Source organism: Solanum dulcamara, chromosome 2 (genome assembly GCF_947179165.1).
Source record: "Solanum dulcamara chromosome 2, daSolDulc1.2, whole genome shotgun sequence".
Taxonomy (NCBI): domain Eukaryota; kingdom Viridiplantae; phylum Streptophyta; class Magnoliopsida; order Solanales; family Solanaceae; genus Solanum; species Solanum dulcamara.
In genome coordinates, this window is record NC_077238.1 from 80,241,882 (window position 1) to 80,366,369 (window position 124,488).

General features: G+C 33.5%; 12 protein-coding genes and 1 pseudogene across 12 annotated transcripts; 7 read left to right on the top strand and 6 right to left on the bottom strand.

Moving 5' to 3' along the window:
• Positions 1-6,272: 6,272 nt before the first annotated feature.
• On the top strand, positions 6,273-10,131 carry LOC129880971 (protein FLOWERING LOCUS T-like). The gene is made up of 4 exons (XM_055955254.1): positions 6,273-6,527; positions 7,132-7,193; positions 7,503-7,543; positions 9,715-10,131. Exons 1-4 carry the CDS (start codon positions 6,336-6,338, stop codon positions 9,945-9,947), a joined length of 528 nt encoding a protein of 175 aa, XP_055811229.1. The 5' UTR covers positions 6,273-6,335; the 3' UTR covers positions 9,948-10,131.
• A 1,343-nt stretch (positions 10,132-11,474) lies between these two features.
• LOC129880972 (protein HEADING DATE 3A-like) lies at positions 11,475-18,880 on the top strand (annotated as a pseudogene).
• Positions 18,881-23,126: 4,246 nt separating this feature from the next.
• LOC129878352 (organic cation/carnitine transporter 3-like) lies at positions 23,127-25,337 on the top strand. Its single transcript, XM_055953453.1, has 2 exons — positions 23,127-23,947; positions 24,643-25,337. The coding sequence occupies exons 1-2, from the start codon at positions 23,153-23,155 to the stop codon at positions 25,291-25,293; spliced, it is 1,446 nt and encodes a 481-aa protein (XP_055809428.1). The 5' UTR covers positions 23,127-23,152; the 3' UTR covers positions 25,294-25,337.
• A 948-nt stretch (positions 25,338-26,285) lies between these two features.
• On the bottom strand, positions 26,286-33,135 carry LOC129880973 (E3 ubiquitin-protein ligase RGLG4). Its single transcript, XM_055955255.1, has 11 exons — positions 32,659-33,135; positions 30,378-30,462; positions 29,992-30,132; positions 29,736-29,849; positions 29,507-29,604; positions 29,348-29,427; positions 28,461-28,566; positions 28,246-28,373; positions 27,495-27,621; positions 26,805-26,861; positions 26,286-26,563 (listed from the first exon to the last, which is right to left on the bottom strand). The coding sequence occupies exons 1-11, from the start codon at positions 32,905-32,907 to the stop codon at positions 26,480-26,482; spliced, it is 1,269 nt and encodes a 422-aa protein (XP_055811230.1). The 5' UTR covers positions 32,908-33,135; the 3' UTR covers positions 26,286-26,479.
• Positions 33,136-34,448: 1,313 nt separating this feature from the next.
• Positions 34,449-38,599, top strand: LOC129880974 (uncharacterized). The gene is made up of 6 exons (XM_055955256.1): positions 34,449-34,787; positions 36,490-36,682; positions 36,848-36,920; positions 37,200-37,249; positions 37,839-37,952; positions 38,173-38,599. The coding sequence occupies exons 1-6, from the start codon at positions 34,451-34,453 to the stop codon at positions 38,297-38,299; spliced, it is 894 nt and encodes a 297-aa protein (XP_055811231.1). The 5' UTR covers positions 34,449-34,450; the 3' UTR covers positions 38,300-38,599.
• An 849-nt stretch (positions 38,600-39,448) lies between these two features.
• LOC129880975 (UDP-glycosyltransferase 92A1-like) lies at positions 39,449-41,398 on the bottom strand. The gene has a single exon (XM_055955257.1). The coding sequence runs from the start codon at positions 41,258-41,260 to the stop codon at positions 39,677-39,679; it is 1,584 nt and encodes a 527-aa protein (XP_055811232.1). The 5' UTR covers positions 41,261-41,398; the 3' UTR covers positions 39,449-39,676.
• A 2,260-nt stretch (positions 41,399-43,658) lies between these two features.
• LOC129880976 (aspartic proteinase 39-like) lies at positions 43,659-57,260 on the bottom strand. The gene is made up of 10 exons (XM_055955258.1): positions 56,792-57,260; positions 55,169-55,298; positions 54,754-55,001; positions 53,337-53,561; positions 47,543-47,690; positions 47,356-47,423; positions 45,768-45,855; positions 45,127-45,202; positions 44,327-44,398; positions 43,659-44,034 (listed from the first exon to the last, which is right to left on the bottom strand). The coding sequence occupies exons 1-10, from the start codon at positions 57,007-57,009 to the stop codon at positions 43,880-43,882; spliced, it is 1,428 nt and encodes a 475-aa protein (XP_055811233.1). The 5' UTR covers positions 57,010-57,260; the 3' UTR covers positions 43,659-43,879.
• Positions 57,261-65,336: 8,076 nt separating this feature from the next.
• Positions 65,337-66,675, bottom strand: LOC129878368 (phospholipase A(1) DAD1, chloroplastic-like). Its single transcript, XM_055953454.1, has one exon. The coding sequence runs from the start codon at positions 66,653-66,655 to the stop codon at positions 65,423-65,425; it is 1,233 nt and encodes a 410-aa protein (XP_055809429.1). The 5' UTR covers positions 66,656-66,675; the 3' UTR covers positions 65,337-65,422.
• A 7,778-nt stretch (positions 66,676-74,453) lies between these two features.
• LOC129880977 (phospholipase A(1) DAD1, chloroplastic-like) lies at positions 74,454-75,984 on the top strand. The gene has a single exon (XM_055955259.1). The coding sequence runs from the start codon at positions 74,484-74,486 to the stop codon at positions 75,738-75,740; it is 1,257 nt and encodes a 418-aa protein (XP_055811234.1). The 5' UTR covers positions 74,454-74,483; the 3' UTR covers positions 75,741-75,984.
• Positions 75,985-78,248: 2,264 nt separating this feature from the next.
• LOC129880978 (ras-related protein RABD2b-like) lies at positions 78,249-83,957 on the bottom strand. Its single transcript, XM_055955261.1, has 8 exons — positions 83,769-83,957; positions 81,220-81,292; positions 80,486-80,533; positions 80,310-80,357; positions 80,124-80,195; positions 79,812-79,967; positions 79,637-79,740; positions 78,249-78,541 (listed from the first exon to the last, which is right to left on the bottom strand). Exons 1-8 carry the CDS (start codon positions 83,780-83,782, stop codon positions 78,448-78,450), a joined length of 609 nt encoding a protein of 202 aa, XP_055811236.1. The 5' UTR covers positions 83,783-83,957; the 3' UTR covers positions 78,249-78,447.
• A 2,236-nt stretch (positions 83,958-86,193) lies between these two features.
• LOC129880979 (uncharacterized) lies at positions 86,194-91,468 on the top strand. The gene is made up of 5 exons (XM_055955262.1): positions 86,194-86,532; positions 87,876-87,987; positions 88,445-88,537; positions 89,871-90,071; positions 90,957-91,468. Exons 1-5 carry the CDS (start codon positions 86,225-86,227, stop codon positions 91,188-91,190), a joined length of 948 nt encoding a protein of 315 aa, XP_055811237.1. The 5' UTR covers positions 86,194-86,224; the 3' UTR covers positions 91,191-91,468.
• Positions 91,469-92,016: 548 nt separating this feature from the next.
• LOC129880980 (uncharacterized) lies at positions 92,017-93,345 on the bottom strand. Its single transcript, XM_055955263.1, has 2 exons — positions 92,953-93,345; positions 92,017-92,157 (listed from the first exon to the last, which is right to left on the bottom strand). The coding sequence occupies exons 1-2, from the start codon at positions 93,274-93,276 to the stop codon at positions 92,149-92,151; spliced, it is 333 nt and encodes a 110-aa protein (XP_055811238.1). The 5' UTR covers positions 93,277-93,345; the 3' UTR covers positions 92,017-92,148.
• A 20,254-nt stretch (positions 93,346-113,599) lies between these two features.
• Positions 113,600-116,656, top strand: LOC129873699 (amino acid transporter AVT1I-like). The gene is made up of 3 exons (XM_055948839.1): positions 113,600-113,717; positions 114,390-114,997; positions 116,029-116,656. Exons 1-3 carry the CDS (start codon positions 113,600-113,602, stop codon positions 116,533-116,535), a joined length of 1,233 nt encoding a protein of 410 aa, XP_055804814.1. The 3' UTR covers positions 116,536-116,656.
• Positions 116,657-124,488: the final 7,832 nt, after the last annotated feature.

The window sequence follows — 124,488 nt, forward strand, 5'->3', positions numbered from 1 at the left end:
TCTTTAAGACTTGGGGCCTGTACATTTGGTACCTTTTTAACATATAGAAGTTTCCAGGGAAATAACTCAACTACTATAGGAGTTCAATATTCAAAAGTAAATAAGAGATGCTTAAGAGTGGAATTACCCTGGAGCTCATATCATATTTAACTTACAACTAAGACATGCCAAAAAAGAGAAAGAGAATAAGCTCTATTTAGTCTGTACTTTCCTTCGTGTGGTCATCATGTACATAATTGTACCCGGCCCATTCTCGGCTTGGTGAAAAACTATGGCATCATAATATTATTTTCATACCAAGTACATATCAAGAGAAAGGAGAGATAGCTTTCCACACACTACTTTTTAACACATAGAAGCCTTAACATGCAATACTCAATTCTTGCAGGAGTTCCAATACCAAGCAGTGGATAGGGATTATGAGGTGTACTTGGAGTTCTGGGAATGGAATTATCCCCTCATTTCACATACAATTCATTTATGGCTGAGACAGGCCAAAAGAAATGAAAGATAACTTTACGTATTTATGCCAAAAACATGCCAAGAGAAAGCTTCACATACCTCGTACGGGTTACTCTTTATCACATTCGCCTCGTCGTCCTTTGAACCTATTCAACATGGAAGTAATACGAATATCAACCATTCTTGACTTTCCAGCATCTTTAGTTGCACCTTAGTATTCATAGAACCTATTTCCTTGTTCATCTTCTCGACTAGTTCTTTAATTAGTTAAAGCGTTAACAAAAATTGGGCAGCATCTCCCCTATAATGTGCCCTATCCGAATTTCCAATTACACTCCTAATACCTACATACAACCAACAACAATAACCTGCAACATATTTTTAGGCAATTCACACCAACAATATACAACATAAACTCCAAACGACTCGCTCGAAACTACGATACCAAAATAGAGTTTCTAGTCTTTGTTTCGCAAAACCTTTAATTATATGAAATGAGGGGTCGTGTGGCTGAAACCAGAAGAAACCACACCCCTTTTAGAATACATTTAGGCCCTGAAACAAACCCCCACACACCTGCAGCAGCACACCACAAGCACAACACTTTACTTCAACGACAATTCAACTATAACGACTTCAATTTAGATTGTCTTCAATGTCAAGTATTTCTACTCCAATTTTATACTTCCAGACACCTATAGGGCATTTAAAATATCCCATAAAAACACCATAAATTCCAAATTAAAAGGAGAAACCTTACCTTACCCGAAATTGGCCAAAACTCACCAAAACTGCACCTCGGAAACTTCTTGATGTGCTGAAATGGGGCGGACTGTTTGTGTCACTTTTCCGTTTCTCCAAATTAGAATTTTATGTTATTAAACACCATTATATAACCGTGGGACATCTAAAATAATTAATTCACAGAATAAAACTCAGAGACTTACCTTGGCAGCCTCAAACCCGTAGCCCTCCTTCTTTGGCTTTCTAGGTTTTCCTTTAACTTTCTCCTATCTTTTCCAAGTGTAGGGCTGAAGAAATAGTTCCGTAGGCATCCTAAGATACATATATATATCTCTACGTGATTAAGAAATACCTTAGATAATTAATTCCCAGAGAAAAATTGAAGAACTTACCTTTAATTCTTCACAACCGTGGCTGCCTTTCTTTTTTGTTCTTCACATTTTTTTCCTCTCTTTGGCTGAAGTTTTGGATAAAAAATGAGGTCCTTAGTCATAATACATGTAGATATATGTTGCCTTAGGGGTGACACGTGTCTAGCCCCTATTGGGCCAACACATACATGCTGCCAATTAGGGGCTGCCACGTGGCAGTGGGGTCCACCCCCCAAGCAGGCAGGTGGGTCAGTTGCTGCCATATGGCACCTCCTCCTTCTGCCACGTGGCATTTTCCTCTTGCTGCCACGTGTCATCTTCCCCTCTTCCTCGTGGGTTCGTAATCTCGTCTTGTTTTAAGAACCCGTGTAATCCTTGCTACGTAAGTTTGGTATGTACTCAAGTGGTTCAAGTATGCAAGACTTCTAAGTTGGTAGTTTACGTAGGTAAATCAAGTCCTACGACTCATTACTTGGCCTCCAACTCTTTCCGACTTCTCATGACCCTATTTCCAACCTTCCCTACCAAGGGGTATCACATTCTCCCGTCCTTAGAGTTGTGTGATAGTGTAGTAGATTATCCGACTCACTTGATAACTTCTAAGAAGCTTAAGAGACCTTACGATCTCAAGTGTGTGGGGTGTAACATTTCCTTTCTTTTTATGTTTGCAAGTTAAGTAATGAATGATAGGAGATGGAGGTAAATCTACTCATAAATGCCAAGCGTAATTTACAGTCCTCATTTACTTCTTAATGAAAGCACTCTTACAGTAATTGAACTAGGGCTTCTCAAGCCTTCCATACGTTGAGAAGGGACGAGTATGTAAAGCTTAACTCTTCTTTTCTCTTGGCATGTCTTAGCCATAAGTGGTCAATATATATAATGTGGAGATAGTTCCATTCTTAGAACCCCGAGCATGACTCGTTAATCTTATTCACTTCTTGATGTTAGAATTCTCGCGATGGTTGAGTTATGGTCTTGTAAGCCTTCTACATGATAAAAAGTTATACACGGGAAGCCTATCTCTTCCTTTTCTTGAAATGACTTAATGTAAGTAAAACGATGTATGATATGAGTTAGAGACAATTCCATTTATAGGTTCTGGATGTGACTCATGACTTGTACTCACTTTTGAATGATAAGGGTCTTAAAGTAGTTGAACTACGACCCTCGAGCCTTCTATAGGCTCAATAGTGATGGAATATGTAAGCTCCTATACCTAGGGGCTCTTGAACATACTTTATGGTGATACCTGAGGGATGTTTGACATGTTACTAAGTCTTACATGCATGTATATGCATTTTTATGTGATATGTGGATCGGGCCGTCATTCCTCGGCACTATTAAATGATATGTATGCATACGAATTGGGCCATCGTACCTCGGTATTATTATACGATATACGGATTGGGCCATCGTACCTCGGCATTATTATATGAGACACGGATCAAGCCGTCGTTCCTCGGCATTATTACACGATATGGGGATCAGGCCGTCGTTCCTCGGCAGGTACTTGCTATATACATGGGTCGGGCTGTACGTTCCACAACGCTAATGGTATATATATGCCTATCATGATAGATGATATATTTGTAACACCGAGTCTCCGAGTGGGCCGAATATGGTACGTGATAATGGTATACATGACTTTATTTTGTGAGGTGCAGGTACAATACCCTATTAAATGTTATACTTGGTTTCCTACATCTCTATTTCAGTTTTTATCTCAGTTATATTATGCTTATATACTCAGTACATATATCGTACTGACCCCCCGTTCTCTGGAGGGCTGCATTTCATGCCCGCAGGTACAGACATAGGTTTTGGGAGTCCGCCAGCTTAGGATTCCACTCAGCAAGTTTGGAAGAAGCTCCATTGATTCGGAGTCGAGTTGTGGTATCAAACCTCCTACGTATATATTTGTTTATTCAGGGGTACGGGGGGGCCCCCTGTCCCGCCATATGTTACTGTTAATGTTCTTAGAGGTCTGTGGACATGTGTATGGGTTATACGCGTAAGTTCTGTTCAGTTATGTCTACATGATATATTGTAAATATTAAGATACTATGGCAGCCTTGTCGGCTTGCACGCCCTTTCATGATAAGATACAAATGAAAGAGGCTATAGGTATATGAAAATGCTATGACCCATTGAGGTTCTCGTGTACGTTATCATATTGTTTGTAGTCCGATTTGACTACCCCAGTCACGGCCTACAGGGTTGGATCGTGACACTTCGATGAGCCGGTACCCACTACCTGTTCCAAAAACCTCTTTTCTCATAGCTCATAGGTAAGTGTGAAATTCGCTAGTTGTTCCTGTCTCGTTGGTCGAGCTCCATTCTTTATGGAGAAGATCATTTGTCCTTTCAGTTGTTCGAGATCTGATGGATCGGGGTGAATCCTATCCTGACTTTTTTCTTTTTTATTTGGAATGACGATATTCTTTACTTTGATTTTTGATGCATTTAGTGGGGAAATAATCTCTTCCCATGAGGGTTCCGGTCCATCACGCTCGACCTCATTGGCATCGGAAGATTCATTCGAGATGCAGGTCCTGTCGGAGCCTTGGTCGCCACAAAAATTAATTGTTTTTGTAACAAAGATTTTAACATCTACAATAGCCAAAGTTCTACTAATATATTTTCATTGTTGACCTAAATTTCTAATATTAATATACTTGGACATTTCTATAAATTGCTATCATTATCAAAATAATACAATATTATTCAATAAATATCAAAAATATTTCTCAAGCAGAATATCATAATTAATAAATACTTTGATTACTAAAATATTCCATTTAGCTACAGATTAACAACATATTATAAGAAAATTCAATTAACTACAAGCTATTTAATTAGAAATTATCGAGAAATTCCATCGCTGATAGTGATTACTACCAATCACTTTCCATGTCCCCACACTTCCTAAACCCTATTTGTTGGTGTAATGTACCACAAATATAATAAATTACAATTGAAAATAAAATGACAAAAGTGAATAAAAAATATTCAAGCTGAGGCGCGGATATCTCGCTCTCTTTAAGGAGATTCATGCCCACTGCGGTATAATCTACATCGATCCAACAATAATGCTCTTGACTTTCCTCCTCTAGGATACAACAGCCCAACAACGTCGTATAACTCAAACAACTCCGGATTAGTTGAAAAGTCCAAAGCTCCACTAAAAAAAACACCTCCCTTCAACATATAATTACTCTCTTTTATATAGTGAATATAGTTGAAGACTTAGAATATTTTCTTTTTCTCAACTCTTTCTTTCATTACTACACACTATAATATTTTATTACACTAAACATATTTCATCTCATCTTAAACACAAAGATGCACCATTATTTATAGATGAAGAAATCTTTCATGTAATCAATGGGTAGAATGAGGGATAGTAATGTGGGTAGATGAATGTGATAGATATTACATAAGTTACAAGAAATTAATGACCATGAGGGTTACAAGAACTAATGGCCATATACGTTATAAGAATTAATAGTCATCTTCTACCACAATTTATACCTACTAACATATGTACTTAAATATTTTATTTTAATAATAAAAAGCATATACACCAACATTCATCCACTCATTTTAATATTAAAATAAGAGAGTTTACCAATTTAGTTGAAGGTAGACTATTATACATAATGAAGGTGCGCTTTGCACTGAACCTTCACTTAGTAAAACAGTAACCTTTACTCCAGAGTCAGTAGTGGTCTTAGATTTGAACGATGACTATTTAAGAAAAATAAAGTATTAGTGTTTACACATAACAATCAAGGTATTGACATAAGCTTTAATAGCCAGCACATTACAACCTTATGCTATCCCGATTTTCATGAATGTTTTTGAGAACAAGTCCATTCTCATAGAAAACGGCCTACTTTCACACTCACATAGGTGAAATCTATCAAGAGTACTCTTTTAATTCCGACACCCCACTCATACAAGATACATACTTTCATTAAGAGTTTTTAGACTCAACCTCCACAAATCATTACATGATAAATGCACTCACATCATAGGAATTGAATAAAATAAATATTAGTGCATTTCACAACAAGTCATCATATGATTCATTTTTTTCATTGAACCTGGTTGTAGTATCTCTAGTCCCCAAATTGGGTTTCTTCATATATGACTCATAAGTTTATGATCTTTAATTTCATCCCCCTCTATGAGCTTCAGACCCTTTATCTTGCTAAGGCGTTAGTTTATAAATCTGCAAGATCATCACAAGTTTTAACACAATTAAATCGATGGTATACGAATGATCAATATGATCTCACAATATTGTGCTTTCTCCCCTTGAGTCTGAATTATCGTTATAATAACGATTTTGTATTTTACCAATAATATTGGTGCTATCACAATTAATCAAAATTAGAGAAATTGATTTTCTCAAAATAAAGTGATTGGTATACTTTTTTTCAAAGAAGAGAAAAACATTTTATTTGGAATCATGAAGCCAGAGTTGAAAAACTGATTATAAATTCGGAATCCAACTATAAGTGGAATTTAAAATTTTTATGGCTAGCCAAACATCGATTCTCAAATAAAGTGAAAGATTTATTCCGAAAAAAGTGAATAATTTTTATGACCAAACGTGTCCTAAGGACGAGAGCTCTCCACTCATGAATATAAATAACAAGAGCTAGCTAGCTCCTCTACTCATAAAATTGTAAGAAACAAAAAAATCAGCTTATTAATTTGGAGATCCACTAAATTCAAGAGAAAAAAAACATGCCAAGAGATCCACTAATAGTTTCTGGAGTTATAGGAGATGTTGTGGATCCATTCACAAGGTGTGTAGACTTTGGTGTAGTTTACAACAATAGGGTGGTCTACAATGGATGTGCCTTGAGGCCTTCACAAGTTGTCAACCAACCCAGGGTTGATATTGGTGGAGACGATCTTCGCACTTTTTACACTCTGGTAAATTTATATCGTTCTATTTTATATGATACTTTTTTTTAAAAAAAAATATTTAGCATCAAACTTCTTTCATTTGGAGCTGATTGAGATCGTTTAAGCATGCAATTTCACGTAACCGTTGATCTCCTGTCAATTGATTATGAGTAATAGGAGATTAGAAGCAACATGCGCAAAAATATCTAATTATGTGAATTGTGTTAGTTTTAATTTTAATTCACCAGCTAATTAAGTACCTATTTTATGGCTTTTATTTGAAGTTGTGTACCTCATATGAGCGAAAACGGAGATGCCTACATTAATATAACATACTATATATTTATAGTAATAAAAATGTTTTTTTTTTTATTTGCCGCTCGGTGTCTAGTTGGTTAGTAATATAAATGTTAATAACATGCATGTTTAATACTGCAAGTTAGAAGATATATATTTTTGATATGTTTTGAAATTAGTCTTTAATTATTTTACTCTATATGTCTAATCAAACACATGTTTAGTGCCATATAATACATTTGGATAGACAACATGGTATATGTTTAGGATATGCTCTTTAATTTTCTTAATCTTGTATTTCAAGATATTTGAAATATTATTCTCTTGTTGAAAGATTATGGTGGATCCTGATGCTCCAAACCCTAGTAATCCTAACCTGAGGGAATATTTGCACTGGTAAGTCTAACTTATATTATATATTGTTATAAATATAGATATTTCACTTTGTTTCTCCGTATATAGTTCTTTCATGAGAGGATGACGTCAATGAAAACTATCAAATATATTTTTTGATATAAATTCAAATTAATTAAGTATCAAATATCGAATGAAAAAAAAAAACTAGGATCGATTGCTTAGTCCCTTTACAACTAAAGTACCTAAACACATAATTCATAAATATAATAACAAAAATTATATTATCTATCCCCACCCCCACCTTTTCTTTTTATTTTTAATAATGTTAACACATTATTTTTTTGATAGGCTGGTCACAGATATCCCAGCAACCACAGGGGCAACCTTTGGTAAGTGTTCTTACATTATTGCTTAATGGCTCAGACTTAGGCAATGGCGAAGCAACAAATTCAAATATATATTGTATTTATGCTAATATAATTTGTATCATCACCATAAACAACCACACACACACCCACACTCCAACACCACCACCAAAACTCACTTGAAATCTCCATAGCAGGTGAAATTCTTCATTTTAATAGCTCAGTTGGTTAGTTATCTAAACTTTTACCTTCCTCAACCCCCATATCTTTAAAAAAAAGAAAGTGCAATTCTTCTGAAAAAGTAGTGTGATTCATCATTTCTTGCAACTTGCATGACTTGGCTGTTACATTGACTTTGCTGGTATTCTTGCAAAATAGTTTTCATCCTTAATCTTAATTTATCTTAATTTGAGCCTATCTTGAATCTGATTCTTAGAGCAATGGTAAATTTATTTTCATGTGATTTATAGATTATGTGTTCGAGTTGTGAAATCAGCCCTTGATGTAAGGATTAAGTAAAATGATGGCCTTTTTATTGATTTTGACGATTGAATTCCGCTTCGACATCACCTGGTAGAAATTTCTCCTTAAACTTCAGAACTTCTTGTTCTTCGTAGCGCTTCTCCTCCAGCTCCCTCTTCTGTCGTACATGTGCTCACCATATCTTTAAAAAAAAGAAAGTGCAATTCTTCTGAAAAAGTAGTGTGATTCATCATTTCTTGCAACTTGCATGACTTGGCTGTTACATTGACTTTGCTGGTATTCTTGCAAAATAGTTTTCATCCTTAATCTTAATTTATCTTAATTTGAGCCTATCTTGAATCTGATTCTTAGAGCAATGGTAAATTTGTTTTCATGTGATTTATAGATTATGTGTTCGAGTTGTGAAATCAGCCCTTGATGTAAGGATTAAGTAAAATGAATCTATTTAGTCCATATTTATTTAAATGGATCACTCATATTTTTTAAAGGGTAAATATGAATTGACCTATTTCAAAAGCTCATACAAATATGAGTATTCATATAGATCCTTAGATCACCCAAAATTTCTAATTGCATTAAAATTATTTTTTTAAAAAGAAAAATTTGGGTGGGGTTGTGGTAGGGTAGAGGGTGGGCGGGTGTGGGGGGATGTGGGTGGGGGTCCAGTGGGGGTGGGTGGAGGGGCCCAAAAATTATTTTTTTTTTTGAATTTTTTGGAATTTGTTTTAAAAAATTGGGGAGTGGGGGTGGGGTTAAAAAATTTAATTTTTTAAAAAAAAAAAAAAATTGGGGTGGGGTGAGGGTAAGGGGTGGTGGGAATGGAGTAGGTAGTTCGAGTGGAGGGTGGGTGGGAGCGGAGTTGGGGTGGGCAAAAATTTTTTTGATATTTTTTAAAAAAAAATAGGGGTGATGGAGATAGGGGGTGGGCGAAAAATTTGGTTGATGGGTGGGTGGGTGGATGGGAGGGTGTGGGGTGGGTTGGGGGGTTACGGAGTAGAAGAAAAATTAAATTTCATTTTATATGAAAAATTAATTGTTTAAAAAATAATAATTTAGGGGTGGGTTGGGGGTTGTAGGGTTTAGAGAATTAACAATTTTGCTTTGATTTAATGTCTTTTGTCTTTAGGAAATTAAAGTGGGTTAGAACCATTTTACCCAAATCATATTTGATCAAATTCATATTTATCCATATTTTATATGGGTGAATTGTAATCCAATCCATTTTGACTTAATCCATATTCAATCCATCCAAATTCGATCCAATCCAACCATTTGTCAATGCGAGTTGTTTTATGGACTCGTCCTTAACTTGAGCCTATGTTCGTGCACCTTAATTACTCTTCACCCTCACCCCACCCCAACCACCAACACCACCAAAACTCACTTGTATGTCATTGTACGTGCTCATGTTGTGGATTTGAATCACTACTTTTTGGGTCTATCATCCTCCTAGAAATCATAGCATTTCATCAAAATACATCTTTATCTTTTCACCTAAGTATAGTCCCATGCATATTCAGTACTATAGGCCTAACCATGACTATTAATAAAATAAAATTTAAAAAATCAAAAATCAAATAAAATAGTAAGTATAAAATAAATTGTGTGCCTAATGTTTCAAATTAGTCCAACTTTATATTTCATGCTTGAAATAAGGAAATACACACATAATTGAGTCTATTTGGTACTAAACTCGAACTCTCGTTGTGTAGGCAATGAAGTCGTACGCTACGAGAGCCCATGTCCATCGATGGGTATCCATCGCTATATTTTCGTGTTGTTCCGGCAATTGGGCCGAGAGGCCATCAATGCGCCGGACATAATTGATTCTCGTCAAAATTTTAACACAAGAGACTTTGCGAGGTTTCATAATCTCGGTTCGCCTGTTGCTGCTATTTACTTCAATTGCAATAGGGAGGGTGGTATCGGTGGCCGTCGCCTATAAATTTCATTTATACATTTGAATTAAGTCTTGTTACAATTGAATATTTCGGCTCCTAATAAGTTGTTACAATTAGATATTTTTTATTCAAATTTTTAAGAAAAAAATGCGCATGTTTTCATTCGTTCATTAGATAGTTACGTTAATCACAAAAAATATGTCATCACTTTTAATTATATATATGCATTCACCCTCAAATAGAAAATATCTTGGCTTTTACAGCTTATTGAGGCGAATGCGTGTAATTAAAAAAAAGACATATTTTATGTGGTTAATTTAATTATCTAATAAAACAAATGAGAACACAAGAAAAAAGAAATTCTAAAATTTGAATTAAAAGTCTCTAGTTGAAATATTTTATTAGGAATTGATATATGTAATTGAAACTTGACTTAGTTTGAATGTTAGAAATGAGATATTGTGATAGGATGATTGATATTGTGATAGGATGATTGATAGTACAAATCTATGTACTATGTATCAAAAAAGATTAAAGAAATTGACTATATAATAAATATCATAAATAATATTAAAAGTTGACGAGGCTTCATTTCAAATTTGAATTTTGGCCATTGATGTATTTGAGGCGCCTCTTATCTTAATGCAAGTACTAGTGTTATCTAATCAATCATGATTATATAAAATGAATACCACAATTTAATGGAGTGTAAAGCCAACTTACATGATCTAGAGAGACCACTTAAGTAGCTATGAATATCGTTATGGTCATAGTAATTCTCCTATTCAAAAAATTTAAACGATTAATTAGTAAAAGCAAAATGAAGAAAAACAAATGATAATATGGATTAGGAAAATATCTGTGTATATAATTTTAAGTAAAAAAATATTGGGGTCTGTTGATCCATCAAAATCTTTCCTAGATTCTCCTCTTTACAGCTCAAAAATTAGGATATATGGTTTCCCCTTAAAAAAAGGCATAATACATAAAGACGTTTTTTAACTTGGCTTCAACTAATTTCTACGCTTTTTAATTTTGGATGTGCACAAGTAGACACTTAAACTTATATAAAATTGAACAAGTAGACACACATGTCTTACATGACATAATACAAGTAGGACACCACGTAGGACACAAAATTGCCATGTAGGACGCAACGTAGAACGAATGTGTCTATTTGTTCAAATTTTGGTTAGTAAAAGTGTCTACTTGTGTACTAGTAAAGTTAGAGGTCAAAGTTGCCAATTGAAACCAAGTTAAGATCATATTTATGTATTATGCCTAAAGAAAAGCTATATATATATATATATATATATATATATATATATATATATATATACTTTTTCCTAAGAAGAGAAAAACATTTTATTTGGAATCATGAAGCCAGAGTTGAAAAACTGGTTATAAATTCGGAATCCAACTATAAGTGGAATTTAAAATTTTCATGGCTAGCCAAACATCGATTCTCAAATAAAGTGAAAAATTTATTCCGAAAAAATTGAATAATTTTTATGACCAAACGTGTCCTAAGGACGAGAGCTCTCCACTCATGAATATAAATAACAAGAGCTAGCTAGCTCCTCTACTCATAAAATTGTAAGAAACAAAAAATCAGCTTATTAATTTGGAGATCCACTAAATTCAAGAAGAAAAAAACATGCCAAGAGATCCACTAATAGTTTCTGGAGTTATAGGAGATGTTGTGGATCCATTCACAAGGTGTGTAGACTTTGGTGTAGTTTATATTGGTGGAGACGATACAATGGATGTGCCTTGAAGCCTTCACAAGTTGTCAACCAACCCAGGGTTGATATTGGTGGAGACGATCTTCGCACTTTTTACACTCTGATAAATTTATATTATTTTATTTTATATGATGCTTTTTTTTTGTAAATACATTTTAAAATTTTTAGCTTTAAACTTCTTTCATTTGGAGCTGATTGAGATTGTTTAAGCATGCAATTCACGTAATTGCTGGTCCTGTCAATTGATTGTGAGTAGTAGGAGATTAGAAGCAACATGAGCAAAAATATCTAATTATGTGAATTGTGTTAGTTTTAATTTTAATTCACCAGCTAATTAAGTATCTATTTTATGGCTTTTATTTGAAGTCGCGGACCTCACTTGAGCAAAAATGGAGATGCCCACATTAATATAACATACTATATATTTATAGTAATAAGAATATTTTGTTTTGGGTTTCCATCCGGTATCCGAAGTCCGTGGAGCCCCGATTAAATTTGGTTCGCTCATTGCAGGGCTCATTCGGGGGTGACACTCCCAAGTCCCAACATGATATTTTTCCATACTTAGGACTCAAATCCGAGATATCTAGTTAAGAGTGAAGTAGTCCCACCACTGCACCACAACCCATGTTGATATGTAATAAAAATGTTAATAGGGTTAAGGGTCAAAAATACCCCTTAACTTTTATTTATTAGTTGACTTTACCCTTACCGTTAAAATAAAGTTGTTCTTACCCTCGTCGTCTACAAACTTGTCACCTGTACCCTTCAATTCAATGGAAAGTCCCAAATCAACTAAAATTATCCAATTTTAATTAAAACTACCCAATTTTCTCTTTTAATCCAAACTCGACCCAAAAAAACTAATATTTTCAGATCTTATATATTAAAATATATTATTATTTTTTATAAAAAAATATAAAACTATTTGTTTTGTAAATGACTAAAAAAAATCATTTCTCCTTAATAGTACTAGTACACAGGTGAACAACGGTTGAAAATGCAGTAGCAACAACATGCGAGGATATACTTTCAATGAAATTTTTCTTCAAAAATTAGTTAAATAAATGAATTAAATTTGAAAACCATTATTGTAACAAAAAAAATAATTGAAAGTGTAATAAATTGGTTCATTAGAAAATAGTTACTCCACTCATTCACACTTTCAATTTAGACTTTGCAGAACCCTTAAAAAATAATGACTAGTATAAATAACTTATCATAATATTCATATTCATTGATGTTTAGTCTTAAATTTTATAAAATAATTTGGTGAATAATTAGTTACTGTTATTTTTTAATATGATAAAAGTGATAAATAGAGTGAAAATTTATTTTTAAAATATTAGATAATTAAAAGTGAAGGAAGGAAGAAGAGGGATAATATAGAATAGAATACATATAAATAAAAAAGGGAGAGAAAAATGATTAACGTTACTGTTCAAATTAAAAGAGAAAATCGAGTAATTTTAATTGAAATTGAGTAATTTTAATTGATTTGGAGCTTTCCATTCAATTGAAGGGTACGGTTATTAGTTTGTAAACGGCGAGGGTAAGAATAATTTTATTTTAACAGTAAGGGTAAAACCAACTAATAAATAAAAATTGATAATTTAATAACATGCATGTTTAATACTGCAAGTTAGAAGATATATAAATTCTCAACTATTAGCCAATTCTCAACTACACATCTATACTTTACGGGGGTCCTATTACCCTTTTAAATATTTTAAAAGAGCAATATATACCCCCTTAAAAAGTCATACCCAAATTTGTATTGCACAGTAATTTATACACGCCTGCTACGTAATATTTTTTTTCTTTTAATAAAATAATTATTACTCTTTTTGTTTTATCCTATTTCTCTTTCATTTTATTTTTTTGCTTTTCTTTTTCAGCCTTTTCTTCTTTTCTTTGACATTTCAAAGGTTTTCATTACAGTGAAATTTCAAGTTTCATTTGTGACTTCCCTTCTTTCTTTTTTTTTCTCAATCTTGGGGTGAATTATCTTTTCCGATAATTTCTAATTTTTGTATACTATTGTTTTAATCTAAAGCATTTGGACCTTTCACATAATTACTTTGTGGGTGTCATATTATTGGATATTCACAGGCTTCAAAAATTTCAGTTTCTTAATCTGGGTGAAATAAATTTCACCAAGATATTTCATCAGTAATCAAAAAATTAATGGAGCTGTAGAACTTGTACCTGCATATAAACTTATTTTTCCGACATAAATTGATAACTTAGCCAATCTTGAGCATTCAAATCTTGCTTTAATAGATTTTCTCCGATGAAAATATCGCCGAAGTTTGAAAAACTGAAAAAATATGAAGTATATTTGGATGAGGGATACAAATTTGATCGATGAAATTCTTGGAAGTTTCGAGGATTTTTAAACTTTTGAGCATATTGATTTGGCTTAAGAAATTTCATATGAATTGTTTAAGTTGAAGAATTTGATATTGATGTATTATTGTATTTGTACATTACTCAATTTTTGGATCTGTTTTGAATTTGGGTCTCTTCAATTTTGTGCATTTTTGCTTCTTGTAGTTGAAATAGTGAAAATTTAATTGTAAAAAGTGCTAAATTTTAGTTTGATAATTTCTTACTTTCGTTTTCTCAACTGGGTTTCCTCTATATTGTTTCTTTTGTGTTTTTCGGATTTATGAACATGTAGCAATGAAAAAGTGTTAATTTTAATTTGATTCCATGTTACTTTGTAATTTTCACAAATGAAGTAGGTATTTTTTTAAAAAAGAAAAAATGGAGATAGTATTAGAGGTAACTGAATAGTGAGGTGAATCCATGCTATTTTCCGGTATCTTAAATCCCTCAAAGTGTTGAAGAGAAGAAGAAAGAAGAGAAACAAAGTAAAATAAAAAAAGATAAATAAGAGTAAAAGGTAGTATAAATAAATTTAGAAAATTAAAAAAAAAATGGAATACTTATAAAATTAAAATTTTAATAATTTTTTTGGGTCTCTCACTCTCTTTGAGAAGGTGAAATACACTTTCTTTGCCACCTCAACATGTAGAGAGCAAATGATTTTGCTACAAAATCTTCCAAGGGGGAATAGGACTCATGTGGAGTATAAGTGTATAGTTGAGAATTAACTAATAGATTAGGTGTCACACCCCTAGAGGGTACTCTAGGCGTGACCAACACTCAGAAACCATCTCTGGCCTCCGAGAGAATCACTTGGTCTCATCACTCATTCATTCATCAGCGAAAGACTTAAGTGAAAATAAGAATACTTATGTGGGCTCGCCATCATCAACATCAAATGAAAGAAATAATCCTTAGAAGAAGTAGTTCCAAAGGAGAACTACTCTAATTACATCATCAAATTCTGTCTATGAAGCCTCTAACATTATTAGACGGTGTCAATGACATGTCTATGACTACCTCAAAAGAAACATAATACTCAACAATAATAAAAGGATAAAGAGTTCTTACGAATACAAAAAGGACTCACTAAATAGCTGAAAAGTAATGATCTTCAACGATGCACCTATTGAGGATCTCTAACACTTGTATTTGCATTATAAAACGATGCAGGTCGAATGACGTCAGTACATGAAATGTACGAGTATGTAAAATGGCAGAAAAGTAAGGACAAATATCAAGAAACACCTCTCAGGAAGACTCGGCTCAGATGCCAACATCATCTCAACATCAATGTGTAATGCAAGTTTAAAAATAATAATAATAAGCAATGCTTACTCAGTTGGGAGTTTCTCTAACCGACAACCATCACTTATGAGCTAGTGATGATACAACGAAGCGATGTCGTTGCCACATCCATCCAATACCTTGCTAGGGTAAAGGACATCATCATCTTGGATCCAATCATCAAAGTCCTATTTTTGGGACTTAAGAGTCATAGCCTCCATCCTACGTTAGCTATGTAGTTCTGAGGTTTGAGTCAATTAAACTCTTACCCAACTCGGTGCTCAAACTACTCTCAAAATATGTGCTCATATTAACCTCATCATCTAGTCTTATTGGACTTTTATTTAAAATGTCAAACTTATCTCATTACCTCTTCATTAATTATTATACTTTAAAACATCATTTACATCTCATCAAAACATCTTGCTCAAAACATCATTTAATCCAAAGAATAAAATTTATTTAAACTCAATTATTTTGCTGTCAAAACTTAATAAAATACATATATAGTATTAATTCAAATCACTCTTTTTGTCAATGAATGTTAAAAACCAACATCGTTACTCAAAACACGCGTAAAAATATTTATGAACATTAAATCAATTTGGGTTCATGAAAAAGTAGCCACGAACAATAATTTCAATAATATGAGAGATAAAAATAATAATAATCTTAATGCATAAATATATCTAATTCAATAGAAGAATAATTAACTCAGTTAGAATTCAATAATTACGGTAAAACTCAATTATAACTCAATTACGATGAATTTAAATATTAGGCGCACGAACGAACTCAATCCAATGCTATGAATAGCCTTACATACCTGGAATTCGAAGTTTTACTCTGAATTGAAGAACTCAATGACCACTCTTGAACCCACCCCTAGCCTTTTCTCCTCGTCGGAGCGTTTTGTGTACTACCCGAAGTATAAGAATCACCGGAATAGTATTTCTACACTACTAAAAACTAAAACTATATTTGAGAATGAGTAAAGAAGTGTATAAAGGGAAGAGTTGCTTGAGAAAACTTGATGAATAAAATGAGGAAATAAGATGGTATTTATAGGTGTGGAGGAGGGACCTAACAATAAATAAAAATAATTACAAAGGATGATCTTGAAAATTCAATGGAGGATTGCGATCTCATGGATGATGTAAAATGGAGGACTATTGATGTCATTGGTGATGTCAAATGGATTTAGATTTTTCCATGGTTGGTGAGATGAACCTTCTTATAACGGAATACTCCTTTTCGGAGCTTCGTTTGAACAAGATAACTTCCTAATTAAAATTTGGTGTCTCATATGAATTGTAGATCTAGAATTATACTTTCATGTCATTCAAGAATCAATCAATTTGGAGCATCCTACGGTGAGATATGATTTTTCTTCTACAAACACTCCATTTCTTCATAGCACCATGTCTTGCAAAAAATAATTTATTTGACCTATGTATCCTCCAAATATTAAGATATGGTCTCATGAAAATTGTAGGTAATGCCGTTGGGGTTGTTCAGAAATTTGAATCACCTAATTTGGACTATTCTATGAATAGTTATGCCAAAATACAGAAGCAATATCATTTTTGTTGAGAATTGAAACACCACATACAACATTTTAGGGGGTGTTACATTAGGTGGGCATTTGGCTATTTTCTCTTTTTTAAAGTCTTTCTTTTCTTTTTAAAGTAATATATATCTAATCAAACAACGTCATGTTTAGTGCCATACAATGCATTTGGATTGACCAGATGGTGTTTAGGTTATGGTCTTTGTTTACTAAATCTTGTATTTCAAGATATTTAATATATTCTTCTCTTTTTGAAAGATTTTGGTGGATTCTGATGCTCCAAACCCTAGTAACCCAAATCTGAGGGAATATTTGCACTGGTAAGTCTAACTTATATTATATATTGATATAATTATAGATATGGATATTTCACTTTGTTTCTCTATATAGTTCTTTCACGAGAGGATGACGTCAATGAAATAACTATCAAATATACTTCTTAATTATCTCTCCCAAATCAATCGTCGATAGAGAAGACATAAAATATGAATGACCTTATATAAGAACGAAAATGGGACCTAATTGATCATATGATGAAATTATCTTTGATAAGGAAAGTGTTATTTTTTAAGTTGATACTTTCTGATATAAATTCAAATTAATTAAATTTTAATTAAATATCAAACATCGAATGAAACAAAAAAATAACTAGGATAGATTGCTTAGTCCCCTTACAACTAAAGAATCTAAACACATAATTCATAAATAAAAAAAAAGGGGCAGCCCGTTGCACTAAAGCTCCCGCTATGCGCAGGGTTTGGAGAAGGGTCCGACCACAAGGGTATATTGTACGCAGCCTTACCTTGCAATTCTGCCAGAGGCTGTTTGCAACCCTAAACACATAATTCATAAATAACAAAAATTATACTATCTATCCCCACCCCCACCCCCACCTTCACCTTTTCTTTTTATTTTTAATAATGTTAAGATATTATATTTTTGATAGGCTGGTCACAGATATCCCAGCAGCCACAGGGGCAACCTTTGGTAAGTGTTCTTATATTATTGCTTAATTGCTCAGACTTAGGCAATGACGAAGCAAGAAATTGTAGCGAAGTATTCTGTGTGGAAGCGACTGTCTCGCTCCAATGAAGCACGAGCGGAGAGCTTCTGCTCGCAGGGAAAAGGTCCTGACGAGCAGCTTAACTTTCGATCTTAGCCAGGTGAACATGAAAAAACAAAAAAAAAAAAGAAGAAGATAGGATGAGTTGCTAAAACAAACGAGATGGGAGGATCAACCCGTTCAGATAATTCCGAAGAAAGACTGTTGGCCGAATTTTATGGTAGAGAACCTGTAATAATAATTGGGCCATGAGAGAATCTGTTAAGTATTGCAAAAGAAAGGGCCCGCAGATAGAGATAACCTTTAGTAAGAGGCCCAACCGATAGTCCAAAGGTTATAGTTGTTGTAATACTTAACAAACTCGGATACCTTTTTTTTCCTACCCCTTTCTCATTTTTATTTCCCTTTAAATTCTCCTCGAAAAAGGAGAAAGGATAAGTGGAAAAATGCTCAAAAAATCCTTTCATTTCTCTTTGAAGGCCTTTGTCTCATCAAAATAATCTTTATCTTTTCACTTTAGTATAGTCTCATACATAGTCAGTACTATAACCCCATTCATAAATACTAATAAAATAAAATCAAAAAATCAAAAATCAAATAAAATAGTAAGTATAAAATAAATTGTGTGCCTAATGTTTCCAAATTAGTTCAACTTTATATTTCATGCTTGAAATAAGGAAATACACATATAAATGAGTCGATTTGGTACTAAACTCAAATTCTCGTTGTGTAGGCAATGAAGTTGTACGCTACGAGAGCCCACGTCCATCGATGGGAATCCATCGCTATATTTTCGTGTTGTTCCGCCAATTGGGCCGAGAGGCCATTAAGGCGCCGGAAATAATTGATTTTCGTCAAAATTTTAACACAAGAGACTTTGTAAGGTTTCACAATCTTGATTCACCTGTTACTGCTATTTAGGCCGTCGCCTATAAATTTCATTTATACATTTGAATTAAGTCCGGTTACAATTGAACATCTCAGCTTCTGATAAAGTGTTCCGATTAGATATTTTTTATTCAAATTTTGAAGAAAAAAATTGCGCGTGTTTTTATTCGTCATTAGATAGTTACGTTAATCACAAAAAATATGTCATCTCTTTTAATTATATATATGCATTCCCTCAAGTAGTAAATGTCTAGGCTTTTATAGCTTATTGAGGCGAATGTGTGTAATTAAAGAAAATGATATATTTTATGGAGTTAATTTAATTACCTAATAAAACGAATAAGAACACATGCAAAAAGAAATTCTAAAATTTGAATTAAAAGTGTCTAGTTGAAATACTTTATTAGGAATTGATATATTTAATTGAAACTTGGCTTAGTTTAATTTGAATGTTGAAATGAGATATTGTGACAAGTTTAAGGGACTGAATATGATTAAAATCTACCTAAAAAATAAACTCTGGTTTGTTAGTATATATATATATATATATATATATATTGTCTTCTAAATTTTATTACTGATCAAATGGAGGAGTCTACATGTAAAAGTTTAGATACTCATATTATATCTACTGCTAAAGTTTGGGCTTGTTATTATAAAATTATTATAGTTCAATTCAATTCTATATAATATAGTTATTCATGCATAATTGACATTTTTGTGCTATATGTTAGGCATCTATTTGATCCCCCCACCCCCACCCCCACCCCCACCCCCGGTTATCAATTTAAAGGGTTAAATTAATGTTTTTAGGAGGTTAATTTCAAGGTGTTATATATGTCGAAAATAGGCAAATCCAAAAATAACCTAAAAAAGTATATCAAATTTTGCTTTGATGTTTGTTACTTGAGCCCATCGAAATTCTTTAGGAAAGAGCTTCTCTACCTCCACGGAAATAAAGATAAGGTCTACATACACTCTATTCTTTTCAGACTTCATCACTGAAATTTCACTAGATATATATGTTGTTGTTGTTAAAAGATATATCATATTTTAATGTGAAAAGTCCTCTAAATTGAAAGTAAAAAAAAAAACATGAGATCACCAAGATCCAAACATCCTCACTATAACAATAAGATGGTAACAAAAGTTCTCTAAAATGGCTATACAACAAATTTATGATTTCTTGTTCTAGAGTTATGGGGAATTAACTTGATATGAATGTTATGATTCTTATTTTTTGTTAATGAACTGAATTTGGGTTTACAATAGACATATTCAATCTTTATGCCTAATAATTACACTTTTATGTTTTTTTTGTTTTTCATCCGATGTTCCAACAAGATATTCTTTTATTCTCTCAAAATTTGAAATTGAGATATCTGATTAAAAGTAAAGAAATTTCAATCATCCTATCACAATCCATGTTGGTCCTAATAATTTCAATTGCTTGATTATCAATTTAACTATTTGTGTATCCCTTTAATTTATTCAGTCTAAAAAAAAGAATTATATGTAGATTCTAGAACAAACTAGAGAAGGAGGATTTACATAGTCATTTGAGATGAATAGTGTTAAGTTCATCTTTGTCTTAATCTTTCTCAATTTATGTAACATATTTTTTTTAGTCGGTTTAATAAAAATGACACATTTTTATATTTAGTAACAAAAAAATTTTAAATTCACATTTTATCTTTAATTAGATGATTTGTAGTCACACAAACATCTATGATTTATTTTAGACCACAATTTTTTTTAAAAAAATTCTTAAACTATCTGGTGAAATCCCACAAAGTGGGTTTGAAGAAAGTAGAGTGTACGCAGCCCTTATCACTATCTCTCTGAATTAGAGAGGTTGTTTCCGAAAGGCTCTTGCCTCAAGCAAATCAAAATAATAATTAAAATAAAAATAATAGTGGAGAAAAACACAATAACTAGTAGCAAAACAATACAGAGCAAATATATAAAAAATCATAATAACAACAAAATGCGATTACTTAAATACACAATATATGATTCATATCAAATGAAACAATATCACTTAAATTAAGACGGTGAAAATAACCAATACAAACATGTGGAATATAATTGGAGTGCTTGCAGTCTTAATTGACTAATTATTTATTATATTATCTCAGCCAACAACAAAATAAAAAGGCCAAATATGCCAACTCAATCCTAGTGTACAACTAGCTTAATTAAAATCTCTTGATTTGATAGTTTTATTTTTCATCAAAACTACGGTAAGGGAGAAAAACAGGGGCAGATTCAACATGTTACGAAAACTTAATAGCTAGCACCCTACCTATTTTATTTTTCCCTTAATCTCGTTTGGTAGAGTCAGTGACGGACCGAGAATTTAAAATAAAAAATATCAAAATATATATATATATATATATATATATATATATATATATAAAAATATTTTTATCTAACTATAATTAGGAGTGTTCACGAGCCGGTTTTGATCGATTATTGGTCAAAATTAAAATCAAATCAATATAATCAATTTTAAAATTATTAAAACCAAACCAAATAAATAAAATTATACATCCATCGATTTTGTTGTTATCGGTTTCGGTTTGATTTGGTTCGGTTATTCGGTTATTAACCATACACAGAAATAAACGAAATGATTCATTCAAACTAGAAGAAAAGATAATAATTCATTCAAAAAAAATAAATTATCTTCGTGCCATTTTAGATCTTATAATTCTTATACTAGAACTTTAATTATGTTTAATTTTCTGCTTTTATTGTCAGCTAATCTAATGTACTAAACAACATAAACTTATTGAATAATGCATAAGCTAATGATATGGTTGTACAAGTAAAAGACGTATCATACCTTACTATTTTAAATTAGTGTGTTGTCTTTTTTTGCATAAAAAGTGTTCATAAAAAATACTATATTATGTATATATAATTATAAAAAATATGTATATAATTTGTCGGTTCAATTCGGTTATTTCTTTAGTTTTTTTGAACAAAATCAAAATCAAACCAAATATTATCGGTTTTTAAAAATGGAAAACCAAACATACTAAACCAAATAAAAAATTGTTTAATTTAATCGGTTTGGTTTGATTTTTCGGTTTGGATCGGTTTTTATCAAAACCGTGAACACCCCTAGCTACAGCCTACACACTGTAATTTTTCGACGAAGAAGTGTCGGTCGACACCCCTCAAGCATATGTGATTCTGCCACGATAGAGTGTAGTAGAAAACAATAATGCATGCATTAGTTGTGTATTAGTAGTATCTTGTTTGACACACTTTTTCAGTATAATTAATACTTGCATTAGTTATATACTCTATTATATATTGAGGTGTGTATTATTAGTACATAGATATTTATGGATTAGAGTTTAATTAAATTTAAATTTGCGCTGAAAAAATCTATATTGAAAGTGAAGCGCTTGTTAAAATAAAGACGTTTTGATACATTTTATTTATCTTTAACTTAAGACCACATGATTCAAAAGTCTTTTTTAATTTTTTAAACTTCGTGTTAAGTCAAAATCAAAATCAAATAAATAAATTAAAATTGAGGGAGTAATTAATGATAATTGATATAATATAGAATAATGTTATTCAAAGAAAAGAGAATGTCAAAATTGCCCTCCATTAACACTTTGGTTTTTTGATCTCACCCGAATCGCCCCATCTATCCTCCCCAGGAGGAGTTTGGTTTTAAATCCCCTCTATTATTACTTTTGAATAAAAAATACCCCTTTTCTAATAAATGTATTGTTTCTTTTCCTTTTAAAACACATAATTTTTCTAATAAAATATTATTCTTGAAGAATCTTTTCCTTATATTTTTTTTTAAAAAAAATCCCTTTAACTAATATAAAAATAAAAAGTAATCCATTTTTTTTCTTAATATTCTTTTATCAATTAAAATAAAATTACCTCATATATATATATCACAACTGTCTCATCATTAATTTTCATTTAGATAATCATCTCCAATCAGATCCTTGTCATTCACACATATGATATGAATATGAATATGATATGATCAAGAATATTAATTATTTATTTATGAAATATCAAATGTTGAATACCAGCAAATGATAATACAACTTGTAAATGGTATTGTACACTCTGGCCCAATTTGTGGGATCTTAAGGTTTTGTCTCTTGTACAACACTAGCACTAGTAGACCAACAACTTGAATGAAAAAATAAAATGTCCCATAGTTTTTTAGATTATTTTTTCCCATATATAAATGAACTTCTCAAGGTTCAAAATCCCCACACACTTTTAATTTGTATACACAAATTCAAAAATAAAATAAAAATGAGTGAGCAATCATACGAACCATTATTATTAAATCGAAAAAATGCATCGAAAACGCTGGATGAAACGATAGAAAGGTGCATTGGTGAATTTGGATGGGCACAATTATTACAATCGATCATCGTATCCCTATCTTGGATTTTCGATGCTCAACAAACATTCATTAGTGTTTTCACTGACACATCTGCAATTAATGAATGGTCATTACAACAAGAGCAGGGTCATGAGAATTCAATTCTTACTGGATTACCAGCGTCTTCATTTTTCATAGGTTGTCTTATTGGAGGTTTAATTCTCTCAACTTTGGCTGACACAAAACTTGGTCGAAAAAACATGTTGGTTTTTTCATGTCTTGTCATGTCAATTGCTGGAGCCATGACATCAATTTCAACAAACATTTGGATTTACTCATTTTTAAGGTTTTTGAGTGGATTTGGAAGGGCCACTATTGGGACTTGTGCACTTGTTTTGTCAACAGAGTTAGTAGGAAATCAATGGCGTGGACAAGTTGGTATAATTGGTTTTGTTTGTTTCACTATTGGTTTTCTTTCATTGCCAATCATTGCTTTTATGAATAAGGAGTCTTCATGGAGAGTGTTGTATTTGTGGACATGTCTTCCAACAATAATGTACTCAATTTTGGTACATTTTTTTGTTTGTGAATCACCAAGATGGCTTTATGTAAGAGGGAACAAAGAGGAATTTGTCTCAACTTTGAAAAGTATTACAACAAGGAGTAGCTTGACTTTGAGCTTCTTTGGTTCCTTCTTTGAATTTGAAGATCAACAACACAATGTAAGTTGTTACTCCTCACACTTTAATTGTTTTACTTTCCGTCTTTTTAAAAAAATATATCACTCTTTACGTTCAATATCCTACTTGACATATTTAAAACCACATGATTCAAATAATGATATTTTGATGTATTACATGCATCTTTAGTTTAAGACTAGAAATTCAAAAGTTTTCTTTATTTTCTTAAGAGTTAATGATTAAAAAAAATATGCCTAAAATATCTCAGTTTTCGAGTTTCAAACCTTAACTATCTGGTGTGTGAGTTTTCAACCTGAACTATCAATGTTTATCGAAACACACCTCAAACTATCAGCTATTCCTATTTCCTACATGAACAATGGTGATATTTCTAGTAGGAAAAGGGAACAACTTATAGTTGAGGACTTGAGGTATGTTTCGATAAACATTTAATGATAGTTCAATTATGAAACTCGAAATACTTTAGGTGTGTTTTTGACCCTTCACTGTTTTCTTAAAATTTGTATCGAATCAAACTAATCAATACAAACAAATTAAATTAATGGAGAGTGTACTTCTTCATTAATGTGTTCAAAACCGCTCTATATTTTTTTGAGTTTTTCTTCTTCTTTTTTGCTCTTACAAGTACTAAATTTGAGGTTATGTTATATATACATCGTCGTTATAAGGAACTTTTACCTGTTATAGTAAGTAACTTATCTTATTTTCTAATACAGAATTCGGATGAGTCAACAATCAATCCCTACTCGGCTATCAAGATGTTGGTAGAAAAAAATTGGGCTTGTAGACGGCTTATATTGGTAATGTTGGTTGGTTTTGGTACAGGAATGATATATTATGGGATGCCATTAGGGGTTGGAAATTTACCTTTCAATCTTTACCTAAGTGTTACACTTAATGCATTATCAGAATTACCAGCATCTATTGTAACATTCTTCCTAATTGGAAAATTAACTAGGAAAAAATCACTATTAGTATTTGCTATGCTAAGTGGAATATGTAGCATAGGTTGTGTAATAGTAGAAAATGATGATTTTAAAGTGTTACAAATGGGGTTTGAACTTTTTTCATTTTTTAGTGCATGTACTTGTTTTAATATTTTGTTAATTTACACTGTGGAATTGTTCCCAACATGTGTTAGAAATTCAGCAGTGTCATTGGTGAGACAAGCATTGGTTCTTGGTGGTGCAATTAGTCCAATGTTAGTAGCTTTGGGGAGGAAAAATAGATGGTTTTCTTATGGAGTTTTTGGGATTTGTATAGCAATTTGTGGATTATTTGTCTTGTGTTTACCAGAAACTAAAGGAAAGACATTGAGTGATACTATGGCTGAAGAGGAGTACAAGGAAAATGTATTTGTTTGCTAATCAATATTGTAAACTATGACATTTTTTTTTCTAATAAAATTTTGAGTCGAGTATTTATCAGAAACAATCTTTCTATTCAACGAAGATAGAGGTTAAGTCTGCGTATAGTATTGGAGCCAAGATTTTCATTAAGACGGTTACGTTCAAAATATGAAGAAGTAAACATACGAACTATCCGAAAGAGTTCAACATCCATTATATATACATAAAAATTAATTTAAATCATATATAAATAGTATAATTTTTTTACAAAAGAGAGTTCAGATGAACCCCCTACCATCATGCTAGCTCCACCCCTATTTGCATACACCTCGTTCACCCCGGACTCCACTTATAGAATCACATTTGGTTTGATCTTGTTGTTGACATTTTTCAATAATAAAAACTTATAGCATGATTAGAAAATGACAAGATTGTTGCTTTGTTTTTAGAGGTGCTTTGCTGGTTTAGAAGGTGGACTAATGTTTTACTATAATTAGAATCAATAAAGCGATTTTTTGTGGTCCGACATTTCTCAGAACTTTCACGCACAAAGGGGCCTTAGTATACCAGCTTGACGCCCTTTTAAAATCAATAAAACATTGTTTTACGTGTTACTTTTTCTGTTTTTTGTTCGTTCCAAAAAAAGACATCTTTTTAAAAATTGAAAACTTTAGAATTTTTTTCTTTTTTCTACTCTTAATAAAATATATTTACGCCTAAGTTAAACACAATCAAGAAGTATAATTTTTATTTGAAGACTAACGCAAATTAATTGTGTGAAATTAAATGGAATATGCAATCAAACTACCAGTATAAATAAATGTTTAGATCTCTGATACAGCTTTATGTAATAATCCTGTCTAAAAGTCGTTAATAACAATATTTTATATTATTAAATGTGAAGCCTTCTTAGCTCAGTGGTGGAGTGTGCGGCTTTTAACCATGTGGTCGTGGGTTTGATCTCCACAGTTTTAACTTATATATTTCTTTTTTCTTTTTTTTCACTGTGATAATAGAGTTTTAGCTTATATATACCAACAATGAACAAAAGTTTTTACACTAATTTTAAAATTAAGGTAACCTACTACAATAAGTAAAAGTGACGTGATAATGTAAAAATTCTTAACATTATCAACATATATACAAAGTTAAAACTCGAGAAATATACACATATTTATATACACCAGTCATTGAGGTTGCTATTTCAAGTGTATAAACGGATACGACTAGTTATTCGTCGACGACAAATGGGACAATCGGACACTTTTGGACCACATTCTCTACAAGTCTGCATTAAATTGATTATCAAATTCATTAAAACCGTATAAATGGAGAGTTGATTTCTCAAGATGTCCCTCGACTTATAGTTATTATCTCAAAAAGTCACTTTCTAAGATGAAGAAAATTGGAATCAAGAAGAAACGCGACTTCCTGAGATAATAATTGTTAGTCGAGCGACCATATGAGAAATCAACGGAAGAGAAAGGAAAATCGTCTTATAAATTGAATAGTAGACAAAAGGAACTCACCATGTGTCCACAACCAAAAGCCATATCCTTAGTATTAGTTAGACAAACTGGACAAACCTTCATTTTGAACAAGAAAAAAAAGAGGAGATCAATTGTCCAAACACTAAGGTTCGTTAATGTGAAGCTTGTCGTTTTCTATCACTCGATTAACAACAACAACATATTCAGTGTAATCTCATAAGTGAGGTATGGGGAGGAAAGTATATGCGCAAACCTTACCCCTACCTTGGAAGGTAGAGAGGTTGTTTCTGGTAGACCCTCGGTTCAAGGAGAAGCACTTCAACAACAACAACAACATGTCCAGTGAAATTCCACTAAGTGGTATCTGGGGAGGGTAACATTTCAAAAAAAGAAAATAACGGGAGTAAAGTAGTCATATACTAAAGAAAGCATGACAAAACGTTCTTAAAAGGAACAGTAAATACAACAAAATAAGACAATAAGGAACTACAAGGGTCATACTACAACTACTAGTATGAAAAGATAACACTTAACTAACTATTTCCCTTCTAACCCAATCTGTGTCTAAGGTCTCTATCACTCAATTACCTCACAAAAAGAGAAATGACATGTTCAACATGAGAAGTACCAAAGGCAGTGTAAAAATCTCAATGTTCTTATTATTAAGTGGAAACATGAATAAAAAATTCCGCGTATGATTTCAAAACCAAGAAATAGTTAAGGTCTTACTTGATTCTGTTCATTTTGCGGGGATCCTGAAAGACTACTTTGATCTCGAGTTGGGATTGCCATATGGCGACGGTAAGGAATTGGTGGTGGCCTTGGAACTACCTTCTTCGCCTTACCTGTTCTTTTTCTATACAAGAAAATGACAAGATAAGTGACAAGTACAACAAAGACAGTATTTGAGTGTAACGATTAATTTCAAGAGCAGTAACGATATTGCAGCAAATATTTCATTAACTTGATAAGTAACAAGTACAACCAAGACAGTATGTAAAGTCTGCGTACATCCTATCCTCCCCAGATCCCACTTGTGGGATTACGTACACTGGGTATGTTGTTAAATTTGCTACTATTACATATTTTAACTTCTCTCATCATCTTAACTGTAGTCAAACACATATATAAGAGACTACTGTTTGCTTTTTACTTTTACATAGTAATGAGTTAGTATTCTGTATTTTTTTTCAGTTTAGTGTTCTGTGGTTTAGTTTTAAATTTTTATTATACATAAGGCAGGTTGGGAGGAGAAAAGGGAAGGAGACTACAAGGTGAGATACTGAACCACCATGAATAAGGTGAAAGTTCGGGTAACCAACTAACTGGCTTACCATGATTCCCCGTGTTCTATGGTTTAAGATCATATATTTAGGACTTCAACTAAGGAAGAGGAAAAAGTCTAATTCATAATATAAGGTATTTTGTTCAATAACATGTATAAATTGATGTAAGGTGCCAATAGTAATGTGCTTCATACCCAAGCAGACCAAGTTCTCTAGCTGCTTTATATTGGATAGGGATCTCCATGAGTGCAGCAAGAGCAAATGCAGCTTCTTTTTCCGAATCGGTTGCATGTTTTTTCATGATAGCAGTAAAATTCACAAACTGCACATAAAAAAGATTGTAAAAACCATTGTCTGCTTCTATAGACGACTACGTATGTAACTTAAAAGATACTAGAATTATATACACCTGAAAATTATCAAACTCGCGAGCAGGTATACGGTCATCAAATTTTTGCATGTCTTCCCAAGGTCCATCACCAACTCCAACAAGAACAATAGAGAGAGGATACATGCTGGGAACAAATGCTAGATGCTTGAGAAACTTTTTTTTGTTAATAAAAGACAGAAGATATCTAGCTCAAAACTAACTCATATATCAGGCCTTACAATTTTGCTAAGGTTTGTTTCAAGCAACAAATTCAAAAGTATTCCTGTTCTCCTTGGGACAGAGGGAGTAGTATTTAAGATCTGACGAAACCTGATCAAGAGTAATCTCTAACCAAAACTCCTAAACCAGTTTCCAAATAGAAAGCTTAGTCACTATTAATGAAAATCCTCAAAGGCAAATGCTCATAAATCAGAAATTTTCCTCGCAACGAAGTCTATACTCAAAACCCTGTGTAGCTAAGGAAAATGATCTTTTATACTCTATAGAGAACCTGTTTTTGCACATTTTCAAGTTGCATTAACCTCTATGACCAATGAACAGCCATGGCAAATTAGGTGAAATGGAGAGCCAGAGGTAACATGCAGATGAAACTAGCTAGCTGAAGTTAGAAAGTGAGTTATCAGAAAATATTTTAGGATAATGTCCACAAAACAATTTTACAATAGTGCTTATAGGATGTCTCTTGCTAAGATCAAATATATTACTTCGCTCCAGAACATGCAACAAGTAGTATTTTTCTACACGTCATTGGTTTATTGTTGCTACTTCACAACACATTGTTCCACCGTAACCTTATATTTTATAAAGCTGAAGGTTTGGACAGCCCAAGGGAATCTGACTGATCTGTATTGAGTGGTTTGAAAAATGAATTACAGCAACAAGAAAATACATCTATACCATCATACCTGGCAGTAACAATAGAATTAATTGTGTTCTCTTCTTGTGGGCTGAGTTCCGAATCACTGGTATTGACACTCCTGGTAACCTACAGGGACAAGCAAGAGTGTCAACAATTTACAGCGAGAAGTGTATGACTATCATTAGAGATAGAAGCATTTAAGAACCTGGCCATCAGCAATGATAACCAAAACATGGTATTGTCCACCAGTTCTCTCCACTATATCTACTGCAGCATCTACTACTGGCCCGTACGACGTTGGCCCTTGAACATAAAAGGACATAATCAGGACGATCCCATTGACGTGGTTTAGACAATAGATTGCTACGTTAAAAAGAAAAGATGAAATGAAGGAAGTGATTTGCATAACTTTGCAAATTAGAACAGAAGGATACCAGATAATTGCAGATTTGGAACTATTTTCTTGTAGCAAGCTAGGACTTCTTCAAAGCCATGGCAAGGAGAGTGATCAGTGTGAAAACTAAACACGTCTTGATCATGCGTGGTCACTAGAACCCAAAAATGAAAAAAAATGAGTCTGATGGCAAAACAAAAGGCTAACAGAAGATCAAAAAGACAAACATGATAGTGAACGTCGAAACACCAGAGTAAGTATTGTCTGCACGCAGATATTTTAAGAATGGAACGTACCATCACCAAACCCAAAACAAGGAATTAAATTGTCTTCATCAAACGGAGACAATGTCTTTCCAATGATAGATATGGCTTTCTCATATGGATTGACTGTGTTCCCTATTTCATGCAAGCACTTGTTGTTGAACGAAACTTTACCTTCAGAAAGAAAACAAATAATTTTACCTTCAGAGTAAACAATCCAAAGAACATCTAATCACAAAATAAGAAGAAGTTGAAAACAGTACAGTCGAATTGGTGAGCTAGCAAAACTATGATGAAAGCTTGATAAATCAATTCTCATTGTATTTGTACTCGGGTATTAGACTTCGCACAATCTGTTTGCCATTGCCACAAGCATCAGGAAGATCAAAATTACAAAGTAATTCAACTGTTCCACTAACCTGTCCATTCGTTACTTTTCGTGAAATCAATCCCAATAATCAAATTTGATGACTCCAAACCTGATTCTCTCAGGGCTACAGTGACCTGAAAGTGAAGTAGTGATTCAGAAATATTAGATTTACGGAGAGCAACAATATATTAATAAACGGACACTTATACCTAACAGTAAATAGGTGCGGTATAATAGATAACTAGCTAAATGAAACGTTGTTGTCCTTCCTCAGATTTAGTCCTTTGACATTTTCTGAATTTGGCATTGAATATACAGAAGCCTAGTGTTGCCATGAGCTTTAGACTGCTCTAATTTACATTCTACAACTAAGCATTTTGTAAAATGATCTTTAGATTGCAGCCTCCCGAAATGTTCATCAAGAAAAAGGAAGTACACATAAATTCTATGTGAGATCTCCTAATACACCTAATCTTGCTCTTTTTACCTGTCTCTAAATAATTAGAAGCAGAATGAATGCTAAGTTTCATCCTTAACCACAATTTTGACCCCTGACTAATCGTTTCGACTATCCAACTTTACATCAAGCAATACACTGCATAAAATGCTCCATACACCATAGATTTATAGAGATATGATCATGTGCATGGTACATTAGAATTTTTCCATCAAGCTTTTTTAACTTGTATTAATAGAGATAGATTGTCTTATAAACTATCAAATATGAGTCTAGAAAGAAATTGCCAACTTATGACTCCCTCTATTATTCCATAGTTTTAGCCTGATAACAAAAAAATACTCCCTCTGTTTCAACTTGTTTGTCTGATTTTGACTTAGCACGAAGTTTAAGAAACTTTTGAATCTTGTGGTCTTAAACTAAGGGCACGTAGAATGTACCAAATGTCTTTTAATCTTGTGGTCTTTTGTCATTTAATCTTGTGGTCTTAAATATGTCACGTGGAAAGTTGAAATTATAGAATTGCCATAAAAAGAAAGAGATATTCTTTTTAAAACGGACTAAAAAAAGTAAACAAACAAATTGAAACGGAGGGAATGATATTGTGGTCTTAAACATGTCGTATGAAAAGTTGAAATTAAAGAATTGTTAAGAAAATGAGACTTTTTTTTATAACGGACTAAGAATAAAACATGTCATGTGGAAAGTTGAAACTAAAGATTTGTCAAAAAAGGGAAGAGACATTATTTTTAAACGGATTAAAAAGAAAAATAAGACAAATAAATTGAAACAAAAGGAGTAATACATTATGGGAGGAGAACTATTAGGTCTCAAGTTCTAATCTCAAGACAAAAACACTATGTACGTATTACTAATGAAAAGTAGCAAATATCCATAAAATTAGTCGAGTTGCCAATAAGCTAGCCTGAACATCAAGGTTATTAACTTTAAAATATTTATTTTACACTAAATAACATGCTCTAATAGGTATAGAAAGAGATAAGACGTTTCAAGACAAAACCTCTCTAAATTAATACTCGATAAATTAATAAACTATCTAAGATAATATTTTTTCTGTTCCCGACTTGGGCCAGTGGAAAAATTATCGATAAGATAAGATAATAAGATAATATATTATCAAAAGATCTTTATATAAATATATGGTCTAATTAATATTATAAATTAATAATTCTTTAAAATTACAAAAATATCTAAGATAATATAGTGAAATATGATTCTATTATTTTTTTTGTTTGTTGTTAAAATTTAAATCTAGTAAAAGCTCATCTCTAACTTTTTTATTGCATTTAAAAGTTCCTTAGTTGTTTCTCGAATTGCACCAAAAAATTGTGAAGAGTTTTAGACACGATAAGTGTTTTCTTCTACGTAACTGGTTCCAAAAGTATTGCATCTCGTCTTCAATTTCATCATCAACATTGTTTTCTCCGATGATATCCACAATTTCTTCTGAGTTCTAGACCTCTGAACATATATAATTTTCATCCAAGTAATCTAATAGGCTACTGATATCCATTTTATTGTGGCAACCACGATTATTAATCATGACCTCAAATTCATGAATGTCATTTTCACAAGATGGTTCATTTAAATTCCTTGAGGAATGTAATCAAAATTAACCCTTCGTTGAATCTCGAAAACACTCTTTGAATTAATAAATATTAATTTATTAATTAATTAATATCTCTACAAAATAATAATATTTTATAGTCCCGACAATATTATTTTAGAGAGGTTTTACCATACTTTTATTTGGTGTCAAACACAAAACTCATCGCAATGCACAAAACATTTGGTATTACTGCTTCCACGGCTCGAACATATAGCATAAATGAAAAAGTGTAAGAAGAAAAACCTGATCAATTGATTTGAAATTATCCGGAATATAGTAATACTTGTTCTTCTTCTTATCCTTCATCATATTTTCCGTTTCCTTTTTACTGCAATTACTCGAATCCTTCTTCGGCTTCCCAAAATCCGAATCGGAAGACGAATTCCTCACCGGAATTGAACTAAAATCATCACTTATTGAGGATGAAATCGTCGGACTCCTAGAAGAACTAGAATTATCTTTACGAAATGTGGAACTGAAAATGTTACCCATTTTACTTTATTTGAGTGAGAATATATGGAATTTGGGGCTGTTTAAAGGAGATAAGGAAAGAAAGAAAGGAATTTGATTCCTGTTGGATAAGTGCAAAGTGGAAGCCATTGAATTGGATTGGTGGAGCCAAAGCTCAAAGGAGTACGTACGCCATTAATAAATGCCTTTTGAGAATTGTATTGTTGAAAGGAAAAGTGATTCCTCCATAACAGTTTCCTCGAAACTACAGTGTTTAAAGTCTGATAAATGCTCATGTCATGGAGGGAAATGGTCCAAAATAAACATCTCCTTACTTCTGAGTACGTAAATTTGAAAAAGAATAATACATTTTTATATTTAGTAAAAAATATATTTTACCTCTATTAAAATAATTTGTAACTGCACAAATATTTTTAACTTATTTTAATCTACATCTTTCTTAAAGTTTATGTCAAGTTAAATTATATCATATAAATAAAAACGAAGATTATATCGTTTTACTTTATTATTTGTCTTCAACTCCTATGATTATTTCAGATGGACACCTAATAAAGTAAAATAATATAATCTTCGTTCCTATTTATAGGACTGTTCATGGTTATGGTTAAAAAATCAAATCAAACTGCAATCCGAACCAAATCGATATTTGGTTAGATTTGGTTTTAAAATTTTGAAAATCAATACTATTTGTTTTTTTTTTTACTAAAAATAACCAAACTAAATCGAGAAATTATATATATAAATTTCATAATTATTTATATATTACTCATATATAAAATATAAATATTTTATTAAATTTTAATTAACTTAAGTCTTTAACTTTATAATTTTCTCAAGTCCAACAATTAAATTTTGGTATATAAGTTTCTTGTACCCCTCCCCCGGGTGATTCCTCAATTGTTGAGCTTGACGTTATTTTTTTTATAAAGATTTGATCTTTTGATCTTTAGTGTATAATGACTTTAGTATTGCTTAACTAAATCACTTTTTTCGTGTAATAATAATTCTACTAATTATTAATTGCTTAATTGAATTCACAGTAACTTTTCTGTAGATTGTTCATGTACTAGGTGTTTATGTCTATTAGAATGGGATTAACTTCAACAAATTTATTATTTTCAAAGCGAAAAAATTTAAAAAATTGAACCAAACTGACGGTTATTTTTTTCGTTTGGTTTTAGAAATTTGAAAACCAATTAAATTGATTTTAGCTTTGGTTTTAACTAATAACCGATCCAAACCAAATCATGAACACCCCTACCTATTTATATGATATAGTTTTACTTGACATGACGTTTAGAAAAAATATGATCCAAAATAAATCATAAATATTTATATGATTATAAATCACATATTTGAAATGGTAATTAAAATTTCTCATAATTTATGCGGTAAATAATTCTAAAAATACATATTTGAAATATGTATTTAATAAAATATATCAAATTAAAAAAAAACTTTTAAATTATTAATTCATAAAATAAAAGTTCACATACTCAATCAACTAAACTAATGTGTTGGAATATGATAATTAAAAAGAGAAGAAGTTTATAATAAAAAATATATGTATTATTCTCTTTTCAAACCTAGCAAAGCAGAGGAGGCACCAAAAATGGGTAGCGGCAAGGAGCAGAAGCAGCACAAGAAGAAACGATTTCCGTTACGACCCAAAAAAGTGAAGAAGAAGGAAAAGTTGAAGCAGAAGAGAAGCAGCAGCAACAGCAACAGCAACAATGGCAAATCTACAGAAAATGCGAAATCCAAAAGCAAAGTGAAAGACAAATCGTTAAACGACGTCGTTCGTTTCCCTACAGCGGAACAACAGCTGGAGTTTTTCCATGAAAAGTATCAATCGGCCAATAGGGTTCAGCTTTCTTCCCTCGAACTCGATTCCTTTACAGGTTATTCATGTATTAATTTCTGTATAAGTTATACAATGTTTGATTCCTAGTCAGGAGATAAGTTATTCATGTATAAAATTAATTTATAATTTAGAAATTCGCGTAACTAATACATGTATGAGTTGTGAGTTGTGAGTTATGAGATAACTCGATTCCTTTACAGGTTATCCATGTATTAATTTTTGTATAAGTTATACAGTGTTTGATTCCTAGTTAGGAAATAAGTTATTCATGTATAAAATTAATTTGTAATTTAGAAAACCGCTTAACTAATACATGTATGAGTTGTGAGTTATGAGACAACTCGATTCCTTTACAGGTTGTTCGTGTATTACTTTCTGTATGAGTTATACAATGTTTGATTCATAGTTAGGATATAAGTTATTCATGTATAAAATTAATATGTTTAATTTGCAATTTAGAAATACGCATAATTAATACATGTATGAGTTGTAAGAGAACTTGATTCCTCACTCATATACTCGAATATATATACCCTAAGTTCCTTTAGTACCAGAGTCCATGCCAGGATTTTTATGCAGTTAGGCTATGGTTAGGAGTAAGTAATAAGCATACTAGTATTTTATTGGGGTTTTGATGGTCTGTGGCTTCAATCAGAAGACTATATGAACCGCCAAGGTGGGAGTAAGCTGCTCTTTTGTTTACAGAGATGCTTGGGAGGTTGCTTATAAGTGAGAATTTTCATAGGATGAGAAGATTAATTAAGTTTGTCCAGTTGTAATACCTAAGTAGCATTGACACAAACTATAGTAGGACATGGACATAACAATAACATACCCAGTGTAATTCCACAAAAGTGGGGTTTTGGGAGTCTAAAGTGTACATAGACCTTACTACTACCTTGGAGGTAGAGAGGTCTCCGATAGACCCTCAGCTCAAGGAAAATATAGGCCAAAGCTGTATAGAGAAAGAAATGCGGAAATGGAGAAAGTCCTGGCAAAATACTATAGAGTACCTATCAAATCATCCTAAACAATAGTCATAATAAGATAAAAATAATAATAGAAGATCAAGGGGGATAGGTTGATTAGGGCATATATACAATTTCTTATATAGCCATAATATAACAAAATAACAAACAACTCTCAAGCACCCAAGAGTGTGGCATAGTGGTCAATGAAATGTGTTGAGAACGGCGAGGTCTCACGTTCAAATCTCAATGGAAGGAATCGTACTAAAAGATTTAGAACATCTCGGAATCAAGGTAGATCTAGCAAAAGATAGAAAACAATGGAGGTTGAAAAATCCATATAAGTGATCCAACTAGAAGACTAGTGCTTACTAGAAGACTCTTACTATAACAGAAATAAACAGTAGAGTATATTCGAACTCCTAGTGTTAGATAACCCTTGAGTACGAAGTATTAAAATATTATGGACCCAAACAGAACATTTATGATATTGAGGATTGATACGGCCGATCCCAACTCATGGGATTTTGGCGTAGTAGTAGTTGTTTTACTATTTGTTTTCTCGGCTAGAAAAAAAGGTTTCGGCAGTTAGTTGGAACAGGTAAAATTTAATAAACTGTAAAAAACAAGAAAGAAGAGGAATTTTTAATGACTGGATAGAGAAGTGTAATTTTAGAGGACAAGTACTTGATGCATTTAAACTCATACATTCATTCATTTTCTACGCATGAATCTACGTTATGAATCTTACTTTGTACTGTAATGATTCAGAGACATGCATGCTTGAGCTCAACCCTGATCAAGCTCAAATTAGTAATGCATTGGCTGACCATATGAAGGTTGCTTTTGGACCATCATGGAAAGAGACTCTATGTGCAAAGGAGCTTGATGAGAAAATCGATCCAGGGCAACCTGCACTTCTGGTTATTAGCTTATCTGCCTTGCGTTCGTTGGACCTTCTCAGGTTGCTGTCTTTTGTTAGAGTGGGAGCTTATTCTTTCTTTGAGTAGTTCCGCATGCATAGCTGAATTCTGTAACAGAACTCTTATTTACATATACACAGAGTAATGTAGCTCAACTATCATAATTCTTCTCTTAGTATGACCTGTAAATATATTTTCTCTGGCAGAGAATTGCAGCCTTTGACAAGTGAATGCCGTGCTGCAAAGCTTTTCTCAAAGCATATGAAGATTGAGGAGCAGGTATCCATATACTACTTATATTTATATAATAATTCCATATACTACTTGCAAGCCTTATTAACTTTGAAGTATAATTTTGGATCGCTGACGAAAAAGCTCTCTGCTATTCGTGCATCCTTTTCGTTCATGTTCAATAAAGTTCATCTTCGTAACACATCATAAACAATATTAACACAACCTTATTTTCATTCCATTCAATAAATTCAACTTGCTAACACATCATAAGCTACAAAGAAATTTTAAAAAGCTAGGGATGATTTTTGCTATTATTCATCACAGGCGTCTTCTCTCAAGAATCGTGTTAATATTGCAAGTGGGACACCAAGCAGGTATGTGTAGTATTTCCTTGCAAGTGGACTCATTTCGACTAACTTCAAAAAATACTGTTTATGTACAGTGACATTGAATTATTTTTCTATTGTTATGTCTGTTTTTGCAACTACAATACAATGAGACATTTGGATGAAATGAAAATGACTATTTATATAAAGCTCAGTTGATTTATAAAGACTTTTCTATAAACTTTTTTGAATATATTTCCCAAAGATGATGAAGCCTCGTGATCCAAGGAATGATCATGCACAATGGTGTTTCAAAATTGCTTTTATTCTCTTGCAAGCATGCATGATTTAGTGGGACTTGTTTGTGGCCGCAAGATGTGTATTATAGCAATGAAGATGTTCGTTCATATGGATACACCATCATACAAGAGTAGAATAAAGATTAAAAATTAATACTTCAACGAGACAGTGCAAGCAGCACACACAAAAAGATAAAATAAGATGTTGCATAAAATGACTTGGTGATGTCCTAGGTTATCTCCAAATTCATTAATTTGCAATTTGATACTTTTTTGGTTGAGTGCGCTATCATATACCATTAAAAGTTTGGTTGGTTGATTCTTTCAAAATGTGACAGGATTAAGAAGTTGATAGACGTGGAGGCACTTGGCCTGTCTCGATTAGCTGTGATTGTGCTGGATATGAAAACTGATGCGAAGGGCTATTCACTGTTGACTCTGCCTCAAGTCAGGTTATATTCTGTTTACCTATGAATTAGTTACACACTTGTCCCGATCTAAAGTTACGAGTAATACTTAAATCCGTCTCAAGTGTTGGATTAACCTGCCTGTTTTTCTTCATTGTTCAACTTGCTCATTTCCCATTGTTTGCCTCATAATGTATTCTAAAATGCACTTTATGTTCACTGTCTCCCTTAACATTTCTACCTACTATTTCTGGTCTCTTTGCAGAGATGAGTTCTGGGACTTGTATAGGAACTACTTTCACCACCGAGTACTGGAAGGTGCATTGCGGATATGTCTTTATGACGAAATACCAGCTAACATTAAGAAAAAGAAGAGCAATCAGGATGAGTAACCTCTTCAAGACTGATACGAGGATACTGTACTATCGTCATCCAATCCATTTTGACATTTTTGTATCGCAAAATTGTGGTAGAGGATATACAGAACTAGTATTTAGGAATCTCTGTAGGTTGTGTTGTTTAGCTAGGTAAATTTGTCGGGTAAAAAATGATTCGAGTTCCAGTGGATGTCTTTCGGAGAGATTTATGACGGGATTTTTTTCTTTTTGTGAGCTCTTTCTGTAAAAGGAAACTAGTGTACTCACTCAAGTGAGACAATTTTCATGAAATGTGATGGTTGAGTTGAAAAACAATGTCTAAACTTTTGTTCTCTTGCAAAGTTTTAGAGTGCTTGTTTTTTTACCCCTTCCTGGGAGCTCCTTTTTCTTTCCCGCTCATTTGATGACTCAAACTCACAATCTTTGAGTTTTGAGGCGGAGGGTGTTTATCACCCGAGCAACCCCTCTTGTCGTGCTTGTTGCTTATAAGTACTCGATTCAATTCATTTCATGTGTTTTTGAGGGTTTGTACAACATTCTACCAATTAGAACAATTAGGGTAGATCAAATTATTATAAAACAAACTTAATTTGTCAAGACACCTAATACTTGAAATGAGAGAGCGATTCTCATCAGCTACAATTGAAGTTCTATTTCACTAGTAGAAGTTTCATAAAGTCCCTCGGACTCTGAAAGTAATAACGAAAATAGCTAATCTAATAGCAGATTTCGCAATTGGCATTATTGGTGCCAAACATAGCGAGTCAGGTGTGAGCTTCTTTCACTACTAGAGTCACCATTTGGTAGGGCTTACTAAGACTTGAGTCTTCTTTTTTTCACTTGAAAAATTGGTCAAAATCATTTTTTTCAAACTTAAAACTTATTTAACTTCGTTTTTTTTATATATATATAAAAAAAAATCAATCCAATAGATATAACCAAACACTATTTTGAAAAAGAAAAGAAAGAATTTTCATGGACAATATATCAAATAGACATGAAACTACAATTGGAATTAAACTGTTTATAGACAGGAGATCCTGCATCTTCTTTTTCCCTATCCAATTTTCAGTAGATCTTCGGTTCAAGTAACACATATCAAAATTAAGGAAACAAAATATAATAGTAAAGAAGTCATGCTAAAAATAAAGAAGAAAAAAACAATAACAACAACAAATAATACAATAACCGAAACAAAGGAAACAACAAGTAATTTTAAAATTGAAGAACAAATAGTAGGAGAGCAATAACAATAATATTAATGAGAAAAGCTAGACAACGCTCAACTATATAAGAATCTTCTATCCTAATCTTTGACTTCCGTATCCTCTAGGGTCATGTACTCGATAAACCGCAGGCTCCTAAAGTAAACAATCAACTGCAAATTCCTTCTTAAGATGACATATTTCTTCTATAAAGTAGTGTAGATATGAAATCATCCAATGCTTTAACAGAAGAACCTTTAAAATCCCCCTCTTCTGTAACAGCAGCTCTAATACACATCCCAATTTCATTAGCTTTTTCCTTCATTTCTTTACCTTTTCCACTTTTTCCCAAAACAATTTCCACCACTTTCTTCACAACCTCTTTTTCAATATCACTTGAAAACCCTTTAGTTAACTCAACACAAACCCCCATTTCCTCCATTAACATCTTTGAATTAAATGCTTGTTCAGCTGCCAAAGGCCAACTAATGATAGGCACACCTTGACTCAAACTCTCCAATACTGAATTCCATCCACAATGAGTCAAGAATGCACCAGTTGAAGAATGACTCAAGATTTGCAATTGGGGTGCCCAAGATTTCACTATTAGACCTTTTTGGCTTTTTGACACTCTTTCTTGAAACCCTTTTGGCAACCATTCAGATCTAAACTCACCTTTTATGTCAAAACCAATAGGTGGCCTAATCACCCAAATGAATGGCCTTTCACTATCTTCCAATCCCAAAGCCAATGCCATCATTTGGGAAGTACTAATTGTGTTTTGTGAACCAAATGATATGTAAAGAACAGAACTTTGGGGGTGTTTGTTTAACCATTCTATGCATTTTTCTGGTGACAATCCATGTTCTTTTCTAATTCTTGATTCAAAGATCTGATCTGTACCATTTCTTGATTCAAAGATTTGATCTTTACCATTTTTTGATTCAAAGATTGGACCTTTTTCACCTTTCTTGAGCATACATTGAGGAAGCAAAGGTCCAATGCACCAAACAGGAAGTTTAGTCAAATTCTCGATTGCTTTAACCCCCATAGGTTCAATCTCCTCAACACTATTACACAAAAATCCTAAAGAATCCAAAGAAGGTGAAAACAAAGATTTCAACACTTTAGACCAAGGATCATTACCATTTGCTAATTTCATAAATGGATGAAGTTGATTGACAGAGAAAAAACAGCAAGAATCATCAAATCCTGGCATTTTGAAAACACCATCAATAGCTAACAAATGAGGAAGATTTAGCCATAGTGACACATAAGCTGCTGTCCCATAAGCACCAGCTGTGGTAAAACTCACATTAAAAGTTGCACAAGATTTTGCAACTTCACTAGCAAATCCCATAAATGTATCAGAAACTATACAAAGTGGTGGCTTACCATCTTTTTCAATAATCTCAAAAATCAACTTTTTTAGTGGTTCTTTAAGAGATAATGTAGAATTGAAAATTGTCACCATATCTTTTAAAGGCAAGGCCTCTGTGTTCTCTGTATTGGGTGGTAAACCATGTTCACAACTATTATAAGGTAGTGAAACTAAAGAAATATTATTTTGGGGATTTTGTGTTACTACTACTTGTTGTGTTGAATCTTTGACTATAGTGGAACTAAGATATTTGACATTTAAAGGGGTACTAACAATGGTGATTTTGTAGTTAGTTCTTTCTTGGATTTTTTTGGCTAAGGCTAAGAAAGGTATCATATGGCCAAGTGCTAGAAATGGAAGCATTACTATATGTTCTTGATGGTCACTCATTTTTTTTTTGTTGGGAATTTGAGGTGCTACAGAAATTAAAATTGATTGTGGAAATTTCTTTTAGGACTAGAAGAGGTAGAAAGAAATATGTATAGGGTGAGAAGAAGAATTGGATTGTGTTTGTTGTCATCATTCCAAACCACTATATTATATATATTAAATAGAAACTAGGGAAGAGAAAGCCAACCTACTTTTAGTTTCATTAAAAATGGACCCCATTTCATAATTAGGAGGAAAAAAAAAGAAGAAAAAGATTAAATATCTTTGCTTAAGGTGTTTATTAGAGGAGGAATACATGATTCCTTAAATTTGTCAATATATTGTACTAAAGTATTTTTATTAGATATTTCTGATACAATTTTTGAAAAAAGAAAGTTTTTGTACGTGTTTTCAAACGCTCATTACATAATATACACATCAATTATAATTTGAATAAGTTTGTAGTTTTACGACTTATTAAGGCTGATATAATATATTTTAAGTAATTAATTTATCTACGTAATAAATATTTGATGATGCAAGGAGAGCATGTCAATTGTGATGTGCTACTTTATAGGTGCAATGAATGGTATTTGGAAAATATTTGTTATGCTAGGGGCATATATGGAAAAAAAAGTATCAACATCACATACGTGGGTAAATTGAGTTCACTAAATTCCTTGTGTACCATGTTCAAATATGCCCCAAACAGTAAGTACGCATGCCATAACATATTAGGTTTTAAGTAGCTCATGACTTCTAGAAAGCTTCGATAAAGATCGTGGTGAGATAAATAAGATTTATTCATTTTTAATTATAAATTTTGAGTTTGAATTTTAAATATAATAAAAAATCATGTTAAATAGCTCTTTAGCTCTCTTTTTCATATGATATAAATTCGAATTAATCGAAATCATCCCACTGCAAATATGGGACACCGGGTTAGTAAACAAAAAAAATCTACACAGTATTGTAGGAAAGTGTCATGGAATGGATGTACTCTTTTCTTAACGAGATATCTTGAATTTGAATTATGGAATACATATTTTATGATAAAAAAAATATTTTTTCATTTATTGATTTCTTGTACCTGAATTTGAACTTATCCGGCTAGTGAATTCTGAATACTAAATTATCAACAAAAAAAAAAATCCAAAAAGTTGATGATGCATCACACATAATTCTTGTGGTATAGATTGTATTAAAATATAATATTTTTTAAAATTTTATTTTATATGGTGATATTTAGTTGTGGATTTTTTATATATAAATATAAGAGCATGTTATTAAGTAAAATTTTATAAAAACAAAAATTTAGATTAATTTTTCTTTTGAAATGATAGTCATTTTATCAATGCCCATATCATTATGACTAATGCAATCATGAAAATATATTCCCACATAGAAGTCTTAGCTCTGATTTATTCAAAGCTTTTGAACATAGAAAATTAAGGTTATCTTATATGCATTTATATGTTTGAAATTTCCACAATTGGAATTTCTTTTCATATGGTTAATTTAGTGGAATATAAAGAATGTTGGAAGATGCATAGAACATAATTAACGTGGAATGATACTTGTAAAACTTTTTTTCGCTACCTTTATTAGAAAAATCATCTTTTTCATTTTTAAAAAACTTATTTTCCTACAAAAAAAAATATTCAATTTTTTTTAATTAACCAAATATGAAAAAAATTAAAAAATCTTATATCAAACACGTCCGAAATGACAAGTATGATTACATAGTATATGAAGTATGTCATTGAATATGTCATTCAACAACGCTTGATTGACGTCAAAATAAATACTCCCTTCGTCTCAATATAAGTATCTTCCTTTGACTGAACATGAAATTTAAAAATAAAGAGAGATCGTTAAATTTTGTGGTGCAAAATTAAAGATGTGTATAGTTCTTTAATCTTGTGGTCTTAAACTTACTAGGTAGGATATTGGAATTAGAAAACTTATTAAATATATAAAAAGAACTCTTTTTTAAGCTGATTAAGAAAAAAGTAAGATACTTAAATTGAAACGGAAGGAGTAACAAATATATGCTGCCTTTATAAGATTGGTACAAGATTTACCAATGGTAAAATCCTTCCAACACATGTACCTAGAAGTATGTTTGACCCCAACTATTAAAGAAAGATAGATTTGAACCATTTCAGAAAGTTCAAGCAGAGGCAAATCAAAGATTTGATGTTTGTGAGTTTTGAATTCTAATCTCAGTAATTTACTGAGTTCTAAATTAATAATCTGTACAAGATTTACCAACAACAGAATCTTTCCAACACATAGACCTAGGTGTATGATTGACCCCAACTATTAACGAAAGACAAATTTGAACCATTTCGCAAAGTTCAACAAGGGCAAATTTGAACCTTTGCTCTAAGCATTTTAATAGAAACAGAGTAAATATATCCAGAACTCCACTTTCATTATGCATTTGCAACATAAACCAGCTACATACAAAATGGAATTCTTTGTCAATCTGTTCTATATTTCATCTGAATGTAAAATATGCACACACAGCTTGACAGTAACAAGCTGCTGTATCAACACTTAGATTTTTTATTTTTTTTAACAGTCGAACGAACGCTTCTTGTCTCAGGTACCAAAGAAGCTAATACTTACCAGATTTTACCAGTTGAATAGATAATTGTGCAGCAGAGCTACTAACAACAAGAATGTTAGAGTTATTTCCGCTGTCAAACGAGAGCAACTTGACAGAGTGTGAGCACCTACTATATGAACTAATCCAGTAATTTCATCTTTTAATGAAATGTTTGATGAGCCTGAAATCAACCACAATACAAAACTTGATGAGTTTTAACAGTGAACTTAACCGAACCTTTCGGGCAATATAAAAGATCCTGACTCATAAAAGCTGAGCAAAGCATTTGTTGTTCATAGGGAACTGAATTACAACTGTGTAAGAAATTATGGTTTCTACTGTGAAAAGATTGCTTCAAGATGCAATCACTTCCCAGGCCAAATGCAAGAAAAAGTTTATCCAGACAAAGCATATACAATTCCCAACGTACCAAAATGTAGTGGAAGTATCGAACAGATATAATCTATACTTACAATTATATTCAGTCCAACCAATGGCCTGGTTTTCAAGATCATACAGGATTAGATTATTTGAGAGTAACAAATCTGCAAGCATCAAAATACCTCCAAGGCTTTAGAAGGAAATGAGACATCAGATAGTGAAAGAATCATCTTTAAGTTTCTTAAGATGGAGCGTCCAACCAAGGAAACATACAATGTAATTGAAAGGAATCAGATAAACAGTATCATCACAGCAATTGACCAATTCAAACAGTATTAGAAGAGCTGGAAAGAGAATTTGGACGTAAATCATCGACACGAGGTCCCAGAGCACTCCCAGATGGTTTGGGCCTCTGGGATATATCAAATGAGTGCTAAGACAATAGTTCATAATAAAGGTCCTGAGGAATGAAAGAAGAAATAACTAAACAACAGAAGGTGCACAATTCATAGAGATTCAGCCCTTAGTTGGTCCAGTTAATTTTAATTAAAAGAAAAAGAAGATCAAAAGGTTAACAGCAAAGGACAACTATATTGATTATGATCTTTACTCTTCAGCTACACAGTTCAAGAAGAACAGCATACTTAAGTTGCCCTATGACAGTTTTTTTTTTTTAAATGGTAAAAGTTTTATTAATCAACGTATCAAGATGGAACGAACATTACAAGGAAGTACAGAACAGAACTTCTATGTCATCATGACTGATCCCTATTTTCTCTAAATGCATTAGTTTTCAAACTTAAAAATTCAAAATCCAAAATACAATAATCCAAACACAGAATAGCAGCCTTGACATTTGCAATTAACAAAAATGAAAGAAAGATAAACACACCTCCGAAAAGTGTGAGGTTCCATTTGTCCGTTGATAAATTACCACTGTTTTGCCATCCAATGCAAAATAAATCTTCCTAAAAGAGTATACGGAAGTCAGATCTACTGGCAAATGTAATATTCCACATAGAATCAACTAATGTATACACTATTCCCTCAACGTTTGTCATTTACTTTTTAGTAAACATGATCATGAAGATAGAATATTTTCTCAGAGAAAATCAATTGACAGCTTATGCTATGATAAATTCATACAAATATAAAGTTCAGAGATATTATTTGCAATTGTTTATAATCCTTAGAAGGGAAAAGGAGGTAGATTTGTGTGAATCCCCTCAAATAGCTGGCACATCATGTAACTGAAATAGTACTAATGACAAACGGGAAGCTGCTACCTAATTCACAGCTGAAGTAAGCAGAAGTCATCTACTCTTAAAAAATTACACAATTATGAAGCAATCCACATTCCACTCTCCAAGTTCAAGCAATTTGTCTGGATAGTCAATGGCCCTACACTACTAACCATAAGTGATATTTGAAAACTCCATTCTAATTACATTAAATCAAAAAGCTCAAAACATAATGCTAAACTAAAAAGAACACTCTTTTTTTGTCAGGATGCTAGTAAAATATGATACTTACATATGGGAACAGATACTCGTGGGGTCTAACTCTTAAAGATAGAGAATTTTCGAAATGAAAAGTGACTTGAGGGAATCCATCATCAACACTGCAATAGTTGGAGCCAAAAGTTACTGCATTTGGATATATTTCTACCTGGAAGACTAAAAAAAGCTGTAAAATACAAGAATAGTAAGAGAAACATTTCAAGAAAAATATTTTCCATAAAAAGGGAAGAGAAGATGTAAAGGACTTGGGCTGCTTACAAAGTTCATTCCTCCATGTGGACCCTCCAGCTGAAACAAGTCCCCCATATAAAATAATATATTTTTTTCTTTATATTTTTTCTTTATTAGTTTACTAATGTAAAGATATGACACTTGGGACTAACTCAACCCCAAAAACTAGATCATGAGGGGAGGATTGTTCAAATCCATATAAGACCACCAGTCCATTCCAAACCAATGTGGACCTATTTTAACCCACTCTAACACCCCGGCCCCTTCACGCTCAGGCCCAATAGGAGCGTGGACCGCGAGTCCAAACGGGGATGGACCTGACTCTGATATCATGTAAAGATATGGCACCTGAGCTTAACTCAACCCCAAAAGCTAACTCATGAGGGGAAGATTGCCCAAGTCCATATAAGCAGACCACCAGTCCATTTAACAAATTTTTAAGGCAACTAGTTATATACCCATCACCATAAGTTAAACCTCTTCATATTCAAGTGGACCAATATATCAGAAAGTAAATTTCCATAGCTGTTTTATTACTCAGAGTGGCCAAACTATTCGGTTAACTAAATTTGATGAGTAGTCGAATTACGTAATAAAAACAACATTCAAAAAATTTAGTTTTGCAAGAATACTTTCGAAGCAATAGATTATGCTGGACTAGGTTACAAAACCAAGGTATGGATGCAAAAGCAGTGAAATGTGTGTTGCTAAAACCATGATTTTTAGTTCTTTACAACTGCCACAAGACAGAATAAACAGAACAGAACAGCTTTAAATGCTCTAATATCATTATTCCGCATGGTGATCATCATCAGACCAAGCACCACAGTTGAAATAACTTTATTGCAAGTCAAGGATTGACAGTTATTCTAGAAAAGTTGATTGCTAATCTTTTGCAGGATCCAAGTCATTATAAAAGAGGACTTTTGATTCTTTGGGCATATATCATGTTGCTCATCCTAAATTAACTTGCACAGTATGTGAAGCATGGCCACATGGATCAGTATAAATTGCTCAACCTCATCTAATTTCCACTAGTTTGATACAATAATTTGAATCAATTCAGTTATCAACTGTCAGTTAATCTTTAGATAGAATTAGCCATCAAATTCCACCTCCTTGCGGACAAAATCTCAAGAAGTAGAGTATAAATGATAGCATGACGGAACTTCAGAATCGAATTGCTGCTGCTCCTTAATAAACAAGCTTCAAGCACACAACAGCAGCTAAGTTAGCCTTCATAAGGATGTTGATTGAGAAATTGAAGAGTAATGTGATGAAATAAAGAAGAAACCACAAGTTAGAAAGATAGCATAACTTCATTCAATTACAGACTGCAGAAAGAAATGAGTGCTCAGTACGCAACATACCTTCCAGAGTATTCAAAGCATGTATACTCGTCATAACGCAATTTCAGATCAGGTTGCCAGGAGAATATCTGACAGAAGTGAAGAAATACAAAACATTTCAATAGTTTTAGGTAGAAACATTTATATCTATTTGTGATTCAATTAAGTGGCCACCAATAAGACTAAACGAACCATAGAAGCAAACTACCTTTTTCACTAGTGGACTATAAATCACCTCAGGAAGATAAGCCAATGTTGTTCCACTATCAATTATAACTCCATTCATAAATACATCAACAGACAGGTTTAGAAACTGATAACCAACTTCCACTGCCATCATATTGACACTGTAATGCCTAAGAAAAAAAGACAGTTTAAAGAATTTAAATTGCTGCATTTCTCAACCACAAGGAGAAAAAGATGTGACACTGAAGTACTAACAGAAACCTGAATAAGTAATATTTAACTAGGAACAGAAGTTGTATGACAGATGTTCTGGGAGATTAACCCAAAAGAAGATCCGAAGTTACAATTAAACTATTTCACTAATATTTGTGAGATGGAATTAGACATTCATGAGGTTCACAAGACATTTCAATCAAGAGGGGTTTTACCCAAAAATCTTAAGAGACCGTAAAAATACCACACAGGATATCAACTTTTCATCCACCAGGAATACAAAATTACATTTTGGTTAAGTTGATGTCCTCTGTGGTATTTTTATATTCCTAAATGATTTCCTGATAACTTTTATATTCCTAAATGATTTCCTAATACCACACAGGATATCAAAATGTAAAGTTATTTTATGGTGTATTTCCTAATACCACACGGTATTTTTATATTCCTAAATGACTTCCTAAGACCACACTTAGTGTATCAAAATCTTAGTTATTACATTTCATCCACCAGTAATATAATATTTTTCCTAAATGATTTCCTAATAATCCTGACTGGTTGACAGAGTACATACATAATCTTACCAATATCTAGATACAAATTTTTAATATTTTGATGAGTAAACCTTAATATAAACAAATGGGGTCTAAGTATATAATCGAAAACATCGAACCAATAGTGAAGTAGTTCCAAGACTCTTATTAACCCCTTTCAAAACCCTTGTACAACTCATGCGTGGCAATTGTAACTCAACATATCGGATTCTGACTACTGGACATCCATGCAACAGAATCCAGAGAACAAGTAGGAGTATAGGGCTAAATCTCCCAGGAGAAGCATGGTGTTCCAAAAATGAGCCAGTTCTAGGAAGCAATCTTTGATCGGGCTCCTAGATATTCCTCCATAAAAATAAATATACAGGATGTTTGAAAATAAGCTAGTTTCAGGCAACAATCTTTAATGAGATCAGTAAATATTTCTCAACAGAAAAAATAGTTGTCTAGAAAGATTGAAGACAACTACAAGGACAAAAGATTGTAAGTACTATGAATAAGAGAGGGGTCTCATCAAGGCCTTAGCAGAGAAAGATAGGGTTGGGCCATTCCATGAGGGCATTCAGAATCTCAATAACTTTCCAGAAAGGGAAAAAAATGAAAAGACAAGAAATGATCCCATGGAAAAATACCACTGCGAGATTATGGTGCAAGATTTTGTGGTTTCAAAAGGTTATATAAGAAGCTATAAGCATGGTAAGAACATGGTGCCAAAAACAATGAAGGCAGTGATTTTAAAGTTAATAACACATGGCATATCATGCAACTAGTAATCAATGTTTCATTTTCTCTTCTTTCTTCTCCAGGAGCTTTTTAGGTCTGACTTCAGGCACGGCCCGCCTTTCTGCTTCTAGGTCCGTAAATGGCGCCAAGCGGGCTTGTCACTATGCCCCTTGATGAATCGAATGGTCCTTTGACGTTCGCTTGAATCTGAGGACCAGCATAGATCTCATGATACCCGCCCACTATAAGTACGAAAAAAACCCTGCCCTTCCTTTGCTACTAGGAAAGTAAGCGACTTCTGTTAGACGTGGACCTTACGTTGAATTGATGCATCATGTGCAACATCCAACTATTGGGAAAAAAGGCACCGACTAGTTCCCATTCCTTCCGGACCGCCTTCAAGCAGAAAATAATAACAGAGAAATTAAAGAGAATAAAAACGGGGAAATTTTCATAAATGTACTACATTAAGAAAATATTTACCATTTATAACAATAATATTTTTTTTATAATACAATTTTAATACATATTAGCGAGAATAATTTATAAAACTCATATAATACAAGTTTTATTCATGGATAATATATTTATCACATACTTTAATACACTTATAATACATTGTGTCAATTTCTTACCAAACATGTATAATATATTTTAAAACACTTATATTACATTTATATTGCATGCATAATTCACTTTTAATACATGACAGATATATCATAATATTGCTTGACGTTGAAGTTAGGCTTGGTGCTCAGGCCATCCAAAAGAGAAGTAGTTGCAAGTATCTTGGGTCTATCATGCAAGGCAGCGGGGAGATTGACGATGATGTCACACATCGTATTGGGGTAGGGTGGATGAAATGGAGGCTCGCTTCCGGAGTGCTATGTGACAAGAATGTGCCACCAAAACTTAAGGGCAAGTTCTACAAAGTGGTGGTTAGACCGGCTATGCTGTATGGGGCGGAGTGTTGGCCAGTTAAGACTTCTCACATTCAAAAGATGAAAGTTGCTGAGATGAGAATGCTGAGATGGATGTGTGGGCACACCAGGAGCGACAGGATTAGAAATGAGGCTATTCGGGACAAGGTAGGAGTGGCCTCGGTGGAAGACAAGATGCGGGAAATACGACTGAGATGGTATGGACATGTGAAGAGGAGAGACACAGATGCGCCAGTGCGGAGGTGTGAGAGGCTGGCCATGGATGGTTACAGAAGAGGTAGGGGTAGGCCGAAGAAGTATTGGGGAGAGGTGATTAGACAGGACATGGCGCAGTTACAGCTTACGGAGGACATGACCTTAGATAGGAGGGTGTGGAGGACCCACATTAGGGTAGAAGTCTAGTTCATAGTCTCGTTATTCTTCTCTATTCATAGGTGTAGTAGTGCATTACGATCTCTTGCGCTTTGACTTCTGATTTCTGTTATTTCTGTTATTATTTATTACTTTCTATGCTTTGATTACTCAATTTTACCTGTGACGCTTTCATTATTTATTTAATCGTTATTTGTTATTAGTCTTTATTTATTTGTATTTATTTGTTATCTATTTGTTATTTGTTTGTTGTTTTTCTCATAAAGCTTTTAATTTTCTATTCTTATCTAACATTTTTTATGCATTTATGCTTTTACTGAGCCGAGGGTCTCCAGGAAACAGCCGTCCTACCTTGGTAGGAGTAAGGTCTGCGTACATTCTACCCTCCCCAGACCCCATGTTGTGGGATTTCACTGGGTTGTTGTTGTTGTTGTTGTTGTTGTATTGCTATAAATGGTAATAAATAAAAAGTATCGCTAAAATCAGTAATTATTTATTAAAACGTGTTTTTCCTAGTAATTTTTCCATAAAAACAACACAAGATTTAACGTGGAAATCCAATGCGGAAAAAACCACGGACCACCCAGAAAAATATTCACTATATGAAAAAAAATTACAATCATATAATACACAATATTTCTCTTACACACCCCAATACCTAAAATACTATACCCAAGAGACCTCCAAGAGAAACCATCCCTAAATCCCTCAATGGTAAGAAAATACTATACTATATATTTTATATATTTTGGTATTTGGTATATTTTTGGTGCAGATACGAACAATGGAGCTAAGCTTCTTAAATAGCTAACAAAAGCTATTTTCATATGCTATCTCACTGATGTGGGATAGACAACATTTTTTACCCTTTTTTTCTTCCTTTTTCAAATCAATAATCAACAAATCTCCACCTTTGAAAAAGAAAACAAAATACCACTCATTGGCCCTTTATAGTTGTTCAGCTACACATAACAGAATCAGTTCTCCACATGACACAAAACTCGACCAACCATGCGCAGCTGTAACCTTCACATTGTCTGCTACCGACAATCATAATTCTAATATCAAGAATTATCATACCTCTCATCACAAAGAGTACCTCCACTCAGAATAAATATTACCAATCCAAAAAATTTCACTTGAAATCATTTCCCAAATTCAAGAATTTCAGTTTCGGCTCATGTCGAGAAAACCTGCTAATAACTTATGGTGCAACCCTCTTGTTGATTTCCTGATAGTCCATTAGCCATAGATATCCTTTTCACTACACACCTTGGCATCACCTATCAACCAATGCCCATGTGCAAATGTGGACACGCTAGAATTATACCATCCTCTATCATCACAAACCTTGGAAAATTACAACATGTCATAAGGATACCTATCCTAGCGTACTGTCGGAGCCCTTGCCGAACCGCTCCTTACAATCCTACCTTATCCGAGTTTACCAACTATTGATCAAAGTTCCCAGTCCACAAAGATTCCAAAAACACCACTAGACAAAGCCTCAATTTTATTTTTGCCATTTGACCAGTCTTTGAATCTTTAACCACTTTTGATCTCCTCTTGCGTTAACAGAGAGCCACAAAAGTCTCAAAGCTATATCCCCACCGCAATCATACATGTCATAAATCACAACTGCCATAGTTCGAGAACCATCGCTGAAGCTTCTTCATCTCTTAACTAATGCATACCAGATTTAGACAACATTTGTGGAAAAATTTTCATCAGCTTTCACTTTATTTTTCACGCAACCAGCTCCAAAACTCATTCTCTAACCAAGCTTCTCAAATCCTGTCCCCACATGCTTAACAGTACTAATAAATGGACAATAGCAATGAAAAAGTACGCACTAAATTAGTTCTCGGGAAAGAGAGATGGATCACAACAGATACACTTAAATACCAAGTCTTTCCTTAGCCAGAACCTCTTTAGATTGCACTTATTTCCACTATTACCAAATATACAAGTACCCCAAAAGCAACTCCACTAGAATAGCAAACTCCACCGGAATCAGACTCCACTTGTTATTCCACCAGGACTAAACTTCTGCTTGAAAACAATAATTCTAATTTAGAAATTTTTTCTGATGTGGAAGATCAGACAAAGCTGCAACCACAAAGCATACTAAAATTTCAAAAGAATTATTCCACACCTAAGGCTTTAATGCCACTTGTTGGGAAAAAAGCACCGACTAGTTCCCGTCCCTTTCGGACCGTCTTCAAGCAGAAAATAATAACAGAGAAACTAAAGAGAACAAAAACAACACAAGATTTAACGTGGAAACTCAATGCGGGAAAAACCACGAACCACCCAGAAAAATATTCACCATATGAAAAATTGTTACAACCATATAATACACAATATTTCTCTTACACACCCCAATACCTGACCTCCAAGAGATACCATTCCTAAATCCCTCAATGGTAAAAAAAATACTATACTATGTATTTTATTTGATATTTGGTGTATTTTTGGTATAGATACAAACAATGGAGCTAAGCTCCTTAAATAGCTAACAAAAGCTATTTTCATAGGCTATCTCACTGATGTAGGATAGCCAACATTTTTTACCCTTTTTTTCTTCCTTTTTCAAATCAATAATCAACACCAACAATGATGGTTCCTTATTGTCCATTAGACTCCTTCCCCCTTCTCAACTACGAAAAAGTTTGAGAAAAGCCTGAAAGCCCCCAAAGAATAAAGACGGAATTCGATTCACTCCCCATTCTCTCTTAAACAAACATAGCCACAATGCCTACTTTAGTTATTCTTCCATCCAGAGAATGGATGTTAGGTGCATAAGAAACTGTGACAAACGAAGCCATGACGGTTTTTGCTATCTTCCAATATTTCAAAAAGAAAGGTAAGTCAACAATTTAAAGTGGTCAACTTCAATAACAGCATCCTGCACGCAAGACTCTGACAACTAGTTCAGAGAGAAATGTTACAATTAACAAAAGAGCAGTAAAACGAATCAAAGCTTTATAATGTATTGGGAAAATGTACATACTGATTAGGCACCAAAGAAGTCATGTTTACTTTTGGTTGCACAACATTCCCAATGGCAAAAATACCACCACCATTCACACCATCTAAACAGTGTGCAAACATATTCTTCACTTTGCCAGATGAAGCCAGCTGGGAAAGTATGGATGAGTTTGATTTCCCAAATCCAAGAATCCCATCAAAAGCTTCATCAGAGGAAATCAGGTCAGCAGATTGTGAAGCACCACATCTGCGAGAATTCAAGGGGAAACATCAATAAACTTATTATCCAAGAAAGAAGCGAGAAAGAACAACAAAGGGAATAAGAGAAAATGTGTCACCAGATCTTGGCTCAACTAACGCATAATTATTGGCACCAAATGAGTATTCAAAAGTCCAAATTTCACGTAAGGTTGCAGACCACTCATAAATGCTAAGTGAACCAAAGAATAACAAGCATGAGTTTAAAAATTTTTGAAGCAGAGGTAACCATTTTGATGTTAGCGCCTTGCTTGATCTGAGTATGAAACTGTTTCTGGATATTTACACTAAGTGACTATTACACATTTGATTAAAATAATAATTTCATTGTAACAAAGATTACGTACTAGCTCTAGATGTACCCATAGCATGAACTTCTTGAAGCATAGCCCTTTATTTTATAAAAAGACTTAGCAATAGAGATACAAGATGTCGAAAAGACAATTTGAACTTAAATTAACTATTCATTACTCAAAGTACGCAATCCCTTTGTAAATCTGAGATTGGCATAGCTTGAAGAATATCTTGGCTATAGACCACATTGAAGCTATCAAGACCTTTCTAATACATTATCAGTAGGTATGCATTGATTTTGTCGAATCCTTGAATTCTTTTCCCGCTAAATTCTTCAAAATAGCACAAGCCTAAACAAATTTTCGGAGTGCTTTTAAACATCAAAGAACCCTTTAAGAATGTAACCATTCACATTTTGCAAGGAACTACAATTTTAACAACTAAAACAATTGTTGCCACCATCATATAGCAAAAAAACAATGTGAGATGTCCACTAAACATACAACACAAAGAAGAGATGAGAAACTTCTTCTATACATTTTTCAAGTGTTGTTGAGCGTTTATTTGTTTGGGGGGGGGGGGGGTTAGCTTTAAAATAAAGAATTTTGAGGAAAGGCAGAAAAATTTAATGCAAGGTGAAAAACTCAAACTATCTAAAAGTCTGGGTAGGAGACCTAGCAATGGAGGAAAAGCAGCTAATAGTAAGGACATCGATTTGCAAGTGTTGTAATAATGGAATAAGTGCACTCTCAAGGATTTTATCGAGCATGATAATCATGTAAGATCACCTAGTTCAATCAAATGTTTACAAGTCAAGCTCTGGATTGAGGATTATAAGAGCTAAAGATATATTATTTCGGTCTCATGTTAGATAACATACATCTTACCCAAAAATAACACTCCCGTTTCCTGATTTAGTTTGGAGATCACCTGACACCTTATCGTAATGGACAACATCCTCCACGAAGAAGCCATTAGAAGAGCTTCCATCTCCATAATTTTGTTTATAATGACAAGAACTATTACCAGAGCAGCCTAACACTGGACCTCTGTAGAAGTCTTTGCAAAATGACTGACCACAAACAACGAGTTTACCAGTCAGCGAATCCCTTGGATTGTAGAGTGTTAGCTCCATCTGACCAGGAAAACATTCAGATAAAAAAAGGACGGAGTACAGCATCAAGTAAAAATTGCTTTACTTTCGAGAGCAATTCATATACTGAGCAGAAATAAAATATAGACACACAAAAACAACTATAAATGTAAATATAACACATGTCAGTGTATCTAAAAGAAACATACATCATGATAGCCTCTTTTGGGGCATCTTTGACATGCAATGCAATTAACCCACATTATGTCACTTCCTGTATCCACTTGAACAAAATAATTATTTGGAGGTGTTCCAATCCCAATCTTAGTATAGTAAAGCCTGTAATAACAAAAGATCAAGGGAATGATTTCAATAGCAGCCCAAACTGACGCCTACAGTAACGAACTATCATTCGAGATATATATAACTGATTGTTGTGAGCCACTTAAATTTGCATGGAGAAAGATTCTCATCAGTTTATCCAAATAATCAGAGAAACCAACTGACAAAACTTATGCATTTAAAAAATATCATTCAACCATGGAATTCATCATCTTATCCAATTTACCCGAGATCTAAGCATCTTCTGGAAATTATTAATTCAGCAGATGATAGGCTTAATTAAAAGCTGACACTGAAAATATAGCCAATTGATAATTCATGCAAACTCTTCAAATACAACAAGAACTTTTACAGCCACTACTGTCAGAGGTGGGCCTAGGATTTGAAGACAACGGGGGCCCCAACTAATGTAGCAGCCCAGACTCGATCTCGGGTCGTGCAGTCATCGCTCAAGGGCCTAAGGGGCACCCTGACCAAATGGCCCAATCCAGCAGATATGTTTGAAGTGCCTTTTAAAATATATGCTAGTTCTTTAAGGTATATATACCAAGTCTTTTTCAAAGTTAACGAGTGCACGTGCACCCCCAACCCACCACGTGGGTCTACCTTTGACAATTGTAACACATGGATGGTGCACAACCTACTCAAGTTTGACCTGCTCAATTTAATCCATTTAAAAGTTGTTCTAGTATGTAACCCAAATTGATCAATGAGCGAAACATTGCCAAAATATTTTCAAAAAGATTTAGAAGAAATTGTTTGAGCCGAGGGTCTTTCGAAAACAGTCGTCCTACCTTAGTAGGAGTAAGGTCTGCGTACACCCAGTGGCGGACCCAGCATGTATCTAGGGGGTTCATCCGAACCCCCTTTGACGAAAAATTATACTATTTATACATGGTTAAAATATTTTTTTATGTATAAATAGTAGATGTCGAACCCCCTTCGACTAGTTCGTGTGTCTACTTTTTCAGTTTAGGAACCCCTTATTAAAAATCCTGGTTCCGCCACTGCATACACTTTATACTCTCCACTCTCCAGACCCACGTTGTGAGATTTCACTGGGTGGTTGTTGTTTGATATGTCTTATTCAGCAGTAAATAAAAAAAGAGTGTATTGGGTAGTTAAAAAATTATAAAAGAACAAATAAAAAAGTAACTTTTGGACAGATCACTGACTCGACCCATCTTAACCCTTCCAAATTCAGCTTAACCCGCCCATTTGACCTCCTAACAAAAAGCTTCCTTCAATCCACACATCAGCAAAAGCAACAATTCCAGCAAAATGTACAACAATTCCAGCAAAATGTACAACTTCACGATGCATCACTGTCCGTCATTTCCAATGACAAACACCACAGCAAACTGTGTATATACACTCATGCCTCAACTCCTTCATATCCATATATATGCTTAAACACGCAGAATCATACACATACAAACAAACATAAAAAAATACACAATTTAATATAAGGAGTAAACGGAAAAACAAACCCAACGGAATCGGGACGGCCAGTACCGCCGATAGGAAGGTCAATTCCGGCGAGAATATGTAGATGACGCATTTCATCATGAGCTTTTAGGGCACGCAGATTCGTCTCCAACCCAGCAAACTTAGAATTCACCTTAATTACCCCTTCAGATACCACATTTACACGGTAAACAAGTATAACTAAAAACAACAAAACCCAACCAAAATCGAATTTTCCCATTCTGGGTACTTCCCAAATACTGAAATTAACAACCCCAACTGCCTCTTTTTACTTGAATTAACAGCAAAAACGATGATCAGGAACGGAAAAAGAGCCAAAAAAATGAAATTGGCCCAAGAAAAGTATATAAAAATGGAATTGAGAAAATGGGTTTTTCTTGGTCTTCTCGAAAATGGAGTTTTGTGAAGCTAAAAAGTTGAAAACCAGAGAGAAAAGGGAACGGAAAGAGACGTCATGCATGTGTTTCTTCTTCTCTGTTTGGAATGGAGGGAAAAGAATGGAACAATTTTTTGTTGTACTATAATTATATTTCCTCCGTCCATTTCTATTTATTCAGTATTCTAAAATAAATATTGATTTTTATGCATTCAATTTAAAAAATTAAGATATAATTTATTATTTAATAATATTTAATTTATTCTTAATATTAATTATATAGTCATTTCTCTAATATATTTTCTAAAATATTTAATTTGATATATATTCAAATTGTAATATAATAAAATTATCTTTTTATTTATTGATTTGGAAGTAATATGCCAAATTAAATATGAACCAGTAAAAATAGACTATGGGAGTATTTTATAAGGAAAAACTAAAGAAAATTTGGGAAGAAATTAAATGACTTACTCTCTTTATATTTGGTTTCTCTATCTGTAAATAGATATAAGTAACTTTTTTTTGGAACATGGAGTGTTGATCGGGAATTGTAATAAAATGAATTGAAGATAGTCTAAACTATCGAGTAATATAACAATACTAACATATTTAATATAAGTGGAGTTTGGGGGCGATGAGTAGTGTGCACATTTTATCTTTACCTATATTGAAGAGGAAAATTATTTTCGATATCATACACTCAGCTTTAAAAAATTATTTTTTAAAAATGAATTGAAGAAAATGTAAAATATAATATAATAATAATAAAGAACAAAATTGATTTGTACGACTTTTCTCCAATTGGCATCGAAAACTTTTGTTTCCAACTCTAGGCCCTCCAAATGATACAGCACTCACTATGGGTGCCTTACTAAATTTTGTAGTAATATCACACGCTGTTAATGTTGCAAGGGCACCACCAAGACTATGTCCTGTCACAGTTATACTTAATGGCTCATCACTATATTTATCAAGAATGTTGCCAATTTCTTCTCTAGTCTGCAGTTTGTCAGCATCAAACTCTTAGGATAAAGACACGTGGCGTACGTGGGTGATGACATGTCAAAGTCGAAACAATGATAGGCTGCTTCAAGATCTCTTTGCGGAGATCATCATCAAGTGGATCAAGCAAGCCTTCCCAATTATTGATCCCTTGGAATTCCATCCACCGATCTTGGAGTTCAGCCACTGCTCTGTCTCCAATAGAGCAGTGGTCGGACCTCGAGGTCCACAAGCTCGTGGTCTTGAAGCTACGAGCTTCGAGTCGGTTAGTACTCAATGTAGAACACTTTGAAATAGGGAGTATCAATCCCATAAGTTGTTTGGTTAAAATAATATTTCAATTTGATTTGAAAATATTTCCACTTGAGAGCCTCATGATCATGAGTAAAAGTGGTATGTAGTTTTTACAAGATTCTTGGAATGTGGATGATTGAGGCTCTTTTTTGTGGAGTAATAATAATATTAATGCATATACTTTCACTTAATTATTACAATTGTCTGCACTCAAATGAGAGAGCAATTTATAGTTGTTCCCAATTAAGTTCCAAACTAGCTAAAAGGATATATATAGTGGGTGGTGGGGTAGAAGGGACAATATTACGAGGAAGACAATATATTATATGATAGAATTTGGAGGCGGACGGTGCATTAAGTTTGGATGATTTAATAGTATAATTTTTTTGGATGATTTAATAGTATTAAAAAAATTAAATTGATGGAATACATTAGCGATCTCTTTTAACTTGGCTGTTAATTTTATTTAGACATTCAAATTATAAGTTGTTTCGATTGAATTCTTACAAGAAAATGTGATAATTAAAGTATTCCTATTAGACATTCTAAACACAAATTTGGAAAAAAAAATTGTGCGTATTCTCAAACGTAATTACATAGATAATTAGCTAACCACTTATATATAATATATTACATTCCTGTAATTATATGCATTAGTCTCAATAAGTCGTATAATTAAACCTCATGTATATTCAGGTGATTTCTTTTTATTTGTCCTAGTCATGATAGAAGGAGTTATTTGATATTCATTGCTAATGAGAGGTGGCAAGTATTCCGTGAAATGAGTTGTGTTGCGTGCAAGTTGATCTTGACACCATAATTATATTTTAAAAAATGAAGACATGTTCCAAAATTGAAGTTGATGTGTATAATTAAATGAGATGACATATTTTATTCATTTAACTTAATTACTACCTAGCAGACGCTTAAAAATATGTGTGAATTTTTTTCAAAATTTGAATACAAAGTACTCCCTCCATCTCATTTTAGTTGTCATGATAATGTTTTGCACAATTTTTAAGAAAACATTAATTAGGAATGTTGTTTGACTAATATACCACTTATTAATTCTTTAATATTTATATATTTATGTACCTCCTCTTAGTTCGAGAATAATTATTGTTAAGGGTAAATTTGGAAAAATATAATTAATTCTCTCTATTTAAATTGATAATTATTTTGAGATAATTATTTTTAGTATACATGACAACTAATATAGAACGGAGGAAATATCTAATAAGAACTCTTAATTATGCATTCAAATGTTTAAATAAATTGTAATTCAAATATCTAAATAATAAACTTTTAAAAAATAATAAAGTATTAAACCAAAAAGTGTAATAATAAATAACTTAATGGCGAAAACTCAAAAATTCATGATTTTCCGATAAAAAACTATTCCCCCATGGGAAGTATTGACATGTCAGCAGACAACATTAAAGAAAATCTGACATAATAATTTTCACATGTGAACCACCTGGAGGAACTAATTAGGAAACGAGTAAAATAAATAGCGTATTATAACTCATTTGTTTTCCGACCATATTGCGGCGCAGTCCATAGTAACACGTACGTGTCCATTTGGTCGGATTCATATCCGCACTCACTAAATTTGAATTTATGATTGAAAAATTTTAGGATGCTCTATAAAAGTGACTTCATATTTAGAAAGATTTCAATCCATTGTCAAAGTTAGAAATTTAATGGAAAATGTGCAAAATTAAAATAATACTCATAATGGTTAGCATCTTACTTTTGTTTATCACATAATTTTCTGATAAATGGTGTACACTAGACCACCCTTCATTTAAAGTGATTTCGATCATACTTAAACTCAAAATATCTGATTAAAAATTAAAAAAAATACTTACCACTCAATCATGACCTACCCTGTCCAGTCCTAGTTGGTAAACCACTTCTTTATTAATAACACAAACAAACACAAAGGAAATTACAAGTGGTAGGTAGAGTCTAAAAAAAACATAAAACCTTGTAACTACCTCATCTCTCTTATCAATATGTCTTCTAAGCTATGTTCTATTTTTTCTGCAATTTGGCTTTCTATGAAGGTATCTGGCCATCGTTTAATGGATTCGTACTCTGCTCAAAACTCAATAGCACGGGGAAATCCGATCTGTTTGGATGATTATACACGAGAACACTTTTTTTTAACTCTTCTGATAAAATTTCTGTTTGTGCCACTGAACCAAGATATATAACAATTAATCTTAGACTTCTTGGCTTTTGATGTATATATTAAACCTAGACTCAAATATATATATACATATATTTTATTTTATTCTTATTTTTATCAAAGATTCGGTTTTAGACTAGTTTTTTCTTTGACTATATTTTTGTGCTCATCGAAACAGGTAAGTCGCGCAATTTTAATTCTATGTACGAATACATGCACATTAAACAAGTTTTAGTATTTTAAGATACTAAAATTTATGATTTCTTAAGAGGTGTGTACTAATCGTTCCAAATTTCTTTGATCACGGTTCATTATTTTACCATGGTCTTAGAATATTTGACATCTCTTATAATGTTATTCTCTCTGTTTCATATTAGTTGTTCATTTTATTATTAATAGTTGTCTCACATTACATTCTCTGTTCACTTTTACTTAGCTTGTTTACTATTTCAAAAATAGATTTTTATTTTTACTTGTAACTCATTTATCAGGAAAAGACAATTATTTTTTTTCATTCTTTCGAAGGAAATTTTTTGGAGATGAAAGAAGAAAGTGGATATATATATATATATTGGGATATTCCGGAAAAATATTTGAGGCCTACGTCAAGCTTTACTACAATTTTGGAGTATCAATCAAGGGCTCAAACTAGCAAATTAAATTAAATAAAGGGTTTATCACTACACAAAAATGGATCTTTAACGTTAATAGTTTAACTGTCATTAAATATGTATTTTTAGAGGCAATTAACACTCTTTATAAATACCTAAAGCTTACGGCGATATTGGATTCAATGACAATTAACTTATATCAATAAAAAAAACTTTAACACTCTTTATTAATGTGTATATTTAGTGCCAATAAAAATTGTATTTCGTTATAGTTTACACTGTAGATTTCGAAGTTAAACGATTGCCTTCTTGTTGTCAAGCACATTTAAGAGGACATATAGTTTCACCCTCTTAGGTTATTATTGAAGTTTACCAATACTTTTTCAAGTTACCTAGGCTATTACTATGGAACACACGTACATATTTTTTGTTATTATCTATTATTTTCTGTATTTTGATTACTCTATTTTATTCCTGTTGACTGTTGTTCTCGTTATTTATTTTCTCATATATGCCTTATCTAACCTCTTTTATGCTTTTATGCTTTTATTGAGCCGAGGGTCTTTCGAAAACAGTCGTTTTACCTTGGTAGGAGTCAGGTCTACGTACACTTTACCCTTCCCAGACCCCACGTTGTGGAATTTCACTGGGTGGTGGTTGTTGTTGTTGGATGAGTAACACTTCTCTAATATAATCTTTAAAAGTCAAGATTAGAATAATTTAATAACCATTTTATTCATGGAATAAGTAATCCGTTTTGAAAAGCAATTTCTATTTTTTTGGTATACAATATCAAATTATCAATTTCTCACAAATTTTGGCCAATGTGCTGAAAAGAGAAAGAATTCACAATGTTCTTATTTCTTGTTATTCTTACTTGTCATTATGTTATGATATTTCCTAAGAGACTTGTATCAAATAATTACGATAAATAATTTGAGACAGATAGAATATTAAGGAAACATCCGACCGTTTTTTTTTGAGCTTTTAGCATAATTGTAGAAGAAATTTTATTTAACGAACTCAAATGACAAGTTATTTGAAATGAAATAAAAATTTAGAAAAATGCAGCAACATAAAATATCATTAGTACTCTTGATACAGTGATATTGTATTTATAAAAATAAATATTCACGAGGATATCCAATTTACCCATTGGAAGAAAATCTTCTTAACTATTTGAACTAAAGCTGCAATTTTTTTAAATATAAGAAGAAATCTAGCCTTTTTATTTTTTAATATTTTAATTAGGTAAGTTTTGAAGTTGGTTGCTCTGCTACACTGCTAGTTGTGGAACGTTGAGGGATAAGTTTCATCGTCAAGAGGAAAAGAATTTGAACTACTGGCTAAGACCTTTAAATGACCGTTCAGTGATAAAGGAGGTAGGAGTGAAGAGACAATCAAAAGATTTGCCTAAAAGCAACCATTCTAATACGCGCTTCTCAGTATTAATCGATTCATATGAAATTAGTATGACGTGGCATGAGAGTAGTTACAATTTTAGAATTTCAAGTTGACTGAGAAAGATCACTCGAACACACTTGTCAAAGACTTTTTCCTAATTCAAGAAATTAAGATATTTTTCAACCCCTCCTTATAAGCTTTCACCTTTTTATTCCATTGATGACTCGAACTCATAATCTTAAGATTAAAAGTGTGGTGCTTATTATCCGAACAATTTCATTCTATTGGGCCTTCTTTTGTATAGGCCTTCTTTCTAGTTTGTATATTTGCTTTGCTTTACCATTGCTTTTGCAAATGCATAAGGATTGTCTCAACCCGTACGTACACTCATATACAGTTATCACACTTGGGTCTATTTGGACATGTGATATAAAATTATGATTTGAAGTTGAAATTTTATTTGGACATATAATTTATATTTTTTAAGTTGTATAGTTTCTCATAAACATGAAATCACAACAAGTTGCGGAAACTATCAAAATTTCCTTAGAGTAAATACTAGTTATTTTCTAATATAATTCTTTTACATGATACGAATAATTTCTTCATACATATTTAAACACTGATTTAAAATCATCATTTCATATCGCATGTTCAAATGTAAGCTACCCAAGTAAAGGGTGTTGGACACTTGGTCGACTTAGCCACAATCTACCTAATGCAGTTAACCAAAAACATTGGTGGGTATGGTAACCACCAATGTGTTTGGCATGTCGAGGTGTGTTGCTCATGTGGGTGCGCCATTGCCTAGACGTCAATTGTGACGGAGCCTGAATTTTTATTAAAAGATTTTAAAATATAAAGAATTAAACACATAAAAAAAATAAAGATGATTCAATATTATTATATCACTGTTAAAAATAAATAAAAAATCACACGAATTAATAAAAATAATTATACCATAAGACATGATTTTTCCACTCTATTCTCACAAAACCAACTCATTTGAAAAAAGCACGATAGAAAAATGATTTTTATTGAAAACTGAAAATAGACACTAAACATTTTTTCTTTTCTCATGATTTAATCAAAATATTTTTTGAAAAAGCTACGGAACTTTTTTCAAAAATTTCAATGAAAAAATAATAATTTTTAAATAGTGAATAGACATAAAATAAATTTTAATTATATATAAATAACGAAATTTTTTATAAAAAAAAATTAAATAAATTTCTTCGACCCTAGCTGACTCCGCCCTTGACCTCCAAGCGCACCCCACTCCCACACACGTCTTGGTTGTTCCAGCTCTTTGCCGCATGCCTAATTTTCTTGAATATCAATGTCCCCGTCAATGTTTGCCACATTAATTTTGTCAAGTTTTTTTTAGGATTTTTATGAATCAATTTGGATTATGTATCATCTGAGGATAAATAAAATCGAATTAAATTATAAATTGAGTTGAATTGGAAAAAAACAATTCAATTAGTAGTTTGGTATTGAAAAAAATATGGATTATATTTAGGCTGATTTGATTTAAATTAAAATAGTCAATTCGACGTCAAAAATGACAAATCAAAATTCTTGATTTCATTTGACGTGATAATAATTCTTTTCCATTTTTTGCTTGATAGACGTCAAATATTTGTCCACATCAAATGTACGTATTTCATTAGGTAAGCATTTCTTGTAACAAAGTATCAGTCTTGACTTTCAACTAGGACAATAAATGTTGCTTTAACAACAAAAAATTGGTTCAAAATAAGTATCGCTTAAACAAATAAAAAAATATTTTAAAATAAGTGTTGTTTTAGAAATTCAAGACAAAATAATAATTGTTTTCAACTACATATACTCTCATATAAAAGAACTATTTTGTCTTAATTAATTGTGCTCAATTTTAGAAAAACATCTGTTAAATAAGCGAAATTTAGTATACTATTTATTATTTTTTTAATAAATCTGAAATGAGCTACAACAACACTTATTTTGGGACATATAGAGCGAAAGAACTACTTACCCCACTGCCCGTATATATTCAGAACCTGGTTCTTAAAAACACAGTAGACAGTAATCAACAGAATTAATGAAATACGAATTTATTGTGGAAAACTCATTGCTTAAGGGCGTAAAAAATTACGACCTATAACGTGTAGCCTTTCAACCATCAATCTCCACTAACTTCTCAAAAGCAACGTTTCGGATTACAACTCAGCAATCTAAGGGGCTAACTCTAGTACCTCAACTCAATAGTTCACTCAAACTGTTCGAACTACTGTCCAAAAATTCAAACTCGCTTCTTGTTACAAACCTAAACCACACAACTACTTTCTTCAATCTAGGAATTATTACAACTCAAAAATAACCCTAAAACGACATCAACTACATTCTCAATAATGAATAAAAGCTATTACAACTCAGTAAATACTCCTATTACAAGAACTAACTTTGACACCAAACTATCACCACGTAATAACTTAAGTTGCGATCTTCGAACTTCGACAATGAGAGTCTATATATATATATATATATATATATATATATATATATATATGTTCCTGGAATTCTTCAAATATATTAACAAATGTACGTATCAAATACTTCAATAATAATATTTTTTTAAGAATTCAACACGAAAGGGATTAGATAATATTTAGATAGGGGGGATCAGAAAAAACAAAAGTACTTGCCTTTGTTCATCTTTCTCACATTAATACACACATTGTACCTAGTAAAGAAAAAGATGTTTTTATCAAAATAATTTTGTACATTTTTCATAATTGTTCACCAAATCCAGATATGTCTTGAGATCGTGACACGTGACAATATCTCCTTTACTACTTAATCTAAGTTCTTTCCCTACCTCAGCATACACCCATTGTGTATCCTCCATGCACTTTTGTAGCCAGCTTGGCATCCCAGTGGACACCACGTGAGCAGTCCCTTTTTCTGCCACGTCATTGATGACGAACCCCGGAACTTTAGTAACGGGGTCGTCGGAGTTGACAATGCGGAGAACATTTGTACGTCTTTTCTCCAATTGGCATCGAAAACTCTTGTTTCCAACTCTAGGCCCTCCAAATGATACAACACTCACTATGGGTGCCTTACTAAATTTTGTAGTAATATCATACGCTGTTAATGTTGCAAGGGCAGCACCAAGACTATGTCCTGTCACAGTTATACTTAATGGCTCATCACTATATTTATCAAGAATGTTGCCAATTTCTTCTCTAATTGTGTCTTGCAAACTTTGGTCACATTGGGCGTTTGTTGTGTACAAGCTCAAGAGGCCACTTTGTACCATGGGTTTATCGTAATTTTCGTTGGGCGACATCATGTCATCTGGTAAGCAAGTTAAGGTGGCGCGTAAATTCTCGAGCCATTCAGATGATGTGACGGTACCCCGATAAGCGATCACCACGTCCTGGCGCCCGAGCTTAGCGATCTCTTCCGTATCATCGCAGACGGCCACGTAACCAATCCAGCTGGATCGCGGGGACGCTAGGTTTGGAAACGTCCTTTTAGTCCACTGTGGCATTTGGACGACGCAAGTCGCGTACAAGTTCTTGATCACCTTGTAGCCGGTCTTGTCTAGTCCGCAGTTTGTCAGCATCGAACTCTCAGGATAAAGACATGTGGCATATGAGGGTGATGACATGTCAAAGTCGAAGCAACGATAGGCTGCTTCAACGAATTCCCCGTACCTCAAGATCTCCTTACGGAGATCATCATCAAGTGGATCAAGCAATCCTTCCCAATTCTTGATCCCTTGGAATTCCATCCACCGATGCCGGAGTTCGGCCATTGCTCTGTCTCCGACAGAGCAATGGCCCGACCCCGAGTTCGTGATATTGAAGCTACGTGCTCCTTTGCTCAATGTACAACACTTTGAAATAGGGAGTACCAATCCCATATATTGTTTGGTACTGAAAATAATGTTACAATTTGATTTGAAATTATTTCCACTTGAGAGCCTCATCATGAGTGAAAGGTGTGTAGTTTTTACAATATTCATGGAATTAATGTGGATGATCGAGGCTCTTTTTTGTGGAGTAATAATATTAATGCATACACTTTCACTTAACTATTACATTTTGGCTGCACTCAAATGAGGACTATTTATAGTTGTTCCCAATCCCCAGTGCCAAATTAAAAGGGTTTATAGTGGGTGGTGGGGTATAGCACGAAATTAGGGTCAATTTTATAATCTTTAAATTTTATAATGATGATTTTAAATAATAATAATTGAATATTAAATTTAATATTTATACATATTTAATAAATTTATTAACATAATTACACTATTTAAATAAAATTTATTGAGTTCGATTCAATTTATATGTGAACTACTAGCTCCGTCCCTGAATGGTGGGGTAGAGGGGAGACTATTTGAGGAAGACTATATATTATATGATAAGAAAGAATTTTGGAGGCGGGCGGTGCTGCATTTAAATTTTATAGGATAGGTATTATATTAGTTAGTTTAGTGGGGACAAAATGTGTAGATTAACCATATGAAAAACACCTTTTGAAACTATTAATCTAGAAGATGTCATGATCATGACATTTGTATGATGATCATAAGAATATGTCATGAGAGAAAGTTTAAAATGTCTTTTAATATGACAAAGTGTTGAATTATTCTGTGTGATATCTCCAAAAGGAAATAATGTTGGATAATACAAAAAGTTTTAAGTAATATAGTGTAAGTATAAATATTTTTAACATCATCATGTAGTTTTAACTTGTTGGAGTAGGTATTATATCTTATTATTTTTAAAATTATAAATTCCACATTTTAATGATGCTTACCTGTATATGTATCACTTACATGATTTTATAGTATGAAAATTTAGGTGGAATTCATTAATGACCTTTTAAATTTGTCCGTCAATTTCATTTACACTTTCAAACTGTAATGTATTTCGATTAAGTACATGATAATTTAAGTGTTCTAACTAGTTCATGTTGGGGCTTAAATTGTGAAAAAACTTTTGCTCATATTTTCAAGTGCTTATTACATAAATAATTGGTTAATAACCATTTAAATTATGTCATCTTCTTTAGTTATATGCATTAATCTCAATAAGACATATAATTAAACCTCAGACATGTTTAGTAGAGACAAAGACATTGGGTTATTTTCGTCTATCTGTCCTAGTGTTGGTGGACAGAGTTATCTAATACTTGTTGCTGATAGAAGGTATCAACGTATATTCCATAAAATTAGTCGTGGTGTACGTAAATTGATCTGGACACCATAATTATCGGGGGGGGGGGGGGAACTAATGCATGTTTCAAAATTGAAGTTGATCCGCTGTCCCCCCTGTTTGGCTCTTCCTCTAAAGGGTTGTTGTGTAACAAACGCATAATGTCCACGGGAACGCCCATGAATTTTATCATCAACTTGATGAATTAATTTCAAGATATAAGACTTTTCTATTATGACAGGTATATAATTAAAATATTTTTGAACTAAAAGTCATTAAGATAATAAGTCAAAAAAAATGTAATAATCAGTAATGAATGGCGAAAACTCAAAAATCCATGATTTCCCGATATATATATATGAGTCAGCAAACAACATTAAAGAAAAATTGACATGTTGACCTAAGTATTTAGAAAACGAGTAACATAAACAGCGTATTATAATTTGTTTTCCGACTATATTGCGGCACAGTCCATAGTAACGCATTCCCATTGACTTATGTGAGTTTATGTCATTTTTTTTATCTGATAATCGCACGAAAGCTCAATTAAATTTGGATTTATGTTAGAAAGTTAATAAAGGTAATTCCGTATTTAAAGGAATTCAAACACGAGATCTTTAATTAAGGATGAAGGAGTACTTATAATGACTAGGAGTGGATCTAAAGGAACAGGAGTTTGTTCACCTAAACCTGCTCTGCAAAAAGTTACATTAAATATATAAGACAATTTTTTTTAATGTATATAGAGAGAGTTTGATGAATTCCTTGAACACGAGATAAAAGGTTGGACTCAATGATTTAGGGAATTCAAAATTTATCTTAAGGTTCCAACTTTGAATCCTAGACACTACTCCATCCGTCCCATTTTAGTTGTCAGAATAAGGTTTTACACAATTCTTAAGAAAAATTAATAAGGGATGCGGTACTATAAATATTCTTCAATCATTATGAGAATTAGTCTTTATTAATGAATTATTAAATTTACGCATGAAATACCATTGATTGATGTGTTCTGTATTGAATGATAGGCAAAGATTGTCAAAAGTTTAACAAGAAATAGTCTTGTAACTTTAAAATGGTTTTTTTGAAAACTTTAGTAATACAGTAGAGTTGTAATAATAATAATTTTTTTCACATTTCAAAATGACTTAATTACCAAGGATAGAATTAGAGAAAAATGACTAATTATTTTTTAATTGTTTAAATTAACAATTAATTTGAGACAACTATTTTTACTATATACCTGACAACTAAAATGGTACAAAGAAAGTATATTCTTAATTTTCAAACCCCCTTAATTAAAATGCTCCATTCATCACTACTTACTACTTCACCAAACTCTGATTGGTCAATCACCTCTTTATTAATATTAATAACACCAACAAACACAAAGGAAATTACAAGTGGTAGGCAGAGTCTAAAAAAACATGAAAACTTGTAACTACCTCATCTCTCTTATCAATATGTCTTCTAAGCTATGTTCTATTTTCTGCAGTTTGGCCATCTATGAAGGTATCCGGCGGTCGAATGGATTCGTGGTCTGCTCAAAATTCGGTAGCACGTATGGGGAAGTACGATCCATTTGGATGAATATATATACACGAGAAATCCTTTTTTTAAAACGTTTTGATGAAATTTCTGCCTCTACCACTTAATCAAGATAACAACGTTAGCCTTCTTTAAGAATTCTGGGCATATTGACAGGATTTTGGTCAAATAATTTTTTCTTTGACTATATTTTTGTGCTCATAGAAACAACTAAGTCGTACTATTTTAACTTCATCTACGAATACTCATTAAACAAATTTTAGTATTTTCCAATATTGTTTAATATTTGCAAATGTTGTTGTGTGTTAATGGCAAATTCAGAATTTTTTTTATAAAGTTTAAAAAATCGTCTGAGATTTGAAGTTAGAACCTCAAAATGTCTTGTTTTTTTTTAATAAGATTACTTTAAAATAGTAGTTCAAGTATTCCCTATGCAAATAGTAGTTCATTTGATCACAAGATAAATTATTAATTTGTACGTTCAACAATTACTTAAGTTAAAATAAATTTGACTTAAATGGACTTAAAGAGTGGATAACAATTCAACTTGCTCAGCTTTTACTAAAATTGCAAATGCTTTATTTATTTTTTATGTATAAATTTTTAATATCTAATAATTATTTATTTTTATATGAGTATATGGACATATTAAATAAATAAATATTTTAACAAAAAAATTTATTGATCAATTTGAATTATATATTATCTCAATTTTTTTAATTGGGTTGAATCAATATATGGTAACCCATCAAAGAGTTACTTAGGCTGAATTGAATTGAGCTAAAATAGATTCAAAATCTCACGTACAGTTTTAAAACGGAGATTCTTTTAATTGAATGATGACCGTAACGAATGTCGGCTCAATCCGAAGGAAATCATGTGGAAGTTTTGCAGAATTATTATTGAAGCTATGTGATTAGAAATTTTCAAATCAAGGACATAATTTGACTATTTGAGAGATGGCTCTACTTCTAACAGATTTTGAAAATCTCTGTGTCCAAGAAGTAGTTTATCATGCTGGTCACAATTAAGTTCATCCAATTATTACACTAAGTTTTTAAGAAAATTCTTATACAATCCTTCAACCACCTAATAAAATTATATTTTCTTTATTATGATTATATATAACTTATCAATTTTTAAAAAAAATTAAAACTATTTTGACAAAAAAAAATATTATGTGTCAATTTGGTCTATATTTCAAAAAAATTACCTAAATACATAACTTATTTTACCATATTTTCTAAAATTTCCTACCATTTAAAAAAAATTCAAAAATCCCTACTCTTTTCTATTCTCTGATACATCACTGTACGATGTATCAGGTGGATACATCAGTTTATGTGATGTATTAGAACGTCATATATATCACTTTATGCGATGTATCAGTCGGATACATCATTTATGTGATATATCAGTACGTCGGATACATCACTTTACGCGATGAATCGATCGGATACATCACTTTACATGATGTATCAAGACGTACGTGATGTTTTCAGATTCCACCAAAAAAAAATTGGATAATAAAATAGGGATAGAATGTAATTAGGAAGAATCAAAACTTACCTATACTTCATCTCAACTCTTAGATGAGCTAAAACGAGCCTGGCTAAATGGGTTGAACTAGGGGCAATAAAATTAGTCCAAATTCTTATGAATCGTCTATGTCATAATAGGTTGGACTAGAGTGATTTTGATGATGCGTTGATTTGGCCCAAGTTGACCCATCATAAATCAAAGCCCAAATAGATCAATCATGATACACAATCTTAACAACTTTGACCCATTAAAATGATTAATTTTAGTGTAATTTTCATAAATAGCTTAGTTCTAAAATTTAATAGGTCGAAATAGCTATTTTTTAGGTAATTATATTTTGTAATTATAGCTATCACAGTTGTTTGTATAATTCGCATATCCGTTTGTATAATTCACTGTCAATATACAAATATGTTTGTGTAATTCGCTGATATTATACAAACATGATAAGTATATACAAATTCTGTATTTATATATTTTAGGAATTTTTCAAAACTTATACAAATCAAATGTATCAATATTATAATTATATACATGCTAGGGTAAGCAAATATAAATTTTGGATTTATTCAATTAGGAGATTCTGAATTTATACAAAATAAAATAATCTGAATTTATACAATTGGGAGCTTAGTTATATAATTTCTGGATGTGCCCCAAGCAACTATAGCTATATATATTAATTACTGGAAAATGTAAGTGGCAAGTAGGAATTAACTTTAACTATAAAAGGGCAGCCCGGTGCACTAAAGCCCTACGTCCTATTTTATTTGTCATGGTTTTCTTTTTGAGAGTCAAAACTATACGAACTTTGATTAACATTTTAAGATATATTTTTTAATCATATTGATATGAAAAAAATTGTAACTTGTGGTACTTTTCGTATAATTTTTGAATATCTAATTTTTTACTTTATAATATTGAGTTAAAAGTAATATAATTTAACTTTAAAAATTAGTCAAATTGACTTTCGAAAAACGCAACATGACAACTAAAATGAGACGGAGGGAGTAGTATCTGTTTGATATTCCGTGTCATTTTCCCTTCATTTTAGCTTTTAAGGTTCAACCTCTAGATTAAGATTTTTGCATATGTACATATAGGATAATATAATTATTATAATTGGTAAAATATTATTATTAATTACTTTTTGTAGAGGAAAAATACACTAAAAAATTGGTATAAATTTAAATAACAAAGTTATGTTGATGCATTCATAACATAAAAATTATCTAAAAATAGATATAATTTATTGTTGTTCTATAGATAATCAAACAATAATTAATATCTCATTCTTTACATGTTTTTTCAACCCATGGAACAATATTCATATAGTCATTTTTCGTGTTTTTTCTAACTTTGGGCAATCGATTAGGTCTTGAATTTGAATTTTGGCTATTGAAAAAATTCTTTGTAGGAAGATTGAATCTTGTGATATGCAAATCCAAGAGTTGGAAGTCTTAATTCATATACCAAACATTGGTTGAAAATTTTAAAAAAGTGGGAATATTTACATTTAAATTTGAAACATTGCAAGCAACAACAAAAAAACTCTACATAAACAATTGTAAAGTTTGAATGATCACTTTACCCTTTTATAGATTTCTTTTATATTATTTGTCCATATTTACTTGTCCATTATATTAAAAATAGATGTGCAATAATACTTGTCCAATTTATGAAATCAAGAGATAATTTTACACTTAATTCTTAATTTATCCTTATCATTAATTAGTAGTCATTTTTCTATTATATTTTTTAAGACATTATATTTATTATATTCAAAGGGTGATATGGTACATTCTATTTATAATTTCTTAAAAATTGTGCAAAGTCAATAATGAATTAGTATTGTTAGACGGAGGGAGTATATGAAATCGTGAAATATGTGCAAGTTTAAAAATTATAAAAATGATTGTGTTAAGTTAGGCAAGTTGATTAAAGATCCATTTATTGCTTCCTAATCAGATGGGCCGCTATTATCATAGGCTTTTCTGCGCTTTCATTGGATTAGTTTTCAGATAGAAAAAAAGGGAATAGTTGTGTGGTTTTCCCAGAGATCGCCGTGAGTTCTTTGCCAAATTAGGTGGAGACTAGTGATGAGAGAAGTTGCTTAGGGACCTACGGAGCTTGTGACCAAAGCGGAGTCAATCCATATTAAAAGCAGAAGAACCCATCTTGATCCGTTCAAATTCAAATCAAATAATTCATTTGCCGCCCTAGATTAAACTAATAAATAAACAAATTGTACAAATAATATTTTCATGAATTAATTTTGATCAACGGATACACGTTAGCACACGTGACACCATATTCTTGGAACAAAGAGACACGCAAACTCAGTGCGCCGTTTATTTACTCTAACTTCCTGTTGGTCAACGTGTCAAAATTTTCCAGGCCAATCTTTCATCAGTGTTGACCAATTTCAAGATTTGAACCAATTTTTTTTTTCTTTTTTCTTTTTTCTATTATTTATTCTTTCTTTTTATATTGTTGATGAAAAATATTATAGGATTGGATTCATCCATAAGGAGTGTTAATTAGCCTATTATCTTATTAATTATAATTTATGCGTTAAGATTAAGATGATCATGATATATAGTAGCTTATATAAATATCATTATGAGTATCAAAATGAACACGAGTTTTGAGCAATGAAGCTTAATGACTGGTAATTTAAGATCGTGATGGTTGTAGATCAACCGAAAGAAAATATGTAAGTCTCCTAATTACTATAGTTTTTTTGATTAAAAGTACTACTACACACATTATACTCTGTTATTATCTTTTTGGTCTATCCCAGAATGAATAATACTACACACCATGACATGTTAAATGCTATATATGCATCGTTCATGACATCTGCACTTATAATTATGAACAAATTATTTAAATACACATCTTATTTATCATAATCTTTAAAATTTTCTATTAGTTAAAAAAAAATTAAAAATCCTCTCTCAGATACATCACTCCCCTCTCGCTTATACATCCATATACCCCCTCAGATACATCCCTCCCCTATGTATTCGGATGTTCTATCCCCTCTCCGATACATCTCTATCCCCTCTCAGATACATCTCTCCTCTATGTATTCATATGTTTGCCAATGTATCCGGAAGTCCTGTGATGTATCCGAAATTCATAAATTTTAAGGGATTTTTGTAATTCAAAAAAAAGTTGAGAAATAATATAATTAGCTTTTAAATACTATGAGATTTATGTAAATTAAACTATAATTATTATAGAAAAGTCATGGCATGTTAACACAGCCAATCCAAAATAATAATAAAAAAGTCTTAGCAACGTTTTTTTCAGTTGGTAAAGAGCACATTTTGTCTTGTCCCCTCCACCCACGCACCGTCCGCTATACTATATGTGAGCAACTATAAATTGCTCTCATTTTGAGTATAGCCAAAACAAATAATGTAACTACGTGAAAGTGTATGCATTAATATTATTATTTCTCCACAAAAAAAAAAAAAAACTACATAAATATACCTTTGACTAATGATAATGAGGATCTCCAGTGGAAATATTTGCAAATCAAATTGCAACATTCTTTACATGACCAAAAAGCATATGGGATTGGTAGTACTCCCTATTTCAAAGTGTTTTAAATTGAGTAAACTAGGAGCTCGTAGATTCAAGATCACGAGCTCGTGGAACCCAAGGTACGGCGCCCACTGTTCTTTTGCAGACAGAGCGGTGGCTGAACTCCGAGAGCGGTGGATGGAATTCCAAGGGATCAAGAATTGGGAAGGCTTGCTTGATCCACTTGATGATGATCTCCGTAAGGAGATCTTGAGGTATGGGAAATTTGTTGAAGCAGCCTATCACTGCTTCGACTTTGACATGTCATCATCCACGTACGCCACATGTGTTTATCCTGAGAATTCCATGATGCTGACGAACTGCGGACTAGACAAGAGCGGATACAAGGTCATCAAGAACTTGTATGCCACGTGCGCAGTCAAAATGCCACAATGGACAAAAAGGACGTTTCCAAACCTAGCGTCCCCGCGATCCAGCTGGATTGGTTACGTGGCTGTATGTGACAACGTGGAAGAGATCGCTAGGCTCGGGCGCCGCGACGTGGTGATTGCTTATCGGGGTACCGCTACCTCATCTGAATGGCTCGAGAATTTACGCACCACATTAACTTGCTTACCAGATAATATGATGTCGCCCGACGAAAATTACGATCAACCCATGGTACAAAGTGGACTATTGAGCTTGTACACAACAAACACCCAATGTGACCAAAGTTTGCAAGACACAATTAGAGAAGAAATTGGCAACATTCTTGATAAATATAGTGATGAGCCATTAAGTATAACTGTGACAGGACATAGTCTTGGTGCTGCCCTTGCAACATTAACAGCGTATGATATTACTACAAAATTTAGTAAGGCACCCATAGTGAGTGTTGTATCATTTGGAGGGCCTAGAGTTGGAAACAAGAGTTTTCGATGCCAATTGGAGAAAAGACGTACAAATGTTCTCCGCATTGTCAACTCCGACGACCCCGTTACAAAAGTTCCGGGGTTCGTCATCAATGACGTGGCAGAAAAAGGGACTGCCCACGTGGCGTCCACGGGGATGCCAAGCTGGCTACAAAAGTGCATGGAGGATACACAATGGGTGTATGCTGAGGTAGGGAAAGAACTTAGATTAAGTAGTAAAGGAGATATTGCCACGTGTCACGATCTCAAGACATATCTACACTTAGTGGACAAATTTGTAAAAGTGGATAGTGATCAATGAAGTGAGCTGAGTAGTATAAGTTTTGAAGTTCAAATTTCAGTAGAGCTATCTTCTCATTTTTTTTAGTCTTGATGGATAGAATTATGTGGTTACACATATATATATCCCGTAAAATAGGATCACATGAATATATTTTGAAATTCCACGGCAAAAATGTTTGTTGTGTGAAAAATATGCACATTATTAGAGAAAGGGTTTCCATTTATTTTCAAGGAGCCTTACTCTCATTATTGCCTATACTTTATAAGGTTGGTAATTTTTTTAATGTATGTAAAGCAATCAAATAATAAAATTCAAATATTTCTGAATCTTTCTTGAGTTATATTACAATACTTTGTTGTTTGGTACACTGATTGGATATCTCAAGATAGTTTATAGAATTAGCTAATTCCACCATTATAATTTAAAAGTTATTCTGGTTTAGTTAAAACATTAAATCAAGTATGAGATAAAATTAATTTAAAATTCAATTTTTAAATTATTATTCTTATCTCAGGTAACAAACAACTCCTTAATGTATATATGGCCATGATTAGGTAATGGGAATAGTTCTCAATTATTTTTAGATTATGCATGCATATATATATATATATATATTGCTTACTAGCTATAACAAAAAAAAATGCCTAAGGTGATTTTTTAAAGCACGTGATATTTTTGGAACTAAAAAAATTAATTTTTTGATTTTTCTTTAATTTAATAAATATAAGTTTGTTAACGAAAAAGATAAATATACATCATTTTTTAGTAACTGAAGGTATATATACATAATTTGTTAGATAACGAAGATATATACGACCACTTTTTTAGAAGTATATCAACTTAAATCACAAAGTTTAAAAATATATTCATATAATAAATATATTTTAAAAAATTACAAAATTGAAACCGACCAAACTGCCATGTAGGCTCCTAATTTTAACTAGCAGCCAAATAAGCCACATGTTTATTACCATTCACAGGTTATTTCATTCTTCTAAAATATAAGTCACGTTTAAGTAATTTTTTTTGTGTATTGAGAGCAAATTAGTCTTTTCTGTTATTAATGAAAGTGAAAGAAAGAAAAAAAAACAAGTGTCTTTCTTATAGATCGAGACTTGTAGTTGTTCCTTGCTTCCAGCTATCCTCATGAGTCATTTTTGCTGTAATATGTCTCTCGATAAGAAGCTTTCTTTTGATCCGGGTTAATCTCTGATCTATGACTCCGAAAGAAAAATAGTTTTTTTTTTCGATTCCGCGCATTGGAACTGAAAAGGGCTATTCATAAACAGTCTTCGAATTTAGTATTTTTGACATTCATTACATATGTATAGATATAATAATAATTAGATTTTCGATCGTTACATCGTTTCTTATTTCTGTATTTGAAAAAAGTGCAAAATGTATTAGACTTCAATACCAAAATGCATGTATACACATATGAACACAATGAAGTTTAGTATTAGTATTAGTTAATATAATTTAATTTAGTTTTAAAAATAAGTCAAATTAATTTTAAAAAGAAAAACATGATAACTAATTTGAGACGACGAAAAGTAAAATCCTATGGTCATAAATATCACAATATTTGTGTGGTTATTAGGTGCAATACTACATAGCTTCCTTCTTTCCGACCACACGTAAAATGCACCGACAAATGTGAACATAAACTCCCTTAGAGCATTTTTTTCCCCTAGATTTTATAAGATGTTTAAAATATACTATATAAGAAGAAAAATGACACTTCATTATTTGGAAAAATTATCTGAATACACATTTTATTTTATCATAATCTCTAAAAAAAAATTATCATTTAAAATAATTTCAAAAATTTCCTCTCGGATGCATCACTACCGTCTACCCTCTCGCTAATGCATCCATATCGCTAATGCATCCATATCTCCCTCTTGGATACATTCATTCCTATGCACTCAGATGTATCCCCTCTCTGATACATCCCCTCTCCTATGTATCTGAATGCCTGTTAATTTATCCAGAAGTTCAGTTATGTATCCGAAATCAATAAATTTTAAGAGATTTTTGTAATTTAAAAAAGAATAGAAAAATAATATAATTAATAACACTATGAAATTTATGTAAATTACACTTATTAATATTATTTTCTAATAAATTTATGTAAATCTTATAAGCTTCCGAATATTTAATGGTCATATGTTCTTTAATAAAATTTGATGATCACTCAACTTATTTATGAGAATATCTTATTAAAATATCATTTTTATTTTTTTAGGATTACACGTAAGGTGGCTTTACTCACGTAAGGTGGCTTTACTTACGAAACGAATATGAGTTAGTCAAAGCTCCAATACGAATATCGAATACTATAGGTAGAGCTACATTGGGTGAAGGATAATACGATGTACACTCTTCGCTGAAAAATTATGTGGCGTAAGTTAAATATTAGCTAATATGAATGATGTTTAATTTTGCACGCTCTTAACCCAACACACATCTGAGAAGAAAATTTGCACACCCTTTGTTAAAACTTCTACCAAAAAGCTGGTCCAATGTCAAAGGAACATCGATAAAATAATGCTAATATTGACATGTTCAGAATTACAAACTATTCGACAAACACAAAATGCAGACTTAAAAAATATATTTGGGACAGAAGCAAACTTCCCTAATGTTCAATCAGACCACAAATAGACATGACAAAGACAGAGACAGGAAAGGAAATATTACAGTAGCAAACAATATTTGGTACTCAGGATGAGCAACAGCCACCACTCTGTGTCACCGGCTGTCCGCGGATATTCACTGTCGGAGGCTTGGCAGAATTTGAGGGTTGGCTTGCCATCCTGCATTTAGGAGAGCATTAGAGAAAGAAAAAATAGAAGTTAGCAAAAGAGGCATCGGCGAGATTAGTTCATCATCAATAGAAGTTAGCAAAAGAGGCATCGGCGAGATTAGTTCATCATCACGGAAGACACCTTATAACCAACTGGACCTGGTTGGACCAAGACTAACCAGCCCAAACCAGGTAGAAAAGGCCCTCCAGCTGGCCAGCAGGAAGAAGGAACAGTAGTAAGTGTTTGGCAACCAAACAGCCCATGAACTGAAAGGGCCAAGCCAAGAGCTAGCTCAGTTAGAATGAAATTCTAGGTTCTTTTCTTATGAGGTTGTGTACAACAACCTTAACCCAACAAGTTTTCATCAGACCTTGCACCCAATTACTCATGCTTAAAAACAAATGAATAATGTCAAAAAACTCGGACTCGTAAGCTGAAGAGATAAATATATACTATGTTTGAATGATCAGAGAAAATAATGGAAGTTTCAATTTGCAAGATTACATATTGAATATTGCCAAATTACATTTTGTAATACTTCAAGTTGAAAATCGAAGTTTGGAAACTCAATGACCTTTGACAGTTTTTCTTTTACCCAATGCTTCAATTTAGTTTCTTACATTAGTCATTACAAAAAATGGTATTAACCTCAAACAAGAACAGAAAACCAAAAGAAAAGACTAGGGGAGCCACCATAGTTTGGCCTCAAACCAGAACCAACCAACAATCAGCCTGCGTCAACACAATTGGTTACATCTAAATACATATTTTTTCTTATTTGGATCCAGTGAAACCATAGACTTTCAGAATCCAGCAGAAAAAATATATTTTTCTAATTGGCTAATGTTTCTAAGGGCTGAAAGTGCCAAATAGGAATCCAACTTGACGATGGCTATGTTTTACTTTCTGAACTAGAAATATCTCAGGCTCGCAACCAAATAATCATTCTTATAAAAGATGACGTGATAGAAAAGCATATAGGCATTAGATATAGAAAAAGCAAAAACACCAAAATTGCACCACAGATCAGGCTTGAGCAAATTAGAAAGGCAACAAGACATTTCAAAAATTTTACTGCCACCTGAAAATGAGATGTATGCTTACCTATTTTTGATAGCACTAGTCATAGCCATGAAAGCCTGTTCCACATTTGTAGCATCTTTAGCACTGGTCTCCAAGAATGGAATACCGATTTCATCAGCAAATGCCTAAGAATGAAGTGGTCGATCAGTACAGTTTGATTTCGGGACAAAGAATTAAATGTAGAAAATGGATTTACCTTAGCCGTTTCATAAGAGACAACTCTATTTGCAGTAAGATCAGCCTTATTCCCAACAAGAATTTTGTTAACATTGTCACTAGCATAACGATCAATTTCATTCAGCCACTGTTTTACATTATTGAAGCTCTCCTGATCTGTCACATCATACACAACCTACGCAAGAGGCCATCAGAAAACATCAAAAGATGCAGAAAATCATTGATGATAAACTTTACAGGGAAGCACTTACTATTGTGTTCAATTTTATCATTTTCAAAACCAAAAAAAAAAACAGTTACTATTTTTGATGGAAAAAAAACAAACACTTACTATTATGCCATGGGCTCCACGATAGTAGCTGCTAGTGATGGTCCTGAAGCGTTCTTGTCCAGCTGTATCCCACTACATGAAAAAAAATAAAAAAAAATCAAGGACCTTTATTTCAATTAAGAGTTTGGCTTGAATAAAATTAGCAATAGAAAAAGACTTTAAACACAAATGCAAGTGAAGTCTTACAATCTGAAGTTTTATAGTCTTCCCATCTTGCTCTACCGTACGAATTTTCTACATGAAAAGATTTGATAAGATGAGCAAATACATTTATTTAAGAATGGGATGGCAGAATAAGATCACAGAAGACTCCAACTATATATAAATGAAGTAGCTCAGCAACTACAGTGATATTTACTTACAAAATCAACTCCAATGGTGCTTATGTAACTTTCCAGATATGTGTCGTCCTGATGGAAATACATGAAAAACATTCAGCGCCATTTACAGAAGATAACTTTAACCACATTAAACTATATTCTGCAACTTTCCATTGCAAAGGTAAGAATATCCAAGAAATATTTCACTCTTAAAAAATCTATAACAATGGAACTCCATAAGCAGCAAGATGCATCATCAATTAATCAGAGGTTTTACATTGAACATGAAACTAGTTAAGTATCAAATTAGTGCCTTAGGAAGGAGGGACAAAGTTGATGCCAGAAGCAGTTTACTTATCTCTACATATATAATTCACTCATTGTAGTTTTTTCATCTACTTTGTCCATATAATTGTTGTTCGTTATCATAATTATTTCTTCTTGCATTGCAACAATATTTTGTTTCCTTTGTGTCTTTCTTCGCAAATACCTTCGTTTTAGTGAATTTTATACTAGAAGCCCAACATATTTTGACATTTTTTATATGATTTTTGGCCTTTGACAATACTGTAACTCATAGACAGATCATTAAAGCTAACAGAGAAGTTAACAAAAAAGAACAGGAAACTGGAATGGCAGTGTGCAAGGCCAATATGCTCCCTATGACCTCCTTCCTCCTTTTGATTTGTTAAAAGAAGATATTAGAATTCGTGTTTTAAAAAGAAAGGGAAGGAGATAATACAGCAGTACAACTAATTTTTTGAGAGAAAACTTACAGCAAACCTCAGAAGAAGACATGATTTCCCAACACCAGAATCACCAATGAGCAAAAGCTTAAACAGGTAGTCACTGCAAGCAGAGAACAACAGATAAGACATCAGATCATAAAGTTTATTAGCTTGCAAGATGTTTAAAGTATGCCTCTCTATAATATATTTTGCTATGTATTGTGATTAACTTTTCATTGTAATCCTATTACCCCTCATATGAAGCAATTTACACTGTTATAGCATGGTTACATGAACTTATCAAGAAAAAAGACATGGTTACAAATGGCTACTAAGATAACTAGGATTCAAGAAAGAGAACGTTAAAGGATTTTATCCCATTTGATAGGATAAAGTGATCTAAAAGAACTATGCCTTCATGGAAAGTTGCTTCTAAGAATCCTCAATATCCATTCCTATCATATACTATCATGTTTACTCATGCATAGATAACACGTATAAAATAATACCCAGAAAGAATCACCCACTACTCTAGCATATGTAAAAAAAATATATATGGGATAGGGCTAATAAGGATCTAGTTCACTCCTACACTTCCCTGGATTGCACCTGATACGGTTTAAGGCTATGTTAGGTGACACATCATCCAAGTTTTCTACACTGAGTCTTTGCTGAAGTAGGATCAAGATCTAAGGATCAAACTTAAACCACTTTAACCCCCCCGCCCCCTTCTTCCCCCAAAGAAAAAGCAAAACAACTGATTTGACAATATCATTTATCTGGCTAAATATTATGGAAACAATTTCAGACAATATCCAGGTAATAATCAAGTTTAAAAGCCTTGCCTCAATTGTCAAAAGCTCAAGATATGGAGAAGCATTTTAAATAGTAGATTATTTAAGATAAGTAGGAGTAACGCATACATAAACACTGCAAGTTTAGCCAATGAGGTAGGAGTGAGTTGAGGTGAGATTAGGTGGAATTGAGGTACCTAGATATAACTGTTTAGATATATGGGCTTTATAGCCCAGAAAAATGGAATGATAAATGAAGATGTTATGTATAGGACTAAAGTAGGATTGAAATGGATGAGTGCCAGTACAGTGTGATAGGAATATCTACCAAAGTGAAAAGCTAGTTTCATAGCACGACTGTAAGGCAACAATGTTGTATGACTGAATGTTGGGCCTTACATATCCCTGAGACGAAGGTCGCAGAGATGCGGATGTTAAAATAGATGTGAGGTCATACAAGATTAGATAAAATTAGAGATGATCACATCCATCAGAAGGTGCAAATAGCGCATAAAGAGAACAAAATGAGAGAATGTCGTTTAAATCTGACCACATATCATGTAGGCCTCCAGATGCACCGGTTCTTAGATGTGAAGATATGATGATTGAAATGTTAAAAGAAGAAGTGGTAACCTAAAATCATATGGAAGGAAATTATCTCAAAGGACTTGAAATATCTCAAAATCCAGAAAAGGAGAAAAATTTGGAAGTCGGAAATCTGCATCGGTGATACCAACTAGAAGATTAGTGCTACTAAAAGACTTTTTAGTATATTAGAAAAATATAACCTGCATTGCTCAGATCATCCAAAATGTTGTCGGGCATGCATTGGATCCTCCAAAAGTTATATATTTTGGAGGATCCAACATGGGTGCGGCCACATTTTTTGAGGATCCAAGCAACACAGGATATAATCGCTAGTATATATTAGAGAACCCCTAGTGTTAGATAACTCTTAAGTACATAGTAGTTCAATACTATGGACCCAAATAAAGACATCATGATATTGAGAATTCATACAGCCAACCTCAACTAGGTTAGTATCCAGTTTGACGCATAGTTTGTTGAGCATATATATATACATGGACTATATATCTCAAAGAACTAATATTTTAATCTTCTAATGTTCAACCAGCATCTATAGTACAGCATCCTTTGTTGATCATGATAGTGCAAAAACACAGATTCTAAGTTGACTTCATCAGGAGTAGTTCTGAGGGAAATCAAATACAACTTCAAGTCTTCAACCATAATTCATAACCACATCTAAGATATAGTTGAACATAAAGCCATTTCGAAATGTATCAGACCCTTCTACAACATGCATGCACAAAAAGCAAAAAATCCTAAATTTCTCTATCAAGCACTTAACAATCACGGTTTTAACATCTCTCCATAAGTATTCCCGTATAAACTCGCTAAACAAATAGACAAAGCTGATGGTAATCAGCTCAAGGATGAAATGTGTTGCATTTTCACCCTCCTCCCGGCTCTCAAAGACGTTTAATTGGATCCAACGAACGTATATCTCACAATTCCCTTAACGGATGTAAAAAATTGAATAGAAAAGCAAGGTATAATCATTAATCCCAAAGGTTAGCAGCTAATTCCGATTTTAATGACTTAGGGTTCCCAGATGAATTCACTAATCTCAATTCAAGTAAAAAAAATCCACCGTTCTCGAAACTGAATGCTAAATGACAAATAATCAAAACAAAATCTGGAAAAATTAATCTGCGAGATTATTATAAAGCTCATTTAATTGAATGCTTTCAAAAAGATGATGCGATAAATGGAACTTACTATTCTGGATTCATTGCGATCTACGAGAGACGAAATTCGCCGGTGACGGAGGTATTTACCGGCGAGGACTGACCGGAATCTGAATCTTCGTGGGAGAATTAAAGAGACGTAAAGAAAGCGTTGAAATTTGAGGAGAGGAGAAATTGCTTTTCCTTTGTTTGTTTTGATATTTATTTTTTCTTTTCTTTTCATTTATTTTAGTTAATTTATTCTTTATATACTTATCTTTTTCTCTTCTTTTTTTTTTTTTAACTTCTCCATGTTTCAATTAACATTACATTAAAGAGTTATTTGGCTAATGTATCTTCGAAAATTATTATTAAACAAAAATATGTCCTCTTACGCGTCTTGAATATATGTGCTAGACTCTCGGTTTCGAGTTGGAGAATGAAAAAAATTCTATTGAGGCATCACTTTCGAATGAGTCCTGTAGTGCATTAGTCAGGACTCTACGAATTCTGAACATCGGGTGAGAAATCAAAAAAAAAATGTGCTACACCAACTTCTATTTATTAAAATAGTCTCTTTTTTTAATTTATGATATTTTAACAGCAAGCATTTAGAAATTAATGCATAATAAGCATTTAATAAAAAAAAATAGGGAATTACTGGGAAAAAAAGTAATAGTATTATTTTTTAAATTATTCAGGAGGTAATAGAATTCCGTAAACTTTAGGTGTATATTTAAAAATAGGATATAAGTTAAATAAAAGACATGTATTTTCTCTTATGAAACATATGTGATTTTAAAGTCTCCTTGATCGTGAAAGATTTGAGTATCAATGAGCATGATTTTAATGCATTGCATTAAGTAGGGTTGTACAGGACAAACCGATAAACCGCACCAAACCGATAAACCGAACCAAACCGGAAAAAAAAACCGACTAGTGATTTGGTTTGACTTGGTTTGGTGTTTGAAAAAAAAAACCCGACCATTATGGGTTGGTTTGGTTTTAACTAAAAAAAGTCAAACCGAACCCAAACCGACCCGATTATAGATATACTACTTTTAAATTATGTTATACATAAAAATATTTATTAAAATGTAATTTATAAATATTTTTTAAAATTTTTTCATAATTTTTGTTTTCTTTCTTATATCTAGATTTGGACTTGAGTAGCTCATCTAAATAATATACAAAAAAAGCTTATCTTATAAAGTTATATTATAAAGTTAAAACTTCAAATAGTGTTGTGCCTCCATCTTATATGTTGATATTTTGTACTAGAACTCTTTTTAAGAAGCACTGCTCTGTGCTTTTTATTAGATACTATGAGAAACCCAAAAAAATCCGAAAAACCCAGAAAAACCCGAAAAACCCGAAAAACCCCGAAAAACCCGAGAAAAATTGATATCGAAAAACCCGACTTTTATTGGTTTGGTTTGGTTTATAGATTTAATAACCCGACACAAATGGTTTGGTTTGGTTTGTAAAAAATCCGAACCAACCCGGTCCATGTACACCCCTAGCATTAAGTATATATTTTTATATTTAGAATCACTTTTAATTAAGGTTGTTCAAAATTGATAATTCAAATCGAAAAAAATTATTATTTTATCGGTAATGAGTTATTTGTTTAGCGGTTTCGATAATAATTTTGATTTTTTTATTATCGAGTTATTGGTTTTTAATGATTTAAGTTTTTTCTTAACAGGTTAACTGATAATCCAATAGTAAATTAATAAGAAAAAATTACTTGATTGAGTGCTTTTTAAAAATTAATTACTGATTTTAGCGATATTTTTTATTTATTATCATATATAGCAATATATAGCAATATTATGATAATTCTACACTTGTATTAAAAGTGAATTATGCATACAATATAAATATATTATAAGTGTTTTAAAATATATATTATGGTTGTGTAGTAAGAAACTAACATAATGTATTATAAGTCTATTAAAATATGTGATAAATGTATTATCCATCTATAAACTTGTATTATATATGTTTTATAAATAGTTCTCTGCAATATGTATTAAAACTGTATTATAAATGTATTATAAGTGTTCAGTGAAATTAATTTTTTATTGCTATAAATGATAAATATTTTTTTAATATTGTATATTTACGTAAGTTTCTCAATTAATAAACTATATTTATATCATTCGATATATAAAGACTTTGGGTATAATTTCATACTTTTATTTCTAACTGTCTTAAAACTCTCGGTTATTCTACAATTTGTCAATGAGCAATATGTAATGTATGACATGACTCATCTGATTTGTCATCTTGTTTCCAAGTAATCTTGAATGATTTTTTTTGTATGAGATCTTAATGATAAAATCGATAACCAAGTCAATAATATCAATGATCGATAACGGTTTAACATATTTACAAATCGAGAATGGATAGGTTAAAGTAGTGATCCTTAAAAGGACACGTATCCCAATGGAATATGTATCAAATAAAATTTCTCCACGAAAATTCCAAAGCAAAGAGATAGAGATGGAATTAGTGTATCTTCTCTTCTCTATACTTTCCACTTCTTTCACTTCCTTCGTACTCTCTTTTTTCTTCCTTTCTCGCCTTCTGCTCCGCCGATTAGGTTTCCGATTAGCCGGAGCCGGAGCCGGGGAAGACTCTGTTTCTCTTTATGAAGGAACTGTATGGCACGAACGACGCCGTCCGGTTCACCATTCATTCCGGTACCCCGTTCGTTATGCACTGATTGACCTTGATCGTTCGTCTAATCCGCCGTCTGATAATCTCTCAGCTCATGAAGCGCGACGCATTTCTGGTACCACTGGTCCCGTGTAAGTGTTGATAACCTTTTGGTTGATAGATCGAAAGAAACAATTCAATTATGCTGAGATTCAAACATGTTGGCTGTTACCTGTTATATTGTATTGGGTTGTTAGTTCAAGTATATGTTTTCATTGTTACTTTTAACAATTTTATTGTATTGTATTGTTAAATTCACGACGAAAAATCCATTTTGTGTAAGGATCAATTTGATATGATAGCATCCTCCTCCTTTTTTTTCCTTCCCATTTTGTTTGTACTTATTATTTAATTAATTTTATTTTATCATTTAGCCCATCTTTTTACAGTAGTTCTAACTTTTTTTTTTTTTTTTTGTAAATTTTATCCTTCAAAAGTACCATTTCATGTAACCACTAATTTGGACTAATTTAGTGTGATCGCATTGTTTCCTTTTTTACCTTTTCTCATTTTGTTAGGTATTATTTAATAATCCTATTTTATTATTTACCCCAGCTTTTTTATAATAGTGGTATACTGTACCTTACTCCTTTTGTAGGTTGATCCTTTAAATTGTTGATGTGTGAAATTTTGTAATGACTGGAAATAATATAATATATCTAAATGTTGTATTTATTAAAATAATATAGTACGATACAATACAATATGATACATTATGAAACGATCACTACTGAAAGTTCACTTTTTTCCATTGAAAAATGTTCACCGGCTATTCCCACTGATAGTTTGATTGAAGCGGTGTGAATAGGGAAATTTCCCATTATTTTAGTGAGAATCTATTTCCCACTCTGCATTTTCTGAGTGACCTGGTTTGATGGGAAAATCATGTTTTATAGCACAACTTTCCTACTGATTCGTGGTGGGAAAAATCTTTGTTTCTAGTAGTGGATAAGTAATAACCATCCAAACTAAGTGTTAGGGGATATTTTTCTTGTCTTTTTAGTTTTCTCTTGAATTGAACATGTTATTGTGATACTATTAAATGGGATTTGTTCATTCGGCTGAATTGCAACTGCCACTTTCTAATACTAAAAGTACTCCTTTTGAAATACTATAGAATTATTCTGAGTTAGTTGCAGTTGCCTGCCTTTTCAATTTATCAACAGTTTCTCTTTAAAGGGGAAAAAAATTGGTGATATATGCTTTCCATGGTTGAGTTCTTCTTGGAAAATGATTTAGTATTAAAATAAAAAATATGAGTTCCATTTTCTGGTGTCCTGATGAAATACATCATGACATTTTCAGGCATTGGCATGGACAAAGTATCACTTGTGCACACTAAATCAGACATCTGATAGTTCAAAAACTGCAAAATGTTGTAGTGTTCTTAGTGCTATGGGTTCATGGACTGATTATTCATCTTTTTTTAAAGCAGTTTCTTGTTGACAATACCACCCAGTGTGGGATATGTGCAAAACCCATTGAGTTTGTATTATTGCTATGATACTGAAGGCTCCTTGCAGAATTTGAAGAAATGCATTGCTGAGGTGAATAATTCTAATTGCTAAGTAATCAAAGCCTAAATTGAGAAATACTGTCAAAGTTTCAAACAAGGAGTTAGTGCCTAAAATGTATGATCCTTTGTTAAATGGACCATATCGAGGAACAATCAAAAAAGGGGGTATCCTCCCCTGTTCCGGTCATGGGAAAAGATGAAATAAATCAAAAAAATTATTTTTGTTCAAGAATGAAATCTTACTGGAACTGTCCATATCGGGCCTGTGTACTATCCATAATCTACTATCAGCAACCAAAATTTGTTACCTAAGAGGCTCCTCACGCTCTTTACCCTGAGCAAATTAAGAAGGAAGATATACTGTACCCAACTGTTTTGCCTTTCTGCTAATTTCCACCCGCTGCATGTCCAGTTTCATTTTTTCTTAGATCAAACAGTCAAAGTATATATCTTGATTCTGACTATTTGCTGACTGAATTCTTTCTCAGGTGACTAACACCCCATGGGGTGAAAGAGTATCATTTCTGTTCAACCCAAACTCAGATGTAGTTGCAAAATCTCTTCATGTTAGTCCTTTCATGGTAAGCCATCTTTAGGGATCACCTTGCCTTTTACCTCCTCCGTTTCAATTCGTTGTCTGGTAAACAAGACTTTTGAATCTTTGGTCTTTAAACTAAAGATCTGCAAAATGTACCAAAATGCCCTTTAATCTTGTAGTCTTAAACATGCCATGTGAAAGTTGGAATTAAAGAGTTTCCCTCAAAAAAGGAAAGAGACATTCTTTTTCAAACGGACTAAAAAAGAAAGTAGGACAAACAAACTGAAACGGAGGGAGTATTTACTTTCATCTATCTCTAGCTTAATCTGATTTTAGTGACCTTCGAAAGTGATGTATACAATCAACGTCATGCTCTTGATTTGTTATCTCGTATTGTTCATGGAGTTTGTTCTCTCTATTCCATCTTTTTTGCTGATATTTTATGTTGCCTGCTCCTTAGAGATTATATTGTTATCATTATACAAACCTCAAACTGTTATGTAAAGGTTGAGATGGTTTATAAATGCATACAGTTTGCTATGTTGCCTGTTACTGGGTCCAAGATACTTAAAGGCATTTATACAATTTTGGTGGCACATCCTTGCTTTTGCAGAACCTGAAATCAAAACTCTTTGTCGTTGTTTCGAAAGTTTCCTGACATTACTAGAGACGCTATATGCAGTGTGGCTAGGTACTTGTGCTTGCCTCTCATTTTCTGTATATAATCCTACTAGGTTGGCGAAAAAAGATCTTTGTTCTTAATTTTATTTATAGAAATTAAATGTCTTAGTTTAACTTGTACAGAGTATTGAGATTTTGAATTGGTTAGTACTTATTGAGGGAACATATGTTGATAAATTGACCTTTTGGCCTTTGAAGATGTAAATGGAAAAAAAGCTGTGTTGAGAACAGTAAAGTGAATTTATTCTTTGTTTTTGTGGTATATGCATATGGTTGAAAACTTTCCTCGCAAGAGAAATGTATATTATCTTGGGATATAGTATAATATGAGTGTTAGAGAAAATGGACATTATTTTGAGGCAAGAGCAAAGGTTGACATACAATTTATGATGCAGTACTAAGCATATACATTCATTTTCTGACAAGTACAAATAAACTAATATAATGAGGCTGAACAAGCTATTGATCCTTTTAACCCTTGCTACATGGCCTGGCTACCATCCTGAAAGGTTCCTACTATTCTAATCCTGGTATTTCGGGACTTTGTTTGGTGCTCAGTCTCACATACTCTTTCTTGTTTGATATATTGGGGTTTTCCTACTTTTAAGACTCTTCGTTAAAATTCCAATTTCATCTTATTTTTGAATTTAATTAGTCATTGATATTCATTACAATTTTTGTGGAATTGATTGCAGGATATGCTAGGAAACTGGACCATGAAAACAAATACACCTGGGGATAATCTATTTGTAACAATTTCAGTAAATCATCCAAAATATGGTGAATATTTCTCAGCTTCATTGATGGCCAAAAGAGTATCATCCTCCATGAATACTGATCTAGATTTGTTCTTCTGGCTAATGCCACACAAGGTTGCATTATGGATTTATTGGCAGGTAGCCCTTTAGACTGGAAAGAAATTCATTGCTGATAACTGAATATCTTGTGACAGTTTCAATAATCACCTGTTGATGCATCTTAGTTCAATGGGCAATGATTTTCTTGGTTGAATCTAGTTGTCGTGTTGTGTGCTCTTTTTACTCCTAAATGACAAGTTTCTGCCTCGTATTAGGTTTTCCTGCTCCAAATTAATTAGAAGATCCTCCAAAACTTGAATTTCTTTGCTTTTAGTTTTCTCACTGCATGTTTGATGCACAAATCAGAAGTGCTCTGTCATGATTCATGTTTATTAGCATATTGGTAATAAATGTACCGGGATGAAGACTTTTTGACCGAACAAGTGGCAAGTGCAGAAGGAACACATAGTCAACCCTTAGTGAGTTTGGTGTCAGCTTGGCCAAAGACAGAAGAACCCTTAACCCGTCTGAGAGGTCCATGAGCCCAGACAATCACCTTACCAATATCAGTCAAACTCCAAATATCAGGGATTTCATTTTATTACATCCAACAACCACGGTCTTATCCCCGAGAGGTGTGGAAGGAGTGCTAGGAGTCAGTTAGGGTTAGGTTATCATAGAAACATCACCTTTTTTTCACACGTTGAAACATTGATTCATAGATACTGTGGCACAATCATTGTTCATACATTGCTCGTTACTACTGTTGGCTATCGATCAGCAATCACTAAGAATCACACTCTCTCTCTTTGTTATCTCGATATGATTATTTACTTCATTATCTCCTTTAAGTTATTTTCATTACAAGTACATTATTAAAGGATTAGTTATAATATATTGTTTATGGCCTTAATCTGGTAAATTTAATTGCTTGACCTAATAAGTGAATTTTTCCCTTTCTCCTTTTCATTACATACATTATAGGCTCTCAAGCTTTGGTGGAAGGGTGTTCCTTTCTTGCAACATCCAAGGTACTACAATCCTAGATACAGAGGAGAAGCCATACTATCTGATGAGAAGCTTCAATGTTGTCCGGCGTTTGTATTTGACACACAGAACAATCAACAGTCTGGAGAACACTGTTCCAGTCCTGCAGCTCACTCAACTTCAAGACATCATGGCTTCACTTGGAGGGATGCCAAATGGCCCTGGTGCTAAAAGGAATACAAAGTTTCTAAGATTCTATAATTTATAACATTAAGATCTTTCTCTTTCGTCAGGGCAAATCAATTTCAATTTTGTATGTTCCAGTAGTTTCTTGAAGTTTCGATTTGCATTGCGAAGTTAATATGCTTTTCTATGTTAAATTATTTTCATAAATAAATGGCCTTCTTGACAAGGAAATTAAGAAAGAAAGTCTGGATTAGTGTTTACGTCAATGTTCAAACAATTTAGATTTTCAATTTTTATGATAACCTACCAAAGTCAAGCTAGTACATTAATAGCATGAGGAAATTATTTTACTACTATTTATGGAAACACGATAAGTAAATTCAGATTCGACTAAAAAAGGAGCAGATCAACTAAATTTGAGCTGAAAGGTCTTATATTAACTATTGAGGCTGCACTTGGTATGATTTAACAGTGTTATCAAAAGTGCACTTGGTCAAGGTTGGAAGTAAGCCTTTTTGGCACATATGAGTAGCTGTCACGAATCGAAGTTTCAAGCCTGGAAGCGAGGCTCAAAACGTGTTGAGTATTTTGCCTTTTTTAATGTGCACTTCAGTATCGTCATCAAGGTTCTAAAACATACTTTTTCTTGCCAATGGATCTCTTCTTAAGGGACGACACTAAAGAATTGATATTTCACTTTATCATTATTATTTTTCAATTTCTTTGTTCATATATTTATCATTCATGCTTATAAATTATTAGTCTTGGATTAAACATATATATTTTCCTCCCTTCGCACCTTTTTTCATTAAAATCCTCTCTTTATTTTCGGTTTGAGCTTAAAGCTTTTGCTTTTGATAACACTGTGATGTAATACAAAAGGAAGCTAAGTTATTGCTCATAGTCTTAGGTAACATAGTAGTAGTTGAACTCATACAGAACTAGAATAACAACTTTTCATTATAATAATACTTTCTTCCATCTCCATCCTTGCTAGCTCGATTCATATCACCTGAAAGTAGCAAATTAACCACAGATCAATTAGACACTTTAAATTGGGCTTTATCGGGGCTAGTGCTACGAGCTTCTGAAACAAAATGAGATGTTAGTAAAGTTGATCATTATTAGTCTTACAACGAATTCAAACAGTGAAGAGATAAACTAATGAAAGGAAAGGTCTAGCTCATCTCAGTAAGAGGCCGTTGATTGAAATAGAAAATTTTGAAAGAATTAGGTTCGAATGAATTTGCCAGAACCAGATCGTACTAGCTACAAGTGAATCAAATGTGATCTTACAAGCTGTTTATTTGTGCTATATACATTGTATGTGTTCTCTTTAAATTGAAAAAGAAGAAGATGTATTCCGAACTTCAGAAACGTTGGAACTTGCTTAAAAGATTAGAAATATTTGACAATCAAATGGTGGGAAAATCTTCAAATAGCTATCCCGTGGAGTTTAGGTTATCTACATCACACCCTTAGGTTGCATCCCTTCTCCAAATTCTGTTAACGTTAACGTGAGCCGGATTGCTTTTTTGGTGATCTAGTGAGTAAATTTTAATATATACTTCTTTTTTTAGGGAAAGGAAACTGTAAAACTACTACTACTTGGTTCTTCAATGCATAAAGTACAAGGTAGGATCTTGGTAAGTGAGAAAGCGTAAAAATAAACAACCCCAGGAATTGTCTTTTTGGCCAAACTTCTGAAATCAATTTATTTTAAGAAAAATACTTTTTTTTTCTTTCAAAAATACACATTTGATGAGATCAATTTAAAAAGTATTTTCGGGGAAAGAAGAGAACTTACTTGCACCTCCTTACAAGGGCTCTTAACATCACAATAAGCTTCAAGAGTAATCAAAGCTAGATCATCCACATGCTCAGCATAATGGTAACAATCACAATTAGCACCAATTGTCCTCTTAAATAAAGGGCAACATTTATCTATAGAGAATACTTCTGTCATGCACTTCTTTATTTTCCCCTTATCGCTATCGCTGCAACTACTAGCCGCGCTAGGGTGCGACTGTGAATAGGTGGCGATGTTTTTCGCCACTGCTTGCTGATGGCTGCAGAGGGCAACTGCAGCCATCAACAACATGAGAATCACATACCCTCTAGTCATATTCATGATCTCCAATCGTATTTGTTCTCTCTCTAGCTACTAGAAATCTTTTGTGTTATTATACTAAGCTAGTAAGTTCTTCTATTTATACACATTAAATAGGATAAGTGGTACTGTTTTATAAATAGTTAATAACAAATGGATGAATAATTGACAACAAGTGGACGTAATAAAATATTTGAATAATGTTACGGTAGGTAAGGAAGTAGATGCAAAGTTCATCCCAATTTTTTTCGTCGAAATATTACAATTATTTTTTATGTATATATAATAGATGCTGAATTTTTAATATTTTTTCATATATTTATTTTATTTCTTATAATTTAACTATTTTTTTATACTAAAAATTTTAAATTCACGACTGATATTATCTCTTAATTAAAAATTAAAATTATTTAAAAGTATTCTCCACTATTATCGTAATTTACAACTAAACATATAAAAGTTAAACAGTACAACATTTTAAAATATGACGAATATTTAATTTAGATTCTTTTAATTTGCACGTTGAAAGTGAGATACACATCCAACCATGTGAATTCTACCTAGAATTTGAATGTATGATTTAAAATCAAAAAAATGAGTTCCTTAAGTCCTTATTTTAAAATTTGAGTTAAACAGTACAACATTTTAAAATATGACGAATGTTAGGAGTAGTGGCTGTCCACATTATGGAACCCACTATAAGAAAATTTACTCCTTCATTCTTATCTCATCTATTCATTCAGGCTATAAATAGTCATACACGGAGAAGAAATATACACACCTAGTTTTCCTTCTATTCTGTTCTTCCTCCTGTTGCCTTATTTACTTTTTCTCAAATTGTTCATTTGTTTAAATTTTATAACACGTTATCAGCACGAGACTCCGGCTAATTTTTCAAGGTAACAAAAATGGTAAGAGTTTTATTTAAATTTATTTTCATAAAATATCAAATATTTCAAAAATTGAATTTACTGCTCTTGATATCTCTGGAAAAGGCTACTCATCATGGGCACTTGATGCCGAAATTCATTTAGAATCAATGGGTCTGGCAAACACCATTAAAGATGACAATATGGCATCCAATCAAGACCGTGCTAAAGCCATGATATTTCTCCGTCACCATCTTGGCGAGGGGCTAAAATTACAATATCTTACATTAAAAGACCCCCTTAAATTGTGGAAAAATTTAAAAGAAAGATATGACCACCTGAAGTTGGTCATGCTTCCACAAGCACGTCATGATTGGTTAAATCTGAGACTAATGGACTTCAAAAATTTAACTGAATATAATTTTGCCTTATTTAGAATTATAGCTCAGTTAAATTTATGCGGAGAAGAGATCACTGAGCAGGATAAACTGAAAAAAATATACTCCATATTTCCACTCGCGAATATGCTCCTGCAGCAGCAATATCGCGAAAAAGAATTTAAAAAATATTCTGAATTACTTTCTCACCTTCTGATTGCTGAACGCCACAATGAACTATTAATGAAAAATCATGATAGTCGCCCCGTTGGTTCTTTGCCCCTCCCTGAAGTGAATCAGGCAAATTATAACCAACGAAAAAGAGGCCATGGCCCCAGTCGTGGTCGTGGTCAAAGAAGAAATTTTAATCATGATGCTTGACTGGCACCGAAAAATAACCAGCAATATAAAAGACAGGATAAAAATCTAGAAGCTTTACCGAAGAATAATTCAGAAATAATATATCATAGATGTGGAGGTGTGGGGCATTGGTCACGGATTTGTCGGTCATCAAAGCGCCTTGTTCAGCTATATCAGGAATCTCTGAAAAGGGCAGAAAATAATCCAGAGACGAATTTTATCTCTGAAGATAATATTGAGCCCATGCATTTGAATGTAAATGATTTCTTTAATTTTTCAGACGAAAATATGAATATTGATAAGACTAATAACATGTAAATATATTTCTTTTTATCTATATTAATTATGATGTTTGTATTTTTCTAGTCAATGTAAATAAATAAAATTTGTGTAATATACCATGTGTTAATACGTATTTTATTTCTTATTAAAGAAAATATGAAAATGCCTCAAATCTTGTTTGGATCAATAATAAATCACGAGGATATTTGTGTAATTGATAGTGGAACAACCCATGCTATATTTAAAGACGAGAAATATTTTTCCAATTTGATTAGAAGAAAAGCTAATGTTAATACAATATCTGGTAATTCAAAAATCATAGAAGGCTCCGGAAGAGCTACTATAATTTTGTCTAAGGGAACAAAAATTGTTATAGAAGATGCACTATTTTCTTCTAAATCCCCAAGAAACTTGTTAAGTTTTAAAGATATCCGCAGAAATGGATATCATGTTGAGACACTAAATAAAATAAATATTGAATATCTTGGTATAACCAAGAGTGTCTCAGGCCAAAAATATATTTTGGAAAAATTACCAACTCTGTCATCTGGCCTATATTATGCAAAAATTAGTGCAATTGAAGTGCATATGATCGTAAACCAGAAGTTTACTGATTCAAATATATTTGTGTTATGGCATGATCGAATAGGTCATCCTGGATCAATAATGATGAGACGAATTCTTGAAAATTTAACTCGACATCCGTTAAAGAACCAGAAGATTCTTACAAATGATGAATTTTCATGTGCTGCTTGTTATCAAGGCAAATTAATTGCCAGACCATCGACTTTGAATGTTGGCATCGAATCTCCTAGTTTTTTAGAGCGTATACATGGAGATATATATGGACCTATTCATCCACCTAGTGGATTGTTTAGATATTTTATGGTCCTAATAGATGCATCATCTAGATGGTCTCATGTGTGCCTGTTATCATCTCGCAACCTGGCGTTTGCGAAGTTGTTAGCACAAATAATAAGATTGAGAGCGCAATTCCCAGATTATCCAATTAAGGCCATTCGCCTTGATAATGCTGGAGAATGTACATCCCAAGCATTTAATGATTATTGCTTATCAATTGGGATAAAACTTGAACATCCTGTTGCTCATGTTCATACTCAAAATGGCCTTGCAGAGTCATTTATAAAGCGCTTACAATTGATAGCAAGACCTCTACTAATGAAAACAAAATTGCCAATTACTGTTTGGGGTCATGCTATCTTACATGCAGCAGCACTTGTACGTCTTAGACCGACACATTATAATAAATACTCTCCGTCACAATTAGTATTTGGTCATGAACCAAATATAGCCCATTTAAGAATTTTTGGTTGTGCGGTATACGTGCCTGTAGCACCACCACAACGTACAAAAATGGGCCCTCAACGAAGGTTAGGCATATATGTTGGGTTTGACTCACCCTCCATAATTCGATACCTTGAACCGTTGACTGGAGACTTATTCACTGCTCGATTTGCAGATTGTCGATTTGATAAAATAATTTTCCCGCCATTAGGGGGAGAGAAAAAGGAACCCAAAAAAGAAAAAGAAATTGCGTGGAAAGTTTCATCACTATCACATTTTGATCCACGTACCCGCACATGTGAACAAGAGGTCCAGAAGATCATCCACTTGCAGAAAATAGCAAATCAAATGCCATATGCATTTACTGATTTGAAACGGATAACTAAGTCACATATCCCTGCAGTGAATGTACCTATCCGGATTGATGTCCCAAAAGGACCATCTACAAGTATCATAGCTTCTGAATCCCAAACACGCCAAAAGCGTGGTAGACCGTTGGGTTCAAAGGATAAAAATCCTAGAAAGAGAAGCGTGAGAAATAATAAAGATGATACTACAATAGAACCTCCTGAAAAAGGTCAAGATTTGAGTAATCCTAATATTCCTGAAGAAATCAGTGAACTCGAGACTCAAGTGAATGAAGAACTTTCAATAAATTCTTTTGGTGATGAGACAAATTTAGATCGATCTAAAATCACGGTTGATAATGTTTTTGCATATAATGTTGCACTTAACCTCATGCAAGATAGTGAAAATCTTGAGCCTAAATCCGTCGTAGAATGTCGACGTAGATGTGATTGGCCAGAATGGCAAAAGGCAATTCAATCAGAATTAGACTCACTTGCTAAACGTGAGGTTTTTGGACCTGTAGTCCAAACCCCTGAAGGTGTAAAATGAGTTGGCTATAAATGGATTTTTGTTAGAAAACGAAATGAGAGAAATAAAATTGTAAGATATAAGGCATGCCTTGTTGCACAAGGATTCTCTCAAAGACCGGGAGTCAACTATGAAGAAACATATTCACCTGTTATGGATGGAATAACATTTCGATATCTCATCAGTTTAGCTGTACATAAAAATCTTAATATACATCTAATGGATGTAGTTACAGCTTACCTTTATGGTTCACTTGATAATGAAATTTACATGAAAATTCTAGAAGGATTAAAATTGTCTGAAGCATGTAAAAAGTCTTGGGAAGTATACTCAATAAAATTACAAAGATCATTATATGGTCTGAAACAATCAAGGCGCATGTGGTATAATCGCCTAAGTGAGTACTTAATAAAAGAAGGCTATATTAATGATGTTATTTATCCATGTGTTTTTATTAAGAAAACGAAATCAGAGTTTGATATACTCGTTGTTTATGTTGATGACATAAATCTCATTGGAACCCCTCAAGAGGTACAAAAGGCAATTGAATATCTAAAGAAAGAATTTGAAATGAAAGACCTTGGAAAGACAAAACTTTGTCTAGGTCTGCAAATTAAACATTTAGTAGATGGAGTTTTTGTTCATCAATCTGCCTACACGGAGAAAATCTTAAAAAGATTTTACATGGACAAAGCACATTCATTAAGTACTCCAATGGTTGTTCGATCACTTGAAGTGGAAAAAGATCAATTTCGACCTCCAGAAGAGGATGAAGAAATTCTTGGTCCTGAAGTACCATATCTCAGTGCTATTGGCACACTTATGTATCTTGCTAACACAACTAGACCTGATATAACATTTTCTGTTAATTTGCTAGCAAGGTATAGTTCATCCCCAACGCAAAGGCATTGGAACGGTATCAAACATATTTTGCGATACCTGAAGGGTACTATTGATATGAGTTTGTTTTATACCAACAAAGGTTGCGCAGACCTTATTGGTTATGCATATGCAAGTTATTTATCAGTCCCATATAAAGCTCGATCTCAGACAGGCTATCTATTTACACACGGAGGAACTGCTATATTATGGCGATCTACAAAGCAGTCTATTGTTGCTACTTCTTCAAATCATGCTGAAATAATAGCAATTCATGAAGCAAGTAGAGAATGTGTGTGGTTGAGATCGATGATACAGTTCATCAAAGAAAAATGCGGTCTGGAAAATGATGTTAAAGTACCCACAATTATATTTGAAGACAATGCCGCGTGCATAGCTCAATTGAAAGGTGGCTTCATAAAAGGAGACAGAACGAAACATATTTCACCAAAATTATTTTTCACACATGATCTGCAAAAGAATGGTGATATTGATGTACAACAAGTTCGTTCAAGTGATAATCTTGCAGATTTATTCACAAAGGCATTACCAACATCAACTTTTGAGAAACTAAGATATAAGGTTGGAATGCGTCGTCTCCAAAATATCAAATGAAGTTTTCATCAGGGGGAGTAAAATATGAACTGCACTCTTTTTTCCTTAACAAAGGTTTTGTCCCAATGGGTTTTCCTTGTAAGGTTTTTAATGAGGCAACAATCAAAGCGTATTACCAAATATAGATGTTCAGAATAACTTTGTATATTTTTTTTTCAGTAGATTTTTTTTTACGCATGGACATCCAAGGGGGAGTGTTAGGAGTAGTGGCTGTCCACATTATGGGACCCACTATAAGAAAATTTACTCCTTTATTCTTATCTCATCTATTCATTCAGGCTATAAATAGCCATACACGGAGAAGAAATAAACACACCTAGTTTTCCTTCTATTCTATTCTTCCTCCTGTTCCCTTATTTACTCTTTCTCAAATTGTTCATTTGTTTAAATTTTATAACAACGAATATTTAACTTAGATTCTTTTAATTTGCACGTTGAAAGTAAGATACACATCCAACCATGTGAATTCTACCTAGAATTTGAATGTATGATTTAAAATAAAAAAATTGAGTTAAGTCCTTATTTTAGAATTTACAAATGATATTTTGGTGAAAGATTTTTTTTTATTGCTTAGTATTTGATATTTGATGTTCAATATTTGCTTTGAGACCCAACTAATTTAATGATTGAACAATTGAGAGAAATTTACTTACAATACTTAGTTAACATTCATAAAAAGCATCTAACGAATTATGAATTCAATCCATCCTGTTTAGCAGAAAGACGTATATTCCTTATTCATTATCAGACAATTAGAAAATAGTTTTCATTTCTCATCTCATAGAAAACCCTTTTCGCTGCGCTTAGCCTTATCCCCTTTTAGGGGTATTATAGGTTTGATAGGAAGTCAAAAACAGGGGCTACAGAAAGTAAAGGTTGGCAAATGAAAGAAAGTCAAAAACAGGGGCTGCAGAAAGTAAAGGTTGGCAATCAGCTTTTACTCGTTTTCAACACAAAAATACGTAAACTCTTTCCGTTTATGCGTTTTCATCCTCCTATAAATATAGGGCCTTGTGCCCTCATTTGATTCATTCAGAAAAAGAGAGTAAGAATACAAAGAGAGTTATATACCAAGATAAATATTGTATTCTTGAGTGTCCTCTTTAGTAGTTGTTCCTTTTATAAGAGAGAAGTATTAATTGTTGTTTTCTCCTTATATTTGAGAGCAGTGTACTCCTATATTATCATAGTAAAATTCTTCTACCCCGTGGTTTTTTCCCCTCTATCTGTTTGAGGTGTTTCCACGTAAAATTTTTGTGTTCAATTTATTTTCACTGTTTATTATCATATCAAACTTTAGTTGTGGTGCTTCCTCCCCCCAACAGTGGTATTAGAGCCCTTTGTTATGGCCCGCCACTTGATCTTGAAGAAGGTAGAAGAATCTAGAGTCTTGGAGAGGTTAGTGGAAGACTCTAGATCCTTATAGAATCTTGTAGAGAAGTATTGAAAGACTTGGAATTCTCTAGAGTGTGTAGAGAATTCTAGAGAGGGACTTCTTTGTAAATATGGAGGGACTTGTATAGCAATTTCTATTTACACTTGAGCCCCTTAGGAGTAGTATAAATAGAGGGGGCATTCATTTGTCAAACCATCAAGCAATCAAGCATTTTTACAAATCAACACAAAAGTCTTCTTCATAAAAGCTCTCTTGTCTTTCTTATAATCTAGCGTTCCTTTAGAGATCTAGTCTTAAAGGCTTACTTAAGCTTACAAGATCGTGAAAGATTCGTGAGTAAGTTGTCAAGTGCCGCACGAAAGTCTTAGTTGAAGTGTAAGTCCGTGACAACGTGGTATCAGAGCGAGGTTCTACTAAGGGATATGGCAAGTGAGGGAGACATCAACGCCACTACCGCCACCAACGTCAAGCAAGATTTTGGAAGAAAGCACTGCAAGGGAAAGAAGAACTCTAAGAGAAGTGAGGAGGTGCCGCTTGAGCCTACACCAAGCGAGGCCCTAACATCCTACTCACCCTCGGCCACTGAGGTTAGTGACGATGAGCGAGGTGAGGAGCCCGTGGACGTCACGTCCGGCATGGAGTGGATGCAAGGGTGGATACTGTCCGGCAAACTGTGGAGATATTAGGCAAGCGCTTGAACAAGTTCGACGGCAAGTTCAAGTCTCTAAAGGAGTTCACCCTTGAGGAGAACGACAATATTCGGAAGGACTTGGAGGTGCACAAGGCTGCCGAGTATGAGATGAAGGAGGTGATCACTTCCTTGGAGTGTCGGCTCATGGACGCGCTAAGCACGATGAAGACCATGAAGCCGAGATGGCAGCACTCAAGGGAGATGTAGAAGCGGGAAGATACGTGATGTCCATCGCGGATAGGGAGGCCAAGATTGAGGCTCCTAAGCCACCAATATTCAAAGGTGCCCGTGATGCACAATAGGTGGAGAACTTCCTTTGGCACTTGGAGAATTACTTCAAGTGTAACAAAGTGAAGAGTGACGAGACTAGGATCAACACGGTTGTACTATACCTCTCGGAGATGGCCATATTGTGGTGGAAGCGCAAGGAGTCCAAGATCGGGAAGGGTCTATGCACCATCAACACTTGGGAGCAATTTCGAGATGAGTTCAAGAAGGCCTTCTTCCCCAACAATGTTATCTATGAGGCCAAACGCAAGTTCCGGGAGCTGAAGCATACGGGTAGCATACAGGCCTATGTGAAGGAGTTTACTACCCTTACGTTTCAAATCCCCAACCTTATAAATGAAGATATGCTCTTCCACTTCATGGATGGGCTGCAGAGTTGGGCCAAGACGGAGTTGGAGCACCATCAAGTCAGCACCATCAATGAGGCCATCACCCAAGCTGAAGCCCTAACGGACTTTAAGCATGATAGGCATGACAAGGGGAAGGGCAAAGAAACAAGGAGTAGTCATGCCAAAGGTGGGGGAGATCGTGGCAAAGGCAAAGAGCAACATCCTCCACCCAGGAGCCATGATTCTAACAAGTCCGATGGTAGGAGGTTCGGGCGACAGGGCTACGCTGAGAGAAAGGAGCAGACCACAAAGAGCAGCAGCTGCTACATATGTGGAGATCCTCACGGCTATACAAGGTGTTCGGAGATGAAGAACCTTGGTGCCATACTGCGGGAGCGAAAGGACAAGGAAGTGTACCAAAGGTAGGGTTCGTACACGACTCAGCTAGGCATGATCGGGCTATGCGGAGCCATCGCGAAGTAAGATGAGAAGGCGGGGGATTACTCCGCCCATTATATTGACATATCTATCAATGGACGACCCGCATGTGCTATGGTGGATTCTGGAGTAGAAGCCAGTATCATGACCAAGACGGCGGCAGCAAGGTTGGGGCTAAGTTATGGTCCAAGCAACACCCGCCTGAAGACGGTCAATGCCCCATTGACTCCCGTGTGCGGAGTCGCTCATGGAGTGGACATCATGTTGGGCAAGTGGCAAGGTAAGACAAGCTTCATTATCGCTCTCTTAGATATATTTGATATTATACTTGGGCAGGAATTCTTCCAACAGTACCACACGATGATCGATCCCTACCTCCAATAACTCTTGGTGATGGAGTGAGAGGGACCCTGCATGGTACCCCTAGTCAAGATGCCGAGGAAGGAAGGACAAGCCCACCTGTTGGCCATGCAGCTTGTGAAGGGCCTAAAGAAAGGGGAGCCGACGTTCGTAGCCACCATTGCGAGCTTGGATGAAGGCAATGGTGCTAAGGAGACATTGCCATCTTGCATAGAGAAGGTGCTTGAAGAAAACAGAGACGTGATGCCCGAAGAGTTGCCAAGACACCTACCTCCGAGGCATGAGGTAGACCACAAGATTGAGCTGGAGACAGGAGCGAGGCCGCCCACATACCCTCCATATTACATGGCTCCACCTGAGTTAGAGGAGCTGAGGAAGAAATTGAAGGATCTCCTCGAGGTCGGTCATATCCGTCCATCCAAGGCACCTTATGGCGCGTCAGTGTTATTTCAAAAAAAGAAAGATGGCTCATTGCACCTATGCATAGACTATCAGGTGCTCAATAAGGTGATCGTGAAGAACAAGTATCTCATCCTGCTTATTGCCGACTTGTTCGATAGACTTGGATAGACCAAGTACTTCACCAAGGTAGATCTAAGGAAGGGCTACTACCAGGTACGCATAGCGGAGAGAGATGAACCAAAGACAACATGTGTGATGAGGTACGGAGCTTATGAGTGGTTGGTGATGCCCTTCGGCTTAACCAATGCACCCGCCACCTTTTGCACATTAATGAATAAGATCTTCCATCCTTACTTAGATCAATTCGTGGTAGTCTACTTAGATGACATAGTCATCTATAGCAACACCTTGGATGAACACGTGAAGCATTTAAAGAAAGTATTCCAAGTCCTGCGCGAGAATGAGCTCTTCATCAAGCGGGAGAAGTGTGAGTTTTCCCAACATGAAGTGCATTTCTTGGGACATATTATCAGCCAGGGAAAGCTACGGATGGACGAGGCAAAAGTTCAGCCCATTAAAGAGTGGGAGGCCCCCACAAAGGTAACCGAACTCATATCTTTTCTTGGACTTGCTAACTATTACCACAGGTTCATAAGCGCTTACTTTGCCAAAGCCGCCCTACTTACTGAGCTATTGAAGAAGAATAAGCCGTAGGTTTGGAGCGAGGAGTGCAAAAAGGCCTTTGAAGACCTCAAGGCTGCCGTAACAGAGGAGCTGGTCCTAGCATTGCCTGACTTCTTCAAGACATTCGAAGTGCATACGGATGCCTCCGACTATGCCATTGGGGGAGTATTGATGCAAGAGAGGCACCCTATCGCCTTCGAAAGCCGCAAGCTGAATGAGACAGAATGGTGGTACACCGTACAGGAGAAGGAGATGACAACCATCGTCCATTGCCTACGCACGTGGAGACATTACTTACTTGGCTCCAAGTTTTTAGTTAAGACCGACAATGTGGCCACTAGCTACTTCTAGTCACAAAAGAAACTCAACCCGAACCAAGCTAGGTGGCAGGACTTTTTGGCTGAGTTTGACTACGAGCTTGAGTACAAGCCGGGCAAAGGCAATATTGTGGCTGATGCCCTTAGCAGGAAGTTCGAGCTGGCGGCCATCACCACAACACATTGTGACATCTAGGATGCAATCAAGGATGGTCTGCAGCATGATCCAGAGGCAAAGAAGCTTATGGAGTTAGCCGTTCAGGGCAAGACAAGGCAATTCTGGGTAGAAGATGGACTCTTGCTTACCGCCGGGCGAAAGATCTATGTGCCGAAATTCGGAGCTATCAGGCGACGAATCATAAAAGAAAGTCATGACACCTTATGGGCTGGACATCCAGGGCAGTGTCGCACAAGGGCACTAATTGAGGTGATTTACTATTGGCCACGCATGCGAGATGACATCAAATGCTATGTGTAGACTTGTCTTGTGTGCCAATAAGACAAAGGGGAGCAGCGTCAACCAGAAGGACTCTTGGAGCCCCTATCCATAGTAGAGCATCCATGGGAGAGCGTGACCATAGACTTCATCACATGCTTACCAAAGTCTGACGGGTATGGAATAATTATGGTCGTGGTGGACAGGTTCTCCAAGTATGCCAGCTTCATGCCCGCCATGGCAGGTTGCACTGTTAAGGAAGCTGCCAGACTATTTTTCAAGAATGTGGTGAAGTATTGGGGTTTGCCAAGACACATTATTAGCGACAAAGACCCACGCTTCACCGGGAACTTTTGGAGAGAATTGTTCGAAATTCTTGGCACGAAATTAAATTTCTCCACTAGTTTCCACCAGCAGACAGATGTCCAGACGGAGCGAGTCAATGTCTTGTTGGAGTGCTACTTGAGGCATTTTGTGAGCTCCCATCAGAAGGATTGGGCGAGACTACTGGACGTAGCCCAATTCTCATACAACCTACAGTCGAGTGAGGCCATAGGGCGGACACCATTTGAGCTAGCCACAGGCCAACAACCACAAACTCCACATTCACTACCGGCCACATTCAAGGGCAAGTGTTTGGGGGCCTATCACATGGACAAGGGCTTTGAGGAGCAGCTCGACACTGCCAAGTCTTATTTGGACAAGGCAGCGAAGAAGATGAAGAAGTTTGCCAACCTTAAGCGTCGTCCCACGGATTACCAAGTTGGAGACATGGTCTTGGTCAAGTTCAACCCCAGGCAATTCAAAGCGTTGCGAGGCATGCATCAAAACTTGGTGCGAAAGTACGAGGGCCCGTTCAGGATTGTTGCCAAGGTTGGCAAGATCTCTTACAAGTTGGAGCTACCACCGCATCTTAATGTTCATTGTTTCTTCCATGCCAGTGTCCTCAAGCCATACCATGAGGATAAGGATGATCCTAGCCGAGGAGAATCAAGTCGGGCACCACTCACAATCACCGCCTCCCATGATTGAGACATCGAGGCCATTGTGGACTACTAAGCTAAGTGAAAATAAGGATAACAGGCCACTGCTATGTTCTTAGTCCATTAGAAGGGACAATCTTCGGAGGAGGCCACTTAGGAGAGATATGAAGACCTATGATAGTTTAAAGACAAAATTTGGGAGTTCTTGCAGCAGTAGTGCGTCGTGGTCGTCACCACATTAGGTGGGGGAGAGTGTTATGGCCCGCCACTTGATCTTAAAGAAGGTAAAAGAATCTAGAGTCTTGGAGAGGTTAGTGAAAAACTCTAGATCCTTATAGAAGCTTGTAGAGAAGTCTTGAACGACTTGGAATTCTCTAGAGTGTGTAGAGAATTCTAGAGAGTGACTTCTTTGTAAATATGGAGGGACTTGTATAGCAATTTCTATTTATACTTGAGCCCCTTAGGAGTAGTATAAATAGAGGGGGCATTAATTTGTAGCAAACCATCAAACAATCAAGCATTCTTCCAAAGCAACACAAAAGCCTTCTTCATAAAAGCTCTCTTGTCTTTCTTACAATCTAGCATTCCCTTAGCGATCTAGTCTTAAAGGCTTACTTGAGCTTAATAGATCGTGAAAGATTCGTGAGTAAGTTGTCAAGTGTCGCACGAAAGTCTTAGTTGAAGTCTAAGTCCGTGACACCTTGGTTATTCTGTCTATTTTGTGCGAAGGTACTATTTGTGAATAGTAAATTTTTCTGAATAGTAAAATTCAGTAGAAAATACTATTCATGTGAATAGTAAAATTTGGTGACGGTATATTTTGTCACGATTGTTCGCAAAAATATTCAGAAATGATCTAGAAGGGTGTGAAACAAATAACAATATCGAATACAACAAAGTTTGACGTTGAGAAATTCAATGGGACTAATTACTCATTGTGGAAAATAAAAATAAAAGAGATATTGAGAAAGGATAATTGCTTAGCTGTAATTGAAGACAGACCCACAGACTTCACTGATGATAGCAAGTGGAACGACATAGACAACAATATAGTTGCTGATCTACACTTGGCACTAGCTGATCAAGTGTTATCTAGTGTGGCTGAAAAATGGATGGCGAAGAAAATATGGGATACTTTTACAGGATTGTATAAGGCCAAGTCTTTGCATAATAAAATTTTCTTAAAAAGAAGATTGTATACTCTTCGAATGGTAGAGTCCATGTTAGTTACTGAACACATCAATACTTTGAATACTCTGTATTCGCAGCTTACAATAATGGGTTGCAAAATAGAGGGGACTGAATGTGCGGAGCTTCTACTTTAAAGTCTGCCTGACTCATATGATCAACTCATCATCAACCTGACGAACAATACAGACAGTCTAGTTTTTGATGAAATTGCAGCCGCTGTCTTAGAAAAAGAAAATTGGTGCAAAAATAAGGAAGACAGACTAGCAAGATGAAGCTTTGATGATGGTGAGAGGAAGACCAACGGAATGTGGACCCAGTGGGAGTCACAATCATGGTAGATATCAATTAAGAAGTAAGAAGAATATCAAATGTTACAACTGTGGCAAGAAAGGGCACTTCAAGAAAGATTGTCAGTTCAAGAAGAGGAGTGAACACCCTGAGCTATCAAATGCTCAAAGGAATATTGCAAGTACCTTGGATGATGGAGATATTTTATGTAGTGAAGCAATATCAAATAATGAAGGTAGAAAACGTTTTACTGATGTCTAGATCATGGACACAGGAGCAACATGGCACATGACTTCCCGAAGAGAATAGTTCCATTAATATAATCCTATCTCAAGAGGGTCTGTGTTCATGGGAGACAATCATGCTTTGGGTGTATTGATATTGGGTCCATCAAAATAAAGATGTATGATGACACGATACGCACCATCTAGGAGGTACGACATGTAAAACACTTGAGGAAAAATCTATTGTATTTAGGACAATTAGATGATAATTGATGTTCATATAAGACCCATGTGGAGTCATGAAAATATACAAAAAAGCACTTGTAGTGATCAAAGCAAAAAAACTTGCTGCAAATCTATATGTGCTTAAAGGTGAAACACACAAAGAAGAAGAAGCGTCAACCGCGTCAGCAAGTTCATTTGAAGAATCAACGATGATATGACATTGTAAACTTGGCCATATATCGGAATGAGGTTTGAATATTCTTGCTGAGCAAAAGCTTCTTCCAGGGCTCAAAAAGGTTTCACTACTCTTTTGTGAGTATTGTGTTACCAGTAAGCAAAATAGACTGAAGTTAAGCAGTTCCTCTGCTAAAAGCAAGGAAATATTAGATCTGGTCCACTCTGATGTCTGGCAAGCACCAGTGAAGTTCCTAGGAGGAGCAAAATATTTTATGTCATTTATCGATAATTACTCCAGGAGAAGTTGGGTATATCCAATCAAGAAAAAGGTAGATGTTTTTTCGGTTTTCAAAAAATTCAAAGCGCGGGTGAAACTTGAATCTGAGAAAAAGATCAAGTGTTTAAGGACAAATAATGGAGGAGAATACACTGGTGATGAATTTGATAAATTTTATAAACAAGAAGGTATTAAACGGCAGTTCACAGTGGCATATACTCCACAACAAAATAGAGTAGCAGAGCAGATGAACAGAACCTTGTTGGAATGGAGAAGAGCTATGTTGGCAACTACAACGTTGAAAAAACCATTCTGGGCAGAAGCAGTCAAAACCGCCTGTTATGTGATCAATCGGTCACCATCAACCGCAATTGATTTGAAAACGCCAATGGAGATGTGGACAGGAAAAACAGCTGATTATTCTCACTTACATATATTCGAAAGTCCTGCTTATGTTATGTACAACACCCAAGAAAAATCAAAGTTGAATCCAAAATCCAGGGAATGCATTTTTTAGGGTATGCTGATGGAGTCAAGAGGTATCCGTAAGGTGGTAATCAACAGGGATATTTTATTTGTTGAGGTGGTAATCAACAAGGATATTTTATTTGTTGAAAATAAGATACAAGCAAAAGAAGGTAGCACTTCAAAAGAAAAATCAGAGACTACTACAGTTGAAGTTGAAAAAATAAAAGAAGTTTTAGTTTCTTCTGAAGTAGCACCAGAGCACGAAGAACAAGAGCAAGCTGAGATTGAAACTCCACAAGTTTGACGATCAACTAGGGAGAGAAGAGAACCATCTTGGCACTCAGATTATTCTAAGAAGAGCAATGTTGCATATTGTATATTAACAGAAGATAGAGAGCCTTCAACTTTTCACGAGGTTATGAAAGGTCAAGAATCATCTCTTTGGATGACAGTAATGCAAGAAGAAATTGAAGCTCTTCATGAAAATAAAATATGAGATCTTGTTCAATTACCCCAAGGAAGGAAGGCCATTGGAAACAAATGGGTCTATAAGATCAAATGCAATAGTAATGATCAAGTGGAGAAATATTGTGCAAAGATTGGTAGTGAAATGCTTCGCTCAGAAAGAAGGTATAGACTTCAATGAGATATTTTCTCCGGTGGTTCGACTCACAATAATTTGAGTGGTCCTGACGATGTGTGCTACATTTGACTTGTACTTGGAGCAGTTAGATGTCAAAACTGCATTTCTTCATGAAGAACTTGAAGAAGAAATTTATATGCTCCAATCAGAAGGTTTTGAAGAACAGAGAAAAGAGAACTTGGTTTGCCGATTGAATAAATTTTTATACGGTCTCAAACATGCGCCGAGATGTTGGTATAAAAGATTTGATTCCTTCATTATAAGCCTTGGATACAACATACATAGTTCAGATCCTTGTGTTTATTACAAGAGATTTGGTGATGGCGATTTTGTTATTTTGCTGTTGTATGTTGATGACATGTTGGTAGCAGGCCCCAACAAAGATTGCCTCACAAATTTAAAGGCACAGTTGGCTAGAAAATTTGAAATGAAGGACTTGGGACCAACAAACAAGATTCTAGGAATGCAAATTCATCGAGATGGAAATAATAGAAAGATTTGGCTTTCTCAAAAGAACTACTTGAAGAAAATCTTGCGACGCTTCAAGATGCAAGACTGTAAGTCAATTTCTACCCCACTTCCTATTAATTTCAAGTTATCCTCAAATATGTGTCCTAGCAATGAAGCAGAGAAGATGAAGATATTTTGAGTACCGTATGTATTAGCGGTGAGAAGTTTAATGTTCGCTATGGTATGTACAAGACCTGACATTGCACAAGCAGTGGGAGTGGTTAGTCGATACATGGTTAATCCTGGTAGAGAGCATTGGAATACTGTTAAGAGGATCCTGAGATACATCAAGAGTACCTCAGATATTGCAATATGTTATGGAGGATCAGACTTTACTGTTAAATGTTATGTTGATTCAGATTATGCAGGTGATCTTGATAAAAGCAAGTCCACCACAAGTTATGTGTTTACTCTTGCTGGAGGAGCTGTAAGCTGGGTTTCAAAATTGTAATCTATCGTGGCTACATCTACGATGGAAGCAGAATATGTAGGAGCTACACATGCTAGCAAAGAGGCAATATGGATGCAGATGTTACTGGAGGAGCTCGGGCACAAACAAGAGAAGGTTGCTCTGTTTTGTGACAGTCAGAGCTCTTTGCATCCTGAAAAGAATCCAGCATTTCATTCAAGGACAAAGCACATACGAGTTCAGTATCACTTGTTCGTGAGAAGGTGGAAGAAGGAAGTGTGGATATTCAGAAAATTCACACTAATGACAACCTAGCAGATATGTTTACGAAGCCGATCAACAGTAACAAGTTTAAATGGTGTCGATCTTCTATTGGCCTAGCAGAAACGTAATATTGCAGTAATTGGGTAGAAAGGATGGTGTGAAGACTTAATTGATTCTCAATTAAATCTTCAAGTGGGAGAATGAAAGAAAGTCAAAAACAGAGGCTGCAGAAAGTAAATGTTGGCAAAGGAAAGAAAGTCAAAAACAGGGGCTACAGAAAGTAAAGGTTGGCAAAGGTTGGCAACCAGCCTTTACTCGTTTTCAACACGGAAACGCATAAACTCTTTCCGTTTATGCGTTTTCATCCTCCTATAAATATAGGGCCTTGTGCCCTCATTTGATTCATTCAGAAAAAGAGAGTAAGAATACAAAGAGAGTTATATACCAAGATAAATATTGTATTCTTGAGTGTCCTCTTTAGTAGTTGTTCCTTTTATAAGAGAGAAGTATTAATTGTTGTTTTCTCCTTATATTTGAGAGCAGTGTACTCCTATATTATCATAGTAAAATTCTTCTACCCCGTGGTTTTTTCCCCTCTATCTGTTTGAGGGGTTTCCACGTAAAATTTTTGTGTCTAATTTATTTTCACTATTTATTATCATATCAAACTTTAGTTGTGATGCTTCCTCCCCCCAACATTTCTTTCATTACGGTATTTCTGAATGAGTTTTTGGATAACAAGGGATTCACCCCGAAAAAAGCTCCACTTTGAAAGGTAAAACGCTCTCTACTAAAGGCGATTTCATAACTCAAGACTTAAACTCGAGACCTTTGATTAAGGATTAAGTAGTTGCCAGTGACAATTGTTCAATATTTGAATATCATATCATATCTTATAGTCTTCTTGACACAGCAAATGCAAAATTAATCTGAAACAACAATATTTCTTTCTACACAAATGAAATTTGGCAAGTCCATCAACAATGAATGTTCTATAATTTTGCGTTCATTGCTCTACTTTCTCTTAGAATTTCTGTTCCTGTTAAAGCCACTGATAAATTCTGCAATCAGTGATCATCCTACGAAAAGATCTACGCTTTCAATGACCAACAACAACAACAACGTACCCAGTATAGTCCCACAAGTGGAGTCTGAAGAGGGTAGAATATACGCAGACCTTACCCCTTACCTTGGCAGGTAGAGAGACTGTTTCCGATACTCTCAACTCAAGAAAAGGAATTTAGCTAATTTATCACAATTATGTGTAGAAGAGAATTAAATCCAAAGGTCATAATCTATAAATATTCATCTTTTTTAGGACCGCTAATGTATCAGTCAAGGAATAATGACTAACAGTTAGTTAATTTTTTTAAGAGTAAAGATTATAGGAATTCTGTTTTGTTACAAACAGCAAACCAAAATTTTTTGTTTAATGTTATGTTATTTCAGCATCATTGCCAATCACGTTGGGAGAAATTTTTTAGAGATTTTGGATTATTCTTTGTCCATTTGTTGATTCTTGAAAATAAGTGCACAACGAATCTATATGTGGATTTTCCATTCTCTAAAGTCAAGCTTTTGGATTAATATATAAATGTATGATTTTAATTTGATTTTAGATGATATTTACGTTTGACAATTTTGAGCGTGCATAAGTAAACATTTAAACTTGTATAAAATTGAATAAGTAAATACATACGTCTTATATGACATAATATATGTCTTATATACTATAATACAAATCAATTCTAGTGCCATGGCATAATATGTGTCTTAAATAGTATTATACAAATCAATTTGTTCATGTATAATGCCTTCTTGAAATGAAAATCTTACGCGACACAAATCAAAATTAATCAAAACTTCAATGCATGTATCGGACACCGATAAAAAAAAAGTCCTGGAAAAATTTGCATTCTCTACAAATTATTATAAGAGGAAGAAGTGGAAACTTTATGAAAAATACTAGGAAATTTACCCTCGTGTGAAAAAACCTAGCTCGTTGAATTTGTGAAATGATCGTTTCCTATCTATTCCAATATTAATTATAGAAAATAAAAAAGGTAGATTCATATATAAATGTAAAATATTGAGGATAATATTCTTTATGTAAATTATTAAAGGAAATCACTATATATAAAAAAAAGGGCAGCTCGGTGCACTAAAGCTCCCGCTATGCGCCGGGTCCGGAGAAGGGCCAAAGGAAATCACTATATATAACATCAAAAAATAGTGGAAGAGAATTGGCATAATTAAGATAGAAAAATATTAATGTGATAAAAAGTTATTAAACTTTTAGTGTGTGAAGATGGCTCGTGACTTCTTGCCACTTCGGTGTCTACCGTTGTTTTTGAATCGACGGAGTCAGAATTTGATGTTTATGAATTTGAAAGTCTATTTTTTTTAAAAATTATTTGGTTCTAAATTAATAATTTGTACATATTTAATGGATTTCTTACTATCAATTTAAAATTTGAATCAAAATTACTGAGTTTGGTCAAAACCGTAATCAACACATTGACTCTGTCCCGACTCAAGTAATTCATGTCTTGCTTAATGAAAAAGAATATTTTTATTTTTGTACTTGATAGAATCTATTCTTGTTTGTTATTAAAGTTTAGTATTATAGATAAAGATTCGTGCAAAACCGTGTGGATTGATAATCCCATATAATTAATTGAGACTTCAATTTGGTATAAATGAGGTTTGATTCTAAAAGATTTTTTTTAATAAATGCAAATAATTTTTTTAAAATTAAAGTAGGAAGTGTATGCATGTGCATGAAAATTGAGTTATTATATTATGAAAAAGTTAAATTAAACTTATTACTTTGAGTTGAATAAGGGGTATATATATAATACCTGGTAGGATAAACACACTTTCTACCATCTTTGATTATAGAAAAAAAGTTATTTTAATGCTTGAAAGAATGTATTGCTTCATAGTTGAAAGGACAAATCAAAGCATGAACTTTTTCTGTTAATTTGTGTGGAAGTGTTTGATTAGATATACATTTCTAAAAAAAAAAGGATTCTTTTTTAAAAATTTATAATTTTAAATAAGTTATTGATATGTATTCATACTGAAGGGAAGTATTGGAGTAACTGATAAAGTTGCTTCCATATGACTAGGGGTGTCACGGGTTCAAGTCTTAAAAACAGTCTCTGGCAGAAATGCAAAGTAAGACATAGTGAGAGCTTTTTAGTGCACCGGCTACCATTTTTTTTAGATATGTTTGCTATGACATCTCTATGACTATAAGGCATACTACGAGAGTCCTTCACTCCTATAATTTCATCTTTAATTATCATGACTCACGTCGATAACATGTATTGTTTGCTTTGATCCATAACAGTTACGAATTTGTATCTCACGTTATCATCGAGTTTAAAAATATACGTACCATGTAAATTTGTGCTCTATTTTATATAGCACTTCACTTTTCTAGCTTCTTGGTGTAGGATTTGCCTAAGGGTGTCATGTGCCCTTCTTCAGAACCTTATCAGTCTACAAACTTGTCAGTCCTGCTTTTTAACGCATCCTCCCTCTGTCAGGGGCATCACAGTGTCATTAAGAATCAAATGAGAAATTTAAAATTTAAAATTTAAAATTAAAAATTAAATATTCTTTCAAATATAAAATGTATTTTTTTTAAAACCTATTAAAAAAAAAGTGAGAGATACAATGTGAAACAGAGATGGAATATTTTTAGTCTACACAAATCTACCAAAATCCAATATATAAACTAGCATTTTGGTGTTAATTGGGTCACTCAAAAAATATGGAATCCCATAGTGTGGAGAAAATTGAGAGTCAAAATCAAATTCCACAAATTATGGAGCCTTGTAAAGGAACCTCTTTCTTTAGAACATGCTTCAATGGTGTTAATGCATTATCAGGTAAACATATCTCATTATTTTTTATGAATATTTGAGTTAGCATAGTTTAATTTTAAGTTATAATCAATTTATAACTTACCGAAGACATGACTTTATAGAGGAGGATATGGAGGTTGAGAATTAGAATAGAGGGTTAGTAAGGTATATAGTCGCGCTCTCTAGTTTCCCTTATCAGTTGTATTAGTATTTTTTTCTCTCCTACTTTCTTATACATCTTATTATTATTTGTTGTTTCCTTTGTTTCGATTATTGTATTATTTGTTGGTACTACTGGTATTCCTTATTGTATTTTCTTTTCCTTCTTGTTTTGTTATGCCTTAGTTGAGCCGAAGGTTTATCGAAACAACCTATCTACCCTCATGAGGTAAGGGTAAGGATATGTGTGTATACACCAATACCCTCACCAGACCCTATTAATGGAATTTTCTTGGGTTTGTTGCGATTGTTGTTGTATAGTTTTACATCGACAAAGTAAACATTTTTATGTTTTAGTAGTCTTGTTCAACCTGTTATAACAAGTTACTTATTACTATTTCTGTCATCTTACCTATGTGTATCACATAGATAAATTTATTTGTAACCACTTTATAAATGATCTGACTGTATAAATATTTAATTACGAGCTCGATACATAAAACTTAAGAATCTTTTTTTTCCCTTTCTTTCATATAGGTATTGGAATAATATCAATACCCTATGCACTTTCACAAGGAGGATGGTTATGTTTGATGATACTTTTTTTAGTAGCAATTATATGTTGTTACACAGGGTTACTTTTGCAAAAATGCATGAGTGCCTCACCATCAATCAAGACATTTCCAGATATTGGTGAATTTGCTTTTGGTAACAAAGGGAGAATCTTGATTTCAATTTTCTTGTATCTTGAACTATATTTTGTTGCAGTTGAATTCCTCATATTAGAAGGTGACAACTTGCATAAATTATTCCCAAATGCAAAAATTCATGTTGGTTGTCTTAAAATTGTTGGAAGAGAAGTTTTTATTTTCTTAGTTGCTATTATAATATTGCCAACAACATGGTTAAAAAGTTTAGGTTTATTGGCTTATGTTTCTGCTGGTGGAGTTTTGGCCTCTATTGTTTTGGTTTTTTCAGTTTTTTGGGTTGGTACAATTGATGGTGTTGGATTTGAAGAAAAAGGTGTGATTTGGAGATGGAATGGATTGATAAGTGCAATAAGTATGTATACATTTTGTTATTGTGGTCATGCAGTTTTCCCAACAATATGCAATTCCATGAAGGATAGGAGCCAATTTCCCAAGGTAATTTTGTTATTTTATATGACGATATTTGATTGAGTATGAAGTTTAAGAAAGATTAAAAAAAATTTAACATACCAAAAGTACTATTATAATGAGAACTTACATGTTCTTAGTGTAGCAAAAGCGAAAGACTGAAATGATTGGGACAGAGAAAGTACTACTCTTGCGTGCATTTTCATTTTATACAGCGGTGTTTGATTCAATATGAAGGTTAAGAAAGAAAAAAGACTTCGCTACATACCAAAATATCATTAAAGCAAAATATATAGAGGTAAAAAATGTTCTTATGTGGAGGAGATTCGAAGTATGAAAATCAATACATCGCTTTATTCTTTGATATGAATTATTTCTTTCATTTTGAATTTGTTTGTTTGCTTTTGACTTGACACGAAATTTAAAAAAGTAAAGAAGACTTTTGAATCTTGTGGTCTTAACTTAACAAAAATTAAAATGTAAAAAAATATTCTTTAATCGTGTAGTATTAAACATGTTATATGAAAAGTTGAAATTAATGAGAAAAAAAATATATTTTTTAAACAAACTAAAAAGAAAAATTTGAACAAAAAAAAATTGATACGAGTGAGTAGTATATAAATCTTCCAAGTCTTTTGAAACAAAATTTGCATACTTAAATTTTTTTACAAAAAAAGTATTAAATCAGAAGAGTTAATGGTTTAAAATATTTCTTTTTACAAAAAATTAATTGAAGAAAATCCGTCAAATAGTAATAGTGCCATATATATGAAACAACTAGAGATTTATGTAAAATAGATAATGCATGTTGATGGTGGTAAATTTTCTTCAATGTAAGTCAAAGCAACTTGGAACTAAAGGTGCAAAAGATAATTAGCTACGAACTTTGCGGCTAACAAAACTCTATAATAATTTGTCACTAAATAGGATTAGCAACAAATTGTTTGTTGACAATTTATAATAAATGATAAATACATTGCTACATCTCATTCCTACACTAGTTACTGATTATAAACATATTTTACTCTTAAATTCTCTTTTTCTTTCTTGTCAAACAGGTTTTATTTGTGTGCTTTATACTAAGCACCATTACCTATGTATCAATAGCAACTATGGGGTACTTAATGTATGGACAGAATTTAATGTCACAAATAACATTAAATCTCCCTACTGGGAGAATTAGTTCGAAAATCGCAATATACACTACACTCATCAATCCAATAACAAAATACGCTCTTGTGGTCTCTCCAATTGCGATCGCCATTGAAGATAAATTATCTTTACAAAAGAGTAAATTTATCGTGAGCTACTTCATCAGAACATTTTTGGTCATTAGCACAGTCATTGTGGCTTTAACCGTTCCCTTTTTTGGATATGTTATGACATTTACGGGCGCGCTTTTGGGAGTTACCGTGTCGATATTGTTACCATGCATCTGCTACCTCAAGATCAAGAAGCCTTCATATCAAGAAGTTATGTTTATTGGGATGGTTTTAGTTTTTGGTTCTTCTGTTGCCATATCTGGAACTTATACTTCTTTGAAAGACATAATTAGTCATGTCTAATTTTGAGCTGAATTAAGATGAGTCAAAATGGACTGAATCAATGAATCACTACTCAATCCTGTCCAAAGTTTAGTTGGGCTAAAATGACATCAAGATGGGCTTGATCAAACTTTTCTTCTTTCTTTTATTGAAATATCAATAAATACTATAAATCAATTATTCCGAAACCAATCAATTATTGTGTGCACAAATTCAAGTAGGGAATCTATTTGCAGAAAATCTAGTGACTTCACCGTTACAATGGATAAAGTTCAGTTACTTTAATGTGATAATTAATAGTTTTGTGAATTTACTATAATAATAGATAACGTTCAACGACCATATATAAATTTTGACCCTTCTGCTAGTTTTTGACAAAAAAAAAAAGAATGTTGCATTGGCTGGATATTTATAAGAGTTAAGGGTTTTGTGCACGGGCAGTGTAAAGAATTCAAAATAGTCTAATCTTGTTGACATTAAAATTCTATCCCGTATCAATTGTTATGTGTGTGATGCAAAAGGAACAAAATGTTCATCAGGATAGTTCAACAACAATAACATATAAGTGAAATCCCACAATTGGGGTCTAGGAGGATAGAGTGTGCACAAAACCTTGTGGAGGTAGATCTAGAGATTGTTTTCAAAAGACCTTCGGCTCATGCAACGTATATCAACGAACATAAAGAAGAAAGAAAGACAACAAATCCTAGAGGAAGCATTACAAAACATTCAGGAAAAAGAAACCATGCATAACAACAACAAAATAATGTGATAATCTAACCAAAGCATGCTTAACCACGGGGCAATCAAGGAAATGAACAGGCAGCTTAGTGACAACATAGTCTTGTCACAAAATATATAATGTTTAAATAGCGACGATTTAAAATTTGTAGTTAGATAAGTTAACTATTGGCTACGAATTATTTTATAGATAAATATACAATAATCTTTGACTACACTTATTTATGACGATTATAACTAACAACTGACAAATATTTTTTCAAGCATTCTCTATCTCCACTATTAAAAATAAGCTTAATTTTGAAAGTTTATTTGTGGAGGCCTTAAGAACCCCCACTAAAAGATCATTTTATAACGTTTATTTTAACCCCCATTACATATAATTTTTTTGATTGTCTTGACAGGTCCTTTTGGTCGATTTCCAGTTGATTGATTGATTGATTGATGGGTTCAGTGGACAGAACACTTTCGTTCGCTTCCTTCTGCTCCTGCTAATGCTAATGCTACCTCCTCCTTGTGAGTTCCCTATTCCGTATCTCGGCCATCTTATCTGCAAGGGCGGCTTCCTCGGTTTCTGGTTTGCATGTCTTTCATTCTGAATTGCCTTCTTTGACTTGTGCATGCTTGCGTTATCTTCATTCCACTTCCAATTTAATGTTCGCCGGCAGTCAAGAATGAGAAATTGTACAAATTCAATTCGACTATTCATGTCTTATATTAGAATAGACAAACAAAGAAAGACAGAGATAGGGTGTGAAAAATTTTATCTAACTAACTATTATGAATGAAGAAGAAGAGAGGAGGAGAAGATATTTTCATTATTGTAAAACTGTGAGCTGAATTACATTGTACAAGCTCTATTTATAGAGTATCATTACTTGACTAATAAGAAATCACATTATTGATCCTCTACTAACTAACTAACTGAATCTGTTAGTTTGTTAACCAACTAACTGCGTGCATAGCATACTAGGACTGATTATCCTAACTAACTTCTGTTAGCTGCTAACTAACTGCTGATTAGGCATCAGTTCAACACACCCCCTCAAGCTGGTATGTGAAAGACATTGAACAAACCAAGCTTGGAAATCAATAATCGATGCTGAGCAGTACCTAGACTCTTTGTCAACACATCTGCAGGTTGACATCCTGTAGGAATAAATTGAGGATGAACTAGACCACTCTTAACTTTCTCTCGAACAAAGTGACAATCAATTTCGATGTGCTTGGTTCTCTCATGGAAGATGGGATTAGAAGCTATCTGTATAGCTGCTTGGTTGTCACAATACAAGGCAATAGGAGTAGGCACATGAAAATTCAGTTCTTCTAGTAGACCACACACCCAAGTCAATTCAGCAACTGCCACTGCCATGCTTCTATATTTAGCTTCTGCTGAACTTCTGCAGACTGTTTGCTGCTTTTTTGACTTCCAAGATAAAAGAGCACCCCCTAACTTTACAACATAACCAGTAATTGATCTTCTAGTGTTAGGGCATGCAACCCAATCAGAGTCACAATAGACAGTTTACTAATGTTCTGTATTGGAGGGAAAAAATAAACTAAGGCCTGGTGAGCCTTTGAGGTATCTTACTACTCTCATAGCAACTTCTAAATGTGATTGCTTTGGTCTTTGCATGAATTGACTAAGCACTTGCATAGAAAAACATATGTCTGGTCTGGTGATGGTGAGGTAAATTAACTTCCCAATAAGCTTTTGATAACTGAGTACATCCTCCAACTCATCATCACCTTTAGTTTCCATATGAACATCATAATCTACAGTGGTAAGCATGTGATTTGCCTCTAAGGGAGTAAGGACTGGTTTAGCACCACTGAGTCCTACTTTTGAGATCAATTCCAAGCTATACTTCCTCTGATTTAGAAGTATTCCCTTCCCTGACCTTATGACTTCAATGCCAAGAAAGTATCTCAATTCCCCTAAGTCTTTAACCTTAAAGTGCTGGTGTAGTGTCTGCTTTGCTTCATCAATTAGTGCAGTGGTGCCCTACCTGTAATCAAGAGGTCATCCACAAACACAAGTATGACAGCTATATCAGTACTTGCCTTCTTTGTGAACAATGAGTGATCATAGGCACTTTATGAATACCCTGCATGTACCAGTGCCTCTGTAAGCTTGATATTCCACTGCCTAGAGGCTTGTTTAAGCCCATACAAGGACTTTACTAGCTTGTAGACTTTCCTGTCTCCTTTCCTGCAGAACCCTTGTGGGAGGTTCATGTATACTTCCTCATATAGATCCCCTTGTAAAAATGCATTACTAACATCCATTTGAGTGATAAACCAATTTTTAGATGCAGCTAAACTTATGATTGTTCGCACAGAAACCATTTTTGCCATTGGTGAGAAAGTATTATGAAAGTCTAGGCCTTCCTTTTGATTGTATTCCTTTGACACAAACCTTGCTTTATATCTTTCTATTTCTCCATTGAACTTGTACTTGATCTTATACACCCATTTAGAGCCTATAGCTTGCTTATTTGCTGGGAGATCAACTATGTCCCATGTGTGATTTTCTTTCAAAGATTGAATCTCATGTTTCATTGCTTCAATCCATTTCTTGTCCTGAGATGCCTCCTTAAATGTTTGGGGTTCTAGAGAAGCTGATAATGCAATTAAATATGCTTGATAGGTAAAGGATAGAGAGGAATAAGAGATGTAGTCAGATATGGGAAACAAGGAAACTTAACCAGCTATTTTCTTTGGTACTACATAATCCTTCATCCAAATAAGAGGTTTTGCTGTCCTTCTACTGGTTCTGACTTCTTGTGATTGCTTAGGTTGCATAGGTATAGTAGGTTCTTCTTCAGTGAATGGAGTGTTGCATGCATCATATCCTGTTGGTATTTCTTCCTCAGCTGTTGCAGATGGTAGGGGATCTATGCTAACCATATCTTCATTAATATTGGAAGGCATGGCAATAATTTCATCTGCTGCAATGTGAGTTGGAACCTGCCCATGGTCTAGAATTGCAGGATGATAAAATATATCATCAATGTCTCCTTTTGCTCCTTTAAAAGGGAAGATGTTTTCTCTAAAACTGACATTTCTACTAACAAGAAAGGTGCCAGCATCCATATCATATAATTTATATCCCTTTTGTGTTTCCTCATATCCAAGTAACACTTTTTTCTGACTCTAGAATCAATCTTACTTCCCTTAGAAAGCAGCTAGCAAAACAAAGACATCCAATTATTCTAAGATGATCAAAGACTGCAGGTTTTCCATGTAGTACTTCAAAAGGAGACTTCATATGTAAAATACTTGTTGGCAGATTATTAATAAGATACACAAATATCTTCACACAGTCACCCCAGCATTTATGTGGAACCCCACTCTGAAATTTCAGGGCTCTTGCAACCTCTAAAATGTGTCTATGTTTTCTTTCCACAATACCATTTTATTGTGGTGTATATGGAAAACTACTTTGATGAATAATACCAAGGGAAGAAAATAATTTAAAACAACTAGAATTAAAAATTCTTTGCCATTGTTAGATCTCAGAATTTTAACATTCAAATAAACTGAGTTTTGACTCTACACAAGAAATCTTTCAACACAACAATGACCTCATTAGACACACCCAAGTATATCTACTAAAGTCATCTATAATTGTGACAAAATATGACTTTCTATCATAAGTTGGAACTTTGAAAGGTCCCCAAACATCCACATAAATTAATTGAAAATAATTAGTAGTGGAAGTGGTACTGAGTGAAAACTTGAGTCTGCTCTGCTTTGCCATCGTACACACTATGCAAAGTTGATGAGTTGTATTATAAATCTCAGTCTTTAAATTAGGAATGTTATTAAATACTTCCAAAGAAGGATGCCCCAGCCTGTTATGCCATAAGACAGATTCTGGCTGGTCTTTCATTAGTGCTGTTGTAGCATTTATTGTCTTATCCTCTTGCAGCCAATATAAACCATCATACTCTCTACCAATGCCCATCACCTTGCCATTGTAAAGTCCTTGAAATATGCAAAAATCTGGGTAGAAATTGACTGAACAACAAAGCTCTTTGGTTATCTTGGAAACTGATAATAGACTGAACTTGAAGTCAGGAATATATAATACATTTCTAAGTGTGTGATTCTTTAGAATAACTGTGTCCCCTATATGAGTTACACTGCATTTGTTTCCTGTAGGAACCTGAACACCATTACCTTATTGCCTATCAACTTGTTTAAGGTCACTTAGTACCTTTCTAAGTGGTGCCATGTGATGAGAAGCTCCAGAATCTATAATCCATTCACACTGCTCTACTTTAGACAGTAAAGAGGATATACCTGCAAAGTTATAGTGATATTCACTTGTACGATCCGGTGCCTGTGATTGCAAGTCCTGTCCTTTTCCTTTGAAGTTCATGTAGTGTTGATACTCCTCATCTATAATATAGTGACCTCTTGATCTAGTAACTGATTCTCCTCCTTCTACCATAGCATGGTTAGCACGTGGATAGGACTTTCCTGTTGATGATGATCCAGCATCTCTACCTGTATGTGTTCATAAGTTCCTCTTGCTTTTAAAATCAGGTGGACAACCTACCAATCTATAACAGTTCTTCTTCAAATGTCCCTTGAATCCAAAGTGATCACAAACTGTGCCAGGAATGGTTCCTAGTATACCACCAGTCTGTGGCTTTCTGAATCTAAAGCCATTATCTTTTCCAGCTAGCAAGCTTAGGGAATTTTTATTGAGATCAACTACACCAAACTTTCTCTGAATTTCTTTTTGTATAACACCAGAATATGCTTGATTAACACTTAAAACTGGAGTTCTTAATAGAATATCACTTCTCACATGACTATAACTCTCATTCAATCCTACAAGAAACTGTAACAATCTCTGATTATTCAAGTGCAACGTGTATAGATCTGATCCTGCACTCTCACTCATAGGAGGATGAGGTGCCAACAGATCCAATTCATCCCAATAATCCTTCAATTGAGAGTAGTAAACAGTAATTGAATCTGTACCTTGTGTTTGCATAACAATTTCTCTCTATAGCTGATAGATTCCAGTAAGATTGGACTTGTGAAACCTCTCCTTGAATTCATCCCATACCTTCTTCGCAGTCGAAGCAAGTATTATACTCGAAATCAATTCTGGTTCTACTACACTACTGATCCATGATAGAATAAGTGCATTGCATCGATCCCATTGTTTTGCCAATTCTCCTCTATATAAGCTTCGTGGACAGCTCCCATCGATTAGGCTTAATTTGTTCTTTCCCAGTAAAGCTAACTCCATTGACCTATTCCATAGTGTACAGTTTTCTGGCCCTGTCAGCTTCAAACCAATTAGTAGTGCTCCTGGTGTATCTGATGACTGTAGGAATAAAGGATGAGCGTAGTCTATTTGAGAGATCTGTGTAGTTTCTAAATTCACCACGGCTTCTTAGCTCTTGTTAATGGTGATAATCACTTGATGAAGATGCTACAGCGATCTCTGCTCTGATACGATGAAAAAATCTATCTAACTAACTACTATGAATGAAGAAGAAGAGAGGAGGAGAATATATTTTCATTATTGTAAAACTGTGAGCTGAATTACATTGTACAAGCTCTATTTATAGAGTATCATTACTTGACTAATAAGAAATCACATTGTTGATCCTCTACTAACTAACTAACTAACTGTATATGTTAGTTTGTTAACCAACTAACTACGTGCATAGCATACTAGGACTGATTATCCTAACTAACTTCTGTTAGCTGCTAACTAACTGTTGACTAGGCATCAATTCAACAGGGTGCATCGAAGAAGATGACTGGTGATTCTTTAGGTGATTAAGGGGGTTCCCTTTTTCAGTAGATGAGACTAGGATGAAAGGTATTATCTCAATGCTTCTTTTCTCTTCTCTGGCTTGCTCTTTCAAATCCAATATTGTAGAGTTTGTGATAACGTTTAAAAATTTCATTAAATTGTGGAGGTTTGTCAATGCCACTGCAATTCGTGACAGTTAATAATCTCCATAATATTGGATCATTATTAAAATCCGATGGAGTCTGACGATTTTTCTTTATATGTTTTAATGATTTTTTTTTGGTAAAAATGGATCAAAAGCTTGAAATATGGGGAAACAATTTAGAGGATAAGAAAGTTAGAACAAGTAAAAATAAGACTGAATGCATACATTGCAAGTTTAATCATGTGAAGAGAAAATTAAGCTGAGACGACATAAGATAGGATTGTGAATTCATAATGCAAAACAATTTACAGACCTACGCTCATCGTTTCAAGAGAATAGAATAATAAGTAAAAATTTTACTCATATAATATATAATTGAATGGTTATCTTATGTGTTTAAAAGATGCATATCAAAGTGAAAGATAAGTTCTACAAAATAAGTATATGATAGTAAATTGATTAAATGATAATATTAATTTTACTACAAAATGTCTTTGTTTCATAAATATCTTTAATTAGAAAAAATTGATTCAATTTGATTATTTTATCAATAATTGGTCACAATTGCTATGCTAGTCATCTATGTTAGAAATAATTTTTGCTATAGCTTAAAGAGCATTGATTAATTTTTAAATTCAATGTGAGTTATTTTCACTCTTAAAGACAATCTTTTAGCTCTTTTTCATGATAGTAATGACCCTAAGTTGGAATGGACAAATCCTCGTAAAAAAAATGTTACGAAAATAACCTTCATAAGGAATGATCTTGATTTTTGACCCAACTTATTTATTATTATTTTTTGAAATACACCCAGTTCAGAAAATTTTAATTTTGCCATAAGACAAATGTTCAGGATATTTGTCAATTGACATACCAAACTTGCTCAATTGACATAAAGTTCTCTCCCATCATCAAAAATTAGAACTTAGCTATATTATCCATCAGATATAAGTTCTAAATTGTGCTCATAAGACAGATGTTCAAGTCATTTTGAAACAGCAAACCTACCCAATTGAAACTTTGATCCGGTAATTTTAATTTTTGATTTTCAAAAATATTATACTTTAACATATCAAATTAATTCAATATGATTCGATAATTTTAAATTTTATTTTGATATTTTGCGATATGCATAGTTGGTTATATATACTCATATATGATTCAGTAAATTGGTAACCATAGTTGGTTCAACTTCGGCTTATATATACTCATATAATAAAGAATATGACATTTTCTTTTCAGAAAATGTCTCAATTATATCATATTAACACCTTACATATGTAGAAATATATATTACAAA

Coding starts and splice junctions, on each gene's coding strand:
- LOC129880971 (XM_055955254.1), top strand. CDS start 6,336: ATGCCAAGAGATCCACTAATAGTTTCTGGAGTTATAGGAGATGTTGTG. Junction 7,194..7,502: donor CTGAGGGAATATTTGCACTG/GTAAGTCTAACT, acceptor TTTTTTTGATAG/GCTGGTCACAGATATCCCAG. Junction 7,544..9,714: donor AACCACAGGGGCAACCTTTG/GTAAGTGTTCTT, acceptor CTCGTTGTGTAG/GCAATGAAGTCGTACGCTAC.
- LOC129878352 (XM_055953453.1), top strand. CDS start 23,153: ATGAGTGAGCAATCATACGAACCATTATTATTAAATCGAAAAAATGCA. Junction 23,948..24,642: donor TTGAAGATCAACAACACAAT/GTAAGTTGTTAC, acceptor TTTCTAATACAG/AATTCGGATGAGTCAACAAT.
- LOC129880973 (XM_055955255.1), bottom strand. CDS start 32,907: ATGGGTAACATTTTCAGTTCCACATTTCGTAAAGATAATTCTAGTTCT. Junction 28,567..29,347: donor AATTCTATTGTTACTGCCAG/GTATGATGGTAT, acceptor ATTTGTTCCCAG/CATGTATCCTCTCTCTATTG. Junction 27,622..28,245: donor AGAGAACTTGGTCTGCTTGG/GTATGAAGCACA, acceptor TTTCTTGTATAG/AAAAAGAACAGGTAAGGCGA.
- LOC129880974 (XM_055955256.1), top strand. CDS start 34,451: ATGTATTATTCTCTTTTCAAACCTAGCAAAGCAGAGGAGGCACCAAAA. Junction 36,921..37,199: donor ATATGAAGATTGAGGAGCAG/GTATCCATATAC, acceptor TATTCATCACAG/GCGTCTTCTCTCAAGAATCG. Junction 37,953..38,172: donor TTGACTCTGCCTCAAGTCAG/GTTATATTCTGT, acceptor GTCTCTTTGCAG/AGATGAGTTCTGGGACTTGT.
- LOC129880975 (XM_055955257.1), bottom strand. CDS start 41,260: ATGAGTGACCATCAAGAACATATAGTAATGCTTCCATTTCTAGCACTT.
- LOC129880976 (XM_055955258.1), bottom strand. CDS start 57,009: ATGGGAAAATTCGATTTTGGTTGGGTTTTGTTGTTTTTAGTTATACTT. Junction 55,299..56,791: donor GGCCGTCCCGATTCCGTTGG/GTTTGTTTTTCC, acceptor TTGTTATTACAG/GCTTTACTATACTAAGATTG. Junction 47,424..47,542: donor ATAGTCCACTAGTGAAAAAG/GTAGTTTGCTTC, acceptor CACTTCTGTCAG/ATATTCTCCTGGCAACCTGA.
- LOC129878368 (XM_055953454.1), bottom strand. CDS start 66,655: ATGATGAGGCTCTCAAGTGGAAATAATTTCAAATCAAATTGTAACATT.
- LOC129880977 (XM_055955259.1), top strand. CDS start 74,484: ATGATAATGAGGATCTCCAGTGGAAATATTTGCAAATCAAATTGCAAC.
- LOC129880978 (XM_055955261.1), bottom strand. Junction 79,968..80,123: donor GTGGAGCCCATGGCATAATA/GTAAGTGTTTGT, acceptor CCTCTTGCGTAG/GTTGTGTATGATGTGACAGA. Junction 78,542..79,636: donor ACTAGTGCTATCAAAAATAG/GTAAGCATACAT, acceptor TCCTAAATGCAG/GATGGCAAGCCAACCCTCAA.
- LOC129880979 (XM_055955262.1), top strand. CDS start 86,225: ATGGAATTAGTGTATCTTCTCTTCTCTATACTTTCCACTTCTTTCACT. Junction 87,988..88,444: donor TGAAGAAATGCATTGCTGAG/GTGAATAATTCT, acceptor ATTCTTTCTCAG/GTGACTAACACCCCATGGGG. Junction 88,538..89,870: donor TTCATGTTAGTCCTTTCATG/GTAAGCCATCTT, acceptor AATTGATTGCAG/GATATGCTAGGAAACTGGAC.
- LOC129880980 (XM_055955263.1), bottom strand. CDS start 93,276: ATGAATATGACTAGAGGGTATGTGATTCTCATGTTGTTGATGGCTGCA.
- LOC129873699 (XM_055948839.1), top strand. CDS start 113,600: ATGGAATCCCATAGTGTGGAGAAAATTGAGAGTCAAAATCAAATTCCA. Junction 113,718..114,389: donor TGGTGTTAATGCATTATCAG/GTAAACATATCT, acceptor TCTTTCATATAG/GTATTGGAATAATATCAATA. Junction 114,998..116,028: donor ATAGGAGCCAATTTCCCAAG/GTAATTTTGTTA, acceptor CTTGTCAAACAG/GTTTTATTTGTGTGCTTTAT.